General features: G+C 40.8%; 3 protein-coding genes across 7 annotated transcripts; 1 reads left to right on the top strand and 2 right to left on the bottom strand.

Annotated features, from left to right (window-relative positions):
* Positions 1-1,566: 1,566 nt before the first annotated feature.
* On the bottom strand, positions 1,567-60,447 carry mtr (5-methyltetrahydrofolate-homocysteine methyltransferase). Of its 2 annotated transcripts, XM_078278806.1 has the most exons (33): positions 60,239-60,446; positions 57,872-58,083; positions 57,159-57,248; positions 56,666-56,735; positions 56,456-56,548; positions 54,735-54,841; positions 53,108-53,167; positions 52,770-52,864; positions 52,076-52,176; positions 50,897-50,958; positions 50,691-50,758; positions 50,512-50,591; positions 48,736-48,848; positions 48,452-48,592; positions 45,796-45,981; positions 45,525-45,704; positions 43,190-43,306; positions 42,293-42,433; positions 42,071-42,160; positions 39,325-39,477; positions 38,147-38,254; positions 35,456-35,556; positions 34,552-34,619; positions 30,640-30,760; positions 27,026-27,107; positions 18,576-18,674; positions 15,359-15,434; positions 14,092-14,247; positions 12,483-12,682; positions 11,655-11,855; positions 10,309-10,501; positions 8,816-8,928; positions 1,567-6,276 (listed from the first exon to the last, which is right to left on the bottom strand). In XM_078278806.1, the coding sequence occupies exons 1-33, from the start codon at positions 60,276-60,278 to the stop codon at positions 6,187-6,189; spliced, it is 3,807 nt and encodes a 1,268-aa protein (XP_078134932.1). In that variant the 5' UTR covers positions 60,279-60,446; the 3' UTR covers positions 1,567-6,186. The 2 variants fall into 2 exon arrangements, with proteins under 2 accessions (XP_078134932.1, XP_078134933.1); XM_078278807.1 differs by lacking the exon at positions 39,325-39,477 and having other exon boundaries at positions 60,239-60,447.
* Positions 60,448-61,893: 1,446 nt separating this feature from the next.
* bms1 (BMS1 ribosome biogenesis factor) lies at positions 61,894-91,182 on the bottom strand. 4 transcript variants are annotated; one of them, XM_078279271.1, is made up of 24 exons: positions 91,092-91,182; positions 88,263-88,443; positions 87,136-87,326; positions 86,773-86,852; positions 86,297-86,485; positions 86,012-86,154; positions 83,174-83,295; positions 82,380-82,573; positions 81,627-81,769; positions 79,865-80,442; positions 78,154-78,255; positions 76,596-76,747; positions 76,373-76,454; positions 76,000-76,079; positions 75,597-75,650; positions 71,596-71,787; positions 70,973-71,161; positions 70,286-70,466; positions 67,702-67,760; positions 67,454-67,576; positions 65,544-65,691; positions 62,863-63,038; positions 62,469-62,630; positions 61,894-62,199 (listed from the first exon to the last, which is right to left on the bottom strand). In XM_078279271.1, exons 2-24 carry the CDS (start codon positions 88,433-88,435, stop codon positions 61,972-61,974), a joined length of 3,741 nt encoding a protein of 1,246 aa, XP_078135397.1. In that variant the 5' UTR covers positions 88,436-88,443; positions 91,092-91,182; the 3' UTR covers positions 61,894-61,971. The 4 variants fall into 4 exon arrangements, with proteins under 4 accessions (XP_078135397.1, XP_078135396.1, XP_078135399.1 ...); XM_078279270.1 differs by having other exon boundaries at positions 71,596-71,790; XM_078279273.1 differs by lacking the exon at positions 75,597-75,650.
* Positions 91,183-128,331: 37,149 nt separating this feature from the next.
* adoa (2-aminoethanethiol (cysteamine) dioxygenase a) lies at positions 128,332-133,110 on the top strand. The gene is made up of 2 exons (XM_078279726.1): positions 128,332-129,825; positions 131,524-133,110. The coding sequence occupies exons 1-2, from the start codon at positions 129,490-129,492 to the stop codon at positions 131,980-131,982; spliced, it is 795 nt and encodes a 264-aa protein (XP_078135852.1). The 5' UTR covers positions 128,332-129,489; the 3' UTR covers positions 131,983-133,110.
* Positions 133,111-144,179: the final 11,069 nt, after the last annotated feature.

Here is a 144,179-nt window from a genome sequence, read left to right on the forward strand (position 1 = left end):
GAAAATTGAGATGTGTAGATTCCACCATCGCATGTTGTAGAAGATATCGACAGCGCATTCATTTTAAAAAAGGAACAGAGAAGCGCGATCGAGGCATTTGTCGATCGGAAAGATGTTTTTGCCGTCCTTCCTACGACATACGTCACATACTCCGTTGCTCTGATTGGTTGTAGGTCTATCTGTTGCTCTGATTGGTTGTAGGTCTATCCAATTGAGTGCAGAGGAATTTTCTTTCCTGGTTTGGGTTGAAACACGCCCCATAATCCCAGCCCAATGGAGCAGAATCAGACTCATATTCTGACTAGAATCTGAGCATGACCACGTCAGGCTAGTTTAGCTTAGCACAGCGCCATCGAAACCATGCACAACACTGACTTAGATGCGTCATTCTCCCCAGCTCCACCCTTTTGTCTAAATATGGTCACTTCTGGCTCCAAAATACCAAGATGGCGACAGCCAAAATGCAAACTCCTGGCTTCAAAACGGCGGTTCACAAACCAATGGGTGACATCACCAATGCTACGTCCGTTCTTTATATAGTCTGCGTCCTGCACTTGAAATGCAACCAATAGTATTTTTAGGCCTCTTTGATAAATGCCCACATCTTTCAAAGTCCATGACACCAATTTGTGACAAACGATTTCTGTAAATGTTATAAAAATAAGTTTTGTCATATTTGCTGAAACTGTCATTATATCCTGACAGTCCTACATGCTCTCAACCCCCCACCCCCACCCCCACCCCTAGTCACTACACTTTGCATTAACCATAATCCTGGACTATCCACCTGGCCATTACACATACTATATATTTTTGGAACATTCTACACTTAACCCATTCAGCCTCCTTTTTCTCATGCAAAACAGCTATATTGTATGTATTTGTTTCTGTATTTATTGTTTATTTTATATTAATGTTTGCTTGTTTATGTATGTGCCAATCACCAAGGCAAATTCCACGTAACGGTATCTTTTTGTGGCAATAAACTCTTTTCTGATTCTGATGAGATTGATTATCTGTGAACAAAAATCATGTTACTCTGCCTCCCCCTAGTGCTCCTCGTGGCATTTGCAAGTTTCCACCACGCTCAGAAGGAAAACAACCAATCAGAGCCAAGGAGTCTCTATCATTGACTGCTTGTGGACTGCGATCTAGATTCTGTTACCGTATTGCCTATTTCTCGCCTCAAATGTTTTACAGAAACACATTTTAGTGTGCTGTTTGTGTGTGATGGAGGACGACGTCCGCAGACAAATTAAAATTGGCTGTCTGAGAAGCAGCCAATCAGGAACAGCAGTATTCTCCCTCTGCTTGCAGAAGAAGACAGCCGAAATTCAGTTTGTGAAAGTTTTGGAAGAGAGTGCGGGCGCGGAAGGACTGTGCAGCTTGTAAATAGATAGTAGCTTTAAAGCCAAAGCTGAGATAACTTTAGAAGACTTCACTATGACATTAGGGGTTCTTTTTTCAGACTTGACAAAGCTCTTCCAGAACCACAGAAGACATTAAACAACTGTTAAGTGCCCCTCATCAAATAACATAAAAAAAAGGTGGACCGGAGATGTAAACTCAGAGAAAGACAAAGAGAAAAATTATTTATTTGTTCCGTTTTACATTGTTTTCAATGCTACCATCATTTATCCACAGCTTCATTTTTCAATGTAAGGAAATCAAACTGATAAAAAAAAATGTTTCATACAAACTGAGATCAGCCACTGCAGCACATCAGGGCTTTTAAGACACATGTGAAATGCACTCAGCCACAGCTTGAAAACCTAAATTAGAAACCTAATTTCAATTTTAACCCATCATGTTAATGATGTGAAGATTTTTCAGGATCATGGAATAAGTAGATGTTGTATAGTACACACAATACAACACTGATGATACCCGGTGAAATGTCAACAGTATGTGGATGTTGTTGTCGTACCTCAATGTGTGAAAAGCTGGCTTTTTTATTGTTGAACAGGACAATGGGAGTTTATGAAACATGCTGATAACCACAGATGTTGCAAAGGGTTAACCCAGTTTACCAATTTAGTCATTTGGAGATGAGACTTTACTGCTTGCTCATTTTAGTCCTTACAACTTAGTTTAAAGCACTGTACGTCATTCTAAATTATGCAATTACATTTGGTGAAAAACGTGTAAGTAATAATTCAACGTAAGTGATTATTATTAGTGTTTTTATCACAGCCATGAACCCACAGAGAATAGCTTTGTTTTGGTTTGGTTTCTTATCAAGTCAAAAACAAGTTACATTCAAGTTTGCATAAAGAAATACTTCACCCTTAAAATTACCTTTTGTATATCAATTACTCGATTCAAAAGTGCTTTTGCACACTTTTTTGGGGCAGGTACATCAGAAAAGGTAAAGGTTACCAGTAACACTTGTTGAAGAAGTCCCGCACACTGTCCATTACGCATGCAAATACTTATTTCACAACGTTTCGACCGAAACGTTGTGAAATTATACATTAGATAGTATCGAAAGTACCAAAGCTATAAGAAAACAACACATACAGTAGATGACACAGCATAGCTTACCAGCCGGTTGCATGTGGCTAAAGACACAGGGTAACATTACCCTAAGGGTAGCATGCAGCTGCACTTTTCCCCATTAGCATGTGCCTTCATGGTGCATTCAGGTGCACCTTGTAAACTCATGGTGCATTCAAGAGCACCTCGTAAACTCTGACAAACTCGAACTGTGGCAGTTGGGGTATCGAAAGAGGTATCAAGTACTATAACACACTAGTATTATATTGAAGTTTAAAATCCAATATCGTGATAACCTTCCATGGTGGTACAGTAGTTTTCCCCTTCATTTATTATTTTTTCTTTTTATAGCATTCTGACTGTTTAGTCATTACTCCTGCTTTGTTCTTCACTCAGATGAAAACTGCACGAGGTAGAAAAAATGTGATTGAATACTTTTGAAACAGTTGAATATGCGTACCGTTTAATATAAAAACAATCCCATTTTTCTATACATTTATCCTACTTTACTTCATAAGTTACTACAGCGGCATTTGGAAGAAGCATTTATAAAACCTCAGACTGGACAAATGCTTCCACAATCCCCTCAGAAATTACAAAATGAACAGACAACCAGCCAATAAAACACTGAAAGCTTGGATTCAAATAATGAACTAATCTCTTGAAGTTTCACAGGATACCAAGATATCAAGGTGAAACAAGAAACATATGTTAAAAGGTCAGATTCATTGAGTTCTTGTTGTATGTTTAGATGCCTGGAGGCTAAAATGTACTTCAACTGTTTCTATAATGAGCAATAAAAGGAAGTAGTACAATTCAGTATCAAATCAGGGGGAAGAGATAGCAAAGATTATGTAAAGGGAGTTAAAGCGATGGTTCGGAGTAATTTCATCGTTTGTATCTCGTAAATTAGTACGGTACAGAAACTATTTGTACTAATGTAGAAGTTTGGTATCATTCCGGGCATTATTAGTGGGTAATTTACGAGATACAAACGTGGATCCATTAGCGCCTGCACTAAGCTAACCAGCTGATAACGCTAACTCGATCAACGTTATAACAAGGGAAAAAAGCTTATGGGGTTTTTTTGGCTACTGAAAATGGGTGAACTATCTAGCTGGTACACTCCAGCCTCCATGCAAATGTTGATGATGTTAAAACCTTTACACAAAAGCAATAAAATAATGATTTTTAGAAGAAAAAACCTAAATAAATTTGGGCTGTTGGACTGAATATTAAGTATTAGTGTTTATTGCTGATTCTTTGATCAGATATTTTGCTGATTTTAATCATAATCAGTTGGGGTGTTTTCCTGAAGCAAAGTTCTTCTAAAGCTGTTTGCATTGAAGGAATATTTCATCATATACTCATTCACTTTATTCGCAAGAATGAGATGGAAAGATTGATATCAATCTCATGTCTGTGTTAAAGTACAGATGTGGAGTCAGGACTTGTTTAGCATAGCTTAGCATAAAGACTGGAAGCAGGGGGAACAGCTAGCCTGGTTCTGTTCAAAGTTCAAAACTACACCTACCAACCCCTCTAAAGCTCACTAAAAAATACAAAGTCACAGGCAGGTGCAGGGACTTTATTTGTTTGTGAGGTTACCAAGTTTGGTATCATTCAGTGTGTTTACATCCACAGCAGTAACCAGGGTATAGTCTTACCCCGGTTAAGTGAATAACTGTGTTATGCCAGTTCTCCCCGTATACATGAGGAAGAATAGGAAGAATGACAGGAGTAACCCTACCTCCGGTACAGTAGGTGGCGCTCTGCCAACGCACAACTGGCTTTTTCTTCCAGTTGACCTATGTCAGCATTACACCGATCGGCCTTTCAATTAGTAAAATTTAACAACTTAACTTGTCACAGGGCCAGGACTTCGTTAGCTAGCTAACTAACATTAACGTTAGCCAGCGGCCGCTGCTCGGACTGCTCATTCCCTCCACTTTTTTGCCGAGACACAGCGTTGACGGTCCCGGAGATGGACAATCTGTTTAGCCATCTACCGGAGTTCACTGCTGCCTTAGCAGGGAGTAAAACAGACGGACCGCAGGCTCTTTCTGCCGATGGCCCGCTGATTCGGACATCGCTGTTTTGTTGTATGGTGTCATAGCAATGACAACTACTTGCAGCGCTGACTGATTATTTCTGGTTCAAAAACCACTCAAGCGGAGTGGGGAGAGGCAGTTGAAGCATGAGCAGACGTTTAACCCGATCATAGTCCGGTTAAGGTGTATACATGCAGGGATACTCCGGTTACTGAAGGAGTTCTCTACCTCGGTTAACCGGGTTATTAGAACTCTGATTTTAACCAGGGTAAGGTGTTTACATGGTGTTTGAAAAATCGGGGTATTGCCTTAACCCGAATATAATCGATTTTTATTGTGCCAAAACCAAAAACAGGTGTTCACCGATTGTGCTCAAGGGCAGAGATGCTTCACAGAAGAACCAGGCAGATGGATAAACTGTTGCTTAACAACAGTCATGTTTATGTACAAATAAGAAAAGAAAAACTGGCACACTGGCAGAGACTTATGCGCATTGTTTTTTGTTTTTTTTTGTTTTTTTGCTGAACCAGGTTAGCTGTTTTCACCTATTTCTAGTCTTTATGCTAAGCTAGGCTAACCACGTCCTGACTCAAGCTCCGTACTAACACACAGACATGAGACTTATATTAATCTTCTCATTTCACTCTCGGAAAGACAGGAAAACAGCACATTTTCTAAAATGCTGAACTATTCCTTTAAGATAAACTAACCATAAACACAGATGTATTGCCCCATTTTAGTAAATGAGAAATAAATCTTTTAAAATTGTTTTTATAATAAGCAAATTGAAGTATAGCTAATACTAAGTCAGTTATCATGTTGGCACATGTGTAGACTGACTTTGACAGATACCCAGCCCAGCCCAGGTATGAGTGCTGAAATAATAATCATCTCAATATTGAGCAAAATAATCGGGATCAAAGCACTACTGAAGACACATGTGACTATCATGTAACACCACTGATTATTTCACTCCATTTGTAGACCTTTCTTTCAACAAAATTGCACAAAAATAACATGGATGGTTCCATGCAACGCTCTTCGCAAGTACAATTGAAATGTTTAAAAAAAATGTCAAAAAATGTTGACAAAAAATGGCAATAAGTGACAAAAGTGCCAAATACATTGAAAAAAACATTGAAAGCCTCGAAAGCAGAAAAAAAGCTTTGAAAAAAGCGTCAAACAAGGTGATAACAATGTTTGAAACAGCTTCAAAAACGTGAAAAATCTTGAGAAACGCATGGAAAAATGTGTCGAAAAACTTGAAAAAGTGTTGATTTTCACCGGGAGGACTACACAAGGGTTAAGAGATCATTTTCCCATTACATACAATGTGTGTGGGTCCGTGGTGTTTAAAAGTAGAAGGTTTGTCATAAACCTTTGGCACAGAGAGCTAAAAAAAACAAGAACAAAAAACCCTGTTTTACTGTTCTGAAATGTCCAGTAGAAATGTTGAGTAAAATGGTAAGACCTAGTGTGATATACTACGTAATGTCAGGAAATCCCTGGGTGAGCAGCCACAGTAAGAACCTGTGTGAGCTACAGAGAAATGGTCGGACTGTAAACCTGATTCTGTGGCAGTTGTTTGCCCTGCTCTGATCCCTCGTGTGGTCCAGTTTACTGCTGGAGTGGTCACACCCTACGCCTCGTTGTCATAGCCCAGTATGGGAGCCAGCCATCGCTCCACCTCCTCCACACACATCTCTTTCCTCCGGGCATAGTCCTCCACCTGTAGACAAGAGCAGAGAAAACACAAGTTCAGCCGGATTTCATGTCCCACGTCCTCCCTATAAAACAACTTTAAATTCAATAATCTTCCTCTAAAAAAGGTTTATATGTATTATCAATAAAGCGGGTTACTTTGATTACACAAATCCACTGTTTATAAATTCTAAAGGTATGAAATTAAAGGATTTGTTTTATTAAAAAATAATGCAGATAATGTTCAGGGCTAATTTTTCAATATATGAAAGTAAATATGATTTGGGAGGTATTTTTCAAAAAGCAAATGAAGAAATTAAACGGAGATGTATTTCTATTGCTGGGGTAAAATTCTGTGTTTCCTCTATGTTGATTCTGTCGTGGCGGCCCGCCAATAATTGAGACACAGCCAGTAAAGTGATCCTGACTGGTCCTGGCTAACGCCACCACGCTAGCCCTGCTAACTGCTAACGTTACCGGAGGAGCAGGCAAGCGGGCCACGGCTGTTTACAACGTGTAGCCTGTTCAGCGGCCGTAGCCGACATCGGTGAGTTATTTGAAACCAAGAGAGGGGGGGCTGTAAATCAGGAAGAGAGGACCGTGAGTTTGCAGTGTGTTAAGAGATTGTTGCCATAATTCTAAGCCAATAAAGTGTGTTCAGTCGGGGGGAGAGGACGGCAAGGTAGTGGTATTTTTAGCGGTTGTCACCGTAATTTTAAGCAGAGAAAGTGTGTCTGTCAGTCAGGTAGAGAGGACGGCGAGGTAGTGGTGTTTGAGCGGTTGTTGCAGTAATTTAAAGCCAATAAAGTGTCTCTGTCACTGGGTACAGAGCTCCACGTGAGCACGGGCTTCTATGACTGTCAATATAGCCAGCATCTAACGTTAGCTACTCCGCTGTGCTGTGAAGTAATGTCTGGCTATGTGAGTCAAGCGTCTAGCAACATTGTTGGATGCTGCGGTCTCAGCCTGGCAACCTCCGTGAACTTTGAGTCTGGGGAGGAGGGGGTGGGGGACAAGACGCTCTCCAGTATTTTGAATTTGTACTGCAGTAACTATTTTAAACACTAGCTGTCTATATTACATATTGCACCTTTTATAAAGACCCTCATATGATAATTTACAGTATTTTATGTTTAAAATCATATATGTTAAATGTCCCTATTTAAGAGGAACTCCACTGATTTTACACCAGTGTGTTTACAGGCGTTTGGGGAGAACTGCTGCGTATGTGAAATAGGTCGTATAAAGCCTTTAGTGTCTCCAGAAAAAAGCTTGTATAAACAAACCTTTCATCTTTATTTCCCGTTCCTCGGTTAATGCAAACTCAGCACACACACGCATTGTCTTGATAAATTCAGTATAATGTACATTCATGTCATGTCACTGAACACAGAATGAAAACAGTATTTCATACCATATTTCATATTTCAAGAAAGCTAAGCTGTTCTTCATCATTCCCTGCAAGATATTTAAAATGAAAATGTCCTGTAGTGAGAATCACATGACACTGGACTGATGGAATAAGTGCTGTAGAAATGTACAATATTATGCTGAGCCACTATACAGTTGTTTACCCAGCCTTTCTTATCAACGGGCCTATATTTATTTGTGCTGGCTAGGGTTATTGTTTGTGACTCTGCCTTTATTTGAGAATTTTAAAGGTGCCCAGCCACACATATTTCATTACTTTGTGGTAACGTCTGAAGTTCTACCATGGACTCTGTAACATTTTTTGTGGAAAAAATGCCTTGGTTTCAAGCCATTCTAGCGTGGTATAGAAAGCCTGCAGGAAGACTCAGCTCAATTTGTGCCAGTTCTCATTAATATTAAATGAGCTAAACTGCTTGACTCTGATTGGCTAACAGCTAGCCAATTTTTTACCCAGCGCAACTGGGCGAGCTCATGAATAGTAATGAGCTCAGGCAACACCACGTCAGACTGACCAGCTTCTGTAATTGGCCTGATTTCTCCGCTTATTTCTTTTCAGTGGCTAGAGCTGGCAGAGGAGGTAGCAGTTCATTTTCACATTCACGACATAACACAAACACAAGACCGAACATATTTCAAAAAATGCAAGTAAAAACGGTTTTGTGTGGCAGGGCACCTTTAAGTTAAGATGATACACTTCAAATAGTGTTGCTTGGTCAGTCCTGAATCTATACCTGGTCTCTTTATAACACTAGCAAAAACCTTTCTGTGTCATATTTTGATTAGATATACAGCCTACTTACTCTATAAGGAGTAACATACTTTCTATTGTACACAATTCATATGTAAGGTGAGGTTGTTATGCTCTTATGTCATATTATAATCATTGTATGTACAATATTTTAGTTCTTATGAGTCCGGTCCAGAGATCTGTTATCCAGTTGTGAGTCAGGTCGCAAACCTGTGTTAATCTAACTTACTTAATGTCACAAAAACCACTCACAAAACACCAACATCTAGAACACCCATTGTGATGGTATGGTGTTTGGGAGTTCCCCCACTAACGGGATATCTCATTTACAACAACATTTTCACTAGTTATTAATAGCAGTTAAAGATGTGTGAATGGTTAGCCGAACCTGCTCCTTGGTGATCTTTCCCACAGCGAAGTACGAGGCCTGAGGGTTGGAGAAGTAAAGTCCAGACACTGAGGCAGCAGGCGTCATGGCCAGGGACTCTGTCAGACAAATACCTACACACAGACAAAATACATGTATGTAGTCATTACATATGCATACAGTAAAGCTAAGAAAATATAATACCCACATGATAACACATGAACACACAAACAGGCGCGCACACACACACACACAAACAGGCGCGCACACACATACACACACACAGTTTAATTTTTAGAATTGTAAAATCTAAATAACCTAGCCTCAGCAGTCTGAAACTTGTGTGACCCTTTTGAAGTCTCATAACCTGCTTAGGGTAAAGCATGACATGAAGTGAATGAATGATCACTTCCTGCTGCCTCAAGACAGCAATACGCCCAGAATGCACCTGAACACACCTCCCTGTAAGACCAGCACGTCCATGGGCGCACAGATGGGCGCAGGTGCATTTGCTATTTAGATCCAGGGCGCTGGACAGGAAATTGACAACTGCGTCGGTCTTAAACTAGCAAAGACACTTGCATCGGGCTTGTGCTGCGCCAGGTGCAAGACAGGGCCCTTATAAAGTTTCAGAATGCCCAGAACAAGAACAAGTACTGCCTGTGGCCATTGAGAAGCTTCATTTACTTCATTAACTTGCTTGCTTTTATGTGTATCCGTGTTTGATAGCTTGGATAGATTATTTATGTATTAATGTATTCCATTCCATTTTTACTTGTCTCGGTACAGCACTTAACATGTATTCCTTTACTGTGCTGTTTCTAATGTTTTAGCTGGTTTTTAGCTTCTGGTTCAGTGTGGCAGGTGTACCTTGTTTTCATTTGTGGTGTGGAATTTTTCTGCATTTGTTGCTGTTGTCAATATTTTATGTTTGTACCTTGATGTGATTTGATACCTGCTGCATACCAAATTTCCTTCACGATAATAATGTTGAAGTTGAAGCAGCAGCAACCTCTTGTTCTGGGTAGAGATGTTTTCATCGTGGGCTTTGTCTCCCAAGCTGTATACAGGCTGCCCTATTTGTCGAAGTTTGTCGAGGCAATGTAAAAGGAACACCTGCAAACACTACTCAGGGTTGAAATAGGCCCGGACTACTTCCACGCAAGGTAAGTATAAGCGCAGCTGGATGAAATAAGAGAGAAGTTCAAATAAACCAGCCATGCTTTTGATATAAGGTCAGGGGTAGGGGAGTATTCTGATCACATTCTGCATGTATATGTGGACTTACGGTAACCAGGTTACTACAGTGCATGTAAATATGTTCTAAAGTAGTTGTTTAACCTGATTTCTCAGTACATGGTAACGCGCTGAGAAGAGAAAAGAAATGGGATTTCATGTTGCTGTTCAAAGACTACTAAGAAAACCTTTTGCATCTCATGTTAAAGAACAACACAAGAGCATTGGGAGCCTTTCCGCTGCAGTTATGACTGTCATGAAATGGTTGGCGCTCTCACCAGTCTTCTCCTGGATCCCAGCAAGGCTCCACATGGTGGTCTTCTCTGTGTGGTCAGGCTGGCTGGGGTAGCCAGCTGCAGGCCTGATGCCCTGGTATCGGATTCTGTGGAGGTCCGAGGCCTGCAGAGCCTCGTCAGTACTATAACCCCACAGCTCCTTACGCACGCGAACATGGAGCTCCTCAGCAAAGGCCTGAAGGACGGACAGTAGGGTTGTAGCAGAAACCAAAGAAACACCATGACAGCAACAGCTAAGTTGTCATTCAGCACCAGTGACCCCTTAACCCATGAAATATCAGCAGTAATGGAGCCGTGGTGTGTTAGGAAGTAGGGGTGTCATGATTTCAATTTAAATCAAAGACTGGTCAAAATGAATCTGCGATTCCCCCAGTCATTTTTTTCCCTCTGTTCTCCCCCGCCTACTAGCGCACGACCCAAGAAACACAAAAAAATCAACACAGCGTACTTGCTTACCGGCTGGCAGCATGCAGCAAAAAGACACTGGGTAACATTAGCTTCACAGCAGCTCGGTTTTTCCAGACACCAAGGCCACTGCCAGTCGGATATAACGGAGAAACATCAGAACTGGAAAATCCTCCCGCTTCCCTGAATGTTACCGTGTGGCAACATTTTGCCTTCCCCCGGGAGGAGTTATGTAAAAAAAACAATCAATAGCAAAGCCTGTGGGCTCCGACGGGACTTCATGGTGCGTTCATTTGCATCTCAGTAAAATAATGGGGCTTTCAATTGCACTTCGTTAATTCTGAAAAACTCTAACTATTGTTGTTAAGAACCCTTTTGTCATCTAGTGGCTCTTAGGCCTCCTGCACACTGCCTGCGTGGCGTGAGCGCGGCGTTTCTGTTGCTTGTCAGCTGCGTGGCGTTTTCTATGTCTTTGCCCAGAGAAACGTGTCTGACGCAGCGCTGCTGCTGCTAGCCTTGTCTGTACACATGGATGTTTCCCATTTCCCCTGCACTCAAGCAGTAGTGTACTTCATGTTAAACATAAATATATACTGATTTGATTACAGCAAAGACAACGTCGGCAGTATTGACGGCAAAATAGGCTACAGAATATTTCGTTCTGTATTGACAGGTGCAATATTTGAAAATCGGCGTGGCTCGAGACGTGTGTGTCACGCAGGCAGTGTGCAAGCTCTAACCTGTTACCATGGGAGCCGAAATAAAAACAGACACGCCACGCAGCTGACACGCTCACGCCACACAGGCAGTGTGCAGTATTGTGGCATTGCCGTCACTGCTGAAAAGAAAATGTTTAAATTGAAAATCGAATAGAAGATTTGGAGAATCGTGACACCCCTATTAGGAAGTGGTCCCTATTGTACCTCAGCCAGTCGGTCAGCCAGGGCTTTGACCATGATGCTGCTGTAGTCGTCTCCCTGATCCTGGAACTGCTGACTCAGCTCCTCAGCTCCAAACACCCCCACAGCAAACACACCGATGTAGTCTGGCACGCCACTGTCTACAGGGGCAACAAAGTCAGACACACACAGGTAGGGCTCTGAACTGGAGCTGTCCTTCTCCGCCTGCAACACACACACACACACACACACACACACACACACACACACACACACACACACACACACACACACACACACACACACACACACACACACACACACACACACACACACACTAGTTACTCTTTGGACATGTATTACCATCCATTTCTGGCCTCATCATGAAGGTCACATTCAGAATCTGAATAAGAACATGACAAAATAAAATCCAGAGTACTACATCTAGGCACCACACATCCCCATGGTAAAGCAGCATAATGCTTTGTTTATGCTACATGTGTCCACTCCTCAGTCTTTTGACTGTAAAACAACAATATGTGTTTGCAGTAGGCCAAGAGTAGTGTACAATTATATATGAAATGTAACATAATAGTTAAAACCCATTTTCAGTTAGTTTCTGTAAGAATCCTTTCGGAAATTCCCTTTGTGTTGTGGCAACTGTCAGAAAAATACAACCACAAGAAAAGACATTACAGATAAAGACAAGACATTTAACAGCCCAGTGCTCCACAACAACATCACCAACAATCAAGGATGCTGCTGTGAGGTGGGTGTGTGTACCTGTGTCTGACAGACACTAGGATTTAAAGCAATGAAATGACATATACTACAACCATTTATAAAACTCACCTGTTGTCGTAAGCCACGAAATGTAGCGAAGGGCTTGGTGTCTCCGTTTACTGTGACATCATCTTGGTACACACTGATGTCATCGCCATCACTCTGTGCAGGCCAGAACCCCACCAGGCCCCGCCCCTTAAGACTACCGCTGTCAATCATCTGGTTGAGCAGCCGCTGGGCATCATCAAAGACTCGCCGGGCCTCCGAACCTACAGGAAGCAAACATTCAAACATTTCTACGGTCAGATATGGTGGACTGGAAGTCATTTCACTGATTCACTACTGCCAATGTGTTTGTGTTCTTGAAGTTGGACACTTATATTATTTTTAGCTTTCATGATGTCACTGAAGATTTTACTGCACTAATCACCAGCAATTGTACAATAGTCACTTGCATAGAAGCTGTGCATTCACAATATATACACACTTTTTCAAAAATGACACTGTATTGTATCAGTATTGCTTAGCTAACATCTAGTAACATGTTACAGTAACGTCTTTTGTATAAAGTTAATCCAAAATAAAGAATTTTTATCATTATTTTTTTTAATAATGACATCAATATATTTCAATATGAGCCAAATAAATATTCTTATTTTTAATCCCTCTGGGGCCTTAGCCATTTTTCCAATATTTTTTTTCTGATTTAGCTAGAGCCCAGCACCTCTGCTCTGTCCCCGCATGATATGCTGCTTTTTAAATCATGCAACGTTGTTGTATTAATGTGGACTGTTCATTTGTATGACCAGATACGCGGTCTAGGCTTATCAATGCATAATATGTGGGAGTCATTCTCTAGCTGAGGGTAGGCTACTTTCACTTCACATAATATTTTAAAAGTAGCCTATATCTTTTGTCTTTTTCCGCCAGAGAATCGGTGAAGTATAGCTTTGTCGTTTTTAATATTTTTAGAACCTTCCGTTGATTAAATCACTTAGGTCTATTCACAAGATGTTATTATGTTTTATTATTTGAATGTTATCACAGAATGTTGGTCTTACCAGTGAAGAATTAGTTTGCTGTGTAAGACAGAACACCAAGGGCATGTGTCATTGCAATGTGGTCGTTCAGACAATCGGACAGCGAGCAGGCATCTCTGCAATGCCAAAATCACCTAACTGTACATATTTAATACGGGTTTTGTCACCACCATATATAATATTTTTTTGCAGATAATGTAATACAAAAATGATAAATAAATAAAGTAGGTGATATTTATTTCTCGAAAATGTAAAGTGTGCAAAACAAACATAAAAATCATAAGATAATACTGATACAGATACAGATTTTAAGGTGGAAGAAGGCAGTTCTGGTGATTTTGATGAAATGCCTTTCGAAGAAGAGGTTGCTGTCAAAAATAACTCCTGATGGTGTGGATGTGTGAGGAGGGAGACAGAGTGGAGCTATAGATGGTGGAGCATCCTGATGGTGTGGATGTGTGAGGAGGGAGACACATTTCACGCTGAGAGTGATCTGTATAGGCCTATACGTATATATAAGTTATACTCAACCTATTTTCATTTATATATATGATTACAATATTACAAATAGGGCTGCATGATTATGGTCAAAATGTGGTATGATTTATGATGAACCCTGACAGAGGTGGAGCTCGTACCAACAGTCTTGTCGTTGAAGATCTTGGGGTAGCCTCTGTTGGGGTATTTTCCTCTCAGCTGCCACACATCGAAGAAAGGCTTCCAGTCGATGTAGTCCAGCAGACTGTTCAGGTCGTAGCACTCGAACACGCGGGTGCCCAGGAACTGAGGACACACTTGAAAAACAAAAACTTGGTTTTTAAGGTCCATACAGAAAATGAAGAACATTTTCCACAGCGTCCCAAAGTATTACATACAGTATGACCTCTGTATCTGCTTGTTACAACATGTCGATGTTGAAGCTATATGATAACTGCATCAGTTTACCTGTGATAAAGTTTTGCTTTTAAGGGTAACTACCGTTTTTTTCAACCTGGACCCTATTTTCCTATGTTTTTGTGTCTAAGTGACTGATGGGAACAACAATCGTTGACATTGGTCCAGTATTAAGCGAGATCGCTGCAGTCGGCAGCGGCTAAACAAGCTACAATGTGAGTTAATAGGGCAATTCTCCAGCTTGTATTTACCTTCACAAAAGTGCTTGTTTTGCCGCTGACAGGCTCAGATTAATATTCTAAGTGTCTGAAAACATTATGGAAAGGATCCTTTCAGCGATAGACCTTTAAAACCTCTTTGAGACCTTTCTGTTTAACCAGAAACAGTTCTGAAGTTGCTAGCGCTAAACCCACCAGACTCCATTTAAAAAAGCAATACTTTTAGCGTGTATAGAGCCAACATATTTTCACATGTAAATCGGTAAAGTATGTGTTTATTTCAACCAAAACTAGAGTTGTGATGGTTGGAAAAGTGGAAAGACGACCAAAAACAGGTTTTCATAGTTTTACTTTGTTTCTGTCGACTTTGAATGAAGTGTATTTTGCGATGCTAAAATTACTGTTTATTTACATGGAGTCTGGTGGCTTTAGCGAACGCAAATTTCGCGGATGTTTTTTTGTTTAAAAAAAGGATCTTACTCTTTAACAGAAAGGTCGACATCCTTATTATTTCCATAATGTTGTCAGACACTATGAATATTAATCTGAGCCTGTCAGCGGCAAAACCAGCACTTTTGTGGACGTAAATACAAACTGGACAATTGCCCTATTAACTAACATTGTAGCTTGTTTCGCTGCTGCTGACTGCAGCGAGTTTGCTTAATACTGGACCAATGTCAAAGATTGTTGTTCCCATCAGTCACTTAGACACAAAAACATAGGGAAATAGGGTTGACAAAAAGGTAGTTACCCTTTAAGAACTCTGGAATACATTGATCTGTGGGAACTTTACCTGGTCTGGGCAGAGAGAGCCAGTCTATATGTAGAGCCTTCCCTCTGGCTTGGGAAAGAGACAGATACCGGCGATCCTGAGACAACAGAGGGGGATGGAGCATGAAGGGCAAGGCAATTTTATATTCTATTCTGGTCTTGCACAATTAATAATTCATTTTTGGCAAGGGGTTCATGCAGTTTTGCAAACAGTACTACATGTGGACATGCCATTTAAATTAGACACCCTGTATTTGGGTGCCCTGCCATTAGAGAATGTCCTGCCATTCCTCTCATGTTGGATATCTATTTCAAATTCTTTATTTCGAAGCCATCACTTAGAAAGTGGCTGAAACAAGCAATACCAACAATTGATGACTGGATTGACATTATTTATGATATCTTTATGATGGAAAGAATTACTTTTTTGGAAAATTGGATTGAATACATCACACCTGTACGACCATCATTTGTTTGAAATCAACTGAGGTCTTTATTTATTTATTTTACTCTGTTTTTTAAGTAATGTGAGTATCTTGAAGGCACACCCCAATATTGTGGTTCTTCTAAGTTTGGTTTTTCATTTAGTAGTTCATTTTCTATATTAAATATTTTTTTATTTAAGATACTTTATTGGTCATCATATGTTTCTGTGATATTTGTTGTATTTCAGTTTTACTACCCTTTGCTACAACTGTATTTTTCAGAAGGCTTGAAAGATGAGGCTTGTAAGCCCCATAAGAAGGATAACTTTGTAATTTCTGACTTTTGTTTAACTCATTAAAAAGAGAATTAAAAAAATTACACATTTCAGTAAACATAAACTCAATGTGCCCTCTAGACATTGAAACTCTTGTCAAAAAGTAAAGCTTTATCATTAGGTTCCACACAGCCGTTTTGTAGGACTTTCTTATTTTGTGTGTAAACAGTCGTGCAGTTATAAATTGTATTCATATTCATAAAAATCAGCAGCATGCAGTTGTTGATACTCAGTTACTTCGAGTACTGTACTGAATGCAGGTACGAACATGTGTATATTTTATGTTTAACTAAAAAGTTGACATTGTATATGTGTTTATTAGCCCTATTTTTGAAACATAAATGAGTTTGGTTTGAATTTCATAAACGTGGGTCAGGACATAATGACCATGGGAAAATGTGGGTCCCAAGGTGAGATCGGTTGAGTCCTGAGCCTCTGTTGGCCTTTATCAAGCCACTATTAAAATGTGATCATTTATTTATTTTTTATTTCATGTTTATTTAAAATAGCGACAGATGCTACGACATAGACATTTGTGAAACAGCATCACAGCATTTATAGCTATTGCTATTTTCCAATGCCCATCCATAGAAGGGCTTTTAAACAGTCATAAAAAACAAACATTAAACATTGCCACATTAAAATACTATAAGCACATAAACATACAAGACACATCCATATTTTGCCCACTATTTTCAATGCACGACTGTAGAGTCTCTCTAATAGTTTAGTCACATATGGACTTGCCTGTGACCACGAGGTAGCACAATAACTGAGGGTTGAAAAGATCATTCTGTGCATAAATATTTTGGCAACGTCAAAGGTTAGACTGTCCCCTTCTCTTCTCTGCTTCTCTTCATAGTCGTCAGCTTCATCTACCAACTCTTATAGAGCTGGTTTAGGTTTGCCTTGGACCAGCTCTTAATTATGCTGTTATAGTTTGAGACTACCAGGGGACTTCCTTTGACATACTGAGCTCCTCTCTCATTCCATCTGCGTGCATCCATGTCCCAGAAATGCTTGTTACTAACTAACTAGAGCTTATGTTTTCTCGCCTTGCAGTTTTTCTTGGATTAGGGTGGCACCCTAATCATGGTTGCAGCTGTGGACCTGATCCATTATCTTTATTGTGACTATTATTGCCACTGTTCATCACACCCCCAACCGGCACCGTCAGACACCGCCCACCAAGAGCCTGGGTCTGTCCCAGGTTTCTCCCTAAAAGGGAGTTCTTCCTCTCCACTGTGGCACTAAATGCTTACTCTTGGGGGAATTACTGGAATTGTTGGGTCTTAGTAAATTATAGTGAGGTCTAGACCTACTCTATCTGTAAAGTGTTATGATTTGATACTATAAATAAAATGTAATTCTCCCTAATTAGTCTAAATAAATATGAGTTGGCTTCTATGGTTCTGTCTAATTGTTTCACCTGTTTGTCAAATTCAAAGATAAAAGTTAAAGATGCAAGGACGCAACACTGATCTCAGGACGGTAGGCTATGCTAACCCTACCTTTTTGGGTGTTTCCATAAGCCATTCTCTTTTTTGTGATTAATAATTTTTATTATTTTATTTTTTAACAACATACAAAACATACAACTTGCAACATGAACACCCCCCCCCCTTCGTCATCACCACCCACCTAGACAAAAATCAAGAAAAGATGACATAGCAACTACAATATTCAAGACCAATATTGTTCAGTTACCATATTGTTACCAATTTTGTTGTATTGTTCAATACAACAAAATAGTAACAAAATAGACAATAAGCCATAAACCAAATAAACATATGTATAAATTATACACCCATCATACCGGTCTCTCCCCAGCACAGAGCTTCTTAGGAGCCCTCCAGAAAGTTCAGCTACTTTCTCTGTTTATAACCATTTTACCGTTTATATGACATGTTTTTCAAACGCCGCCACCCTAGCCCTCTCACCAGCCCACTCCTGGATTGACGGCACCCCTTCATTCTTCCATCCTCTTAAAAGAATCTGTCTGGCTATCATTAAACTAGTCTGGACCCAGCTTCTTGTGTGCTTATCCATCCCTCTTAGGATTGAGGATTTTTTTAGGCCTTTATTTGTATAGGACAGCTGAAGATGTGAAAGTGGAGAGAAAGGAGGAATGGCATGCAGCAAAGGGCCACAGGTCGGAGTCAAACCCACGGCCGCTGCGTTGAGGAGAAAACCTCTATATACATGTATGGGCGCGCGCTCTACCCAGGCACCCCGATGCATAATCTTAAACTGAATGAGGCGCACCCTCACATCGTGTGACATACATTTGATATTCCTATAGATTCTGATCCAGCTATTCTTACCTTCAGGGAGTCATAAATAGTTATTATTTTTTATTTAGCAATAAACCTTTCATTGGCACTTTAACCTGTCTGGACTCCCCTCTTTGTCACGTGCTTTGAGCCAGTTTGTGACATAGTTTTAATATTCCTGCAGATTCTGTCCCAGCCGTTCTTACCTTCAGGGAGTCGTAGTGCTCCTGCCTGATCTCCTCATACTCCTCTTTCAGGTCCTCAAAGTACTCCTCCCTCAGTTCCTCGTCCAGGAGCTGTGAGCACTGACAGATAGAAAACAAGCAGGAGAAAACACACTCAGGTCTGGACTAATCCAACTGGAGGGACTTTCAAACATCTTTCAAATCTGTGGCCACATCAATTCATTTCAACCCTCTGACCCTGAATAAGATGTTATTGCCCACCCAAAGAAGGTTCTATTTTCACTTCCCTCTGTTTGTTAGCGGAGTTTCTAAAAAAACTGATTTTGATGAAATGTGGTGCATTGTTAGACTGTGGGAAAGGAACAAGGTTTTGTGTGTTTTTCTTTACAATGGATTTTTTGACATTTTCTCATGAACTACTGACTTGCTTTATGAAGGACATCTGTCACTGTCCCACGATTGTCTACCTATTTGTATTTTGATGCTTATCCCAATCCATGTGTAGATTAAAACTTTGTTGGCATTAGGCAAATAGCATGTCATCATCCATGTCCCAGATCTGTTCCTCTATGCATTCAAGCAAACTCAAAGCAGTAAGGTTAGTTTAGAAGAGAAACATCTGTTTAAATGAAATCAATTTGCAAAAAAAAAACGTTTTACTTTGTCTTAATGGGATATTTGTGCAGACTGTTTCTAAATACATTTCTTTCCATTTCAAATTAATTATATGGGGTTTTCAATAGGCTAGAGCAGCGATTCCCAACCCCCGGTCCCCAGGCCGGTGGACCTGTATTACCGGGCCCTGAAATATTCCCAGAATAATGGTCTGTTTTAAGTTGTCTTTATTCCTATTATAATTGTTTTTTTGTTTTTTTTTAATGCTTTAAATGCTATAACAGTCATGTGATTTCATCCAAAACATAAACAATAAGCAGCCTAGATCAAAATGTGTTTCTTTGGGCGGCCGCCTTGGGATTGCTTTGGTTTAACCTTTTTTACGTGGTTTTTTTAAAGCAGTGATTGCTTTTAAACTCACAGGTGGATTTTAACCTGCTACAGCATATTTTAATGAAGGATTATTTTTAACAAGCCAGCCAGCCATGGACACCTAAGGGGCGAGGCATCTGAAATAATTGTGTGTGCACCCTGAAGAATTCAAACTCACTACCTAATCGGTTAAGGTTAGTCAACGGTCGCAGCGCTGCCTGGAAGGGGACGTTGGGGGCTTAAAACACCATCGAGCATTGCTTTGCGGCTCATTGGTTCTGGACGTATGTATCGGACAGGACCGTAGAGCGCAGTGCACGGGAAAGTGGCAGGTGCAGCGGGGGGGTGGGGGGTGGAGTGACCACTAGCACAAATTGTGTTTTCGTGCATATCATTTTTGAAAATGAATAAAAACAACATTGATTTACACATCACACAACTATTTAGCAACAGCTGAAAATAGGGGCATGGTTGCGCGACTTTGCCTACATTGAACGCGTAACGTATGAGGACCGTTAGCGGAGCGTATGTGTGTGAATTAGGGCTGCAGCTATCAATTATTTTAGTAATCGAGTATTCCATCGATTAATCGAGTAATCGGATAAGAAATAATTATCCAATAGTACAGCAATAGTAAATATGTATTATTGCTGTGTACTAAAAAAAAAGGAAACCTGTCTTTTGTATTTATATTATATTTTTTTGAAAAAGCAACATTTTTTATTGCCAAATTCCAAGTACATTGTAAATGTAAATGTAAATGTTTCCCAATCTTTGCACTGGATATGTAAAGAGCTGCTCACTAACCAGAGGGTAAATGTGATGGTACAAAGCTTACAGCAGGTCCATTCAACTACACTGTTCTGGGGGACACATTTTCAGAAGGCTAATACACAGTGAGGAGAAAGAATAAAGAACGCAGACATCACGGCATGATGACGTCATTCACGTGCATATTAAGTGGCCATGCTGGGGGGAGGAGCCGGTTTGTCTCCAGCAGCAGCTAAGTTTCCAAAGATTAGTAGCAAACTAATAAACAGTCAGACTACAAACTGACAGCTTTCGTTTTAGCTTGTTGGTAAAACATGGCCGTTAGCAGAGTAGCATGCTGTGGGCTAGTTGTGTAAAACAGCGCGGTGGACGAGAGCAGCAGACGTTAGTTAGCTACCTGGTGTCGGGTTCGCTCCGTGGAATGGATGAGTAGACTGGATGTTTTCTACAGAGATGATGTAGCATCATGTTTGCAGCTTAAGGTAGTCACTAAGGCACAGTGCAGACGCTTTGCTGCTTGCTCCTGCCTCTCCTGCCTCTGCTTGCATATTTCTGCTGATAATCTTGCTTTTCCTCAGAGAGAAACTATGAGCAGCGGCTCTTGGATACTTATACATCACTGGACTATGCATGTTTTGTAGACATAGTAGGCTATTGCCATATTTCAACATTTTTCTGCGTGAGCGTGGCCTACCAATAGCTCAAGCCTGTCCTAAAGTGACTGTAGCTAAAGTTAATTAGCAGCAAAATGCCTCCCTTGTCCATGGAGGACTACTACAAACTCCTTCAGAAGATTGCAGTTCTGGAAACCAAAATTTACCGGTTAGAAGTAAACGTGGAAGTGAACGGATCATGTGGAAATGACACCACTTTACCATTGACCCAAAACAATGGACAAAAGCATGCCAACACACGGCTAACTAGCACCAGCAAGACTACAAACAAACAGCAGGGCTGTGAAATGGGTAATAAATCAACAAGTGGTAGTCCTCCCTGGAACTCTTTTGGTGCAAAGCCGAAGAGTAAATCATTTTCCTGGGAAATGGGAGGACGACTAACGGGCAGGGCACCGCGCCCTGAGATTTGTGATACGACCGGCTGGCCTGCATTATCATCCAGGCAGAGCGCCTCTTCAACCCCTGTACTCAGTAGGACACAGCCGTGGACAGCTGCAAAAGGGAGAATTAGCAACAAAATGCCTCCCCAACAACTGAGTGTGCAGGTGGAGAACAGATTTGCTCCTCTGCTGCAGGACCCTGGACATGACCTGGATTGTGTCTCATCGTCACACAGCAGGGTAAGGACTGAGAGCAATTCAAAAAGTAAAAAGCTACAGGGAAAGATCACGACTGGGCACCAAACTCTGATTGTGGGTGACTCTGCTGTAAAAGACATAAAAAGCAATAAAAACACCAAAATACTCTGTTTTCACAAAGACATGGTGTCTGACTTAGCCCAAAGAAACCCGGATATCGTGGCAGCACACCCAACTGTGAAGAACATTATACTGCATATAGGGTCACATGATGTTGTAAAGCAAGAGTGCATCGTGACTTTATGAATCTGCTGAACACAGTCAGCTCCCTAAACGCGGAGGAGTTTATCAGTGGCCTTCTACCGCCAGTCAGAAGAGGAGCTGAGAGATTCAGCAGACTGTTGGCACTGAACAGATGGCTTTCAACTGCATGTACTGTCCACTCTCTGCGGTTCATTGACAATTTTAACATTTTCTGGGAGCGCAGACATCTTTTTAAAGCAGATGGACTTTTCCTTAACAAGCCAGGAGTAAAGCTGTTCACCTCTAGCCTACTTTACTTTCTGCACCACACATCTACTCCCTCGGCCAAGGACACGAGACAAGATAAACAAACAAAACAAGAAGAAGACACAACAAAGTGCGGCAGTGATCCACCACAGCCCCCACCTGAGCAAAGATTTGACCATGGAGGACCACAGAATGGAGACGAGAAATCTCAACCCCCCTTTTCACCCATCCAACACTCCTCAAACCCCCTTACCAACACTGACGCCTTTGAGGATCCATCGCTCTCCCCATCCGCCTTTTCCCCTGTTTCCCCCTGCCACATGTTGGGGTTCACTGACCGGATGGAGCAGCTGGTAGATGCTGGAATCAAGTTTGCCCCACTACCTTCTCCCATCATTTGCCCCCAGCATCAAACTGACCCTGTTTTGACTGGACCGCTGAAAGTAAAACGCCAGGCACCTCTGCCCCCTCAAGGACGGCAGCGAACTCCTTCTCACCAGACTGATAAGTATGCTTGTGTACAAAATGAAACAAGCTTTAACTGATATGTGCTGGGTCCAGGCTGCATGCCTAGTGGCACTCATGACTCTTTCCAGGACAAGCCTGAGCCTTGTGTATTCAATTCTTCGTCAATCAATGTTGTGATAGGTAATAGAAAAAGAATGGTGAATCCGCTAAGTAAGAAAAAGAAGCACTTGACAGCCAACTTAGCAAATTTAGCATCCATTCCTCGTCAGCCACAGCCTGTCCCAAAAAACGAGACAGATAATTATTTTAACACACTAACATTAGCCTTACTAAACGTCAGGTCTCTGGCGGGTAAATCATTTTTTAATCAATGATTTTATTATTAAGCACAATCTTGACCTCATGTTTTTAACTGAAACCTGGTTAGACCATAATAACAGTGATGCTGTTCTTATAGAGTCAGCTCCCCCTAACTTCAATTTTATGAGTGAGAATAGAGCGAATAAGAAAGGAGGTGGAGTCGCCATTTTGTTTAATGACTCGTTCCAATGTACTCAAATATCTTATGGAAACTTTGCTTCTTTTGAATATGTGGCTCTTCAGCTAAGGTCCCCGTCTCAACCTATATTTCTAATTATCTACAGGCCACCTAAATACTGTGCATCCTTCTTTGACGACTTTAGTGAACTGCTGTCTATAATCTGTATTAACTTTGACTGTGTAGTTATTGCTGGTGATTTCAACATTCATGTTGACAACCCCCCAGGATAGAGGGACCAAAGAACTGTGTTGTATTTTTGAGAACTATGGACTGACTCAGCATGTGACGGAGCCCACACACAACAAGGGGCACACTCTGGACTTGATTATCTCGAAGGGTTTGAACATTTCCAAGGTTGTGGTGACTGATGCTGCTCTCTCTGATCATTCCTGTGTTTTCTTTAATGGCACTATCTCTGTGCACAAAAGTGTCCAAACAAAGTTAATAAGAAAACGGTATATCACTGACAACACCAGTGAAACATTCATTCAGCTTTTCTCCTCCACACCCACCCTCTCAGGGGTCTCAGTCACTGAGCTTGTAGACAATTTCAATTGTAAAATTACAAATGTTATTGATGCCATTGCTCCCATTAAGGTAAAAACTGTCTCTGATAAGAAAAGATCTCCATGGAGAAATGCCATACTGGTAAGAACAGAAAAAAGAGAGTGTCGAAAAGCAGAACGCAGGTGGCGAAAAACTAATCTCCAGGTCCACTACAACACCTATAAAGAGAGACTTTGTATTTATAATTTGGAACTGAGGAATGCAAGGCGGTCCTTCTTCTCGGACATTATTGCCAAAAACAATAATAACTCACGTGCTTTGTTTGCTACTGTCGATAGGTTAACAAACCCTCCAGTACCAGTAGCATCTGAACTTTTATCCACCGAGGCCTGCAATGATTTTGCCACCTTCTTCAAAGACAAAATCCTGAAAATTAAACAAACAATCAGTGCTTCCATATCGAGTACAGGGTATGTATTGTCACAGTGTCCAGGCAAAACATATGCCAATATGACCCAATTTCATATGATTAACCGTAAAAACCTGGAGGACATTACACAACATCTGAAAACCTCTTCCTGCGGGCCTTTTCAAAAATGTTTCCAATTGTTTGGCTACTGATCTCCTACAGATTGTAAACACGTCTCTTCTCTCAGGTATCTTCCCACAGGCCCTGAAAACTGCAGTCATTAAGCCACTCTTAAAAAAGAACAATCTAGACACGTCACTAATGAGCAACTATAGGCCGATATCAAACCTTCCATTTTTAAGTAAAATCATTGAAAAAACGGTTTCTCAACAACTCACCCTTTTCTTGTCACTAAACAACCGTTTTGATGCCTTCCAGTCGGGTTTTCGACCACACCACAGCACTGAGACAGCTCTTGTTAAAGTCTTTAATGACATCCACTTAAACACAGATAGTGGCAAAATTTCAGTCTTGGTATTACTTGATCTCAGTGCTGCATTTGATACGGTCGACCATGACATATTACTAGACCGATTGGAAAACTGGGTTGGCATTTCTGGCTCAGTACTAAAGTGGTTTGAGTCTTATTTAAAGAATAGGGACTACTTTGTGTCTATAGGGAATTATACATCTGAGCATACAAATATGACGTGCGGAGTTCCCCAAGGCTCCGTTCTGGGGCCTCTCCTGTTTAACATCTACATGTTTCCACTGGCTCAAATTATGGAAAACAATAAAATAAGTTACCATAGTTATGCGGATGACACACAAATTTATATAACCTTATCGCCAGGGGACTATAGTCCAATACAACAACTGACTAAGTGCATTGAACAAATTAACGACTGGATGTGCCAGAACTTTCTTAAATTAAATGATGAAAAAAACTGAGGTGGTTGTTTTTTGGAGCAAAGGAGGAACGATTAAAAGTCAGCACTCAGCTTCAAACGATAATGTTAAAAACAACAGACAAAGCCAGAAATCTTGGTGTAGTCATGGACTCAGACCTGAATTTTAACAGCCACATTAAGACAATTACAAAGTCAGCCTATTACCACCTTAAAAATATATCAAGGGTTAAAGGACTTATGTCTCAGCAGGATTTGGAAAAAACTTGTCCATGCTTTTATCTTCAGTAGACTTGACTACTGTAACGGTGTCTTTACAGGTCTCCCTAAAAAAATCAATCAGACAGCTGCAGCTGATTCAGAACGCTGCTGCTCGAGTCCTCACTAAGACCAAGAGAGTGGATCACATCACTCCAGTTCTGAAGTCTCTACACTGGCTTCCAGTGCCTCAAAGAATTGATTTCAAAATACTTTTGCTGGTTTATAAATCACTAAACGGTTTAGGGCCAAAATACATTTCTGATCTGCTACTACACTATGAACCCACCCAGACCTCTCAGGTCGTCTGGGACAGGTCTGCTTGTTGTCCCCAGAGTCAGAACTAAACAGGGGGGGGAAGCAGCGTTTAGTTTTTTATGCTCCACATATCTGGAACAAACTCCCAGAAAACTGCAGGTCTGCTGCAACTCTCAGTTCTTTTAAATCAAGGCTGAAGACCTATCTTTTTGATGTTGCCTTTCTTTAAATAAGCATTGTTGACACTGTATAACAATCTATATAAACATATAAAGAGAAATTCCTAAAACAAATAATAGAATTGAATTTATGATTATTCCGGTGACATTCTTTTGCAGTAACGGCCATATCTCTGATTATTTCTCTGATGCAGGCATGACAATAGTTGATAGAAGAGACAGACGTTGGGCTGGTCAAAAAGTTAGTCGAAGTAACTAACTAATTTAGGCAGAAGGCCTAAAAAGAAAAAAATAGTCTATAAACACTCTGAGCGAGTTCTTGACTATTTAGAGACAGACTGCAGAAGAAATAAAATAGTTTAAGAACACGTTCTGAACTATTAAGAGATTTTTGTCTGCAGGGCTGTACCGGGTTTTGCAAGGTTTGCCGAAGAAAAGAACTAAGCTTTGCGGTGAAGACCACATCGAAAATGATAAGAGTATACTAAAGGAAAAGCTTCTGTAACTATGGGGAATGAAACCTCAAAGCCGTGCGACGCATCTGGACCCATAGTGGCTGAGATGGTTAGAAAGTATGGACCGGACTGCTGGAGATATCTGTCATATTAGTCAAAAAGATTTGGCTTTCCAAAAACTGGATCACTGAGTCCAGGAAAGTTATTTTATCTGCTTTTATATATTTAACTGTTTTAACTGCTCTTCAATGTTTAATTTCTTATACTGCACTGTAACTTGTTTTTTCTTTTTTAATCTGTTTTCATGTAAATCTGTTTTTAATTTTTTAATCTGTTTTCATGTAAATCTGTTTTTAATTTTTTAATCTGTTTTCATGTAAAGCACTTTGAATTGCCCTGTTGCTGAAATGTGCTCTACAGATAAAGCTGCCTTGCCTTAAAATGATCCCAAACTTTCTGTCGTTTTCTCTCGCCTGTCTCTTCTCTTAGACCCTCGCTATTTCCGTCTTCGTTCATTTGTAATCTGGGCCGTCAGTCTCGTGCATAGACAGTATATAAACGGTCTTGTGTCCACAGAAGCGTCAACCTGTTGTGTGCGCTAGTAATTATCCTCCGTGCGGAAACACAGTGAGCCGTACAACCTTAATTACATTGATTTAACGAAGCTTCGAGGCAAAGAATTTTGCTTCGAGGATTTTTTGTAATCGAGTTATTCGAGGAATCGTTTCAGCCCTAGTATGAATGTATGTTTTAAATGAAGCACTGTGTAAAGCCGTAACAGCCTATGTTTAAAAACGATGCATCTTAAAATTGAGGTCTTCAAATTGACATCTGGTCCCTGGAATTTTTTTAATGAATATACCAGTCCCTGGCACAAAATGGTTTCGGAACCCCTGGGCTAGAGGGTAGGAGTGAAAAACGCCAGTAATACTCTCGGCCCTAGAGAAGTTCCAGAGATGTCTTACCACCACCACACTCCTGGAGGCGTCCAGAACATGGATAGCAGGACAACTGTAGCGTGGGGCGATCTTCACTGCTGTATGTGTCCTATCAAACACAAAGCACACAAATTACCCAAGAGAGCACTGCAAAATATCAACATGTTATGTATCCATTATATGTCTAGTAAAGCTCTTCTGATTAGGGGAGTGACGAGACACGAGATTGGGTTCACGAGAATGAGACGAGACAAGATTTTAACACTATTTTACTCAGAGAACCAAGGTTACAACGTAACCAAGGAAGTAGGCTGCTCTTGTATTGATTAATGACCGTTATAGGACAAAGTGAGAACATTTGTCTTTGTTTAATATCATTAAAAGTAAAGTTAGGTTTTGCTTTTTGCTTCCGACTCCTTTCAGTGAAGAGAGCGATCTGCACGATTCAGCGCCACAGTGAACTGTGTGTGTGTCGGGCACGGGAGAGAGCGAGAGGGGGAGAGAGAGCGAGAGAGAGAGAGAGAGCAGACGTACCCTCTAACACTGGGTTTTACAGGCAGCTTTTTAAAATTGCAACTCCGCTACCGCTCTGCAAAAGTGAACTCAGAGTCAACTTCAGCGAACTGCTGGGGGATCTTCTATGCTGATTTAGAGGTCCAAGCCAGTCTCATCTTCAAAGCCAGATGTATTATAAGACCAACCAGGTCAGACTTTGTCTACCGGCTGCTGCTCTGCGCTTGTGACCGATATCGCGAGACAATTTTTACCTCAACGAGAAGTCTCGTCACATTTTAATCTCTCGAGATTGGGGACGAGATCTCGTCACACCTCTACATCTGATCCAAAGCATCGTTAAAGCATCCTCTGTGGGCCTTTGGAGCGTGTAGAAAGCTATGTCTCATGCTCATGAGCTGCTTCTTTCCACATGAAAGTGAGGAGCTTTATCAGTAGGACCTAACAAACGAGGGATTCGCGCTACCTTCTACCATAAAGCTCCCCCTCTCCACACAGGTGCAGGTGTTAAAGCAAGAAACCATTTGTGAGCCTGGAATGCTGCCCTGGAGGAAACGTGTGCTCTGTGTTGAATTAAAGTGTAACTCTCGCCAAAATGCAACCTAGGGTCTTTTTATGAATGTACCCGAGTCGTTTAAAAGCATAATTAGGACGGAAGCGCCACTTTTAAGATTGACCGTATTTTCGTTTTTGGTCAAATGGCCTTTTGAATGGGAGTGCTAGGGACACTACTATGATCACATCAAAATCACTAATTTTATAAAACACTAAGAAGGCTCAACACAACATGAAAATTTGCTCTAAGTATCACCAGGGGCTCTACACATGAACTCCAGCATTGAGAACATAGTTTGTGTACACAGACACTTTTTGACTGGCAAGATGATGGCGAGCGGAAAAACCAACTGCTGAAGTGAGTTGTTCAAAACCTTTTTTAGTAAACTCTGTGACCACAACAAGAGTTACAAGAACAAGAGTAACAAGAGTTAGAGCTTTAAGTATTATATAAATGTAAAACCTTTAAGCCCTGCAGGTGGCCTGACCAACCAGTAGGAGTAGGTAGTGCATCTCCATCTGTATACACTGCCACTGGTAACTGATGTAATGTTCAGCCATGCCAGAATGACTGTTGCCTCTGCCCAACTTAACCTCTGATGCCAACAGAACTGAATCATTCTGCTGCAATGAATGTCAGCGTGGGCACTTTTTGCTATATGCTGTAGTCGACGACGCCTGTATGTGCGTTTTACTCCTCATTTGGGCAGAGGTGCGCTGTAGAACTTTTTAGGAACCCTAAAGCTGCAGACACACAGACCAGACGGCCGACCCTCGGCAGAAAAGGCAGTGGGACTGATCAGTCTCCCCGAATTGGTCAAAAAAGTGCCTCGGAACACACCAAAGAGACGAGACGTAATACGTCTCCATAACAGCAGGCGGCGCTAATCTGTATTGTCGCCCAAAAATGAAACCGGCAGCTGATTGGACGAACGTGTTACGTGGGTCTGGTTTCTCCGGAAATTCAAAGACAGACTGTCATGGCGGCTCGTTCAGAATACGATCTCATGTTGGACTAAAATAGTTCACTGAAACGTGTTTCTGAAAACATTTTAAGAGAGAAATAGGCCGTGCAGTTGCTGAATCTGTCTTCATTTCAGATCAACAAAGGTCAGTTTAAAAGATTTTCGTCAGATTTTGAGAGACTCTAGTCACGCTCATTCTGCTCCCCCGTTTCCGGGTTAGCTCGCCACCAATCAGATGGGTCATTTGAGTCTGACTGCTGGCAGTGCCCGCCCTGCTGATTATACATGTCAAATCGGCCAAAATGACGGACAACGGCACGGTACACACCGAACAGACTTGAGTCACTGACCTCGCCAGACTGTCCATCGGCCGATTATCGGCTTGGTGTGTCAGCGCCTTAAGATAAACTAGAAAAGACAACCAAGACCAGCAGGGCAGTTTTTGTCACTGTATTTTACTAATTTAATGGCCTGCCTCCAAAAAGACAGAGTGAAAGCCTTACATTTTTACTTAAACAATTTATTTCTACCAATCCAGAGTTGGTGATTGTTGTGGAACAGTGGAAAGACTTGACTAAGACAGATTTGGTAAGTTTTATTTTGTTTCCGTCCAGTTTGAATAACGATTTTTGATGAGTTAGGCCTAAAACACAGCCTGCGTCGGCTGTCTGACGGTCCGGCAAACACGCAGGTCTTTCCATTCATTTTAAATGGGGGTAGTGCGTTTGGGCTGCGGCGGGGGTTGCCGCAGGGGGGACACGCAAAAAAACGAAACGGGCCTTGTGTCTGTTAAGAGGCACAAAGGCACTCTTTAGAACACGCCCCCACAACTGGCATTTTAGCTAACTGGGAGCTCTGGCCATTAGCTGCAGCAACTCCAGTTTGCTAGCACCGATTTTGGTCTTTTTTTTTCCTCCTATCGACAGTACTCGGAGACATCTAGTGATGAAGACTCAGGTAAAAATCGTCCAGAGTTCTCCTTTAAGCCAAGAGAGGGAGGCTGTAAATCGGGAGGACCGTGAGTTTGCAGTGTGTTTAGAGACTGTTGCCGTAATTTTAAGCCAATAAAGTGTGTTCAGTCGGGGGGAGAGGACGGCAAGGTAGGGTTATTTATAATTCTAAGCCTAGGTAGTGTGTCTGTCCGTCGGGTGGAGAGGACAGCGAGGTTGTTGTGTTTTTAGCGGTTCCTTCTGTAATTCTAAACCAAGGAAGCGTGTCTGTCAGTTGGGTATAGAGCTCCACGTGAGCACGGGCTTCTATGACTGTCAATATAGCCAGCATCTAACGTTAGCTACTCCGCTGTGCTGTGAAGTAATGTCTGGCTATGTGAGTCAAGCGTCTAGCAACATTGTTGGATGCTGCGGTCTCAGCCTGGCAACCTCCGTGAACTTTGAGTCTGGGAAGGAGGGGGTGGGGGACAAGGCGCTCTCCAGTATTTTGAATTTGTACTGCAGTAACTATTTTAAACACTAGCTGTATTACATATTGCACCTTTAACTTTGATTCGCTGAGAGCACCAGTTACCCATCATACACAAATGTGTCTTGACCAGTGAGGTGCTGTATATTTCTGCATTTTCTCAGATTTGTATGTGTGTGTTTAGGTTACTTTGATGTGGTGGCTCCTCCAATCAGCAGTGGTGTTGTCATTCCCAGTCTCTCCATCTCTTTGGCCACGTAGATCATCTCATCCAGAGAGGGAGTGATGAGACCAGACAAACCAATAATATCTGCAGGAACAAAGCAAACCAACATTTCTCAGATTAAAAGCTATTTCATAAAGCAAACTTAAAAAGATAAAGAGGAAAAAAAACATGTCTGTGGTCTTCTGACATCTGCTCTAATCAACACACTGTGGCAATCATCATAAGTCATAAAATCAGTTTTCTTCAACATTTAGGAAAATACCTCTCCGGGAACCATCACCTTATCGTGGTGGAGAGGTTTGTGTGTCCCTATGAACCTGAGGACTGTGTTGTCTGGAGCTTTGTGCTCCTGGTAGGGTCTCCCAAGGCAAAGTGGTCTCAGGTGAGGGGCCAGACAAAGAATGGTTCAAAAACCCTTTGAATAAACGAGGAAGAGATAGAGTCCTCCGGGCAGGGTCCGATCGACCTGATCGACTTTATAAGCGTTTCATCTGATCTGTGTGTTTTGGACACTCGGGTGAAGAGAAGGGCGGAGCTGTCAACCGATCACCATCTGGTGGTGAGTTGGGTCAGGGGTGGGGAAGACTCTGGACCAGGGCATGGAATTAACACCCGACCACCCGCCAAATGCGGGTGAATTTTGCAATTGGCGGGTAACACTGTCAATCTACCTGCCACATTGGCAGGTAGCCAATGAGAATTGAGTGGTTCAGACGCGTAACTATCGGTAAGCAGGGTACGCGGTTGCTTACGGGCCTGGTCCAATCAGGGGCCCGCATCACTGGAAGACATTGATTGACAGCCGGGGCCCCCTATCGCATTTTCATTACTCACACAATCCCAGCAGTCCCACGTGCAGCCACTGACCAAGCGGGAGGGAGAACGGGTAAAATGAATTTCCTTGTTTCTGTTATGAAGGCGAGACGTGTGTGACTCAGTGTTTCAGTAAGTTGGACTCGTTTCAGGTGAGAGTTGGCCTCCGCCAGGGCTGCGCTTTGTCACCAATCCTGTTTGTAGTATTTATGGACAGGATATCGAGGCGTAGTCGGGGTGGGGAGGGGGTTGTAGTTCAGTGGGTTGGGGATCTCATCGCTGCTTTTTGGAGATGATGTGGTCCTGATGGCATCATCGGCCTGTGACCTTCAGCACTCACTGGATCGGTTCGCAGCCGGGATGAGGATCAGCACCTCTAAATCTGAGGCCATGGTTCTCAGCAGGAAACTGATGGAGTGCCTTCTCCAGGTAGGGAATGAGTCCTTACCCCAAGTGAAGGAGTTCAAGTACCTTGGGGTCTTGTTCACGAGTGAGGGGACAATGGAGCAGGTGATGCGGTATTACATTCAATTTATCGCACCGTTGTGACGAAAAGAGAGCTGAGCCAGAAGGCAAAGCTCTCAATCTACCGGTCAGTTTTTGTTCCTACCCTCACCTATGGTCATGAAGGCTGGGTCATGACCGAAAGAACAAGATCCAGGGTACAAGCGGCCGACATGGGTTTCCTCAGGAGGGTAGCTGGCGTCTCCCTTAGAGATAGGGTGAGAAGCTCAGTTATCCGTGAGGAGCTCGGAGTAGAGCCGCTGCTCCTTCACGTCGAAAGGAGCCAGTTGAGGTAGTTCGGGCATCTGGTAAGGATGCCCCCTGGGCGCCTCCCTAGGGAGGTGTTCCAGGCACGTCCAGCTGGGAGGAGGCCTCGGGGAGACCCAGGACTAGGTGGAGGGATTATATCTCCAACCTGGCCTGGGAACGCCTCGGGATCCCCCAGTTGGAGTTGGTTAATGTGGCTCGGGAAAGGGAAGTTTGGGGTCCCCTGCTGGAGCTGCTACCCCCGATACCGGATAAGCGGACGAAGATGGATGGATGGATATTAGGCGGACAGGGTCTAAATTTGCAGCGCCCCTATATCTTTTCACAAACCTTCATCTGTGCTAAATTAGATTAGATAGATAGACTTTATTGATCCCAGATTGGGAAATTTCAGTGCTACAGCAGCAAAATATCAAACACACAGCACACATACAGCATATACAAGAAATAATAAATAGGATAGAGTAGCGGCGTTGAAATTAATCATTGCATCGATGCATTGCGATGCGGACCTGGACGATTCTGCATCGATGCAGTGACAGACCATAATCGATTATTGCCTACTGATGTTACTTGTTGATTTTGCTGCTTTTTTGTGTCTGTTGTCTGCTGTGTTCAGACTCCACTACATTCAGGAAGTGTTTTTTTTAAGAGCAGATACAATAAAAAGGGCAGTTCATATATATCTGACTGCTGGAATTTGTTGATGAAAACCATGTGTAGCAATATGTAATAATATCGAGGACGTGACGCATCGCGATGCATAAGGATATCCAATCGATTCAAATCGTTGACCGGAACATTGTAATCGAATCGTGAGACCAGTGAAGATTCACACCACTAGGATAGAATACAAGGACAAATATTCAAAAAATAAAGATAAAAAAAAAAATAAAAATACAAAGGAAAGAATGTACAAACGTATACAAGTTGGAAATAAAAATGTACAACTACTTAAATAAATGTCCCCACACATTGTATGTTGTTCCAGACAGGCACTGGTTGGTGGAATCTGCCTTACATAGTTTTTTCTCGCAAAAAGTTTCTTTCAGGAAATGTTCGGTGCATGCACTAGTTCTGTCATAGAGCAAGATCACAAACCTGTCAATGCTGTGTATTGCATTTTGAAGTATTTGGTTTGGTGACATGGTCAATGTCAACAAGGCCTCTGTGAACTGTGGCAGAACCTGTCAGGTTGTGTCACACCCAGTGAGAGCATGGAACATTGCCTTATCAGACCCAAGGCCCTTTGAAATATCATGTGCTGCATGGTATCTGAAATGTTTGCGTGTTCCAAATGTAAGGCAAAGTTCAATATCTTCTTTAAAAAGTTGCACCACAGAAACAGCTAGCACAACACAACCTCTTAATCAACAGTACAAATCAATGTTTTCTGATGGCTGTGAAACATGGAGTAACATCATACTATCAGCCTACTCACGGCTGCATGAAGACAGAGAGGACACATTCTGGAGTGGTGGCTTGCATACCACCATCTTTGGTAGGAAAATAGTAGCTTTGCTATTAAAGGTGCAGTAGGTAAGCCTTAGAAAACTAATTTTCTGTCATATTTGCTGAAACTGACCCTATGTTCCAGTAGAACTACATGAAGCAGGTAATTTAAAAAAATAAATAATCCAGCTCCTCTGGCTCCACCTACAGCCTGTAGTGTGATTTGCAAAAATCCACCGCTCCCTGTTCAGATGCACCAATCAGGGCCAGGGGGGTGTCTAACTGCGTGTCAATCACTGCTCAGGCACACATATTTCATAGCGACCTCCCCCCCCCCTTCCCCGCGCACGAGCTGCAAATAGGTTTCCTCCCCTTCCCCCCTCTTCACACACGCTCTATCGTGCACAGCTCTCCCTTGTGGGCGGAGGGGCTTAGGAGACCGTTTTGACATCATAAAGAGAAGATTCCAGATTGGCCCATCTGAGCTTTCATTTTCTCAAAGGCAGAGCAGGATACCCAGGGCTCGGTTTACACCTATCACCATTTCTAGCCACTGGGGGACCATAGGCAGGCTGGGGGAACTCACATTAATGTTAAAAAACCATGCCATGGGACCTTTAAAGGTGAGGGGAAATGATGCCCTTAAGTGTACAGTATAGATTTGTGTTGAGCAGAATAGCCAGGTCTGCAGGACTTACTTTAAACCACATGCAGTAGCAGATCACTGGTCAAAATATATTTATTAAATCAAATATTTTCCAGGCTTGGCTAATTTACATTCTAAAAAATATGTTCCGTCAGCATCTCACAAAATATGCAATCTGAGCTGTCCACAGTACCTGCTTTCTGTTTGATGGCCTCTCTGAGGATCTGATCACAGGGAACCATCACACCCATGTCGATCACTCTGAAAGACACGAAACATCCTAAATCCAATGGTAAGCACTCACGTATTCCTCTTCATTTCTCTGGAAGGTCCAGGTTCTTTTTGTGGATAATAATTGTAGATAGTTTTTCTGTACATTGGCAGCAGGTAAGATTAATGTTAAAATGTGTGGGGGAATAGTACACCAGGACACTGCACTGCTAATGCTACTATGGGGTTTTTCCACTGGCACTTTTGGCGGCGCAATGTTGCAGATGCTGCCACTATCCTGACTGTGTAAGTTTGCTGATTCACATACAAAATAGCCAAAATAATGATATAACAGCACAATAAAGAATAATGCGTAGATTCTTATTTGTGCATTTGTATAATATTGTATGTGTTTTGGAGATGGCACAACTAACTTTTTGGATAAAAGCATATGGACTTTTCTGGGAATAAATCTAAACAGTTTTTTTATTTGTGTTCGTAACAGTGTTAATTTTTGTTTCCCCTGATTGCCAAGACTTCATGTACCTTATTGTGATTTCAATACATTTCTCTGAGATTCAATTTCTGTTTAGTTTTCTTTTGTCTTCATAGACATATCAAAATGTATACATTCATGTGACATCCCTGCAGCTTGCATATCCTGATAGCCCAGGTTGTTCTGAAGAAAATTATGTCTATAACTTGATTGTGCATCACAGGGTTAAGGTTATACATGCATTATTACACAAGGAAACCAGGCGACACAATTATTGGAAAATATGGCTTAGGCCCCTGAGGGTTAACTGCTATTTACCCATAGTCATTGACACAGAAAAATAAACTAATGTTCAGTGGGAATCAAAAATGGAACTGTAAACCAGTTTTACCTGAAGTTGTTGCAACCCAGCACCACACCTACGATGTTCTTGCCAATATCATGGACATCTCCTTTCACTGTAGCCAGAAGGATGGTGGCCCGAAAGGGATTCTGCAAACCAAAAGAGAATACGTCAGAGGAATTAAAGGACCAGAGAACAGAATAGAATCCGTTCATATATATATTATATATATATATATATGATTTTAGGCACAGTCACTACTTCAGCTCACTTTATAAAGGATCTTAAGGATTGGGGCAAATCCAGGAATTTTGTGACCAATCGTATGGAAGGCAAGACACCAATTCATTTTCGATCTTTGGTTTGTTTGTACCAAGTCTGTCCCCATTGCACCCCAATAAACAAAACCTACAGAAAATAACAGCCACCAGCAAATTTCAGTCATGACAAGACAGATGTCTGCAGGTCTTACTTTAAACCTGATACAGTAGCAGCTTACTGGTTAAAATATATTTATTAAATCAAATATTTTCCAGGCTTGGCTAATTTACATTCTAAAGATTACCGTATTTTCTGGACTATAAGTCGCACTTTTTTTCATACTTTGGCTGGTCCTGCGACTTATAGTCAGGTGCGACTTATATATCAAAATATATATAATTTAACATGTTTTTAAATGTTATTTCATGCTGAAAACATTACCGTCTACAGCCGCGAGAGGCGCTCTAGGCTTGTGACGACTATATGCTGCTCCTAAAGACAACTGAGAAAGAAAAGAAGCTGCAGGAGACTGCAGGTAGTAAAACACGCAGCCGAAAACGGTAATCGAGTAGCAGAACGAGAGTTTGGAGTGAGAGAGAACTGGAGAAAAGGTTAGTCTTACTGCAATGAAGAAAACAAAGAAAGCTAGTCGCGCTGAAATCCAGATGGCCAGAGCTGGAGGAAGGAGTCCACAGATGGGTGGTTAACATAGCGACACCTACCGTATTCAGCCCCTTGTTCTGGGGGCTGTTGGGTAGTTTAATAACTCGCCTTTCCAGATTAAATGTCTGTTCTTGGTCTTGGATTTTGTGAAATAAATTTCTAAATAAATGCGACTTATAGTCCAGTGCAACTTATATGTTTTTTTCCTCTTCATGACGCATTTTTTGACTGATGCGACTTATACTCCGGAGCGACTTATAGTCCGGAAAATACGGTATGTTCCGTCAGCATCTCACACAATATGCAATCTGAGCTGTACACAATACCTGCTTTTCGTTGCTTTCGTCAGCCAGAGGCTGAAAGTTTGCATTTGAATCTTTTCTTTATACTGGAAATGGAGACACCTCTCTATAGATATGATACAAAGTCTAATAGAAGACTATACTTTATTATAGGAAACTGTTAAAAGAAAAGCTATGATGCAGGTTATATTTTCTTAATGCAGCTGTCAAGCTCATCAAAATTGCTTTAATCATATGTGATGAAATGTGATTTTTTTTTTTTAATCAAATATATATATAAAGATACCCAATGAAAGGACTTTGATCAAGGGCAGCAAACAACATGATCTGGACATCCCTTTAGCTTTAACTTTGAAATGGTCAGCATTTTAGACACATGTGCATCCTCATTTCTTTAGTGCTAGTTTTTATGTTTCTGTTAGTACATTGTATAGGTATGTACACATTTGGACCTGTAGGTAATATGTAACCCTCGGTAGGAATTCACTTAAGTCACTTACACTCCTGTCAGCTGATTGAGAACAAATTCCCATTTGCAACGACGACCTGTCACATTCACACAGTTACACATTCATACCTGGAGCCTTGCCACCACTGCCCAGCCCTGCTCTATGTTGATTTTGTAGTGGCGGCCCACCATGGCAAAATTTCTGCCACCACGGTATCAGAAATAGGGCTGTACAAAAAAAAGTAGTTGCGGTTGCCTTTTAAATTATCCTGCTGACATAATGCCCCCCCGTTGGCTGCCGCTCACATTGCAATTTAACAACAAGTAGAACTATTCAGAGGTTATTGGGCCCGTCCAGTTTAACTCCACATACTGTTGTGTTGATGGAGTTTATTGTCAAAACGTTCGCTTTCTACCAAGTCGACTATTAAACCAACAGCTCTAATTGGACAATGTTCAACTTGTCAGTTCTGTCAGCTCATCGTCCTGATATCAAACATCTGGAAACGGTAAGTGAGTCAGTGTAATATAATATAAATTGGAAATAGTCTATAGATGTAGTCATTTGGGTTTTGGTTTCCCTATGAAGAATTTCTTGTAAAATTCTTTTTGTAGACCTGTTCATGTGACAGATATTAAGTAGTAGTATATTAAGTAATATTAAGTGCCCTATAGTTCCTCAAAACATACAGTTCAATCACAACTGAAAATATGCCTGATTGTGTGTGAATAGAGGTGAATAAATATATTTGTTTGTGTTGCAGCGAAGTGTCAGTTCCATTTCATACGTAAAACATTTGGAGGGTTGTTGGACAGACCTGCCCCCACTGCTAAAAGAAATCCTAAAGGAAACACTGCCTTTACTTTGGATATGTAATGTAAACAAAATCAACAGGTCATGTAAGTTATTTGGGACGTCCTTGAATTTAAGGCTACAAACATTCATTTAACGGAGCTACGCTACGTTGAACTAGTATTGTGACATCACATGTAGGTCTCCTCTTTTTGGGAATACCTTGGTCAAAATCAGAGAACTAAATGCACCCATATTTAGTTGAGACTGACCACTTCTTCAGTTGACCCCGACAATGCCATCATCTCCTCCCTCTCCTTCTCCATGAAAGGAATCAGATGGCCCACCGCTTTCTTCATAACACGAGCCGACTTGATCACCTACAAACACACAAGGACTTGAAGTTTTATTACCGTATACAAAAGCTGAAATACATTGGTGAGCATAGAAATGTTGAATCCAATATAAACAGACAGAGATACACAAAAAGAAATATATATTTGTTTGGAATCAATGTCACCCTGAAATTTGCACTTTGCTACACGCTACTGCGGATTAACATAATATTGATTATATGTTATATAGATTTCAGCTTAATGTTACACATTGACTAGTCTCGCACTGCCAGACCTATCTCCACAATGCTGAGGAGGAAAGTCTGGCAACAGGAGCAAACACTCCTGGATAGGTAGAAAAACAGTCAGGGGTTGTTTGCATTTCTTTCAACCAATCACAATTGTTTTGGGCGGTGCTAAGCTCCAGAGTGTTTTTTCTTCTTCTTCTATATCAGATTGAATGTGTGGAGTGGCCGACCTTACTTCACAGCGCTGTGGAGGTCTGGCAATGCAAGAGTAATGGTTGGGCAATGTCCAACATTATCAATGGTAACCGAACTTTCTGTCGAAAAAAACATTGCAATCAATGAGCAGGGTTTTCCGCAGCACTTTGCAGTTAAGGCGGCCACCTAAGCAACACACGTCTGCCGCCTTAACTATGTCGTCAAAAAAAAAAAATCACAAAAAAAAAAGTTACAGTCCTGTTTTCTCCCTTTCATTCCAAACCACACAGTTGACAACCTGCAGGTGGAGACGGTGGAGACAGGCTCGGACATACACGCCGCTGTGGACTTGTCAGCCTCGCAAGCGGTTTCAGGAAAGTAGCTGCATGTGTCTGACAATGCACAGAACATTAACGGTACAAGCCTACAGCTGTAGGCAGAGTGCGGAAAATGTGTCAGAGTTCCCGGAAGGTGAACTGAGACAACGGTTAATGATCGGTTAGCATTTCATTTCATTGTGTTTTCTTTTGGAAGGCTGGCTGCCAAAAATCGCCACTTACTAGCTAATTAATTAGCCTGAGGCTACTTCTGTAACAGAGTAATGAATCACAATCCTGGTTAGTGTGCGCAGTGACAGCCAGCACGGCTGAACAGACCATGAGACTATCCTACCTGGGGAAGGAACATCTTCCCAGCACCAAAGAGATCTCCCACCACCTTCATGCCGTTCATCAGGGGGCCCTCGATAATGTGAAGGGGTCGAGTGTAGCGGTCAACCAGAGCCTGACACTCCTCCACATCCTCCACCACATACTTCTCTATTCCCTGACAGCAACAACACAGGACGGGGCATTACAGAAGAAAAGAGAAGAAATTAAAACATTACCCTAGAATTCTTTATTTTCATACAGTTTATATAATAGCCCTTAATTTCCTCCTTGATGTTCTTGCTAACATTTTAAAATGGTGAGCACATATCTTAAGGTGTGTGTGTGTGTGTGTGTGTGTGTGTGTGTGTGTGTGTGTGTGTGTGTGTGTGTGTGTGTGTGTGTGTGTGTGTGTGGGGTGGGTTGTTAATCACAATAGAGCAAATTATGTTTGATTTCTATATTATATTTTATTAAAAGATAAATAGATACATAGAACTGGTCTCAGTCAGTGTTTACTTTAAAAGTGAAATAGGGTTAAAAAAAAAAAAAAAAAAATCAATTTGACAATAAAAACAAAAACTCGACATTCTTTTTCTGGAAGCATTTTCCACTTTAAAAAAATGTTGGCTGCAAAACCTGACTTAAAATCACTTTAAACTAGTATGCACCTTTAAGAGACCAAATCATTTTGAACTAGTATATTCATCGGTTGGAAACAAGTCTAGAATGTTGCATGAGGCTTTAAGGAAGCCGAGGTGTACACACACTAACATGTCTCAGCAGGTTTAGGTGTCACAGACAAAAAAAACTTAAAATCCGAGTGAGAACAGCGCTTCTCCAGCATGTTAGGAACGTGGTTGCAGACTTGCTCGCCAAGAACGCCGATGAAATAATCAGCATTTTACATTTTTACAAGAATGTTGGAGAACAGAGATAGACCTCGGTTGAATGCAACTGATGATTAGGCAGACTAAGACTTTTTAGAGGCTGTTCAAATGTTTTGGTTAGCTTTTTCTTATTATGTTTAAATAAAAAGTGAATTGTGTTTCTGCTAAATAATTGCCATTGCTACAGAATTTTATGAAATGTCATGAAGTCGCAATAACACGACTCTGCGGAGCTGTCAGCTCCACTGAACTGAAATGTATGTTGTCTGATAACAAAGCTGAGCATCTCAGCCAACATCTGGTCAGCAGTGGGGCAAAAAACTGCCTGGTACTGTTCTGGCTTTCTTGTTCTGCCTCCTCCTGCTCACTGTAACCATCTACACTGTGTTTAAATACAGCCCAACTCATAATGTAGATTCCATTCATTTACACGTTTCCTTTCTGTTTCAGGCAAGAGTATAAACCAGCTATTTGATTTTAAATCATTGGAACAAGTGAACAGATAATCCTGTACTGCTGCACTGAGTCGCTGAGAGAATCACACAAAATAAATACAGCTTCAACTGTAGGTGCAGGTCCACTGACATTTCAAATGAGTTATGATTTAAATGATCCCAGTGCCAAGTAAAGCTTAAAGTGAATATATGTAACTTTTAAATGTTTCTGAAACTGTTTAATATTTCATCTGATGATCATAAATGAGCTGTAACAGCAAACGAGACTAACAGTGAAAGGAACGCTATTTATATATAGTTTGTATTAATGCCTTTGCCCGGGTCAGATTTTTCCCGTGAAGTCACAGAATGGTTTACGGCAGGTAGACGGAGCTACAGTCACACATTCTGACAGGTCACTGAGTTTGGTGTAACACTGGAGAAGCCTGTGTTCTTGTATCCAGCCAGGTAAAAGGTAGCAGGAGATGTCTTTATATAGGCCTAATTGTATTTTTATTTTATTTTAGAAGTGATCTGCTGTAGTTATGGCTGATACTGGGGCAGGGCCATCACAGGAAAGAAGGACATTAAACAAAGAACAATAAAAGATAAAAGGGAAAATGAAAGACGACGGACAAAACCGAGTCACACTTGGTCAGGCTTTCAACAGATGGAGACAATTACTGGATTGTAAATGGTTCAAAAACGTCCCCAAATTGTCCCTCAGGTATGTAATATGTCTATTTCATTCATAAAATAACTTTACAATGCGTGATGTGGTTGTAGTCAGTAGCCAACATTAAATGATGTCCCTCTTTCATTTAGCATGGACGTTTTATTCGTTTCAGTCCGTGTTGGTGTTGGCCTACTATTTTCTTTCACCTTGTCCCCCTGTACTTGTGTAAAGCGTCCTTGGGTTTCATGAAATGCGCTATATTAATCTAAGTTATTACTACGTTGGTTGCTACAACACAGAGACAGTGATACCAGGTTTAGCTCCCGAGACATCCAGAGTAGACTAAGTTACCGTAAGCAACACTGGAAATGAAACGATGCATCTGTAATTTATTCTTTTATTGTAAATGAATGATTTTCTGTCTGAGCAAAATATTCATCCCAACTATATGACCTCCCTATAACACTAACTCAGTAATCTACAGTGGGCAACACAGCACCGTAAAGAAAACAGCAGGTGTGGTAAAAACACTATCGCTTTAGTCCAAAGGGGTCGCTAGAATCAACACAAACTGAAAGTTACATATAGACACTTTACATTCTTTCTGTTTGGGACTAAATATATTAGTGATACATGAGGTGATTTAGAGTATAGAGAACAGCTACAAGCACATCAAGTCTTCATGTGTCAACACTAACATACAAATTTAGAGTTTGTGCATAGGAAGTTAGAAGTGACAGTTAGAAGTGACAGACAACTGGCCTCTTTTACCTTAATGAGAGCGTACTCCAACCTTTCCTCCACGCTTCCTTCTCTCCACTCGTCTGTCTGAACCACCTTCTTCGCTCCTTTCACATTGTTCTGTGAACACGAGTAGTGAAGTCAACATCTGTTAACCAAACTAAAGCAACATCAGCACGATGTATTCTTTGTATGTACGTATCTGTGTGTGTGTGTGTGTGTGTGTGTGTGTGTGTGTGTGTGTGTGTGTACCTGTGCGTAGGCCAGTAGTTTCTCAGTAGCATCCACGTCTCTGTTCCAGATGAGATTTTCACACAGTAACAGCAGCTCTTTATCTATGTCGTCATAGACCGGCAGGTTCCCAGCATTCACTATCCCCATATCCATACCATCCTGAGACAGGACAGAGGACAGACAGTGGGGGGAGAGGGGGTACATGAATGAATGAATGAAAAATGTTATTATTGTGTCATGCATACAAAATGCCCAGCCCAAACGGGCTTACAAGACACCATTATTTATAACAAAGTACCAGATACCAAAATAGCAAAATAAATGTAACAAATAAAGTCTGCCTGTGAATGCTCTGCTCACTGGACTGGTATTTCCTAGGGACATTATAGCTAGGGCTGGATATTGTTAAAAAAATGTTCGATACCGGTACCGGTTCCTAAACGGTACTTTTACCGATACCAATTTTATAAAATAAAAAGAAGTTACAACATTACGGCACAAATCTTTTTGTCCGCCCCGTCTCTGTGTGTAACGTAGAGTTTTTCCTGCGTGTCTCTGCGGCGTGTAACGTTAGACAGCCAATCACAAACATTGTTAGATCTTGGTATAAGCATGCTGCATTCTTATTGGCTCGCTGACTCTGATGAGATTTACTCCTTAGGTATTGAAATGGGAATTTTCTTTTTTTTTAAGATTATTTTTTGGGCATTTTAGGCCTTTATTTATAAAGGGACAGCTGAAGACAGGAAAGGGGAGAGAGGGGCAATGACATACAGTAAAGGGCCGCAGGTTGGAGTCAAACCTGCGGCCGCTGCGTCAAGATATATGGGCGTGCGCTCTACCAACTGATCTACCCAGGTGCCCTTGAAATTGGGTATTGAATGACGAGGCATTTTTCAGTGTGTCAGTGTTTACCTTGATAGCGTGGTAGAGAAATGCCCCATGCATAGCTTCTCTGATGGCCTCCATCCCTCTGAAGGAGAAGGACAGGTTGGACAGACCTCCACTAACTCTGGCTCCTGGTAATGTCTCCTACACACACATACAAACACACAATCACACACACAGTGTAACCTCTCATTTCTACTGGGCGCGTCTGAGCTGCGTTCCAGGTGTGCCCCCTGCCCCGCGAGCAATCGCTGCCATTCAAGTCAATGTTTGATAATCCACCAGCTGTGGCACGGCGCGTCCCAGAAGCGTGCGTGAAGCGGCTCTCCACTCCGCTGAAGATACACGCCAGGTCTATTTTCATGCAAGCCGCGGGGCGTTCGGACAGCTGGGCAGGAAGTGAAACAGCAAGACCATCCAGTCAATATACCAAAAGACAACGTCAGAAAGGAGAAGACATGGAGTTTAATTGCAGGAGTGCCTGGAGTGGAAGTTAGATACTAGCTTCATAAACACATGTTGTTCTTTAAAGTACTTTTGGAGACAATAAAATCTGCGAGTTCGGCAACAAGACGCTCCGCTTCTGAGACGCTCCCGGTGTGGTATGGCCGGTGGCGGAGGACGGAACAACAGCGGCGCAGCCGGAACGCAGCACAGACGAGCCCGGTGGAAAATGGGAGTAATACACTGACAAGAACATCATACAACCCCACTGAAAACTATCCCTTTAAGACACGTCCCCCCCCTGAATTAAGGTATTATTGAATTCAGTCAGGTAGAGGTTGCTCCCTCCCAGACTGTGTAGAGCTCCAAACAACCTCCATAAGCAAAATGTTAGTTACAGGTATCTCCAATGAGATTACAGAGGGATTATTGGGGAGAAAGAGAAGCCCAACTGTAGGAAAACAAAGCGCTTTAGCCATTTGCAAGGAGATTGAGGTTAGAGCTGAGTGATCAAATATCACGATGTGAGAAAATCAAATATCACGATATTTTTTAACAAATACATCAATGTCGATATTGCGGCGATATTGTAGGGTTGACTATTGGTGCTTTCACAAAATATTTACACAATGAGCGTGTTGATAAATAATCACCAATAATGTGGACACAATCACTAAGTGAGTAAAGGCAAATCATTTCAGCTAGTAAGTCAGCAGGGTTTTTCCCAATAGAAGAATTGTTGGCACCCCCCCCAAAAGAGGTTTTAGCCAGCCCCAAAAGTGAAAATCACCAACACTAAGGTGATAAGAATTAAGAATAGAAACAGGGGTCCAAATCCTCTCTAAATGCGTTGAAGAGCAATTTACCAAACACCCGTTGAACGAGCAGAACATAAACTTCAATATTAGAGCTAATCTCAGTTTCATCACCAGCCGGGAGGACATGAGAGGGGGGGTCTCCAGGCTGCAGCCATACCCGACTCATTTGAGAAGGATGGAATGGTAGCATGCAAACCCCCAATTTGGATAATGTTCAGCTTCGGCAGCTTTACCTATACCGGTATGCTAAAATATACAATGACTGAAGAAGCCTAGTGACGAGTCCATAGCAACCAGTTTATGTGTTATGCGTACCATAACAGAGGAGTGTGATGCGTAAGATGAGAAAGCAGAGGTTAAGTCATGTATGTCATGGTTGTAAATAAACAGTGGCTATCTGTACATCTTTGCCAAGGGCAAACCAGTACAGAAGGCATCAATAAATTGTTGGGGAAGGTCATGCCCGTTTTCCCAATCATTTTGGAGGGTCATAGAAAAATGTATTGCTGCCGAAGGGAGGGTCAAGTCTATTTTGACTAAAGATCCCAAAACCTATTTGGTAGCCCCTTAAATAAATAACAAACAGTCCCTAACACAGAGTCTTTGCCTGTACTGTACGCGGACCGATCATGCTTACTGTCGTGCGTAGTCCCCCCCCACCACACGACGCATGTCGCTCGGCCGTGGCTTGGTAGCTTTGCATTTCCCACCCTCTTGGTTCTCCTTCTCCATAAACAACATGAAATCAAGGAGAGGGTTAACTTCTCCTGCTCCAGATTTCCAAACGTGGTCAGAAAGAACAGAGGAGACAGTTTCTATCACTATGTCTATATAGAGTCACTCCTCTCTCCGAACCTAATCACCGTCACTCTCTCACTCGCTCTACCACACTCCCCACACACACATAAAAGCCGGCCCTGCTATTCTCTTAAAGAGATCGACGCACACACCAAAGCACAAGTATAAACTTCAGGCCGCTTACGTAGGCTATGGAGAAAGCTTTGCGTGGAGCCTCCGCAGAACCATAAATCAAGCTTAACAGTGGCGTAAGGATTGGTTGACTTTGCGTTCATTCTTCCTCGGACTGACAGGTGCATTACCTTGATGAGTTTGGTGGCTCTGATGAAGTAGATGGCGTAGTCGTTGTGTTCCTCCATGCCTGTACCGATGGTGAGGATGTTGGGGTCAAAGATGATGTCGTTGGGGTCAAATCCCACTTTGTCGACGAGCAGCTTGTAGGCCCGAGTGCAGATCTCCACTTTACGGTCTGTATCTGTCGCCTTGAGAGGACAGCAGACTTGTTGTCAGCACATAGGATTGTGTGTTTTTGTGTGAAGGTGTGTGTGTGTGTGTGTGTGTTTGCCGCCTCACCTGTCCCTCCTCATCAAAGGCCATGACCACCACAGCAGCTCCGTAGCGCTTCACAGTGGCAGCCCTGTGCAGGAACTCTTCCTCCCCTTCCTTCAGGCTGATACTGTTGACTATACACTTCCCCTGACAGCATTTCAACCCAGCCTCAATCACTGAGAAGTTCGAGGAGTCGATACACAGTGGAACCTGGGGAGGAGAGATGTTTCAGGAGAAAACATGAGGGAAAATAAAAGGATCTCACATCCCTGAAGGCGATGGTTAATGCTGTAAAAGCCCCAAGAAATGACAAAGTTGGGAACTGAAACAAGTTTATATTCACTGGCTAGCCCCACACACAAGCCCCTAATGCAGGGGTGTCAAACTCAACTTCACTAAGGGCCACACTGGAAATGAGAATCACATCAAGGGCCAGACATGTAGAGGTTATTATTTCATCGGAAAAGTCAAATATCTTTGGCTGTATTATTGCATGTCTCATATAGTCTTCTCACTTACAGTTTGGTCGACACAAAGCCCTAAAAAAGTCAGCAAAAAGTTTCTTAGCCATCATAGAGTTTAGCAAATCAAATAAAACAATGATTACATTTTTAAAAGCAGGCTACCACACAGCCAAGTCACAGCAACCTGTTTCACAACCTCAAAATGAAAAGTGTCAGCTTCTGGGGGAATGTCTGCGTCTCAAAGGCAGCAAATCTGCCAAATCCTGCTTTAAGTGTCGCATAATTGCAGTGTGAAAAATAGTTTCCCTAGGCAAGCTAAAATGTATTCAAGACGGATACAAATTTGTGAAGGCCAGGATTTGGACCGCGGGCCTTGAGTTTGACACATGTGCCCTACTGCAAAGGAATGCAATCATCATTTGGGTGCTGATCATAATTGACAAATAAGTCTACAAGTCCACATTCATGCTAACAACTCTGTGAAGCGGTATTTCAAGCACAGCTGTGCTTTGAGCTGAATGCTAACACCAGCATGCTAACATGCTCACAACGACAATGCCAATATGCTGTTTAAAGGCATACTATGTAACTTTTCCCTCTTCGGTCCCCCTACAGGTTGTCTCATTGCAACTACAGCCGCGCAAGCTGTAGTTCCAATGAGACAACCTGTAGGGGGACCGAAGAGGGAAAAGTTACATAGTATGCCTTTAACAGGTATGTTTACCATGCTCTCCATGTGCATGTGCATGCGCACTAACCCCCCAACCCCCACCCCCAAATCCTTCTTGTTGGTTATTGGCTGGTACTCTGTTTGTTATGTTTGGTGGTGCAGGTTGGCTCAGTTTGTTTTTGTTGCCGTTTGTGGAGCCTGGCCTGTCTACAGAGACCACGTTTTTTTTTACAGTGTGTTCAAGGGACAGGCAGCTAGCAGATAATGAGGAGATGTTTTTTACAGTGTGTTCAGGGGACAGGCAGCTAGCAGATAATGAGGAGATGTTTTATACAGTGTGTTCAGGGGACAGGCAGCTAGCAGATAATGAGGAGATGTTTTTTACAGTGTGTTCAGGGGACAGGCAGCTAGCAGATAATGAGGAGATGTTTTTTACAGTGTGTTCAGGGGACAGGCAGCTAGCAGATAATGAGGAGATGTTTTTACAGTGTGTTCAGGGGACAGGCAGCTAGCAGATAGTGAGGAGATGTTTTTTTACAGTGTGTTCAGGGTACAGGCAGCTAGCAGATAGTGAGGAGATGTTTTTTTACAGTGTGTTCAGGGTACAGGCAGCTAGCAGATAGTGAGGAGAGGTTTTTTAGGTTTTAGGTTATTTGAGGTAATTATTAAGCACCGCTCCTAGGCTGTGACACAGGTCATATCTGAATTGTCATGACCCGTGTTGGCGGGCTTGGTTTGAATTGACAAAAGAAGGCTTGAACACTGGTCAGATGGTCCTAACCGGGTCATTGGTGTGAAAAAGGTATTAGTTAGCACTTAACACATGTACAGCTGGGTAGGGCTGCACAATATATAATTTCTTTACCGTCATTGCAGTATCCACTGGCGCAATAAACAAAAAGGCTGCAACATATCGCGAAAGACACTCAGAGATATTTTGTGTTAGTTGAACGAAAATATCAGTAGAAAATGGCCCTTTAAAATGTCACTTATTCTTTTTTTAGTTGTGCCTTTTATATTCAATTCAATGTTCAATTTGTTCAGTAAGAGAATGTTGGAATTGATTCCCTTTCATTTGTTTTAAATTCAACAAGCAATTCATATTTTAGCAGAATACTGAAAGTAGCAGAACAGAATACACTGTTTATTTATCGCAAGTAATATCGTTATCGCAATATTCAACAACGTTACCGCATATCGCATATTTTCCTCATATTGTGCAGCCCTACAGCTGAGGCTGAAACATATCGTTGGTTTGCAGGTATTTGGTCAGAAACCAAATTATTGGACAAATTGAAATTTTAACGTGATGATGGCACTAGAGGAAAAGACAAAGTTATTACAATTCATCCTGAATGGGATATGACTGTGTTGCGAACTTTATGACAATCCATCCAATAGTTGCGGAAATATTTCAGTCTGCAATGTGAGAGATTGGGCATTCATTTCTGTAATATATTTATTTGCAATATACCCAATATAGTAACATGGGAAAACATTCTTATTAAGAAATTGTGTTCATTTCCTCTGCCTTTAAATCTCCTACCCGTGCGATGTCTGGCTCCGAAGAAATTAAGTTACAAAATCGGGTCATAGCTGTTGGCCCCTCAAGCATCCCCTCATCCATGTTTATATCCAGGACCTGGGCTCCCATCTCCACCTGGGCCTTAGCAATGCTTAGAGCCTCCTGACAGACAAGCACAGAGTAAATGAACAGTTAATCAAGTTAGAATTTCTAGAATCTGTGCTCATGATTCGGCTGACATTTCTGAAAATGACAAATTAAATAATATCAGAAATAATAACAGTTTTACTCCACATCTGTCTCACCTCATAGTTTCCTGCCATGATCAGCTTGGCAAACTTGCGTGACCCAGCCACGTTGCAGCGCTCGCCAATGTTAACAAAGTTGGTGTAAGGGCCGATCCTGAACGGCTCTAAACCTGGAAATTAGAAAGACATTTATATCACATTTACCATCCTGTTTTTAAATTGAGACCAGGGAGGCCAGGTATCAAACCGCCGACCTTCTGATTGGTAGATGACCACTCTACCTCCTGAGCCACAGCCAGCAGTACTGGAAATGCTCAAATGAAAGCCAGTATTCAAATTAAAGTCGGGGGTGTGATGTGCACGCACAAATAAAAGGATGTTAATGAACACCAGAAGAAAAGAAAAACATTGAGGAGCGTGGAATTTCCTGAACTATGATTACTATGACTGTAATCACTAATTATTTCCAGTATTCTTTTAGTCACTGATAAGCTAGCATCAATGAATCTCAACACTTCCTGCATATGTTCCAGTTTAAAAACCTAGCAGGAAAGAGAAGGCTTTTAATATGAAAGAGAACAAGAAGTGTTAAGTCTTAACAATGAAGGAAAGAGAAGTGAAGCAGAGTGGTGTGTGTGACATGACAGCTGTTGAAAGTTCATTCCTGACCTAGGAAACTAGTAAGTGTACCTTGAGTTGAGTTTTTGTCCAACTACATTATACTATATTAAATTAATCACGGAACAGGTAAACATGGAGGTTGGGTTAAGTGTGAGGTTTGCATCAATCCTTCTAATAAAAAGGGCCTGGGGGCTGTTTCACAAAAGCAGAATATATAAATCCAGGATAACCGATAAAGCGAGACTTGACCTAGTCTAATCTGTGCAGCCTGGCTTGTTGCGTTTCACTACAGCCAGGCTGAGGAGGAGGACTAGGTGGAGCCAGGTGAGATGAGCGTTCACGGCTTTCCTTAACAGACCGCAAGGTCAATAACAGATTTACTGATGCTAAAATGGAGAATACACATTGTTCATACTTTATACAGAGTGAGCAGCAGCTTCTTGTGGAAGTATGATAACGTGAAACACATTATTTATAAAAAAAGAAACACGGCCGCTGTGATGAAACGGCGAGAGAAGGCGAGGCAGACGATCGCGGACCGACTGAATGCGTATGCAGCCTAAAAATAGATATTAACTGACCACTGCTCTGAAGTGAAACCGTCATAATCATACCATTCAAGGATTAGGCTACTAATCATTTGCACAAATTAACAGTTGTACTCTTTCCCTTAAAAGTAAGCAGAAGATAATGTTCCTCAGGAAATTTACCATGAAGATCAATTTTCTAAATAAATTATAAATATATATATATATATATATATATATAAAATAGAAATATCTTTCTCCTCTCATGGGCTAAAAAGTCATATAAACTTCCACTGCTCGCTTTTAATGCAAAGTGTACAACTTTGCAAATGACAGTGACTCATTGAATGGTTTCAGTTAAGAGCAGTAGTTCGTAAATGTATATTTTTAGACTATCATTAAGTCAGTTCGCTATTATCTGCCACGCTTTTTCTCATGTGTTTTTTTTTTATTTTTTTTTATAGAGGACGAGTTTCCTTCTTTACATATTATATGCTTTGCTTCCTCGTATATATATATGGACATAGAAAATAAAGACGCTGAAGAAATTGGACTCTAAAATCTAGAAACTATGAAGATAATTAAGTGATAAATATAATGCACATTGTAAACATGAAGGTAACAGAGTAAATTCATCAGTCATTTCACAGCAGACTTCACAGATGATAACGGGAGGTTTAGATACCTGACAGCAGCATGTAGTCTTGATAAATATCAGCAGCAGGAACTCTGGGCTGACAGTGTTTGACTGCTTCAGATATGGCCCTGTATGAGTAGGAGATGAGGGGGACAATATTTTAAAATTTTCAAAATTGCCTGAAATTTAAGACAGACATTTTCTTGTCAGAAAAAAAGGCCAGTGACCTGATGTGTCCTGGAGTGGTGCCGCAACAGCCTCCCACAATATTCACTAGTCCATCCATAGCAAACTCCTGCAGACGAAGATACAACTAAATATTAGCTGCAGCAATGAGGCAGCCAGGATCAGCTTGACTTACTTGGCACACATTTTTCTATTTTTTCACTTTGAATTCAACTTTTATTTATAAATAATTGGAATAGAGTAGAACCTTTAAATTGAAGGCTGTTACTTCTGGGGTTTCATCATACCCTCCAAATGTGTTGGGAAGACCTAACAGAAAGAAGATAAGAAACAGAGCTCATGTAATCATTACATCATCCTGGGTGGCCTGACACATGATGCAACATAAATAAGGCCACAGGTCAGCGTGTGCGCCAGCTGCTTAAAAGAACAGCAGAATCATTTACAGTGTGTTAACATCAAGCACTAATCCAAAACTAATTTTTAAGTTTGAATCTGTATTATATAAACTAATTTATAAGTTTGAATCTGTATTATATAGAAATATGAAGTAAACAATGCCACTGATTTGGAGAGGATTGTGTATGTACCGTATGGACTATATCAAGGTCAGGGCACATTTGTATGAAGTCTACTGTAGAGTGTGCCAATGGAATTATTATAGACGTCCACAGTGTAACTAATTACTTGATCAAAAGATTATATAATTCAATACCCTTCTTTTGTCTTTCAATTCAATTGTATTTGTCATGGAATTGTAAAAAGTGATTCCTTAAAAAGCTTTAACATTTTACTTTTTGTTTTTCTTCGTGAGCACTTGAATTAAAGCTTTAGAGCGTAACTTTTTTATATTAATAAACGTCCGTTACATTCAAGCCATCGCCAAATGAGTTGCTACAAAGCTAATTAAGACTATCAGCTCCACACAACTCTCTCTGGATGTCTCAGTGTGACTATGTTCAGAAGATTGTGTCGTCCGGCGACTTTCGCACACAGAAACTTGAGTGAAGATAATGACTGCTTCTGAAGAGTCCATCATGTTTTTTTAATCCTCCGTGTCCTCCTTGGCTACTAGCAACTGTGTGGAGGAGGGGTAAGCGGGTGCACAATCACGGAAGGCTTGAATCATGTGGACTCGCTGACATGTAATTTGAATTTGAATGGCCTTTTCAACATGACAATAACTAAAGTCTGAAAAGTTAAGGTATGGGGGCTGGCACTATCAAGACTCCATACATTCTGTTGACCTGCTGGAATTAGTCATTCTAATAAACTCTTTAAGAAGGGGAGCCCAAAGCTTTACAACTGTATATTTGGGTACAACATTTGGATTTAAGCCTTAACTCTGGATTGTAAATTTTGACCACAAATTCCAGGCCTGCACTGTGTTGAAGATATGTAGTTGTTTGGACTGAGTGAGGGTTACCTGCATTGGGATAACAGATAATGAAAGCTGTGGTGCTTTTTCCTATGGCCTCAATGAACGGCCTCATCTCTGTCGCCCCCAAGGCACAGTTCAGACCAATGCTGCAACATAGAGAGGGACAAAACCAGTGAGAAACTGGAGTTCAGACTTGAGTTCAGGCTAACAGTGCGTTCCAGTTGCATCGGAACTCGGACCCCGGAGCGGAGTTGAATGGGTTCCATTTACAAGTCGGATTTTTCATTGTGGGGTTAGCTCTAGCCTAGTCTCGCTTTGCCAGATGTGGCTAGTCCACACAGCATTCCGGGATGGGAGAAAAACGTGCTCTGGTTTATTGGCATTTCTTTAAACCAATCACAATCATCTTGGGCGGCGCTAAGCTCCGGACGGAGCGCCGTTGCCTCTACAAAATAGCCTCAGGAAGGAACTTGTTTTGGTGGAACGTGTGTACGTTCAAAAGTAGTTTTAGTCGTGCAACAGAAATCTCAGATTGGACAGATAGTCTAGCTAGCTGTCTGGATTTACCCTGCAGAGATCTGAGGAGATTCTTACCTCAGAGTTAAAAAGGAACGCACTAGAATACACTTCAGACAGGGAGTAGTGTAAAGGAGTTAGGATATTGTCAGAACTCAACAGATCAGTTTGACACCGTTCTGTATATTGTAAGCGTAGTTATGTGTGATGTACAGTAACTCACCACAGAGGGTTCATGTGGGATACACTCAGTACAAAGGCTTCTCCTGTCTGACCAGACAGAGTACGTCCACTCCGGTCAACTATGGTCCCTGAGATCTATACGTTGAATGGGACAAGATGGCAAGAGGAGCATTTAAAGAAGCCAACTAATCCCCACAGAATACATCCATCATTCGTTTTTCTTTAACTGAAATTGGCCAGAAACTCAATTTATAGATATTTTATGAGCCACATGTTGATAAATTGAAATGGAGGAAAATATAGTTTGAATATAATATAATAGCATTTTATATTAACTGCATATGCAAAGAGATTAGAAATAAAATACCACAGACGTACAAATATAGGTTTCCTTTCGTAGCTCTTTTCAAACAACAGGTCGATGGCAAACAAGGCAGCCTGTAGAGGGAAACATACGTAGGTAGGTAGAGATATCAATCCCCTTACACACAACATCAGGTTACACAACAGACACTTTAAGTTCGATTTATAATGCCTACAGAAAATTCTCTTGTCCTAATTGGCTGGCAGGTGTCCATTAAAAATGTATGGCACAGGCTACTTCAAACAGAGTTCCCATCAAAGGTGTAAATCAGTCCACAAGGAATACTTATAATTACATATATTATACACATGTACTGTATATATGAATATATGAGTATCAATGAATAAAGACATTTAGTAAATGCCTAAAACATGTCTTGTCTAACATAGAGCATAAGTACACAACAGATTTTTTTTTTTCAGTGCCACAAGGTACTGAACCCCCGAATGTTTGTAATATCCTGCAGTTATTATAATAAAAAACAAACAATGTTCTCAGACAATTCTGCCGGGCAAAGCCAAAACGCACCAAGTACATATTTAGTCAAAACTTAGTTTGAGCCAGAATCTGACCTGATGGCATTTATTTTGCTATATGCATTTTATAAGCCATAGAAATGTATTACTACAAAGAAAAAAGGGCTACAACCAAACCCAGCTAACAACCACACCAAGGGAGAGCCACATCCAGAGGAAGCTAGCTGGGGAGATAACCACGGCTAACCTTGACTAAAGCCAAATTCACTTACTTTTCCTGCCAAGCTGTTTCCTGTAATTTAAATATGAGTTTTGATTAACTAATATTTGGGTAATTTAGTCTGTTATCCCTAAACCAGCAGGTAAATCCAATAATGTAGAATAAAAACCTGCTAAAAGTAGGAATGGACCGATTATCGGCCCTGGCTGATTATCGGGCCGTTTTTTTTTGGCAGTTTGCAGATTATCTGTATCAGCGTTTTATTTGCCTGATATCTGATAAAGTTAATGTATTAAAAAGTGTTGTACTTCAACTACTGGCTTGGCCTCAGCTCTGTGTCTGTCCCTCTGCTTCAGTTTCACTCACCACTGAGTCTGACTTAATGCCCCCCCCACAACAATATCTGACTCTCTCTTACTGGGTATTATGTTGAAAGTTTCTCATTTATTAAATAATTGCTTAAAGCATTTAAACAAAGTTGTGTGTTGAGTTTGTAACATTCCAATCTTAATTTTCATTGTCACTGTAAATGCATATTGGTTCCAAATATCGGTTATTGGTTTTATTATCTACTAATAATCGGTATCAGCCTTGAAAAACCAGTATGGGTCGATCCCTACTACGAAGTACCAGTTACTGCCATCTCAGCTTTTGTCTTGAGCGTGGTTACATTACATTTAAATTACATATTTAATGGATTAAACGATGGAGTTTTTCCAAAGATCTATGCCAATGATTTTGTGGTCTTAAGTCTAAAAATACATACATTAAGACCTAAAATGATTATCCATCTGTTACAGAATATACCCAGTCAACCTGGAAACGTCCTATCAACTGCAGCTTTCCTCTAGTAACTGCTAGAGTGACTGTGCAGGACAGAATTCATTGTGCAAAATAAGTTAAATTATTTAGCTGACATGTTTAAACCAATGAGATGAGAGATACCTTAGCGTTGGCAGTATCAAAGATGGTTTCAACCAGAAGGAGGTCTGCTCCTCCGTCTAGTAAACCTCTGACCTGCTCTGTGTAGGATTCTACGAGCTCATCAAATGCTGGGGAAAGCACAGACACACAAACACATTTCACTCAACCTAATTATAAACTGTGCATTACATTGCTCATTCGCATGTTGGTGTCATTCGATGTTTTCACAGCAGACATTTTGACTTGTCGTAGTAGTTAAAGCACAGGTGTTACAAATAACATTAACAATGGCTCAGTTCAATTCAAGTGTCCCACTAAGCCAGTGGTTCTCATACCTTTTTCAATAATGTGCCCCCTTTGAATTGTTTTTTTAAGCCAAGTAACCTTCTGACCAGCGTGAATCATTTTTACTAAACAACTGCCTTGTAACTGAAAAACATTTAAAGGCTAATGTAAAAAAACGACAAAACCTTGGGAAAAGACGGTAGAAAGAAGGAAGGAGGTAAGGCAAGAACAGGTCGAAAAAAGAACAAAAACTTTTTTTTAAAAGCGACAAAAACTTCAAAAAGCAACAAAAACTGTGAAAAAAACAGTAGAAAGAAGGAAGGAAGGTAACAAAGGTGACAAATCATTTTAAAAAAGCGACAAACTTAGAAAAAAAGTGATAATATTTTTGAAGAAAGCAGGGGAAAAAAAAATTGGAAAAAAGCAAGAAACTTGGAAAGAAAAAAAAGACAGAGGAAGGAGGGAAGGAAGAATGGGTCCAAAGAAGGCGACAAAAACATCTCATTTTTGGTAGAAAAAAGCAACAATGGTCTGGTACAACAGCCTTGTAAATGAAAAACATTTTGCAAAAAAAAAACGCATGTACAGCCTGCAGTCTTTCAAAGTAGGGGGGGGACTAGGGGGACACGGACCCCCATTTGAGAAACACTGCACTAAGCCATGGCAGTGTAATGGCTCTGACACACCAACCGATAATCGGCCGTCAGACAGTCTGGCGAGGTCGGTGACTCGAGTCTGTTCGGTGTGTTCCATGCCGTCGTCCGTTGGAGGAGCTGTCGGCCTTCATTCTGGCCGACCCGACATGCTCAGTCAGAGACAGGGCAGTCGGGACTCACCCGGAAATGGCGAGCGGATGAGCCTCTCAAAATCTGACAAATCTTTTAAACTGAAACACGTTTCGGTGAACTATTTTAGTACAATATGAGATTGTATTCTGAACAAGCCGCCATGACAGTCTGGCTGTGAATTTCTGGAGAAAAAAGACCCACGTGACGCGTTCATCCAATCAGCTGCCGGTTTTCATTTTCTGGGAAACAATACAGAAAAGCGCCGCCTGCTGCTATGGAGACGTATTACGTTTCGCGCACGAGCAGAGCGTACGCTCAAGTCGGCGTCGCCTCAGTGTGTTTTGAGGCATTTTTTTGGAGACCCGACTGATCAGTCCGACTGGCTTTTCTGCCGACGGTCGGCCGTCTGGTTGGTGTGTAACAGCTCTAACAGTGAGCCAGCATGAACAATACAAACTGAACTGCTGTGGTCACTTGGTGGGTCAAAGTGAAATGTTACACCTTATGATAAAGTCCTTTCATTTTGTGTCATTTGTGTTTCTCTCCCTTTCCTTTAATCACTTCATTCACTTCGTTCCCAGGCCCTCGTCCAACTCTTAGCCTCTGATTCATTCAGTTACTGTACAGTGTCCAAACATGCACAGAGACAAAAAAAAAGTAAGTACTTACTGATGTTCCTGAAGTCAGGTCTCTCCACAGACGGGGACACAGACAGGGTCTTATTGGTCGGACCCACTGCCCCGGCCACATAACGTTTACAGCCTGATATCACACACAGATTAGAGTTGATGTTACACAAGTAGGGAAATCCCCGAGAGTCTGGGATTGTACAGTTATCTACCGATGCTTTGCTGCTGTAATGCTAAAAATTCAGCTGACCAGTTTGTTTGGTGACATCGTCGGCTGCCCTCCTCGCCAGCTCCGCAGATGCCTTGTTGAGGCGATAAGCCTGCACAACAAATGAAAACACAGAACACAAGTCTCGTTTTAAAGCAAGAAGAAAGCTGGGACAAAAATATAGTTAAGGCCGATACCACAACTGCCAATACTGTCAGATAATAAGGGTGAAAATATGATGCTATTGAATCTTCAACAAATAATTACATTTTGTGTTACGTGCCAATATTAGTCCAGTGACTATATCAGCTTTGCAAATTGACACTCTGTTGTGAAAATGGAGCCACAACAATTGTAAAATACTGTGAAATGGACCAATACATGTATTTTATGTTCACAGGTAAAGGTGTGAGGCCAATGTCTGTACAGTGCATGGAGGATGTTGTAGTTTATGGTGGAGATGAGAGCAAGGTCACAGAACTGGGCGAAGGGTATACAGCTGGCCACAGTGGTCTAGCAGCGTCAGACATCATACCATGTGCTCCAGGCCATAGTCAGCCTGGGCGACAGAGGTGCTGCTGAACGTGTTGGTCTCCACGATGTCAGCACCAGCCAGGAGGTAGTCCTATAAACCCAGAGCGTTAAATATCACAATTACGATATTACTTGTGATAAATAAACATATCAAAGTGTTCTCGGTTCTGCTGCTTTCAGTATTCTGCTAAAAAACAACAAAGTGCTTGTTGAAATGAAAACGAATGAAAGGAAATAATGTCCAACATGCTTTTTTTTTTTTAACAAATTGAACATTAAAATTATTAAAGAAGAACACAAAAATGACATTTTAGACACCATTTGTTTTCTACTTCTTTCAACTAACACTGACACACAACTCTTTGAGTGTCTATCGTGATTTCACAATATGGTTATTGCGCCAACTGATATCGCAATACTTTAAAAAACAATATATTGTGCAGCCCTAAGAGACATAGTAGACAGTTCACAGTGAGGACTAAGACATGTGGATTTTGGGTTAGTTAAATGTCATTGCGGACTGCTTTGAGCAACACAATCAATATACCATTTACTTAATTTGCACTTGGGTTGGCTTCAGATAATTGCTGCAAAATGTAACAAAGTAAAAGTCAAAAGTATGAAGTATTTGTACTTCGTTACATTCCACCACTGGATATCACTATGGGTAAATAAGCCAAAGTAGTCAGTTATGTTTCATCCTGGATGACGTACCTTATGTATCGAGTAAATGATATTGGGCTGCGTGATACTGAGAAGGTCGTTGTTGCCCTTCAGTGAAAGAGGGTGCTCTTTAAACTCATCCCCCCTGAAATCTTTCTCTTCAAGTTTATGCTGCTGGATCATGGTTCCCATACCACCGTCCAGGACCATGATCCTTTGCTGCAGCACTGCTTGCAGCTCGGACTCTAATGGACATCTGCATCCTGGAAAGGTAAGAAATGGGACTTCATGTTCATCAGGGATTGTACAGTAAGACAAATGTTTCAAAGAAGAAAAGAAAAAAAATATACTTTAAATGAAAATTACAACTACGTGATAACATATAATGTATAATGGGAGACAATAAAACCATGGTGAAAAATGTGGATCAGTGTTTCCTAAAGCCCAAGAGGACGTCCTCAAATGTCTTGTTTTGTCCACAACTCAAAAGATATTCAGTTTACTGTCCCAGAGGAGAGAAGAAACTAGAACATATTCACATTTAACAAGCTCCAATCAAAGAATTTTTACTTTTGTCGTAAAAAAATTGCAAGCAACACGAGCGACGCGCTCCCTTTCATAGTCTACACAGCGGACGCAAGCGTCACAGCCGATGCGTGAAATGCAACACACCGCTCACGCAACAGGGGGTAGCAGAGTCGGGTGATATTCAGATCAAAATGGCAACTGAAGAGAAGTACATCCTGTTGCTAATTTTATGTCGCCGGCAGCAACAAAATAGGCAGCGCAGAGATAGGCGGTGGTATGTTCGGCATTTAAACCGAACAAGAGTTCAGGATGGGGAGTTTGTGTCTCTGACGAGGAGAGACATTTCCAGTACTTTCGGATGTCGGCGCCATTGTATTCAAACCTTCTTCTGTAAATATAACATATACTTGAAATAATATACAATACTTTCAATGTCGCCCCCACCGACAACGCATAGTATTGCGTGCATCGGCGCGTCGCGTAACAAAAACTGGGACGACACATTTTGCTACGCATCGACGCATAATGGCGGTGGAAGCGTAGCGATGTGTAGCCTTGCGGGTGCCTGCATACCAATGCGTTGACTCTGTAAAGGCTCTTATACACTAGACGCAGCCCAGCTGGCGCGTGCAAATGTGACGTCATGGGATCGCCGTGACTATTTATACCCGCGCTGGTGGTTGCGACACAGAGGTGGCGCTAATGAGGAAAGGCTACAGACGTTGCTCTTTCTACGGACTAGAAGAAGAAGGAAAAGGTAAACAACGGCAGAACTGGCAGCAGCGTTGACGCCAATGCTTCGATTTGATTCGATGACTTACTTGGTGGAATCAAGCCTTTCATTCACCATAAAAGAACTCATCTTAACCCGGTAAGTTTACCAGAGAGACTTGCAGTCACTCTGAGAGTCCTGGTATCTGGTTGTCGGCGAACTCGTTCAAGCCTCCTGTTTCCGCTTTGTCGCACGCTGCTGAAAAAAAAAAAGAGTCGTGGGCGACCTCTGCTCGTGCGCCATAAATCGGACACGCCGGCAGGATATTGCGTCATTTTGATGTCACGATGGCGCGCGCCACCTTGGATGCGTCTAGTATAGTTCACGTTTAACGGCCCCTAGTTGTGAAGGATCATAAAAATGTAAGCAGGTTAACAATATACTTTTTTTTTTTTTTAAACAGGTTAACAATAACAATCATACAAATATAAACAGGCGAGGATCATAAAAATATAAACAGATTAATGGCAAAGATCATACAAGTACAAACAGGTTAATGGTAAGTATTAGTACTTAGTAAAGTAGTAAGCAAGTCTAGTGGGTTGCATATAGATATTTGTGTAGTCGCTCACCAACCACCCCCCTCAAAAATGCTAATTAGTTTGCAGACCTGCTCTCTACCTTATATAATATGTCATGATTGTAACCAGTTCTTTAACTCACATTCTGTGTTGCTAAAGTAATGATAGTAGGTCTAGTAGTCATCCTGGGACTTGTGTTTTGTTGTCCTTGTAAAGCACTTTGTGACTTTATGTGTGAAAAGCGCTTCTAAATAAATGTTACTTACTTACTATACCTGAATACTGTGAACACTGACACTCACTCAGCTGGTTGTGCTGCTTAGTTGCCATCATACAAGTCAACATGACGGGTTACATGTTTAACTTGTAATTACCTGCTCTGTCATTTAAAGTTACTAATGGAATACATGTTATATAATAGCTAACTTTACACAGAAATAAACGGTCGCATCCGGTTACATGTCATACAACGTTAATAGCTCGTATAACTTGTCACATACACGTGGTGTTACTACAAGTGGACAGCGGTTGCAGAGAGAGCATTGCAGGCTAAAAGCTAACCGTTAACGCTGGGAAAGCTAACGTTCGTATATTTACCTTCTTCTGAAGTGTATTTAATGACATTAGTCGGAGCCATCTTGTAAAGAGTCAGCCTCAAAAACAGCCCTGGAGTCCGTATGAAGAAGACCAAGCCGCTAATCTTTAACCTTCAACCTTATACAACCAACTAACTCTTATTTTCCCGGAGCCTCTGACTTGAGGTCCGCTCGAGGCAACAGCAACACGTCCGGCCTGAGTCCTTCACAATAAAAGCTTTACCATAGCACTAATAATATGTAACATTTACTCCTGCATTCAACTGAGACACAATATTTGCCCCGTTTTACTAAATGAATGAGATACTTATCTCAGGTAAAAAAAATAAAAAAATAAAAATAAAAAAGAGATACAGCCTGGATAGAGGAAACAGGCGGCCAAAACTCAGAGTGACACACAGACTGAAAAGTGACTGATGGTATGTCATTGGTGCAGCGGCATAAACCGATCCATGAATGGTATGTCTCTTAGCGCAGTGGCATAAACCGAGTCCCTGGCCTGGCAGCTGCCGCCTTCACGTGATCAGAGGTAAAAGCGCAGAGCATATTGCAGCGCAGTGCACATCGACATCAGTTGCTTCTGGCTTTGGTTGCGCCTTAAAGGTTTAGCTGCAACAAGTCAAAGTTTGCGCTCTGCGGCAAATTTGTCATGGGCACAACCCACAAACTCAGCTCTGCTGCTCATCCCACAAATGCATGTTCCTTACAAACGTGGCACCATTTAAAAGGGAACTAATGAGGCTTTCCAATGGCATGATATTTATTGCCAAGAAGCACCGTTACAACAAATAAATTATCTACCCAACACAAATGTCCTTACTTTTTGTGTGTAGTTCACTTCACTTGCGCATACATGGATACTTCACTTGTTCATACATGGATACTTCACTTGTTCATACATGGATACTTCACTTGTTCATATATGGATACTTCACTTGCACATGCATGCATAACATGTGTGAGTGCATTTATGGCAAGCAGTTTTAACATTTAATCAAACCACATTCCCATCTGTAATTACATTTTAGAAATCCATAATAGCATTTTTTTTTTTCTTCCTTTGATAGGACAGCTTAGACAGGGGAGAGTGATGTAATAAACACGTCACCAAACAGATTAAACAAAAAGATAATAATGAATGCCGAAATGGCTCACTTTAGTTTTGACTAGTAACAATTGTATTGTAGATATCTAAAATGGGAGTTCTTCCTAGTCATAATTCTATTGCAGATATCTGGAATGTTCATTGTGGATAGAAAGAATGACGTTGTGGATATCTGAAATTGAAAGCCCCATACACATGAATGGGAAATGTGACGTCATTTGTACTAGTAGGAATGACGTTGTGGATATCTGAAATGACAATTGTAGATAGGAAGACTGTCATTGTGCATATCTGAATTGTTCTTTTTGACTAGGAAGAGTTGAATTACTGATATCTGCAATAGATATCCAGTCTAGCTATTAAATGTTCAAATGGCTTGCTATAGAGCGTATGTATGTATGTATGTATGTATGTGTGTGTATGTATGTATGTACAGTGCTCAGCATAAGTGAATACACCCATGCTAAAGTTGACTAAAAAGAGGAATAAAAAAAATCATCTTTTGGAAATTGATCTTAATGCCTTAATTAAAACAACTTTCAAAAGACAGATCACTTTTCCTTTACAACTCATGTTTAATATCAATACATCTTGAAAAATACAATAAAAATGAGTCCAGATTCAGTGAGTTAGTCGTCCTGGGGCGCCCCCTTCAGACTGGACCTGCTCTTCTTCTGGTCCACCTGGCCCTGGATGCGGTACAGTTTTTTACGTGCCTCCTTCTGTCTCTTCAGCTTGGCCTCCTCCAGTTTCTCTTTCTGCTGCAGGAACTCCTTGTGTTTGGCGTGCTGCGCTGTGTGGGCTTTCTTCCTCTTGTGGTTGTGGACTGTGCTCAGAGCAAGGAGCAGGGCCGCCACCTTAAGGAACAGGACAAGAAAAGAATTGCTTAGAGATAAAGCCATGTTATACTACAGGAAGTAGTCCGGGTCACGCTGTACTTAAAGAAATCCACAACTTATTTGCACAGTTTTGGCCATTATTTCTATCAGTTACGATATTTTAATGGTAAGATCTGTACACACAATACTCTTTATGTTGTCAGATCGGTATAAATCAGTGCTTTGATTGAGGTCATAAATGCTCACTCCTAACTATGGATGGAGACTTTAGAGTCAGGTTTCCTCACCTTCTTCTCATGAGGCTCTCTGATCACACTGGGCCTCTGGAGATCTCGGGGCGTCTTTCCTTTGGGTTGCTGCTGTTTGGGTTTGCTCTTGAAGGGCAGGGCCTTCTGGAGCTCCTTGGGGATGTGGAGGCGGTTGAAGTGCCTTGGAGCTCGGACCACCGGCTGGAAGGGAAAGGGATGGATATACTTGATCAAGTCCGGATTTAGGATGACTGTTATGTTAAGGACAGGTCCACAGATACTTTAGCTGCATGACAACTCAGTAATTATTTTTTCTTTATGAAACAGATCCAAACATTCGATCCGTTTTAAAGACTCAATTCAATTCACAGACATTAAAAGCTTCCTTATCAGAGCTATAGTTGGTAGGACCTTTTGGAAGGGGCTACTCTACCTTGTACAGAGAGTCCGTGTTGGGTTTGTTGCGGATGCCCAGGTCATGTTTGAGCTGCCCCAGGGTCCTCATGCCCGCCCAGCTGTCCTTCTGACCGGCAGGCAGCAGCAGAGAGGTGACGGGGTTGTACAGCTGAGGGACAGACACTGGATACCAGGAGCGCAGGAACACCACGTCTGCACAACAACAAAACACGTCAACATAAAGATACAACTACAGAGGAGTCCTCCAGAAGCAGTATGCCATTGTAAAAAGTCAAAGTAAACTTTTGTATCCTGCTAGTGGAAATTCATGTGGTCCGTACGGACAATACAGCATACAACACGTATATAAGATATATATATATAATATATATAAGTTCTGACAAGCAATAACCTGAAAAAGTGCAATATTTGCGGAAGTGAAAAAAGAAATTAAAGTGCCAGAAAGTTGCATACTTGTGCAATGATGCAGTTAAAATAGCAAAGACAGTTTTAGTTTTTCATTGTGCAGTCTAATAGGGCCGTTGAAATTAATCAGACGATAATTGATTACTGCCTACTGATGTTACTTGTTGATTTTCCGCTCGCTGCTCTTTTTGTTTCTGTTGTCTGCTGTGTTCAGACTCCACTACATTCAGGAAGTGTCTGTTTTAAGAGCAGATACAATAAAAAGGGCAGTTCACATATATATATATATATATATATATATATGACTGCTTGAATTTGTTGATGAAAATCATGTTTAGCAATTAGAGGTGTGGAAATGAATCAAATAATCGATGCATGGAATCGTGGACGATGCTGCATCGATAATCGGCCGGGCCATAATCGATTATTTCTGATTACAATTTAATGTAACAACCTTTCTGTTTACATATTCTGGTATGTTTTGCACATTCAGGAAGTGCCATGTGCTCAGTGCTGTAGTTTTATGTATCCAATTGATTTAGTATTAGAGCACTGCAGAATGTTTTGTCTTTGAAGCTTGAAAAGCTACGAATTAAATATCCTATATGGCTTTAATAGAAAAATGTATTTGACGCATCGAGATATCGAATCGAAGACGTGATAATCGTAATCGAATCGAAAGATCATTGAAGATTCACACCTCTAGTAGCAAGATATAATGATATTGAGGAGGTGACGCGTTGTGATGCATCGTGGTATGGAATCGTTGGCAGGATGATCGTAATTGAATCGTGAGACCGGTGAAGACTCACACTCCTACAGTCCAACTGCTGCAGTAGGCACAAATGATCTGCTTTGCCACGTTGTTTTTTCTGGCTTCTGAAATCTATCATTTGACCTCCTACTGCTTTGAATTTCTGACGGAGAGGATGAGCAGGACCATTGAGGATCTGACCGGTCTTTGTTGGAATAAGCTCATTGTACAGCTGAGCTGCAGACACCTGGTCAACCCCAGTGATCCTGCTGGCTGTCCTCATCATACACTGTAGTTTCTTAGGATCTTGATCAACATGCAGGTAAAGCCGAAGGAGAGAACATTCTGCACAACAGATTTAGAAAACATTTGAAGAATGATTCAGCTTTCTAAGAAAGAACGTCCTCTGTTGCAGTTTACTAAATGTATTCCGTGCACATTCATTAAAAATCAGTTAACTATTATATATATTTGTCTAATGCATGTGTCAAACTCAAGGCCCGCGGGCCAAAGCCGGCCCCTTGCAGATTTTGATCCAGCCTGAATATCAATTTAGGTTCACAATACGTTTTGGCCCTCCCAGTCTTTATCGCTTTTTCGACTTTGTTCGAAGTTTTTGGTGCATTTTTCAACGTTTTTTCCAACATTTTTGACGTCTTTCTAATGTTTTTGGGGCTTTTTTCTACATTTTTTTTGGCACTTTTTTAGACTATTTTGTCACTTTTCCCTGCGTTTTCGTTGCTTTTTTAAAACCTTTTTTGGGCATTTTCTTTACCGTTTTTGTGGCTTTATCATATGATGGCTAAGGACTTTTTCACCGACTTTTTGGGATCTTTACGAGGCCAAACTAAGGGTGCTTTTCCATCACGTGGTACCTGCTCGACTCGCCTCGACTCTACTCGCCTTTTTTGGTTTTCCATTACGAAAAAAAGTCCCTGGTACCTGCCAACGGGTACTTTTTTCAGTACCACCTCAGTCGAGGTTCCCAGCGAGCTGAGTCGATACCAAAAGGTGACGTGAAAGCGACAGACGGGGGTGTCCTGAACAAACCCGCTATTTTTAAATAGTTCAGCCAGCTGTGTTTTTTTTGTTTTTGCTGCCTAAATGTGTTTTCTGGCTGTGGCAACAACACACCTTCCACGTTCTGTGTGTGTCACGTTAGGTCACGGCAGTTTACTGCGGCGCCGCTATGACGACCAGCCACGCTGAGGCAGTACTAAAATCTGCAACGGAAAACGGACAACAGTGCGTCGAGGCGAGGCGAGGCGAGCAGGTACCATGTAATGGAAAAACGCCATAAGTGAGAAAGCTAGATGAGACATGCAATAATACAGACAAAATATTGGACTTTTTCTCTTAAATAAAAGCATGTCAATAAACTCTACATGTCTGGTCCTTGATGCAATTCTCATTTTCCAGTCGGGCCCTAAGTGAAGTTGAGTGTGACCCCCCTGGTCTAATGTGTTGTTACACTTTTGCATTAGGACTATGGAATAACGGCAATTATGGTGAACATGACGAGTAAAGCAGACACTCACCACTCATAAGCAGACGGTCCTCAAACGTGGCTCTGTAAGCTCCTGGCGGTGTAGACAGCGCCTTCTTGATCTGACCTCTGACCCCTGATACTGTTCGTACAGACGCCCCTTCAAATTTAGCAACCTCCAGCACTGTGTTGAACATGCCCTGTGAACACAGACGGAGAATTCACATCAGAACACTCCAAATCAGTGCTTCTTCACATTGTCCGGCCTTTTCAATGGCGAAACAAGCACTAGCATCAAATGATGTCCCATCACAACTACACACAAATATGTTTGCATGCGTGTTTTATTTATCAAATATATGTTTTATTGTGACATGTCTGTCTTTAATGTAGTTGCTTTAATCCAAGACAACTGACTCTTGGGAGACAACAGAAGAAAATCTGACGATTATGATGCTGCAGATCAGCCTTTAAAGGAGACATATTATGCTTCTCTGTATTTTCTGCCATTTCTACAATGTTATAATGTTGGATTTTCATGTTGAAACACATTAAAACATGAGGTAAACGTATTTTAGAGAAATCCCTGTGAGCTAAAAAGTTCAGATTTTCAACTTTTCTGATCGCTCCAGTTTAAACAGTTTTTTCTACTCTCGGCTGTGTTACGCAACACCTAGCCGGCCTTCTCAGGCCTTCTATGATTGGTCATCTGCTCCAGGCAGGAACTACTGGAGTTTCTTTTTTTAAGCTACTGCGGTGTTAACATTGCCGCATGTAGCTACATGCTAACGGCAGTAAAAGATGTCATCTTGGCTGCTAATGTTGTTAAATTCTCCCCAGTTTCAGGTCGCATTCCTGCTGAAACATGTCCGATTGGGTAGTGTTTGGTTCAGAAGCCTTTATCTGTGATTTTTGACGGTAGAAAGTGCTGCTTCGTTCCATTACAATTAGGCCTGCAGCTATCGATTATTTTAGTAATCGAGTATTCTACCGATTATCGATTAATCGAGTAATCAGATAAGAAATACTTAGTAAGAAATACTTAGTAAACAGCAATAGTAAATATTTATTATTGCTGTTTACTAAAAAAAAAGGAATCCCGTTTCTTAGAAAAAGCTACATTTTTTATTGCCAAAAAAATAAATATTTTTTTTTTTTTCGCCCCCTTCCCCTTCTTGCCTCTGGCTCTTTGCACTGGATGTGTAAAGAGCTGCTCACTAACCAGAGGGTAGATGTGACGGTACAAAGCTTACAGCAGGTCCATTCAACTACACTGTTCTGGGGGACACATTTTCAGAAGGCTAATACACAGTGAGGAGAAAGAATAAAGAACGCAGACATCACGGCATGATGACGTCATTCACGTGCATATTAAGTAGCTGCATGCTAACGCCAGATAGCTGTAATCTGGGGGCCAATGTTGGTCATCATCCCCAATTTCAGGTCACATTACTGCTGGGACATGTCCGGTTGGTTTAGAAGCCTTTATTGGTGATTTTTCACGGGACAAAGTCCTGCTATATACTCCGTTGCAGTAGCTCCAGCTGCTACTAGTAAAACAAAACTGGAGCGCAGCGGAGATTCCAAGAAAACACGTTGGCCAATCAGAGCAGACTGGGCTTTTTCGAGAGGGGGGGGGAGGGGCTTAAAGAGACAGGTGCAGCAGCCATGGGCAGTATGAGAAAAATAAAGTGTTTTTTGAACATTAAAGCATGTAAACATGTTCTAGTAGAAACACAAAATACAAGTATGAATCTGTAAAATGCTACATCATAGTTCCCCTTTAAGTTTTCTAAAAACAAGAACTGACAATAATGAATGTTTCTTAAGCAAATTATGTGTATTTTTTTCCTATTACATGTCATTTTACCAGTTTTTAGTTTTTACTTAAAAGCTGAAAGCTGTATATTGACCGTGGACTTTAAATGAGATGTAGATAAAAGTAAATAAACGTTTCCCTACCTTAATGAAGGAGGTGTTCTTAAAGATCTTGTAGGGGTAGCCGATGAGTTTGAGCTTCTTCACTATAGTCACAGACTTATCCAGGTCCAGGATGACTCCTGTGGCTGCAATACGGAAATTAGCCTGCAGAAAGAAAACAGGAATTTGGGCAGCTGGTAATGTTCTCACTTTTACTGGCACGTTATTCATTTGAAACAACTGTTCACAGTCATCTACACTGCTGGAACTAGAGTGAATAACGGACTTACTTTAGTTCCCGCTACTGACTGCACAGCCAGGAAGCCGGTGCCCTGTGGCGTGACAGGACCTTCAGTGAGACAAAGGGGGAGAGATAATACTAGTCATTATCAGAAAGAGCTGATCATTATTAGACATGACTGCAAAACAATTCGTATAACAGTTGAGGAATAAAAGTCTCATTATACAGGGAGAAATTACATCTACTGACTTTACAGTGCCAATGCTAATTAATCACAGTAACATTAGCTAAATGTACACGATTATGTTACATGATTGTGCCCATAGTTGAATTAGGTATTACGGCAGTCAAATTTGAGAAATACTACCACATTGTTGTGTCTTTATTATAGTGCATGTAACTCATTAGAGCCGGACTGATATCAATGTATCAGCATGGCCGAAATATCAGCCAATATTATCTTTTCACAGATAGATCAGTATTTATGTATACTAGTGCAGTGCCTGTTCAGAACGTGCCTGTTTGGAACAGGCTGATTGCTTGGCCTCCTGTATTGCTGCTACAGAAGGCCCCCAAAGCAACTCAACTGTATACTACTGACTTACTGTGTACTTCTACTTCAGAGGAAAACACTGTACTACTACATTTACATGATGACTCATGAGAAATGTTAACGGTTACATTGCAAATTCAGAATTTATTTACACAATAGAAATATGATGCATTAAGTCCTGTAATAAGGAATGTTAGGTGTACTTTTGTTTTTGTCCGTCTATTGTCTGTGACAAGTCTGTCAGGCTGATTTTGGGTTCGGTCCGTCTTTGTCTTTCTCTTGTTGGGATTGTTTTTCTATGGTTATTTGTAAAATAGAGAATATTTTTTTTATGTTTTTATGATTGTTTTATGTGATAATTGGAAAAGTACAAATAAAGTGTTTAAAAAAAAAAAGAAATATGATGCATTAGATGCATTATGTTGAGTTGAAAGCTCCACCCTGAACAGACGTGAAGTAAATGTGTCGTTACATTGTGTGTGATAATGCCTCTCTTTGACTCTTTACTTTAAGTAAACATTTCAATGCAGGATGTCTGTGTGGTACTAGTCTCACTTGGACACAGGAGGGTCTAGCTAGTCCACACAGCACCCAGAGCACGAAAACGTGCTCTGGTTTATTGGCATTTCTTTAAACCAATCACAATCGTCGTGGGCGGTGCTAAGCTCCGCTCGGTGCCTCTGCTAAATAGCTTCAGGAAGGAACTTGTTTTGGTGGAACATGTGTACCTTCAAAAGTAGTTTTAGTCATACAACAGAAAACTCAGATTGGACAGATAGTCTAGCTAGCTGTCTGGATTTACCCTGCAGAGATCTGAGGAGCAGTTAACCATAGTCCTCACAAATCCACCAGAGGTTAGAACGCCAACACAAAGACAGAGGAAGGGGACGTACATCGGCAGTGACATGCATCTGGCGGAATTTCCTGTGGTTCCGGAGCAAGCCCGGAAGTGGAACGTCGTGGATATAGACTAGTGAGGTATCAATGGTTTTACTTCAGAAAAATACATTTGGAGTACTATTTTTACCATTGACAATACCAACATTACCAGTTAGTGAAAGAGTGAAAAGTAAAGCAAGACGCTGTTTGCCTGGCTGGGGCCTTAAAATCGTCATATTATTATATTGTATACTGAACATTTCAGTTAATCTAGTCTTGCGGGAACTAGTCTGGATCATCAGAAGTACATTTCCAGGATAAAGCCTGGCATCAGGCGCGTGATGTCAGGCGGAAGAGTGGCATCTCTTTTCTCTTATATCTTTAGTAGTTCTGCAATATCTTTGTAGAACTACTGCGAAAGGAGAGCATCAAAGCATAGACTAAGAGCCGTTTTTACACAAAGATAACCACAGCAGTAAACCACAGGACCATCACAGACTGATCAGGTGTGAGGCTGAATACTGGATAGAATTCGGACAAGGTAGTCTCGCAATGCGACATGCTGAGTCAGCGCTGGAGCATGGTCTGCCTGGCTAAACAGCTCATCTATTCTGGGATAAGGGGAAAAAGGGCTCCGGCTTGTTTGTATTTCTTTATACCAATCACAACTGTCCTGGGTGGCGCTAAGACCCAGATGCAGAGATGGTGCCTTTGCAAAATAGATGTCAAGCTTTATCCCAGCAATGCAACATAATAAAGAGGGGAGGTTTTCAAGCATTAATAGTTTGTCTAAAGCACATATATCACAAGCACATATCTATCTATCTATCTATCTATCTATCTATCTATCTATAAATTGCAGCAACGTCTGTCTGTCTGTCTGTCTGTGTGATATACGCATATCTCTCGAACCGTTAGTCCGATGGATTTCTAACTTGACAGGTGTCTTGCTATGGGCACAAGTAAGTGCAGTTCCAAGTTTGACGATATTTGGATTAGAAATGCAAAAGATATCGTTAAATATATATATATATATATATATATATATATATATATATATATATATATATATATCAGTAAAACAAGCACACATTGGCTTTTGCTGCTCTAGTATATAAATATATAACACAATATCTAGTTAAGGTCCATGACAAGAAATGGACAGCAACAGTGTAGTGTGCTGTAGTGTACTGTGCCTTACCCCAGATGGAAGCTCCACAGTGCATGTGCTGCGGTGTGTATTTGAGCAGACGGTGGCGTCCGTTGTGATCCTCAATATGGTAGAGGGGGATGGTCTGGAAGCGCCTCCAGCCTAACGACAAGATGAGGGGGTCCCGTGTCTTTAGGATGCGGTGATACCAGCGGTGTTTCTTCAGTCGCATCTGACACACACACACACACACACACACACTTAGATATGTGCCCACCATTTTAAAATGTTAGCAAGAAGGAGGAAAATTAGGGCTATTATATGAACTGTATGAAAAGAAAAAAAACATCCACTTTAAAATCATTTGAAATTAACACATTTCCCACAATCGCACCCCGTTTCCATGTGATCATTTCATTGCACATTTGCCACAGCACAAGAAACTATAGCTCCTTGCATATATAATCATATAAACCAGCATCTCTTCTACATTACTTGGTGAAATGAACAATATCATAAACAGGATTACTGTCTAAAATGCAATTATCTATATATCTAATTCAACCTTCTTCCTTCCTGGCATCTCTGTACAGTTTGATGAGCAAACATACCAGAGTTCACTTAAATCCTTCCCAATAGCTTAGTTATGAAGAAAAAAAAGCCTAGACAAAATGTAAATGATCAGCAACCTCATAGGACACCCACAGGTACTACTAGTCATACGCAAACAAAACATACCTGCAGGTATCCTACGTTGCCCTCACTGGAGCCCAGACCTCCAAGGATGATTGGATAATGGGGATCGAAGTTGGTGACAAACTCGCAGGGCAGAGAGGAGATTTCCAATCTCACGTACATTCCTGGTCGGAAGCCTTCGTACTGCACTCTGGTCTCATCATCCACATCCGCAAACTCTTCCCTGTTCAGCTGAGGACAGAACGCAGGAAAAACACTGTCATAAATAAGCCGGGAAAATACGAATCTAATCAATGTGTCATCATAGATCCTTCTGAATCTACTCTGGACCAAGGTCCAAACTGCAAGTAAATCCGGACCCAGTTCATACTTAAAAAAAAAATAAAAAATTGATAAAAACGTTGGAGAGAAAGAAAAAAAAGAAAAAAATAAGGTACAAAATACCAGTACCAAAATCTGTCCAAAAGTTGAGCAGGAAAACAGAGAACTCAACTTGAATGTATGTTGCTTAAAAGTTCAAAGTGAGTTGAATAATGTTATTTTGTTATTGCCAATCATTTCGGACCTTTGAGTGATATGTTTGAGAACGCCGGTTCTAAAATGTATACTGAATCTTATCAAATGAATGAATTCCAGCAGCTGCTGTGTATTACAGAACCCGGTACCTCAGCCTGCTTCTGCATCTCCTCCTTCAGGTCGTCAAAGTAAGTGGCGTCTTCATCGTCGTACTCCGCATTAAACCGCTCCTTCAGCCGCTGTTTCTTCTCCAGACGCTTCTTCTTCTGGACCTCGTCATCATCTACCTTCACCAGACTTTCTTCATTATCATCACCATCATCTTCATCGTTCTCACTATTCTGCTGGGGACAGGTGTATAAGACAAAACATCATCTAACTGAGCAGTGTTGTAATGTAATGTACAAATACTTTGTTACTGTACTTAAGTAGAATTTTCCAACATGACATCATGACTTCGCGTAAACATACACGCCCACTTTCTTTCTGTACGCATTTTGAGCTATCCGCGTGTATGTCTACGCTGTATACAGCAGACGTAAACACACACGCCACTTGGCGTGTGTGAGAAGAAAGCGATGGTTGAGTTTAGGAAACGTGACTCGCGGGACACGATCCCCGGTCTCCTGGATGAAAGTCCTGTGTTTGTCCCATCCTCCTCCCCGACCAACCTCCCTACACCGATTTTCGCCCTTTCATACTACTCGCTACGGTGTAAATTCACACGCAATCGCAAGGTAATGTAAGTCAATGGAGGCCAAACGCCGTTGATAAACACGCTAAAAAGCGAGTATGCATCTTGATAACACGCCAATAGTGGCATACCAATTGGCGTGTCAAACATACACCACTTCATGAGATCAGTCTGGAATTTTCTTGTATCTGTACTTCGTTATTTATATTTCTGGAAACGTTTACATTTACTCCACTACATTTCCTAAATAAATTTCCTTTAAGCATCTTCGTTACTTGCAAGAAATGCTCTCGTACGTCAGAGTGAAAGAGTCTTCCTCACAAAACAAATTTAAATTCTGTGTCTGTTTTTCTCTTTGTTGATGTCAGACTTTGAATTTGATGTTTAAGAAGGTGTGGAAACCATGGTTATTTTGCTTTACTATGAGGAAGTCACATTTAAGTTCATAAGCAAGGTTTTTTTTATTATCTTCTAATAATTAACAAGTACAGTAAATATCAGACTTTTTCTTTATACTTGAGTACAGTACATATCAGATACTTTAAGACTTTTACTCAAGAAATATTGTAAAAGGTGACTAACTTCTAACAAGTCATTTTCTGGTAAGATACTTGTACTTTTACTCAAGTATTGCTTTCAAGTACTTTATACAAGACTGCGACTGAGGAAACTAAAAGGTATTAATGAGTTGACAGAAGCTGCAAACCATTTCTATATATTTTAACAGAAAATTTAAATCAGCTGTGTCAGTAAGTTGTGACTACTTAAATAAGGTATGTTTCAGATACTGTCATAGTACCAGGTACCTTGTCATATGTACAAGCTTGCACAACACATCACAAAAATCCATTTGGGACCCCCCATGCATTAGTGTTTCACATAAGATCATTCAGAGTATAGAGAACAGCTGGGAACACTCTTCTCTTTAGTTTGTCCATCCAAACACACAGTGCAGTCTATAAGGTATTTGGACAGTTTGGAATACAATGGATTTGCGCTGGACGGAGAAGGCTAGTCACGTCATTCAAAAAATGACGCTCCTTTTGTCAGTCATCATCTTAGAACCAGCCCCATGTTAAATAAAAGGTTGTGATTGGTCAAATCTGTTTGAATGGCAGGGGGGGGCAGCTATATCTGCCAGAGCAAATGAAACATGAGCTGCCTGGTTTCCAGGCTAATTATGCGTTCCATTTACCTCAGAACTCAGAAGCCGGAGCTGGGAATGAAGTCACACCGAGCAGACTGCGTTCCATTTACAAGTCGCGTTTTCATTATTTTTATTAGCTCTATCCAGGTTATCCATCGTTAGCAATGCCAATTTACAACAACGCATTACGCTGTTTTTTTGTGCATACAAACAGCGTAACAACTAGGGGTGGGGGGGAAACTGATACAGCATAGTATCACAATATTTTTTGTGGCAATACTGTATCGATATACAGACGTCAAGTATAGATCTTTTATTATACAGTGGGGAGAACAAGTATTTGATACACTGCCGATTTTGCAGGTTTTCCTACTTACAAAGCATGTAGAAGTCTGTAATGTTTATCATAGATACTCTTCAACTGTGAGTGACGGAATCTAAAACAAAAATCCAGAAAATCACATTGTATGATTTTTAAATAATTAATTTGCATTTTATTGCATGACATAAGTATTTGTTAGTTTTTCCTTAAGAAGCCCTCCTGTTCTCCACTCATTACCTGTATTAACTACACCTGTTTGAACTCTTTACCTGTATAAAAGACACCTGTCCACACACTCAAACAGACTCCAACCTCTCCACAATGGCCAAGACCAGAGAGCTGTGTAAGGACATCAGGGATACAATAGTAAACCTGCACAAGGCTGGGATGGGCTACAGGACAATAGGCAAGCAGCTTGGTGAGAAGGCAACAACTGTTGGCGCAATTATTAGAAAATGGAAGAAGTTCAAGATGACGGTCAGTCTCCCTCAGTCTGGGGCTCCATGCAAGATCTCACCTCGTGGGCCATCAATGATCATGAGGAAGGTGAGGGATCAGCCCAGAACTACAAGGCAGGACCTGGTCAATGACTTGAAGAGAGCTGGGACCACAGTCTCAAAGAAAACCATTAGTAACACACTACGCCGTCATGGATTAAAATCCTGCAGCGCACGCAAGGTCCCCCTGCTCAAGCCAGCGCATGTCCAGGCCCGTCTGAAGTTTGCCAATGACCATCTGGATGATCCAGAGGAGGACTGGGAGAAGGTCATGTGGTCTGATGAGACAAAAATAGAGCTTTTTGGTCTAAACTCCACTCGCCGTGTTTGGAGGAAGAAGAAGGATGAGTACAACCCCAAGAACACCATCCCAACCGTGAAGCATGGAGGTGGAAACATCATTCTTTGGGGATACTTTTCTGCAAAGGGGACAGGACGACTGCACCGTATTGAGGGGAGGATGGATGGGGCCATGTATTGCGAGATCTTGGCCAACAACCTCCTTCCCTCAGTAAGAGCATTGAAGATGGGTCGTGGCTGACCCGAAACACACAGCCAGGGCAACTAAGGAGTGGCTCCGTAAGAAGCAACTCAAGGTCCTGGAGTGGCCTAGCCAGTCTCCAGACCTGAACCCAATAGAAAATCTTTGGAGGGAGCTGAAAGTCCGTATTGCAAACAAAGGTTTCTGTACCAAATATTATGTTCTGCTTTTCTGATGTATCAAATACTTATGTCATGCAATAAAATCCAATTTAATTACTTAAAATTCATATAATGTGATTTTTGTTTTAGATTCCATCACTCACAGTTGAAGAGTACCTATGATACAAATTATAGAGTTCTACATGCTTTGTAAGTAGGAAAACCTGCAAAATCAGCAGTGTATCAAATACTTGTTCTCCCCACTGTATATGTGTTGGTCAGTTTGTCTGCTTGACAATCCCATTTTGCAGCAACACATTTGAAGTGAGATGAACAAACAGAGACATGTATCTTTTTAGATAAAACACATGTTGACAAAGTTTCCTTTTGGGGAAATAATTTGAGAAAAAATTAAAGACATAAGTATCGGGAAGATATTGTATCGTGAGGCCTCTGGTGATTCCCACCCCTAGTGACAACATGTCCTCCATGATGGACAGGACTGTGTGTACGACTAATTTAGTGAGACACAAGTAAGACAGGCGTGCTCATAACTGTATGTTACTACAGCTTTCACAACTGTTGATGCATGGAGCAGCCATGTTGGATTGGATTGGATTGGATTGGATAGCCCGAGTTCTGAGCTCGGAAATCCGAGGTCAGGGGGCGTGTTTCCCACTTTTACCTCGGAAAATACAACATCTGACTACAAATGGAACACACTATAATCCACATCTGCAGAAACCTAGAAATCACAGCCCTTTCATACACAGCACCCAAGGTAATGTTAACCACAGTAAAGCGATCATTCTCCTGTAACAAGTCTGAGAAGCTCGTCCTTTACTTACAGCATGCAAGTTCACACTTTGTCCACATTTTTGTCTTGTAGTAGTATGGCAGTACTGAAAAACATATTCTATATACATTAGTAGAAAGTTCACTATAGCCATGCACCCATGGCAACTGCAGTTCAGTTAACACATACAAACAAAATGAAGTTAAAATTAATGTATTGAATGGGCAGAGAGGAAATGACAGAGAGGAGTTTTGTGCCATGATTAATATGAAGTGGGAGAGATGTTATTTTACATGACCACTGGAACATTGGATATCAGCATTGGAGTGGATGTTGTGTTTTAATACGCAAACTATATCATAACCACATAGGAATATTGCATTATGTTTCAATGATCAGTCAGTCAGTGGAAAATTATCTTGATTTTTTAACTATTCCACATAAATAAGACGTACCTCCGCCTGATCCTGCTCCCCAGTTTGGCCCTTGTGGACTTTTCCTGTTTCCAAATCCTCAAAGTCACCATACAGCTCCTCTAGACACAGCAAAACAACAACAACACACTGCATGTTAGAGTCTTTTATGCTATCACACTGTCGTGGTTCCACATGAAAGGACTCCGTTATACTGGTATCTTTCTTAATTGAAGGTCTAAATCCAAATTGCTTAAACCTGTCAAGTAACCCCATCACACATGTCTGGTACTGAGGGTTCCACACTGTTTAAATTATAAGTGTTTATAATTGTATTTAACCATAAGTCCACACTTTTAGATCTGTGTGTTTAGCGGAATGGATTGGTTCTTTTCTTTTCTCGTTTCTTTCTTACCATCCTCTTTCAGCAGTGTGGCAGCATCTTGGTCCTCCTCCCACTTCCCTGTAACAAAGCAGTCCCTGATGGAGTTTAGCATCTGGAAGAAAAAAAACATGGCAACCTTTAAGTACTTAGGTTTTCATTTCAACATCGTTTTGTATTTGTTTTCATAGCAACAGCACGTTAGGAACTCAATACTCTAACTGTCCCAGTAACACCGGTGTAGCAACCACTGTACCTCCTCCAAGTCCCAGTTGTGGGAGGCGTCGGGGTCGAAACGGGAGCTGTCGACGCCATTTGCTTGGGACTTTTTGCTGTTCTGAGGGCGGCTGACTCGAAACAGCCCCCCCAGCTCCTGCTCCTCATCGTCAGAATCATCTGCCTCTACAACTGAACACAAAACATATGATAATTATGACATTTTCTAGAGACACTGAAAATCAGAGGTATATAAAGCTAGCACAAAAAGTAAGGAAATTTGTGTTTGGTAGAATATTTCTCTATGGTAACAATGCTTTTTATAAGGAACATGCATTTGTGGGATGAGCAGCAGCCCTGAGTATGTGGGTTGTGCCCATGAAAAATTTGCCAAATCTTCTCTGCCAATGCCAAACAGCTTATTCTTCCATTGACTCATTTGATGTTTGGTGGATTGGATGATTGAAGAAACTAGACATATTGGCAATTGAACAATTTATCATGCTGGTCACCAGCCTGGTCACACACTGCTGTGGGATGGCATCCCATTCTTCAACCAGCAGTCCTGACCTCAACCCCATTCAACACTTGTGGGATCAGCTTGGACGTGCTGTTCGTGCCAGAGTGACCAACACAACCACATTGGCTGACTTGCGACAAATGCTGGTTGAAGAATGGGATGCCATCCCACAGCAGTGTGTGACCAGACTGGTGACCAACATGAGGAGGAGGTGCCAGGCTGTTGTGGCTGTGTATGGTTCTTCCACACGCTACTGAGGCTCCTGTTTATGAAATGAATAAATTGTTCAATTGCCAATATGTCTTGTTTCTTCAAACTTCAATCGTCCAATCCACCAAACGAGTCAATGGCAGAGAAGAGTTGGCAAATTTTTCATGGGCGCAACCCATATACTCAGCGCTGCTCCTCATCCCACAAATGCATGTTCCTTACAAATGGGCCACCATTTGAAGGGAACTAAACAGGCTTTCCAATGGTATAAGATTCATAGCCAAAAAGCATTGTTACCACAGAGAAATAATCTACCAAACACAAATGTCCTTACTTTTGGTGCTAAGTTTATATGTATATTATCCTGTGGTTTAGAAATATATATTTACAGCACTTACTGACATTATTTACCAACTACCAAAATGTGTAACTTGTATTGTAGGTGTTTTTGCTTGTGTTGGTCACGAACGACAGACAGTGAGAGACAGCTAGTCATACTAGCAACAAACAGACAGTAAATACCTATATTTTGGAAAAATATGAATTATTTAGAACATAGTGATCACTTAGGTGTACTGTGTAGAAATGGATGATACCAAGATATGAAATGATCTGGGCATTTTACAGTGTAAAAATAAACCTGTCTGTGCTCTCTGTGGTTAAATGATGTTACTGTTTCTCAATGACCTAAGTATATATTATCTGCTGACATACAGTATGTGCCAATATTAATAAGAGCTAGGACGGTAAATTGCCCGGGCTGATAGAAGATAGAAACTTATCACAGATATAATGGCATATTCTTAAAAATACAGAATTCAATAGAAATATATATGCATGTGGACATGCAACCAGAGCCTTGGGTTACCTGAACCATAAACCAGTTTTCTCAGATTGGGGGCAGCTTTTTGTTGCCGTAGGAACGCTTCTGATGCTTTCTGCTGCAGACCCTCCTTCCATCTCAGACCCCCTGTGGACGGAAACAGGAGAATGAACTCAAGCGCAGAATGATGAGAACAACTGAACCTCAAGATGCTACTTCAATATCATCAGCAAAGTTTCCCCCTTCTACCTTCAGACTCGACTGAAGGCTTTACATTCCTTGTCCCACGACTATACGTGAATCTTGAAAGAACTCCGACCAGCTTTCTGTATTGTCTGAGCTGACACGTGGAGCGAAATAAACCACACGCTGAAGTACACCAAGAAATTACAGTAACAAGATTCGAGATTCAATACTTTATTGCCATACAACTCGGTGATCACCGTTGAAGATGATTTCAAAAATTGATTTGATTTTCAAAAATCAAAATAGCTGATCGCTAAATGCGCTATTAAATCGACTGTGCAATATTATAATATATAAATGCTGGAATAATGTTAATTATCACAGATTGTTTACAGAAATGTCCTATTTTCAATGGATTTTTCATTTATTTTTGTATTACTTTATTAACATTATCATAGAAGGTGCAATATGTAGATGCTGCTATTGAACTGAGGCCTATTAGAACTGTCAGTTTACAGGAAAGTACAGATAGTTTTTTATTGGAATTGCTTTTTATTATTATTATTATTATTATTATTAATATAGGCCTTTGTGATAAATGTTCTGTGTTTGACTGTTCAATGTTCCATGCTTATTATTATATAAAAGAAAAACACTTACTGCTGACAATTCATATCTATGTTTTCATCACTGCATAAGAATATAGAGCAGTTTATGATGGTGTCTCATGTTATAATGTTCCATGATATGTTTTATCTGTTACACAGTGAATATTTAACTTTAACTAAACTTAAAAAAATAAATAATAGTCGCCAATCGAATCATAACCGCAATATCTGGCAGCAAAATTTGTGTAGTAAGAGTGTAAAAAGAGAGCTGAACAACAGAGCTGAACTGAAGAAACATTGTCACCATAAGAAACATCAGCTGTCCTGGAGCTGTCCTTCCAGCAGATGTAGTTTGCCAAGTAGTGCTCCATAGGGGCGCCCTGGTAGCTCACCTGTTTGAGCATGCACCCCATATACTGAAGCTCAGTCCTTACATGCAGCGAACCTGGTTCGAGTCTGACCCGCGGCCCTTTGCTGCATGTCTCTCTACCCCTTTTCCTGTCTTCAGCGATTCTATCAAATAATGGCCAAAAAGCCCCAAAAAGAATAAAAAATAAATAAAAAATAAGTAGTGCTCCATAAACTTTATACCTAAATTTAAACAAACATGGGCGAGAAGTCCTTAAAGTGATCACTGGTATTGGATCATGAAAAGTAGGATTAGCGCAACCTCTTGTAAAAACGAACACTTGGAAACAAAGGAACACATCCCGCACTCTGCTCTTGCTATAGCATCAACGTTTCGGTCCCTCCGGATCTTGACTCTTGATGAAGGTGCAGGGGAACCGAAAAGTTTTTTTGGAAATAAAAAGGTGATGCTTTAGCAAGAGCAGAGTGCAGGATGTGTTCCTTCGTTTCTAAGTTGATGTTATCTTCCAACGCACCTGCACAGAAGAATTTTTGGATGTGCGAGTGGTTTCACTAAAATGAGTAAAGTAAATGAAACTAAAAACAGTATTTACCCTGCTCCTCCTCCTCCTCACTCTCACTCGCTGTCTGTTTCTTCATTGTAGCGCCAGCTGCATCATCCTCCTCCATCGATTCATCTTCAGACTCTTCTTTATCATCTTCCTCCTCTTCATCATCATCACCACTCTCTTCCTCGTCCTCTTCAGAACAGTGTCCAGAGTCTCCTGCTCTCACGTTCTCCCCCTCTTCTTCACTCTCCTCCTCGCTCATCTCCAAATCGTCTTCACTGTCAGCAAACGCCGGCACCTCAGCGCTCTCTTCGCCCCTTTTCTTCCCCCCCTCTACTTTCTGCTTCTTCGCTGGCGGAGCGTCTGTTACAGTCTTTTCTGTCTCGTCAGATTCGGCTCTTGCGTCTTTGAGAAATGTGGACAGGTTATCCTCGTCCTCATCCTCTTCCTGCTCCTCCTGGTCACCGTCTTCACTGTCAATGTCGCCATCCTTATCATCATCCTCCTCATCATCATCACTGGAGCCGCTGACATCCTCCTCCTCTTTATCAGTGAAGACCACCTTCCTCCTCTTCCTCTGGGCGTTGGGGTCCCAGACACACTCTTCCCGAGGACCCTCCTCTCTAACACACACATACACACACAAAACAATAAAAGTTAATATTTTCTGTCAAAAACAAGGCTGCAATAAATTGAGTGCAGTCGCAGAACATTCCAGATGTTAAGTACTATTCTTTTGCCAATGGTGTGTTCCAACAAATCACATCTGAATGTGAAAATTGACAAAATCGTAATCATCTTCAATCGTTTTAACCTGCTAACTGTGGTTGTGTATATAGCTTCTTGCGATAGAGACAATAATTGAACAATTTAATAGTTCCTACCATGCTGAATCCACAATTAACTTTTGGAATCCAAGATTTTTTTAAACTTACATTGTCTCAAAATGGAATGAAAGAGACAATATTGAATCAATAGTGGATTTTGATGGTTAATTTGCAATAATTGAGAGTTTTAAAAGTCTTGCAATGACATATTGATGGATGTGTTAAACATAAACACGTAACAATAAGCTACACACGGCAGTAAGCATGATGGTCCGCGTACAGTAAATGAGTAATGAGTCTGCGTTATCTTATTTGACAGAAATCTATGTATTTTCCTGTTCTGACAATTTGATAAATAAAGTATATTATGCTTGAGTAAATAAAACCCCAATTAACAAAACTGGTTAAAAAAATAATATGAATATTTAAATAAATCACAGAGAGTCCGGTACAGCTGGACGATAAAACTGAGATTAGCTCTCATATTCAAGTTTATGTTCTGCTTGTTCAACGTTTGGTAAATTGCTCTTCAACACAGTTGGAGAGGATTTGAATTGCTATTTTTATTTTCAATTCTTATCATCTTGGTGCTGGTGATTTTCCTTTGGGGCTGGCTAAAACCTCTTTGGGGGCCGCCAAAAATGCCTCTATGCAGAAAAAACCCTGTAATACCAGCCATGTATCGATGAGGCCCTAATGTCTATTCCTTATGTGCAAAGTGAGCATATTTTGTGTCTCCAATGTCCCTGACATCTGTCAGAGAGAAGTGAAGAGAGAGAGGGCGCCTGGGCAGCTCACCTGGTAGAGCAGGCGCCCATATACGCCGCAGGTTCGACTCTGACCTGCGGCCCTTTGCTGCATGTCATTCCTCTCTCTCTTCCCTTTCATGTCTTCAGCTGTCTATACAAATAAAGGCCTAAAATGCCCCAAAAAATATCTTAAAAAAAAGGTTAGGGCTAAAAATGTGTGATGCGTCTCACCCGCTCTGCTCGCCGACATCTGTGGAATCCAGGGTGGCCGAACCGCTGAACAGAGACACCTTACTAGCAGCCATCTTGGCATCCAGGGTGGCATGCGTGTCAATGAGAGACTGGACCAGCTCTGTGGTGGGCCGCACCTCCTCCTGTACCGGGGAAATACAATACACTTGTAAATAGGGCTGCACCATACGAGGAAAATGTGATTGTTGATAACAATATTAATGCCATAAATAAACAGAATTGGACTCATTGCACCGTGGGTCGCAGAGAAACGTATTTTCAATTGCTCTGTATGTCTGGCACATATTGCAGAACTGACAATAAAGTTGACTTGACTTCTGCTGCTTTCAGTATTCTGCTAAAATACAACAAACTGCTTGTTGAATTGAAAAACAAATAAAAGGAAAACAATTCCAACATTCTTCTATTGAACAAATGTAACATTGTACTGAATATAAAGGGCACCACTTCAATTAAGAACGACGGGTACATTTTAAAGTGCAGTTTTTGGCTGATATTTCTTTCAACTAACACAAAAAATCTCTCAATGTCATTGGCAATATGTTGCAGCCTTCTGCGATGTGTGTAATGTACTAGTTGATATTGCGAAGACGATAAAAAAAACTGATATATTTTATATACTGCGTGTTTTAAATGCTCAAATTTGAAGCCAACCTGAAAGAAGAAGAAGTCCTTTTAAAAACTCAGATCATTCAGATGCAGAACACACACTCCCATGCCAAGCACACACACCTGCTGTTGATTGACGTGGCTTGCCGGAAGGTCAATATACACCGCATCTTTGTCGTACACGACCCCCCCGACGCCAGCCATGGGTGCATAGAGCAGACGTTCCTTCTCATTCAGCGCTCGCTTCTTCTGAGCCTCTGGCAGGGCGCACGGGTCTGGCAGGAAGTTCACGTCCGCCACCTGAAAGTCTCCCACACCTGCAGAGACCAACAGAGATGATTCAATACTATTTTTCCCTTTCCGATACAGATTCCGATACTTAAACTTGCATATTGGCCGATACCGAGTACCAATCAGATACCTGTGCGTTTATATAATATATATATATATATATATATATATATATATATATATATATATATATAAATAATAATAATATATTTTTTAACAGCTGTATCCTACTATCCCTGTATGAATGTGATTGCTATAATTGATGTATGAGCTGGCTCAGGATAACCCTTTGTAAAACATACAGAGAATGAATGCCATACGACTTCCATAACAGAAAAATAACATAAATAAACTACTTTAAAAGTTAAAAAAATGTCGGACTACATAACATGGTATCAGATAGGTGCGTAGACTGGCGTACTCGCTGATACCAAAACGTAAGGCCGTATCGGAGGTATTTTGAATACTGGTATCGTGAACAACTCTAGAGAGCAACCGCCCACAACATGTTATTTTTACCGTTTCCAGGACAATTTCTCTAGTGCTATTTGGGAGCATTTCTGCTTTAGACAGCATGACGTGCAGTACAAAAGGTCTGTGTAGGTTATAGCAGTTTGCTAATGTACCTGGGATATGGACCTGGCCTTTGTTTTTCAAATGTGTCCCTCGCAGGTAGCCGTAGAGTGACACTGTCCGGTCACACTTGGGGTCTGTCCTCACTCGCTCAGGGTCAGTTAAGTCCTCCATGCTGTTTGAATGCAGAAAGAAGAATTGAGAAAACAATGATCGAGTGAGTACAAAGTAAAAGCATGAAAGCTGTACATGAACTGCTCAAATCGTGGCTTAGTATAGACAAAAATGTGAAAATGATATGTAAAAAAAAAACATGCTGCAACTGCATCAGGAGTTAGTTGATCACTGTTCTCTTTCACTTTACATCTTGACATCATCACCACTAGGGGATTTCAAACTCATTTTGAGGAAGAAAACACCTTTGGAATCTTGTTCTTATTTTAATTACTTAAGTGTTTTAAGTCTACTTGGCACTTTGGTTTACATATTGTACTGTGTAGTAAATATTGTGTATACTATTGTAATCTGTTTGTCTGTAACTGATGCTGTGTATTGTGTCAAACTAGGGCTGCAACAACGAATCGATAAAATTTGATTATTAAAAAAAGTTGGCAACGAATTTCATTATCGATTCGTTGTATCAATATACCATCTCAGTCACTGAGATAAAAAAAATTAATTGAGTTGAGCGCAGAGCGGAGCAGCGCGAAAGAAAAGAAAAAAGAGCAGAGGGGGGTAGAGGAAATATGCAGCCCAGCCCCGTAGTCGCGTCCCCAGCGGCCGCCTCCCAGCATATGAGGCGTCCTTTTCGGCCGTCTCCCAGCGTGTGAGGCGTCCTTTCCCTGTAGGGTATTTCGTGCTGGCCACCACGAGAAAAACGTCCCCGTGAACACGTATCAATAGATTAAAAATAACGTGACATTTACACGAACTACCGTGAGACCGGGTTGAAATACGGAGAGAGACCGGAGAGACCCGTAACGCTGTTCTGAAACACACGGCGGAGGCAGAGACATCAGTTCGACCTAAGTCATCCAAGGTGTGGGAGCATTTCACACTAAATAAATCGAAAACGTGTTAATTGCAAGATAAGCACAAGCGACATGGCGCGGCACGGGCGCACCACGGTGATGATTCAGCACCTAAAACGTAAACATGTTGGAGTCCTTGATGAGGAGGACGGGAGTTCAACAGCAGGGTAAAGTCACTGCAGAATCCTACTTTTGTTCCGTTGGAAGTGAGGAACGTAACGTCCCTCCAGTAGCTCTTCTGGTGCTGCTGTTTACTCCTTATCCAGCTTGACTAGCATGACAAGCTAGCGTTAGCTCGTTAATAACAGTAGTAAAGCAGGACTAAAGGCACGTTTTTATTCACTCGCCTTTTTTGGCCCATTACTTTTTCAATCTATTGTCATGTATATATTCTGTGCTTTGTCCCATATCAGTTATTGTTGACAAATATATTTGTGTGTTGTACTTTTTAATTTCATTTTAAAGTTCTTTTATAGTACTTGGTCATCTTAAGCTGTGTTTAAATGTGGTGTACAAATGAACTTAACTTGCACTTACTACAATGATGGTAATAGTTTAATGAATAAGCTTCAAGTGAACGTGTGTGTGTGTGTGTGTGTGTGTGTGTGTTGTCTGTATCTGCTCTTTGGGTTACTTACCTTTACACAACTATTAACTAAAACAACAAGTATGTATGTAAGTATGTATTGAGTTGAAGTAAATTAATGCTTTTGTTTTTTTATCCGATTCATCGAAAAAATAATCGACAGATTAATCGATTATTAAAATAATCGTTAGTTGCAGCCCTATGTCAAACCCTGTGTCTCAATGACATTACCTGTAGAAATGAAAAATCATCCCATCTACAGTTCACAGAGCAAATACTGTAAATCGGCAAACAAATGGGGCAAACTACTGTAGAGCAGGCATGGGCCGGTTACCGGTTTGAAGGTATACCGTGTTTAAAAAAGTCACGGTTTCAAAACCAATAACATTTTCCGTGATACTGTTCCGGCAGTATTAGTCTTCAAGGACAGAAAGTGCAGTTTAGAAATCCCTCTCCCTGCCAGTGTGCAGTGTGTTTCAAAATAAAATACATTGTGTTCAATGGGGGGGAAAGTAGTTGTTTTTTTTACCCAGACATTTCAAAATAATACATTTTAAAGCTGTAACTGCATTTTCTTTGCTGAAGGTTATCATACCGTCAGAACCTTATACCTAATCCAACATACTCAAAGCTTCATACCCACTCGCTCTCATATCTATAACACAGTACCACGACTCCCAACACTTCATACTATAATCACAAAAACACTCATCATACGCACACTTACACACACGGACGCACCTATTCATGCACACACACGCACCTCCCCCACCCCCGTTGTAAACTGTCCCCTGTAGCGTTTAGTCACATACTGTCTTTATACGTTTTATGTTCTTTGTGTTCACAAGCTGTGTTTATGTATGTCAAATAGTCTTTGTATACTGTATGGTACATGTCTCTTACACTCATTTGGGTTATGTAAGTAAGGGGTGGTGATGGCGCAGTGGATATGACACATGCCTTTGGTGTCGGAGACCTGGGTTCGATTCCCACTGTGAAATGCCAACCAATGTGTCCCTGAGCAAGACACTTAAGCCATAGTCCAGAGGTGTGCGACCTCTGATATATATATATATAGCAATTGTAAGTCACTTTCGATAAAAGTGTCAGCTAAATGACATGTAAGGTTTGTGGGTTTTTATAATTATTTGTATAACACCTATGGCAAAACTTAATAAAAAAGAAAAGAAAAAAGAATCTCATAGCGGCCCATGCCTACTGTAGAGGATCATTTGGATGACGCGAGTCAGCAGTATGCCGTCGGGTTCACTCACCGGTCAACCAGCACATAAGGGTGGGAGGTCTGCCACACCAGAGGACGAAACTTCATGACTGAGATGAAGCGGCCGAGGTTCTTCACTTCTTGAATCTGATATTCACCGTACACCATACCCGACAGGTAGAACAGCTTGGCCCCCTGGCAGGTTCAAACACAACATCTTTAAATTGCGCACGACATGCTGTCACAGTACAAACCAGCTAGGGTTTCAAAGAACACGACTCTGTACAGAGCCAAGGGGACGTGCTCAGCGGTCAAGATGTGATGATGTGGTGTCTACCTGATAGACCTCGGTCCAGAAGCGGTGTTTGAGGTTTTTCTTGGTCTTCCTCAGGGTCTTGTTGTTCTTGAATGAATCCAGGTGAGTCAGCACACCCATGATGCGAGGGAAGCCGTGCACCTGACAGATGTTGAGGAACTCAAAAGTCTCCATCTCAAAGCCAAAGCTGGCATCAATCAGCATCAAAACCTGGAAGGAAAAAAAACGGTTGGTTGGTGGTTACTAATACTTCATTCAGCCCTCTAGAGTCTATTCAAATCAAGTTATTAAGTTGATTTATAACAACGTGCCACGCTGGTACATTAGTCTGTCATTCTTTTGGATACTAAAAAAGAAAATTTGTACAGATGACTAAATCACAAGTACACAAATTGTGAAACATGTTTAATTATGTAAGAATGCTTCGCATCTCATTGATATCAACTGTTTCATACATTTATTAAATGTACTATTTTAATGTAAATTGAAAAACTCACCAGGTCGGCTACTTTTGCGAGGTCGATCATTGTATTAATGTCATTGTTACACTCCATGAAAGTGAGGCGACGCTTCTTTCCTACAGGAAGTATACAACGAGAAGTCACTTACCAGACACAGAAAAATGATGAAAAACATTATGGTTTAATGCCTCACGGAGCACAGGTGGCCATAAAACATCAGGCCAAGTAATAAATAAAAACACAATGCTTCTGAATTCATGAATTTAAAGCTAATGAACTGTGGAAAACTGTGAAATCTATAGGGGACACTTTGTGCTAAAATATCTTAACAGCGGAGCTTGGTGGAAGTGGCCCATATCTGACCCGTGTACTTCAGAAGAAATCAGTGGCCAAACTTACCAGAGACGATGGTTACAGGTCCACATATGTCCCCGAGCTTCTGACGGGTGAAGTTTTTGATCAGGCAGCGGATCAGGGTGCTTTTTCCCACCTTGGGGGGCCCGACTACTACAATCACAATTGGAGGGGGTTCCAGGGGAGTCCGGTCCACATGGGGGATGTGATGTTTTTTGGTCTTTATGTCCTGGGACCTAAAAGAATATACACAAAGATAGGACTGCTTTGAATCTGAAACCCCAAAAATATATTGTAAATACATTGATTTTGCTATACTACAGGCAAAAAGGACTACAGCTCTCAGAGGCACCTACAACTGGTGCTTGGATCAGGAATATGGCACAACATATGTCCATGGAGAGACTGACATATACACTGAGAGGCAAATTAGGGGTGTATGAGAAAATCTGGAGGCCATTTGATCGGTTTGTGAAAGAAGAAGCCATAGGGGAGCTGCTACTGTCATATAATGTGCTTTTTGTGTTTTGATTATTGTAGTACGGCAGAGGTCGAGAGAGAAATGTTGTGGTGGTTTGGGAGTTAAAGATTGTAAAATAAAAAAGGTAGGGCTGATTGATTATTTGGGGGGGAGGTTGAAATCATCAATTATTTTGTTCAATATTGAAATTATTTAACACGATTACTCAATGACTTTTGGAAAGATGTTGCATTTATTAAACAGTGAAAAAGTGAAAACACCTTGAACTGTGAAATTACCCGTCGTACTTTTCCTGTTGGAACTTTTTTTTCAGAACGCAAGACAAAAAAAGAGTTTACTCACAAAACGTAATGTGCAAAATAATTTTCTTCTCGATGACATGGTTTTTGTGATGGTCAGGAGCCAAAATCTAAATTGCGATCAAAATTCAATTAATTGCACAGCCCTACACGAAGAGTAGTTTGTTTCATTTCTCACATTTTTACAAGTCGACTACACTGGAATTTACTTAATTAATGGTTATTCTTTCTTAAGATTAATTAACTAATGGAATGCTGTCAAATCAGTGTCGCTTATTGGAAGTGAGCATAGAGGACTATAGGACTGACATTACATCTTGGATGCTACAGGGGATTAAAGACTCCATCTGTCTGACAGAGGTGTAGCTGACATAAGAGCCATCGGGACTGACCTGTGGAAAGTCTTGGCCATGCGTACAGCCGACTGAACTGAGAAGGCCTTGGGATTGCGTTTCCGTCCATCCTCTTCCGTGGAGCCTTCCTGCTTCTTGAGCTTCTTCCTCTCTGCCTTGGGTCCGCTGTGCTTCTGCTGATGTCGCTTCTGTTCCTTAACTTTCCCGTCCATCCTGTCCACTAAAGCAAAAACGATTTCATTTAAGTTTATCTTCATTTTTATTCTGTAGAGCAGGGGTCTTCGACGTGTTTTTAAGCCAAGGACCCCTTAACCCTGGTGTTGTTGTGGGGACCAGTTTTCCAAAAGAAAATTTGACAATTTCAACCAAACGGCCCAAAAAATAACATGGATACATGGATGTACGTTGTATGGAAGCCATGCAACATTCTTCGCAGGTAAAATTAATGATTACTTCCATTACATTTTGGGTGTTTTATTCAATATTATAGCATTTGAAAAATAAATGGTTTCAATCCAGTATCCTGACTAAACTTTGACAAAACCCAGTCTGTGATCTACGTAACATTCTCGAATCTTAACTATCAGTCATAATAATTCATAATTTCTGCTTTTTTTTTTTAAACTCAAACATTAGGACTGATGTCATATAAATTAGGGTTTATTGACCATGAATGAAGAATACAGCATCAAAGGCATGGAAAAGAGCGCCGGGGGAAGTGCCCCCAAAATTTTTACCTGGAAGGAGAACAAGTTCATAGTCTACAGGAAGACAACACAAGGGTTAACTGAAAGAGAGACGGAGCAGAGACCCCACTTCATATTATATATAAAGCTGCATATTAAACTGGGCCTACAATATTGTTGGCGTTATTTCATGGATCCAGGATACTACGCATCCTGATAAAGTTCCCTTGGCCTTTGGAATTAAAATAGCCCCACATCATCACATACCCTTCACCATACCCCCACATCATCACATAACCCTTCACCATACCCCCACATCATCACATACCCTTCACCATACCTAGAGATTGGCATGGGGTACTTTCCATAAGATCATCTCTCAATGCAAATCAAACCAGCTATTAGACTAACTGAAATAAAACCATGCCAATCTCTAGGTATGGTGAAGGGTATGTGATGATGTGGGGGTATGGTGAAGGGGATGTGATGATGTGGGGGTATGGTGAAGGGGATGTGATGATGGGGGGGTATGGTGAAGGCTATGTGATGATGTGGAGGTATGGTGAAGGCTATGTGATGATGTGGGGGGTTACTTTAATTCCAAAGGCCAAGGGAACTTTATCAGGATCATAGTATCCTGGATCCATGAAATAACTGGCCTTTCAAAATAAAAGTCTGCCTGCCTCTATGGGAATTTGACATAGGGGTGTACTGACTTATGCCCCCTGTATTTTAAGGAAGAACATTTATTTATTTACGATACATTATTCATTCACAAAAGAAAATTGGTGGCCTTAAAGGTTGGATTTTTCCTCATTTCTTTAATTAAGGCATTAAGATCAATTTCCAAAAGATGATTTTTTATTCCTCTTTTTAGTCAACTTTAGCATGGGTGTATTCACTTATGCTGAGCACTGTATGTTGGACACATGATAAGACATTTTAGTAATTTGGAGGCCCCCCTACAGTAACTGAGGACCACCTAGGGGTCCCAGACGCCCTGTTGAAGATCTCTGCTGTAGAGACACGAACGGAGAGCACTAGTTCACCTATGAACAAAGGGTGGGTGACATGGATATAATCGCCTATCACAAAGCAGTCTTTATATTGGCAACGTCAAACACGTATGCAGAATGACAAAAACAAGGCCGTCTGGAAATTCAGCAGGAAATGTAATCTGACTGAGTGCTGATTCCAAACACAGGGTTTACCCTACCATTATAAAGGCAGCAGCAAAGCCGTTCTGGGCAGCACCTAATAGAGCTGCACGATGTGAGGAAAAACAACCTATTTCAACATTATTTTATTGAACAAATTGAACAGAATAGAAAATGCACCAATAAAAAAGAATGGCAGTTACATTTTAAAGTAGTTGGTCCCCCAGTGGAATTCTTTAGCAAGTTGTGTCTTTATACTTTTTGCATACTATCTTCTCTAGCTTTTCCAACGTTTTAGACACAGATATGGTAATAACAGTGGTCCAAACTGATGTGAAATTGCATATTCTTTGATTGGAACTTGGGAGAACCCCTAAACCCCTGGCTAGGGGAAAACACTGCAAACATCATATTCAAAAGTTAAATCTGGGACTTTTCACATCTGGTTGTCCTCTGCAGTAAAGAGAGGTCACTGAAATGATGGAGGTGTTTGGAGAACCCCTATTTATTTGAAGATGGATTTGCAAAATGTAGGAAATGCAGCACCTATAAATGTGATAGGGATATACTGTGTATCAAAAAGGTTTAAATCTCAATATAGTACCTCAGGTTCATTGTTGACAGTTTCATCAGGGTAGGACACTGTTCGTTTTCCACATTTATGATTAAAAATAAAAATCAACTAGGCTAAAGTTACATACCAACAGTTGTTTTGTGTCTCTCTTCACTATACTAGCTAAGCTTAACAAAAAAATGAAACCGCCATGTTTCAGGACTATGCAGTTCAGCTAGATTGTTATTATGTAGGAACACATTAGTTTGTCTTTGTTTCAGTGTGTATATTAACCACAGACTGTAGAAAAGTACGTGACGAGTGAGAAACCCATCAGCGATGCGAGCTAGCGTTACAGACTGTGTATAACGTTAACAACGGGTCAGTTTACCTGCCTGTACAAACATAAGCTAGCTACACACATCTGTTACATGTTTAGGGGGTACACAACTGTAATTATTAGTCACAATACCTGAAGATAAACCTGTTGTAGTCTGGTTCCAGTCGAAGTCGATTTTCTTCACTTCTCACATGTGTATTTTGAACTCCGACCCGGAAGTGTACGGAAGAGTCACTTTGCTGTAAAACGAGTGGAAACAAAATCCTATAAGGTTCCGCACAGTGTGGAACACGCGACAAAGCCTGTGCAATGGCGCCTTCTGCAGGCTTGCTTGAGAAGAGTAATGTTTGCATTGAAGGGAGAGAAAACTATTTTACAAGAACCAGCAGAGGACAGCAATGTTATGGTTGTTATTGAATGAAAGTGAAAGAAAGTGAAGAGACGATGCCATATTAATAAACATACAACCAGTGGCAGAATGTAACTAAGTGCATTTACTCAAGGACTGTACTTAAGTACACATTTGAGGTACTTGTACTTTACTTTAGCCTTTTCTTTTCACGCCACTTTCTACTTCTACTCCGCTACATTTCAGAAAGAAATATTGGACTTTTTACTCCACTACATTCATCTGACTTTAGCTACAAGTAACTTTACAAATTAAGATTTCCCACCAGCTGAATTAATTAGAACATTAATCACTTAGTTGATTGACACAACAGTTTGGATCGCTTCCAGTTTATAAAATGGGAGGATTTTTCTACATTGAGTACTTTTACTTTTAATACTTTAAGTACATTTTCCTGATGATACTAACATACTTTTAAGTAACATTTTCAATGCAGGACTTTTACTTGTAACAGAGTATTTTTGTAGTGTGGTATTAGTAGCCTACTTTGACTTAAGAAGAGGATCTGAATACTTCTTCCACCACTGCATACAACTGATATGGCTGACGTTGGGCTACTTTGGTAAAAAAAACACTCTAAACCAAACAGAACTAACAGGAAAATAGATTTTCTCTTTGGTCTTAGACAAAAAGATGAGAAAATTTAAAAAAAATGTGAGCAAAGGTGAGACGATGAGAGGAAAGAATCTATATGAAGAACAATAGAAAATGTAAAAGAGGAGAATTCTGAGTGGTCTAAAATAAAAAGAGACAAGAAAAATGAAAATAAATGGATAAAACACAGAGGCATTGGGAAGATCTGTAGTGAAATCACCTTGTGTGAATGTTTTTTGGCCATTTTTAGGCCTTTATTGACAGGACAGCTGAAGATATGAAGGGGTAGAGAGGGGGGGAAGACATGCAGCAAAGGGCTGCAGGTAAGAGTCGAACCCCAGCCTGCTGCATCAAGGAGTAAACCTCTATATATGTTGGCAGGCGCCTGCTCTACCAACTGAGCTATCCGGGCGCCCACCTTGTGTGAATGTTTGATGTTTAATGCTCAGCTGGTTGGCAGGCCTTCACAGGGACTGTGGGTCAGAGCAAAAGGTAAAACATATCAAGCCACAAAGCTTCACAACCACAAATCCAGTGTTTCTCTCACTTTTAAGTTCCTCTTTATACTTTGGCCTTCAAATTCTTGCTACATTTCTGATATACTGAGCACTGGTAAAGTGGTAATGTTCCTGGGAAGTAGACAGCAGTGGCAGCACTCTGAGCCAAACCTCAGAGTTATAATTAGCATGAAGTCATGGGAGCTCCTGAGTAAACTCAGTGTCCTTTTGTTGGGCAACAAAGAATCACTTTGCTGCAGTGGATCCAAATTATTTTAAATTAAAACAATATAGTAAACATTTATTTCTCACACTAACAGCACACAACTTCATTTTTCAGTGTTACCAGAGCTGCAGTAAATCATTCATACCACTTGACGGTGCCAGCAGACAAATTACATTTCTGAGCAGCTATATGGACGGTATTCAGCGCAACTAAAAAATCATGATAGAGATGTGATAATGCAAAGGACATAGCCACAAATAATAATTATAGTGCCAGTGAAGATAATACTGGGGGGAAAAATGTTGTGCAATGTTTGATGGAAACAGGCCCTGACCTGAATCCATGTCCTTTATCTCCAATCTTACCATAATAATTACAATCACTGTCATCTGCATCATCCCTGTCTTCTTTATAGTCTATATATAGCATATTGGCATCGTGTTAGAAAGAGTCCAATAAACCCTGAGCTGCCCTCCTGTGTTTTAAAGAATTTGAACTTCCTCTCTTTAACCTAATATAATAACACGCAAAAAGCGTTGTCTTTTAGATGATCATTTTCACCTTCCTCCTAATAATGTTAGTACAGTTATCATCATCTGGTTTGCTACATATGGCATTTATCATGACACATAACCAAAGCCATACTATTGACAGATGATTGATTCATTTCTAATTCTAACTTTAGACAAAAAAATGACACAGCCACCACAAAATATGTCATTAATTCATCACAGATTATTATCAATCGAGTGACATGACTGGCAAAATCAAAACGGGAACTCTAACTCGAAAAGGCTACATATATTGTTGAAAATGTACATATGCTGACAGCTAAAACATTTTATAGAGTTAGGTCTTTTGAGCTTTTGGATTATATTTGTGTTTATCAGATATAACTAGGGATTGTGTACTTGAGTGGCAATTTTGATTTAATTGGATTAGATTTGATTAACTTTATTTTAGTGAAAATTTGTCTTTGGCGTAGTGTGTCTTGATAGGAGTTGAAAAGTCATTTGAAGTGCAAGCACTAAAAGATGTTAAAATGGCAACTGAGGTGTATGATAAGAGCTGGAGATGTCAGTTGAAGTGAATATCTGGATGGAGTTAATGTCAGCTCATGTTCAAAAACTGGGGTCAGATGTCAGTGTGATTTCAAGTATGTCCTAAACGGAGCCAAACGTTATGTAAAGAGTTAAAATGTGTCAGTTCTCTCAATATATTGACTTAGTATCTCGATATTTTAACTTAATATTTCAAAATATTGACTTAGTTTCTCAATATATTGACTTGGTATCTCAATATTTTGACTTAATATTTCAAAATATTGACTTAGTTTCTCAATATATTGACTTGGTATCTCAATATTTTGACTTAATATTTCAAAATATTGACTTAGTTTCTCAATATATTGACTTGGTATCTCAATATTTTGACTTATTATTTCAAAATATTGACTTAGTTTCTCAATATATTGACTTGGTATCTCAGTATATTGACTAAATATCTCAAAATATTGACTTAGTTTCTCAATATATTGACTTGGTATCTCAGTATATTGACTAAATATCTCAAAATATTGACTTAGTTTCTCAATATATTGACTTAGTAACTCAGAATATTGACAAAGAATCTCAAAGTCGTGAGAAACTTTAAAATATAGACTTAGTATCTCAATATATTGAATTAGTATCTCAGTATATTGACTTAATATCTCAAAATATTGACTTGGTATCTCAATATATGGACTAGGTATCTCAGAATATGAACTGTGGAATACCGAATGAGAGTTTGTTTGAATTAGTTTGGAGCTGTATCATCCCCAAGTTGTGCCAATTATGCCTTGAGGAGAACTGCAGAGTACAATGCATCTGATTTTCCTCCTGAAGTGATCAGCACAGTCAACCATAACGTTTAAGTGGATGACTGCCTGAAGTCCACAGCTTCAGAGGGAGATGCAGTTCATATTGTAAATGACTTGACTGAACTTTGTGACAAAGGCTGATTTAGTCTTCAGAAATGGGTGACTAACAGACGTTGCTGTGCTGATGTCAATTCCAAATGACATCCGAGCAATAGGGATGAAAGAGTTGGATTTGGACACGGACCAGCTTCCTATGGAAAGAGCACTTGGACTGCAACGGTGTCCTGAATCTGACAAATTTGGGTTCAGGGCTTTGTTGCAGGAACGGCCTCAGACCAGGAGAGGTATTTTGTCAGTGGTGAGCTCACTGTATGATCCATTAGGATTTATGGCCCCCTTTATCATGTCAGCCAAGTTAATTTTGCAGGAGCTCTGCAGGAGAAACCTGAAGTGGGATGAACAAATTCTCCCTTTCTTCTCCAAACAATGGTCTGATTGGCTGAGTGACCTCCAAAGAATAAGTGGATTCAAGGTGGATCGTTGAATTAAACCCCAGAACTTCAGTACATCTGTAACAGCACAAATTCATAATTTTTCGGATGCCAGTCTAGTTGGTTATGGTACGGTGGCTTACCTGAGACTGGAAGATGGTAATAATGTGCATGTTTCATTTGTTGTGGCAAAGGCCAGAGTTACGCCTCTAAAGCCAATCACCATCCCTCAGCTGGAGCTGACAGCAGCAGTTCTCGCTGTTCGAATGGATCGAATGCTTCATAGGGAGATGCTGGAGAAGTCAAGGCTTTAGACCGACAGCACAACTGTCCTCAAGTACATCTGCAATGAAACTAAACGCTTCCATACTTTTGTTGCTAACAGTGTCTCTGTTATTAGAGAAGCCACAGATGTTGACCAGTGGAAGTATGTGGGCTCCAAGGTCAATCCTGCAGACGAAGCAGCTCGTGGATTGAGAGCCGAAGAATTTCTTACACGTGGAAAATGGATAAAAGGCCCAGATTTGATCTATTTGCCAGAGAAGGAGTGGCCTGTATCTGACATGGATCTAACTGTGATTTCAGATGATGACCCAGAGGTCAAAAGAGAAGCATCAGTGAATGCCATTGTCAAGAACTCAGAAGATCCCACAAATCATCTCATCAACTACTTCTCATCTTGGAGGAAACTTAAAACATCTGTTGCCTGGTTCCTCAAGCTTAAAGAAGTTGTTTTGCTTTTGAGCCGAAAGAGACAAGAATTTAAAGCTGCTCAGAGTGACCAGAATACAGGAGTTAAAGGTTGTGTTGAACAGAAACTTCAGAGCTTCAAAGCAACACTTGGAGTAAAAGGCTTGACTTTGGAAAATTGTGATGAAGCAGAGAAGGCAATAATTCGTTTTTTTTTCCAGAAAGATAAGTGCCTCATTAAACCATGGCTCAGGGAATGTCTCCAAGGACAGTCCACTGTACAAGCTCGATCCTTTACTGGGGGATGGCATTCTCAGAGTTGGTGGTCGCTTGCAGAAACCATGCATCCTGTTATCCTTTCAAAGGACCTGCATGTTTCCCAGCTGATTATACGTCATATCCATCAACTAGGACACGCTGGTAGAAACCAAATGTTGAACAGACTTTGACAGAGATATGGGATAATTAATGCCAACTCTGCTGCAAGGAAGACAATTACAGAATGCACTGTGTGTAAATGTTACAGAGGAAAACTGTACAGAGCAAAAGATGGCAGACTTACCTGAGGAGAGAGTAATGCTAGACAAGGCCTCTTTTCACAGCCGTGGGAGTTGATTATGTTGGCCCCCTAGTGGTTAAAAGAGGCAGAAGGCTTCCAAAAAGGTATGGAGTACTTTTCACCTGTCTGACCAGTCTGCACAACTGGTCAGACAGGTGAAAAGTACTCCATACCTGGAAGTGGCACACTCCCTTGATACTGACTCCTGCGTTAATGCTGTGCAGAGATTCACTTAGAAGAGGTCCTGTTTCAAGTTTAAGGTCTGATATTGGCACGAATTTCGTCGGAGTGAACAAAGAGTTGAAGCAAAGTCTTGCTGCTTTGAATAATGTGAGTATCCAGGGTGCCTTGATTCAAGATGGAACTAAGTGGAGCTTTAATATGCCAGCAGCCTCACATCAGGGTGGCATTTGGGAGCGCCTGATTCGCTCAGTAAGAAGCATACTTACCTCTGTTCTTGGACAGCAAGTATTGGATGATGAAGGTCTGCAGATGCTAATTTGCGAGGTGGAGGCAATATTGAACGACAGACCCATCACAAAGGTTTCTGATGACCACAATGACCTCGAGGCCCTCACGCCAAATCATATCATTCTGCTGAAAGCAAAACCCATTCTTCCACCAGGACTCTTTGAGAAGAGTGACTTGTACATAAGAAGAAGATGGAAGCAAGTACAGTACGGAACCGTAAGAGAGTTAGAGTATATGTAGAGAGTATAGCTCCCTTTATAGAAATGAATAAAGGTAATTGTGAGGTTACACTTTTCACAATTAGGGGCCGGAATGTTGGATCTCTTCATTGTTTTGTTATATTTAAAGGTGCTCTAAGCGATGTTGGGTGATGTCACTTCTTGATGACGTTCGAAGTATTTTCAAACAAAACGGAGGCTAGCTCGCCCCTCCCTCCTCCTCAAAAGTGGTTTTGAAAGTACCACGCAGCCTTAGCCACCGGGTGAAGTCTACATATAGGGCTGATCAGGTATGTAGGAGATAGACACCGGCGAGGGCTGAGCCTAGAGACGACATTGTTCCTTTGTTTAAAATGTTTGTTTGCCGAGAACTGGATAAATAAACCTCACAAAATGCCATCTCTGCCTGGACAATGAACGTTTTTATCTCTGCATAAGATTCACTCCTTCGGGGCCTCAGTGGCTGTTTGACTTGAGTTTGTTTTGTTCAATCTGAAATGAGAGAAATGAGGAAGGGTGGAATGATAATGGAAGGAGCTACATGCAATAAGTAAGTATCTATGTATCCATCCATACATCCATAGAAGGATAGATCCATATATCTGTCCATTCAGACATATAGAACAGATTTATTATGGGTTCACTGAAGAAAAATCTGCATCTGGGTCAAAGACGTGGCATGTCAATTCTGGTGTCCAAAGCATATTCATAATGTTAAAAATAAATATACATTTTAAAACAGTGCATTATATTGCTTTAATCTCCCCTCTTTACTCACTTGTATGAGTATTTATTGTAAGAAATTAAAGTTTTAAGAGCCATTGAGCTCCAAAGTACCAAACTGTCCATTCTGGTTAACGTCCCGACTTAAAATCTAAGTATAGAAATGTGACAAAAATGTCAAAAGATTATTATTTTTCTAGGGCATAATTGTGTGGATGTTTGCAATTATACCTACAAATATAATACAAATACTGAGCTTATTTACTATTTTACACAAGAAATACCTTTGTCCAAACTTTTGGATTTCCCCAATGTTCCGCCTGGGTAACAGACATTCAAATGCATATATTACTCACAATGCATTTGCCTAGTCATGTAACAGGATATTACATCATAAAGAAGATTTTGGAGGACCCCCAAAACACCTGGAGAGTTTAGTAATTCTCTCTTAAAAAAAGTTGATATTTCACTTCACTTCACTAGTGCATAAAAAACATATTTTATGTCTTGATATTTAAAAACTGCCTATTTCATGTGAAATATAGCATTAATGTTTTAAAGGCTAAGATATATTTTAGCTGAGTATGCCATGTTGACAGAGTTTTGGTGGGAAAATCATGTTTTTGTCCTTCCTGGATAACGGAGATCTTCTGTTATCATTGTCCAGATAATGACTAATCTAATATTTTATATATATATATATATATATATATATATATATATATATATATATATATAATCTAATATTTAATTGTTAGTTGATCATATAATAATAATAATGTGTGTGTGTGTGTGTGTGTGTGTGTGTGTGTGTGTGTGTGCGTGCATGCGTGTCAGACTGCTTTTTTTCAAAAGTTTTTCAAGTTTCATGGTCACATCTGTCCTTCCAGATGACGCTTATAAGACCTATAAAGAGAAGCACAAAAAAAAGAACTGACACAGTGGTTCAGACTTATTTTGGGAGATGTTTTCGTAGTTTCTCAGATTTCTCATGTGACCCTGCAAGTGTTGCTTACTTTTTAATGTATGTATGACTGTTGAAAAAAAGAGAGCCTTTAGTGAAATACTTGCATTATGTCATTCCTGGCTAACGGGATGTCATCCCGAGTAACAATGACACAGTCAAGTCATTTCACTCAGATTTTCATGGTATATTACACAATCATGTTTTCCTGAGTTCCATCCATCCATCTTCATCCGCTTATCCGGGGTCGGGTCGCGGGGGTAGCAGCTCCAGCAGGGGACCCCAAACTTCCCTTTCCCGGGCCACATTAACCAGCTCCGACTGGGGGATCCTGAGGCGTTCCCAGGCCAGGTTAGAGATATAATCCCTCCACCTAGTCCTGGGTCTTCCTCGGGGCCTCCTCCCAGCTGGAAAACCCCCCTAGGGAGGCGCCCAGGGGAAGGGTGGAATGATAATGGAAGGAGCTACATGCAATAAGTAAGTATCTATGTATCCATCCATACATCCATAGAAGGATAGATCCATATATCTGTCCATTCAGACATATAGAACAGATTTATTATGGGTTCACTGAAGAAAAATCTGCATCTGGGTCAAAGACGTGGCATGTCAATTCTGGTGTCCAAAGCATATTCATAATGTTAAAAATAAATATACATTTTAAAACAGTGCATTATATTGCTTTAATCTCCCCTCTTTACTCACTTGTATGAGTATTTATTGTAAGAAATTAAGTTTTAAGAGCCATTGAGCTCCAAAGTACCAAACTGTCCATTCTGGTTAACGTCCCGACTTAAAATCTAAGTATAGAAATGTGACAAAAATGTCAAAAGATTATTATTTTTCTAGGGCATAATTGTGTGGATGTTTGCAATTATACCTACAAATATAATACAAATACTGAGCTTATTTACTATTTTACACAAGAAATACCTTTGTCCAAACTTTTGGATTTCCCCAATGTTCCGCCTGGGTAACAGACATTCAAATGCATATATTACTCACAATGCATTTGCCTAGTCATGTAACAGGATATTACATCATAAAGAAGATTTTGGAGGACCCCAAAACACCTGGAGAGTTTAGTAATTCTCTCTTAAAAAAGTTGATATTTCACTTCACTTCACTAGTGCATAAAAAACATATTTTATGTCTTGATATTTAAAAACTGCCTATTTCATGTGAAATATAGCATTAATGTTTTAAAGGCTAAGATATATTTTAGCTGAGTATGCCATGTTGACAGAGTTTTGGTGGGAAAATCATGTTTTTGTCCTTCCTGGATAACGGAGATCTTCTGTTATCATTGTCCAGATAATGACTAATCTAATATTTTATATATATATATATATATATATATATATATATATATATATATATATATATAATCTAATATTTAATTGTTAGTTGATCATATAATAATAATAATGTGTGTGTGTGTGTGTGTGTGTGTGTGTGTGTGTGTGTGCGTGCATGCGTGTCAGACTGCTTTTTTCAAAAGTTTTTCAAGTTTCATGGTCACATCTGTCCTTCCAGATGGCGCTTATAAGACCTATAAAGAGAAGCACAAAAAAAAGAACTGACACAGTGGTTCAGACTTATTTTGGGGAGATGTTTTCGTAGTTTCTCGGATTTCTCATGTGACCCTGCAAGTGTTGCTTACTTTTTTAATGTATGTATGACTGTTGAAAAAAAGAGAGCCTTTAGTGAAATACTTGCATTATGTCATTCCTGGCTAACGGGATGTCATCCCGAGTAACAATGACACAGTCAAGTCATTTCACTCAGATTTTCATGGTATATTACACAATCATGTTTTCCTGAGTTCCATCCATCCATCTTCATCCGCTTATCCGGGGTCGGGTCGCGGGGGTAGCAGCTCCAGCAGGGGACCCCAAACTTCCCTTTCCCGGGCCACATTAACCAGCTCCGACTGGGGGATCCCGAGGCGTTCCCAGGCCAGGTTAGAGATATAATCCCTCCACCTAGTCCTGGGTCTTCCTCGAGCCTCCTCCCAGCTGGAAAACCTCCCTAGGGAGGCGCCCAGGGGGCATCCTTACCAGATGCCCGAACCACCTCAACTGGCTCCTTTCACCGCAAAGGAGCTGCGGCTCTACTCCGAGCTCCTCACGGATAACTGAGCTTCTCACCCTATCTCTAAGGGAGACGCCAGCCCCCCTCCTGAGGAAACCCATTTCGGCCGCTTGTACCCTGGATCTTGTTCTTTCGGTCATGACCCAGTTTTCTTGAGTTGAGTATACAATAACAACCTGATTACCTTTACTGTAAAGCATTTTAAGACATCTTTCATCATTTTTTTGTTTTTGGCATGGAATATTGTGTGACCAAAATCAAACGATGAGCCCATTTAATTATAAATACCCAAATATATCATATTAATTGTGTTAAAAATTTAGTTTTTTTAGCAGTGCGTGTTTGGTTAGCTGTAACTATGGATATGCATAATCATTTATATGCTAAAATGTTTTAAATCCATTCCCGTTACCCAGGAAGGACATTTTTCATAGAATGAATCATATGATTCATCAAAAAGAATTACATTTCTAAATTAAATTCCTGTTGTTGAGATGTATATAGAACACTGTAATAAAAATAGAAAGTGCTTGAATTGGCATTTTTTGACACTTTCAATTATTTTCAAATTTGAAATCCTTATTTGTCTTTGACCCATCTACGTAAGAACATCAACCAAATGTTTGAGGTTCGACTTTCAAAGCTGTCAAAAATTATGTTGTAAATTATACAATAAAAAAAAAATCAGAATATTTGTCTTGCTTGCAGTGGTGGAAGTATTTAGATATTTTACTGAACTAATAATAAAAGCAATACTTTGGTGGAAATACTCCATTACAAGTAAAGGTTCTGCAGTTCCCCAGCCACTGCATTGATCCCAATGACAACATTGTAGGTGCTGCACTGCTTCATTTAACAGCTGCTTTTGATATTGATGATAGTGAGATTTGTAAAGTGTAAATGTACTTAAGGAATCAAAGTGATTGGGCAGCAGAATGGCTTTATCAATTATTTAATTATATATCATATTATTATTATTAATACTGGTGCTATTAGCAGCAGATATTTTATACCACAAACAAACCAAACAATGATTAATGACCTACTATGTGTAATGTGATAGGTGTAGCATGCAATAATGACCCCACTGAGGAGTATCACACATTTACATTATTTTGTTTTGATTGACTACCAGATTTGTAAACTAACACTAACAACTAACTTTGCTCTTAGATGCAAACTGCATCATAAAGTGCTCATATTATGCTTTTTGGATTTTTCCCTTTCCTTTATTGTGTTATATATCTTTTTGTGCATGTTATAGGTTTACAAAGTGAAAAAGCCCAAAGTCCGCCCCAAAGGGACTTACCATCTCCAACAGAAAACACTGTTCACCAACTGCTCCAAACAGCTCTATTGTAGTCCAGCCTTTACTTCAGAGACAAACATGGTCACTTTGGAACACACGTTATAATGCTCGCCTAGCTGCTAGCATGGCACGCCCTCATACTCTGCTTCTGACTGGCTAGTAGTCCTTACCTAGGTACTGTCAGGACACGCCCTCATACTCTGCTTCTGACTGGCTAGTAGTCCTTACCTAGGTACTGTCAGGGCACGCCCTCATACTCTGCTTCTGACTGGCTAGTAGTCCTTACCTAGGTACTGTCAGGGCACGCCCTCATACTCTGCTTCTGACTGGCTAGTAGTCCTTACCTACGCTACTGTCAGGACACGCCCTCATACTCTGCTTCTGACTGGCTAGTAGTCCTTACCTAGGTACTGTCAGGGCACGCCCTCATACTCTGCTTCTGACTGGCTAGTAGTCCTTACCTACCTACTGTCAGGGCACGCCCTCATACTCTGCTTCTGATTGGCTAGTAGTCCTTATAGGTACTGTCAGGGCACGCCCTCATACTCTGCTTCTGATTGGCTAGTAGTCCTTACCTAGGTACTGTCAGGGCACGCCCTCATACTCTGCTTCTGATTGGCTAGTAGTCCTTACCTAGGTACTGTCAGGGCACACCCTCATACTCTGCTTCTGACTGGCTATCTTCATCCGCTTATCCGGGGTCGGGTCGCGGGGGTAGCAGCTCCAGCAGGGGACCCCAAACTTCCCTTTCCCGGGCCACATTAACCAGCTCCGACTGGGGGATCCCGAGGCGTTCCCAGGCCAGGTTAGAGATATAATCCCTCCACCTAGTCCTGGGTCTTCCTCGGGGCCTCCTCCCAGCTGGAAAACCTCCCTAGGGAGGCGCCCAGGGGAAGGGTGGAATGATAATGGAAGGAGCTACATGCAATAAGTAAGTATCTATGTATCCATCCATACATCCATAGAAGGATAGATCCATATATCTGTCCATTCAGACATATAGAACAGATTTATTATGGGTTCACTGAAGAAAAATCTGCATCTGGGTCAAAGACGTGGCATGTCAATTCTGGTGTCCAAAGCATATTCATAATGTTAAAAATAAATATACATTTTAAAACAGTGCATTATATTGCTTTAATCTCCCCTCTTTACTCACTTGTATGAGTATTTATTGTAAGAAATTAAAGTTTTAAGAGCCATTGAGCTCCAAAGTACCAAACTGTCCATTCTGGTTAACGTCCCGACTTAAAATCTAAGTATAGAAATGTGACAAAAATGTCAAAAGATTATTATTTTTCTAGGGCATAATTGTGTGGATGTTTGCAATTATACCTACAAATATAATACAAATACTGAGCTTATTTACTATTTTACACAAGAAATACCTTTGTCCAAACTTTTGGATTTCCCCAATGTTCCGCCTGGGTAACAGACATTCAAATGCATATATTACTCACAATGCATTTGCCTAGTCATGTAACAGGATATTACATCATGAAGAAGATTTTGGAGGACCCCAAAACATCTGGAGAGTTTAGTAATTCTCTCTTAAAAAAGTTGATATTTCACTTCACTTCACTAGTGCATAAAAACATATTTTATGTCTTGATATTTAAAAACTGCCTATTTCATGTGAAATATAGCATTAATGTTTTAAAGGCTAAGATATATTTTAGCTGAGTATGCCATGTTGACAGAGTTTTGGTGGGAAAATCATGTTTTTGTCCTTCCTGGATAACAGAGATCTTCTGTTATCATTGTCCAGATAATGACTAATCTAATATTTTATATATATATATATATATATATATATATATATATATATATATATATATATATAATCTAATATTTAATTGTTAGTTGATCATATAATAATAATAATGTGTGTGTGTGTGTGTGTGTGTGTGTGTGTGTGTGTGTGCGTGCATGCGTGTCAGACTGCTTTTTTCAAAAGTTTTCAAGTTTCATGGTCACATCTGTCCTTCCAGATGACGCTTATAAGACCTATAAAGAGAAGCACAAAAAAAGAACTGACACAGTGGTTCAGACTTATTTTGGGAGATGTTTTCGTAGTTTCTCGGATTTCTCATGTGACCCTGCAAGTGTTGCTTACTTTTTAATGTATGTATGACTGTTGAAAAAAAGAGAGCCTTTAGTGAAATACTTGCATTATGTCATTCCTGGCTAACGGGATGTCATCCCGAGTAACAATGACACAGTCAAGTCATTTCACTCAGATTTTCATGGTATATTACACAATCATGTTTTCCTGAGTTCCATCCATCCATCTTCATCCGCTTATCCGGGGTCGGGTCGCGGGGGTAGCAGCTCCAGCAGGGGACCCCAAACTTCCCTTTCCCGGGCCACATTAACCAGCTCCGACTGGGGGATCCCGAGGCGTTCCCAGGCCAGGTTAGAGATATAATCCCTCCACCTAGTCCTGGGTCTTCCTCGGGGCCTCCTCCCAGCTGGAAAACCCCCCTAGGGAGGCGCCCAGGGGGCATCCTTACCAGATGCCCGAACCACCTCAACTGGCTCCTTTCGACGTGAAGGAGCAGCGGCTCTACTCCGAGCTCCTCACGGATGACTGAGCTTCTCACCCTATCTCTAAGGGAGACGCCAGCCCCCCTCCTGAGGAAACCCATTTCGGCCGCTTGTACCCTGGATCTTGTTCTTTCGGTCATGACCCAGTTTTCCTGAGTTGAGTATACAATAACAACCTGATTACCTTTACTGTAAAGCATTTTAAGACATCTTTCATCATTTTTTTGTTTTTGGCATGGAATATTGTGTGACCAAAATCAAACGATGAGCCCATTTAATTATAAATACCCAAATATATCATATTAATTGTGTTAAAAATTTAGTTTTTTTAGCAGTGCGTGTTTGGTTAGCTGTAACTATGGATATGCATAATCATTTATATGCTAAAATGTTTTAAATCCATTCCCCGTTACCCAGGAAGGACATTTTTCATAGAATGAATCATATGATTCATCAAAAAGAATTACATTTCTAAATTAAATTCCTGTTGTTGAGATGTATATAGAACACTGTAATAAAAATAGAAAGTGCTTGAATTGGCATTTTTTGACACTTTCAATTATTTTCAAATTTGAAATCCTTATTTGTCTTTGACCCATCTACGTAAGAACATCAACCAAATGTTTGAGGTCTCGACTTTCAAAGCTGTCAAAAATTATGTTGTAAATTATACAATAAAAAAAAAATCGGAATATTTGTCTTGCTTGCAGTGGTGGAAGTATTTAGATATTTTACTGAACTAATAATAAAAGCAATACTTTGGTGGAAATACTCCATTACAAGTAAAGGTTCTGCAGTTCCCCAGCCACTGCATTGATCCCAATGACAACATTGTAGGTGCTGCACTGCTTCATTTAACAGCTGCTTTTGATATTGATGATAGTGAGATTTGTAAAGTGTAAATGTACTTAAGGAATCAAAGTGATTGGGCAGCAGAATGGCTTTATCAATTATTTAATTATATATCATATTATTATTATTAATACTGGTGCTATTAGCAGCAGATATTTTATACCACAAACAAACCAAACAATGATTAATGACCTACTATGTGTAATGTGATAGGTGTAGCATGCAATAATGACCCCACTGAGGAGTATCACACATTTACATTATTTTGTTTTGATTGACTACCAGATTTGTAAACTAACACTAACAACTAACTTTGCTCTTAGATGCAAACTGCATCATAAAGTGCTCATATTATGCTTTTTGGATTTTCCCCTTTCCTTTATTGTGTTATATATCTTTTTGTGCATGTTATAGGTTTACAAAGTGAAAAAGCCCAAAGTCCCCCCCAAAGGGACTTACCATCTCCAACACAAAACACTGTTCACCAACTGCTCCAAACAGCTCTATTGTAGTCCAGCCTTTACTTCAGAGACAAACGTGGTCACTTTGGAACACACGTTATAATGCTCGCCTAGCTGCTAGCATGGCACGCCCTCATATTCTGCTTCTGACTGGCTAGTAGTCCTTACCTAGGTACTGTCAGGACACGCCCTCATACTCTGCTTCTGATTGGCTAGTAGTCCTTACCTAGGTACTGTCAGGACACGCCCTCATACTCTGCTTCTGACTGGCTAGTAGTCCTTACCTAGGTACTGTCAGGGCACGCCCTCATACTCTGCTTCTGACTGGCTAGTAGTCCTTACCTACCTACTGTCAGGGCACGCCCTCATACTCTGCTTCTGATTGGCTAGTAGTCCTTATAGGTACTGTCAGGGCACGCCCTCATACTCTGCTTCTGACTGGCTAGTAGTCCTTACCTAGCTACTGTCAGGGCACGCCCTCATACTCTGCTTCTGACTGGCTAGTAGTCCTTATAGGTACTGTCAGGGCACGCCCTCATACTCTGCTTCTGATTGGCTAGTAGTCCTTACCTAGGTACTGTCAGGGCACGCCCTCATACTCTGCTTCTGATTGGCTAGTAGTCCTTACCTAGGTACTGTCAGGGCACACCCTCATACTCTGCTTCTGACTGGCTAGTAGTCCTTACCTAGGTACTGTCAGGGCACGCCCTCATACTCTGCTTCTGACTGGCTAGTAGTCCTTACCTACCTACTGTCAGGGCCCTCATACTCTGCTTCTGACTGGCTAGTAGTCCTTACCTAGCTACTGTCAGGGCACGCCCTCATACTCTGCTTCTGATTGGCTAGTAGTCATTACCTAGGTACTGTCAGGGCACGCCCTCATACTCTGCTTCTGACTGGCTAGTAGTCCTTACCTAGGTACTGTCAGGGCACGCCCTCATACTCTGCTTCTGACTGGCTAGTAGTCCTTACCTAGGTACTGTCAGGGCATGCCCTCATACTCTGCTTCTGACTGGCTAGTAGTCCTTACCTAGGTACTGTCAGGGCACGCCCTCATACTCTGCTTCTGACTGGCTAGTAGTCCTTACCTAGGTACTGTCAGGGCACGCCCTCATACTCTGCTTCTGACTGGCTAGTAGTCCTTACCTACCTACTGTCAGGGCACGCCCTCATACTCTGCTTCTGACTGGTTAGTAGTCCTTACCTAGCTACTGTCAGGGCACGCCCTCATACTCTGCTTCTGACTGGCTAGTACTCCTTACCTAGGTACTGTCAGGGCACGCCCTCATACTCTGCTTCTGACTGGCTAGTAGTCCTTACCTAGCTACTGAGCATGTGTGACTCCCAACAAAGATGTTACAGAAGTGAGAGGTCTCACTCTGTAGCTAAAACAGAGAGCTCAACACACAGGGTGAAAAGAGAAGCTGCAGCAATGTGCAGTACAACAAAAATATGGTGTTTTTTATTTTTTATTTAAACCATGTAAACCTATTCTGGTACAACCTCTAAATACAATTATGAACCTGAAAATGAGCATGATATAAGCACTTTAAGGAAAAATGGTTACTGTATTTTTCCCAGAAATAACAGCTTTCTGTTTAAACAAACAGCTAATGTGCTTGTTTGTAACTGATGTACATTGTGTGACATTTATCTGAACCGTCTGTCCATAGGGACTTTCCGTCTGTCTGTGGGTGTGTACGAGAGTATGTGTTTAGTCATAATAAAACAGGCCCAGCTCTTCCTGCATATACCCTGTGGACTGACCTGACCCTTGGCCCATGATAGAACTGACGTCTGCTCACTACAGAGTAGAAAAGAATAGAAAAGACATGGATTTGATCATCTGTTGCAACAAAAAGCAAAACAGACTTAATAAGAACATTTATTCACGTTCTTTTTTTAGGTTGCTGGAAAATTGTCAGGTCTGCAGAGTAAAAGTTAGCTAATGTGGTTCATAGACACTTACATGTTTGGATATGATATGGAAAGCCTTTATTCTCAACATCCTTTGCGCATTTTAAATACTAACTGGAAAAACGATCCATGTTCTTGAACACTGTAGTTAAAAAACACAGGTTTCCACTGTGTCATGTCCCCAAAAAGAGTCAAACTGTGTGTTGCTGGTCATTTTCATTAATGTCCCTATATTATGTTTAATGTTTTAAACGGTTACTTTTTTACACATCCAGTAGTGACAGGGCAACATCATCAATTGTTAGGAATGGTGTTCGTGTCCATCTGATGAATGGAAGTCAATTATTCATTCTGCATCAGCTCTGTTTTGGTCTCCACCAACTCACGAGAAAGATATCTGGCTCTTAAACAGCTCAATGCTCCACTATGGTCACAGACTAGTCAGTAACTGCTGTCTGGTGCTGGGCAGGTAGTTTACAGTGGGTTTATAGAGCTTTGTTCTTGAAGTTGATGATGTGAGCGATTAGACTGAACCAAAACAAAAAAATGCTGAAGTGCTTTACCAGAGTCCGACTGACTTACATGTAATATCTGTGTGAAATAAAAGAATAGCAGAAGTGACAATATTACATTTGTCACGAAAAGTATAAACAGACTGTAATCACGATAGAGGAAGTGCTGGGTCTGGCAGAATAAGATCTGTGTCAGGATTGTGCTCTGGTAGGATCTGGCTCAAACAAAGCCCTATACTGTACTGCTGTGAGTCCCCAGTCCATTATCCATCATCTTGCATCTGGTTATAATTTAATGCATGTTTGATACTCTCTGTGCATGCACAGATAACACCTTGTTGAGACTCCTGGGACCTCATAAAGTATTTCAGTACATTATACTGTGAACTTTGTGGTTGAAAATCTCTCAAAAGCCCTTAGTTGTTAGGAACAAGATCACACTCCTCCCTCTCCTACTAATTCAATTACCTGCACCTCACTGATTGAACCACCTGTTACTCACGAATATAATCACCAGTCCAGAGCTACTGTTCATATGTGTGTCTAAACCAAGGCCGTTACTTTGGGTTCAACATTGGGGGGTTGAAATCTCCACTTTTGAGCATTTTCTGCATTTGGGTTAATTTTTCTGCAACAATTTGTGCCTTTTCTGCATCAAGTTACGGTGCAAATGTCTTTATTTATATGAAGGAAATTACAGGGGGGGGTTGAACTAGCAAGTTATAAATATTGGGGGGGCTGTTACTCCCCCATCCCCCCTGTAAATTATGCCTATGGTCTAACCATCTCTCTCCTGTTCGTCTCAGTTCTCACGACTGTACGTACTAGACTAACAAACATTACTTGAGTTGTCTAACATTGGTTACCTCATCATGGACTACGTGCTAGTTCTCAACCCCTCATCGATGATCTTTTCCTGGTCTCTGAATCAGGACCGGCCCAAGACTTTTGGAGGTCCAAAGCAGGATTTGGGCCCCCTCCCCTCATTGTAACGTGTTGTCGCTTCATTTAGCACTGAACCATCTTGTGTATTGTAAATATTAGTTTAAGCACAAAGCACATACTGTACAAATAAGCATGTCAAGACTAAAGTGTTAGCAGCATCAGTAACTTTAAATAGACTACAGTAAATACAGTATTTGTCTATAACCCCCTAACCCTATACATCAGGGGTGTAAAACTAATTTTAGTTCATTGGCACATACAGCCTAATTTGATCTCAAGTGGGCCAGACCACTAAACCGCTCCAGAGAGATCAGAAACTGTTGGCAAAAGCAAGTTGCTTCTGCAACGACACCATCTAAGGCCATTGTTGGAAGAAAAACATTATTACGGAACCAAGGGAGAGGGAAAAAGGGAGAAAAAAAAGAAAGAAATTCTGAGATTAAACTCGTAAATTAATGGAAAAATTACTTGTATATTCTCTGAGATTAAAGTGGTAAATTTGGAATTGGAATTAATTACTTATGAGATTTTCACACTTTCCAAAGTCACCCAGTGGGCCTGATTGGACCCTTGGCAGGCTGGTTCTGGCCCACGGGCCACATGTTTGACACCCCTGCTATAATTGATCTTTCATCACATCTCCCCTCTGCTATCCATGTCCCTCGGCAGGCCGGAGGTCGGAGTTACCACAGCTGTCCTTCGGGAGAAAGCCCCTATTCTAGACGGCATGCAGATTATCGACGCTCGACCCAAATCCGGAAGCTTCAAGTCGGCAGTGGAGCTCTTTTGCAGGGCTACAACTGCCTCCGACTGGAAAGTCTCCCACCTTTAGCCCTCAAGAAAAGGAAAATTCCTCTTTACCGCACCAATAATAAAGCTGAGGTTTTCCGGCTCTTCAGAGCCTCCACTAACTCCAACATTCCTGCCGACCGCTCGCTTCAGGGCTCCAATCCAGCACCACCTGCACACTGCACGCTGATGACGTCACGACACAGCCCACTGACAATTTGTGCAAGGCTCCTTCACACCCAGCCACCCATTGGGTCACCATTGCCCTCTTACCCCCGTGCTTTTCACCCCACCCACACCTTAAATGTTTTAAAGGCTTGATTCTTTCGCCCCTCCTCCCCCATCACTCCCAAACCACCCACTCCCCTAGCACTCAACATGACGCCGTCAAGCCCCCGGTCTTCCTTAGGGCATAGACAGAAGGGGAAGATCCGTCTTTTATCGTGGCGGCAGAATTGTCTGTGACAAGTTCAAAGACTTGGGTTGCAACGTTTCAAGTTTCCGCTTTCCCCACACCTGTTCTTCCTGCAATAGCAGCCACACCATGTTCAGTGCCCCAACAACCCCACTGAGCACGGTCTACCGATAACACCCAGAAACATTAAACACCTGGAAGTCCACTCTGAGGGACCATCTCGAACGCCAGCTCACATACTACATCCTGATTTCTGGAGGTTCTTTGGCATTTCTTTGAAAAGGATCCTACATTTTCACCGTCTCTCTCACTATCGGGTGCTAGAGCAACCCCAAAATAATCAATTCCCTTTCCAAATAACTCTTCTGGATCCTCCTTTACAATCACAAATACAGAATTTAACTTCCCGACAACTTTCTCGTGGTCACATCATCATCCTCACTTCCACTGTACCCTCAAGTCCGCCTTCCTTAGATTCACTCTGATGTACAAAGCGACAGCTTCTCTCCCTGCTCAAACACCTGAATATCGCCATTCACATCAATCCTTCCACTCCCACTTACCGTCCTAGCTGCTGCCGTCTCGTCCCCCCCCATGATGACATCGTCTTGGACGATGCCTGTAAAATTGAGCTGACACTGTGGCTTCTGACATCACTACGGCGGTAGACGGCTTGGTTTCACTTGGCCACCAGGACGGTCCTTGCTCTCTATGAACCCCATACCCCGTAGTCATCGCTGCCCTTCTTTGGGGGCATTAATGTATTGCAAAAGTTATCCTCATCCATTCAGACAATCTCACCGCCGTTATTGTAAATAAAGGTTGCTCACAATCACTTGACATCACAAAGTTGATCCGAAGACTGACCTTAATTTCCTGGTTATTATAAGTGTAAAAGACAATCTATATTAGCAGAACCTAGATCTTATGTAGAGGAAGCTCCAGGTTCGGGTCGCTTACTTACCGCAGTGGAGAAGAGATAGTAATCTTATAAAAGTTCCACTTGTCTACTCTTACATGCATTGTTCCCAGATTAGCTTTATCAAAGGCCACAGAGTCTAAGAGTCTAATCTAACAATACACCATAACATGGTCATATACAGAATATATATGCAACTTTTCATTCTATTATCAGTCCTTTTTTCAAAAGTCTCCTTCTTCCTTCTATTATACATGATTCAAACTAAACATACATTTCTTCTTGCATTACGTTCTGTTAACTGTATAGGTGTATGTGGAGGAAACAGAAAACAACAAAAATAGAGTCCCATTGAGAGAGAGATCAAAGAATTTAAGAAAAAGATTAATTTGCTTTTCATAGTTTTTCAGTGTCACTCCAACCAGGACACCCCCTCCTCCACCAGACACACACACACACACACACACACACACACACACACACACACACACACACACACAGCGTTTCACTATCTTTGTGGGGACCCATCGTTGACATAATGCATTCCCTGGCCCCTTACCCTAACCTTAACCATCCCAACTAAATGCCTAACCTTAACCCTTACCCTCACCCTAACCAGAACCTCATTCTAACCCTAATCCTAAAACCAAGTCTTAACCCTCAAACAGCACTTTAAAGTTGTGGGGTCCAGCATTTTGACCCCACAAAGCTGTCAGGACCCAAAAAGTATACTGGACTCCCGGTTTTTGGACCCTATGAATATAGTTCAACAAGAACACACACACACACACACACACACACACACACACACACACACACAGACACACACATACACACACATACACAGTGAGCTGATAAATTGGTCCACTTTTAGCGGCGTGGTGTTTGTGGTGGAATGATCCGTCATTTAGTAGAGATGACCTGATGCTATCAGAGAGTGAGAGAAAACACAGTAGAGAGAGAAGAAGAGATGAATGAGACCATAACAAATCCATAGCCAATATTTCCACATCACTGAGTCTCGTTGTTGCCATTTTAAGGATAAACACACATAGAGTACATGGCAGCACTCTGTGGATTGAATCATCTGTTACAAAACTGGGTGTTGCATTATAGTAAATGAGTTGGTCAAGGAAACTCCCTGCAGATGGCCAGGGCATCAACAAGAAAATGCATCATTAATCAGGATATTGCAACACTATTGCAACTTTTTTTATGACCAAGTTTACAAATACAATTAACAGGCTGCTACCATAAGCCAGTAAATGTTATTTGTACTGGATAGGTAGACTAGACTGTCACCAACAGGTATCCAAAGGGACTTTTTATAAATAAGGGCTTACTGCTTTTCCCACTTACTAGAGCCACAAATTCCAAATTGTGGTCAAAAGGAATTTGAAGGCTGGTTAGAACTCAGGTGCAACAAACAAGTGGCAACCACCATTATTGATTGTGATAGGCTAAGAAACCTGTCGATTGAGCAAACCTACTCCAACCAACCCTGTCTCATAAAAAAAAAAGGTTAATGTGGAGAGTATTCTAGACAGTATTCGTCATCGTTTTAGATTTTAGATTAGCAATAATGATAAACGTTTGCATAAAGCAAGCATATTTGCCCACTCCCATGTTGATAAGAGCATTAAAAACTTAAATATCCCTTTTAAAGTACATTTAGAACGGATAAAAAAATGTGGGATTAATTTGCGATTAATCATAAATTAACAATGGACAATCATGAGATTAATCGAGATTAAATATTTTAATTCATGTCAGCCATAGTTCACAACCAAACCACAACCAAACTGCATCCTTGATTATGTTCCCAGCAACTGGTGCACGTTGTTAAACGGTCCCTGTTATAAACGGTCCCTGTTATAAAACATGTGGTTAACATTGTGAATTGAAACAAAATGACTTGGTTAGGTTAAAGCTATAGTGCGTAGTTTCTGTCGCCCCCATGAGGAATCCTAAGTAATGACAACAACACTGTGCCCACGCCACACAGTTGCCTGTAGCCAAGGAAGAAATCTAGAGCGAGTTGTGTGGAGCTGATAATCTTAATTAGCTTTGTATCAACTCATTTGGCAATGGTTTGAATGTAACGGACATTTATTAATATCAAAAAGTTACGCACTAAAGCTTTAAAGAAAAGGTGATGGTTTAGGTTTGTTACATAATTTAAGTTTCATACATAAATTAAGTTAGGTATGTTACGTTGGTTAAGTCATAGACTGTATGGGTGAAGTACGTTGACTTTTGGTGAAGTACGTTTACTTTTGGTTTAACATGGGTCACAACAGCTGTCTTCTGGGTGAAAGTCCAGTGTTTGTTTGGTCCATCTATTTGTCCTGACCTTTTACACACAGACTAGAACCATATTCATCATAGGTCAATGACAAATGCAATCCAGGACAAAAAACGTTTCCCTCTAAACGTGATTGAGAATGCAGTTTTGTTGTATGGGAACGTAACTTTTAAGGCTGGGATCCCCAAAGTCTGGGCACCATAGATATCACACCACATACCCACCAGCCAAGCCAACCCACTAGAGCCCCATGTATACCTTTATTTAATATGGTAATCTCATTGAGATCAAGATCTCTTTTGCAAGAGACCTGAGGCCTGTACTACGAAGCAAGATTTGGCGTTACCGAGGTAACTCAACCCAGGGTTTTGTGTATCACGACGGTGGGTCACTTGTTACCGGGTTACATCGCCATGGTAACTTATGCTGAACACCTATCCTGCTCGGGAGCAGGTTATGTTGGAGATTAGAGATCAACTGGTATAAAAGCCTCCGCCTACTGACCAATCAATACTTTTTCACATATGAACCAGAGAAGGGCCCCCCACCATTTCAGTTTACACCATACTTTAGAGTTGCAAACACTTTTAACAGTTTGTAAATCACCCCTGAATGAGTTGCCACTCAGTGAAACTGCAGCCTTCAGGCCTGTAAGGGTCGGGGGCCCTGGAGCGGTTACCAGCTCTGTCACTAAAAGAAAAAAGTCAACTTTGCACACATCTGAAATACTAATGGATCACAGAGGATAAAGCTTTGTTATTTTAATGACCCCATGATCTTTTTTCTAGTGCCACTCTCAGGACACACAATCGTCTGCACGTCTGTATCCACTTTTGACTTCCTAAAAGCTAAAAAAGTAAACAGTTTTTCGGCGTGACAGCAGTGGTGTAGTCTACGTCATATGCAGGTATACGCAGTATTCCCACTAAGAAAGCTCCAGGATTTCCATATACCCACTTACAAATACCCAATGACACGCAACAACATATTTTCCATTATATTTTTGATATAGTTAGAATTGTCATCTGTGTTTTTCTTCTTCACATAGGCTAAATAGACATTTTCAATGGAATTTCATTGCTAGGCAACAGCCTGGCCCCTTGTTAACTTCCTATCAGTTGATGCCATTCACATACACTGCAACAGGAAATCAACTTGGGTCCATTTAGAATGTTTATGTTTACGTCTGTGAAAAGGTCTATAAAAGGTATTTCCAGCGTAAATTGGTGCATAAAAGTGTATCCGAATACAGGAAATGAAGTCGTTGATGCTCAAATCTTCCTTTGGGGAGGACACCCAGACCCCCGACTATGATATGATGATTTATGATATGTTCTTTGCTAGCAGATGGAATTGACGAGGAGGAACCTTCACGCAATACAAAGTCAATGGAGAGTGGAGAGTTGTTTTCCCCTCCGGTGGGGGCGGGACTTAAATGGGCTCTGTCTCTATTGTAGTGTGCTATAAACATTGCTGCAACGACATTGCTATTCGTTTCTTACAATGTCACAGTTACTGTTTGACCACTCTGCTATACCACACATTTAACCAATGCACACGTCAAGGAATGGTAGAATTTGAAGACATATTTATCAGCATGACTTTCAAAATCAAAAAGGCGCACATTAATCCACATACACACAAACGGAGAGTAAGGCTTTGTCAATCATCCATGACCTATGAGCAGGCTTTGACTAGACACTTTCACTTCCTTGATTTGGAGCTGTGGATTCCCCTCATGGCACACTCATGCGGCTCTTATTTATGGCATAGACAGCATTTGAAATATAATGACATCAAGCCTAATCAAACTTCACTCCATTTAAGGTAAAATAACTGTATGTGTAAAAAAGCTGTAGCCCCACAGACGTACAGCCATTTTGGATAATGCTGAGATAGTGGTACAGCAAGCTGTTACAAGTTGTCAACGTAGTCTTGGTTCAATTCAACAGTATCAGCCATGAGCAAGAATTCCGTATGGGTCTTTGAATGCACAATGCCCCTCACCTGCTAGCAATGAAGCATCGTGATGGCTCACATGCTGTCTCTATCCATTTGGGGATTCAGTATGCTTGTGATTAACAAGTTCAAACAATATGTCATCCAACAGGTGTTAATACCTGTTCCAAATTGCCCCAATAGAGGGAAGGTCCAATGCTAACTACATAACTAGATGCTAACGCCAGAGGAAGTTGTAATTTTGGCTGCAGATGTTGTTAATTTCACCCCAATTTCGACCATTCCTGCTGGATATAGCTGTCAATGATTATTCTAAATTCTGAATCTATTCAAATAAAAAAAATAAAAAAAATAAAAAAAGAGATGTGAATAAAAAAAAATAATAATATTCAATTGTGAAAAACAAAAACAGCTCCCTAAACGTATACCATACAAGTAGTTATGCCTACCGTTATTGGTTTGCCCTCTATGGACATAATGCACACAAACAGATATTCAAATATATTTTAACCTATATGTTCTTTCGAATGTCATGTTTGGTCAATTTTGACAGCCCTGCTGCTGGATCATATCTGGTTGTATAGTTTTTGGTTTACAAAACTTTATTTGTGATTCCACACGGTAGAAAGGGCTGCTATACTCGGTTACAGTCAGTCCCCGGCTGCAACGCACTGTACAGAGACGGCGAGAGCGGAGCACAGACATGGAGACCGGGAAACAATGACCACTCAGAGCAGACCGGGCTTTTTTGGGAGGGGGGCTTAAAGAGAAAGGGCGCTCCAACAGAGCATTAACGTTCAGTACACTGGCCGTTCCCAACCTGGCACGCGCAAATGTGACGTCATGGGATCGCCGTAACTGTTTATACTCGCGCGTGGTGGTTGCGACACTAGTTGCAGTCTTCTCCTGAACAGAGGTGGCGCTAATGAGGAAAGGCTACAGACGTTGCTCTTTCTACGGACTAGAAGAAGAAGGAAAAGGTAAACAACGGCAGAACTGGCAGCAGCGTTAACGCCAATGCTTCGATTTGATTCGATGACTTACTTGGTGGAATCAAGCCTTTCATTCACCATAAAAGAACTCATCTTAACCCGGTAAGTTTACCAGAGAGACTTGCAGTGTTTGCGGCTACTGTAAAAAGGCCTTCAGACAGAGGGTAAATACAGGTGCAGCAGCCATGGGCAGTATGAGAAAAAGTTATGGTAAATGTTTTTTGAACATTAAAGCATACTACTTCTATTACTACTAGAACATGTTCTAGTAGAAACACAAAATACAGGTATGAATGACCTGAAAATGAGCATACTAGGTCACCTTTAAGAGGTGCTGGTAGGTGTATTTTTTATTTGTTAGGGTAATATTTAAAGGATTTCTTCTTCTTCTTTTTATTATTAACCTATTCATTTCTTATTATTATTATTACTATTATACCTATGAGTTTTTAAATTAAAATATTATTTCCTTTGCCTCTTCAGGTTCTCTGGCCCTATGTATGGATTTATGCTTTAATGGTTGTATTATTGTGATCACAGGAAATGATTCACCGCAGACAATTGTGTGCATGTGGGTCAAGTCTTTGTGTAGTTGGGACATTATTCAGATATTACACTGTATTATCCATTCAATAATTGAGCCTCCATCTCTGAGTGATCATAGTATCTATTTCCTGTCTGAGTCATGATCCACACACACACACACACACACACACACACACACACACACACACACACACACACACACACACACACACACACACGTCAGAACAGCATCCAAACAACCTCTCCACTATCACACTTTAAAGTCATTAAGTCATCTCTCTATCACTGTTTTTCTTCCTGTGTTCCTCTGCCTTATTTTCACCATCTGTCCTTTCCTCAGAATCTTCCCTCTACAGGTTGATCATTATAGTGATTCTGATGATCACTATAATGATCATCACTATATGATCTTTAGGGTCAAGAGGGACTGTCACAGCAAATATTTTTTTGCAATTGTTACAACCTAAATTTGGCCTATTGTGTTTAATCCTATCAATCTGATCCTCCAGATCAAACAATTACTAAGAATGATTTTGACATATTATTGCCCAAGTCTGCACAAAATCTGTCTTTCTTTTTGCTTTGGTCCTTGATCAGCGCAATTTCAGCTCAATGCATTGGAAGAACAAGGTCTAAAGCCCTGCTAGTTGTCTATTACACCACATAACGTGAAAGAGTTACAAAGAACAACCGGCATTCTGATGATTATACTCTCCGTAAAGTCCTGGTAAAGCAACAGTAAATGTGTTCTGAGTCTGTCACACCACAGAAAAATGTGTTATTAAGCACCCAGCCAAATCTGAATGATAAAAAAAAAATTGCCAAGTATATAGTATCGAAATAGTAATATAAAATTAGGTTTGAAATTCGTGAAAAATAACAGTATTCTCTGTTCTGGAGGCCTGTTTTGATCTGGTATAAAAATCTGATCTGAGTGATCTGATCTCACTTCCCTATTCTATATGTAAATAAACATGTACATAATTTCTGTTTGCATATAGGTGAGTTGTGTGTGTGTGTGTGAGGGTAAATGTCAGTTGTAACTCACATAAATCCTACATTAGAAACGCAAAAACGCAGTCTGTGTGCAAAAGCGCTGCAGAGAGCTCCAGAGAGCCGGGGAAAACAGCGACAGTATGAAAATACCATCCAAAACACATCCTCAGTGGTTATTGGACAGAGTAAAATTTTGATTTGCTGATGGTGCTAGATGAAACATTAAAAGATTGCCAAAGTGATTATTATTCATCACGAAGGACATAAATGTCTGAACCAACATTTTTTTGTTTACAATTTTCACTCCTAATAGCTTTATTATTGAATGTTTGCCTTCCTGTTTTCTAATGTTCCTCCCTACTTTTGTGATATACTTCTAAGCTCTGAACTTAATCAATTATTTGTTTGAATTGAATCCTGCTTTGCTGCAGTGTTACATCTTTATACAGAAACCAAACCACCCTCAGCCGATGGCTTTCAGTCAGTTTGAATGCTCTGAGGAAAGATGGCTTTGCTGCCTTTTGCGAGCTCAGTCATCTCAGGAATGTCCAACAGGAACCAGAGGGCCGGGATCCCCCTCACCTCTCCTCCACTGTCACTGAGCCCACAAAGACCTGTGCGGGTCCCCGTCCATCCATCCACCCTTCCATCCTCTCATACGTCATCCATCCATCCATCCACCTGTCAGGCTGTGGCGGGACCCAGCGCGGCCGACAGACGTGAGCCGCCGTCAGGTTGAGTCTTCTCTTACGAGGGCCCCTCTCGGAGCTGTCCGAGGGCCCCGTAGGAGCCTGGAGTGCTGCGCCAGCTCAATCTTAGTAGTGGACAAAGTGAAAAGAGCAAAGCTGCCATCAGTCTCCATTATGGGACAGCGTTGTTGCTCCGCTGTCGTGTTCCTGTGGTACTCCAAGGGAGATGCTGTCTCATACATCATCAGGGAACAAAGGGCCTGGCCGGGGGGGAGGCTGGGGAGAGGAGGTGGGAGGAGGTGGGTCCTTCCTGCCCCTGAGACACACACACTCCAACCCCCTCCTCAAGTTCCACAATCATCATCCCTACACTGGGGTCCCCCAGACTTCTGCTCAACTTGAGGTTCATTTTAAGATTATCTTCCAAAATGACATATCTTCTCGATATCCAACTGCGCAAGAATAAATATCCAAACATATCAGTATGGGGTTAAAGGATTATTCTCAGCTGGCAAAATGAGTTTCAAGTAACTCATCATGAGACGTCTGTGGCCAGACACAAGGTGTGGAACCCTCAAAAAATAAAGCGCTAATGGCCAATGGTCAATGTCGCTGATGGAGAATGAGGCTGTGCCTGTGCTAGCATCAATGTGTATCTAAATGCACTCACATCTGACACTGTCTGTAAGAGCACGTTTTTTGGGGTATTTTTCTGTATTTCCAGTATTAACCTTTTAACCAGCGGTGACATGTTTTGTAAAACACAGAACACCCACAATGATAACCACCAACACAGTTTACTGACAAATTAACTACATACCCAGTTTTCAAAAGACAGCTAAACTCATAGACCAGTGTTCATTAGCTGCTGCAACTTAAACAGACTGTGTTTAAACTCTGTAGTAGACCTGTGAGTCATCAACGGTGCATGGCGCACAGAGGATACAGATTGGCCAAAAACAGCACAGCTGTTGTGTTCACTGTTGGTGGTTGACCAATGTGTAAACCAACCTGAAGCAGGAGTTCGACGACCTTTAAGTTTCAGTATTACACACTGACTATGTGCTTGCTCTACCGTAGCCAAATGAAAAAGAAATGTTTTCACTGCAATCTGATAAAGAAAACATCAAACAAATATCCCATATACTCCACCCAACCAATTATGTTCTGCTCAAAAATACGCGAGAGGTCAATGGTCAGGGATGGCCATTATCCATAGCCACTATCTATTAAGTACTCCAGATGTGTTATTTGACTTGTACAGTATTTGCTAGCTGGTGCTTTGTATGTAATCCAGCAGGAAAGGACAGATGTAGTGGGTCTGTGATCGACAACAGCCTCTGGCTGCTGCATGTGACGAGCAGAACATTAGCATAGCAATGGGCTGCTCTGCTGTCACTTCAGTAGCTCTAATCAGCCCTCCCCCATTCACCACTGAGAGTCAGAGTACATCAGCTGGCAAAATTTTGCTTTTCATCCACACTTTGCCAGCGTTTTTCTCTCTTAGAAATTTAGCTTTTACAAAACAGTCTCAAGAGGAGGTAAATCTGGAAATGCTGGCAGAATGTTTCAGTGTGCAGCTAACAGCCTAGTCTGTAAAGCTGTGAGGAAAAGCTGCTCTTTAAGGAGAACGCCACCGATTTTACACATTAGCGTGTGCAGGTGTTGGGAGTTCTACTGCACATGTAAAAACAAGTGGTTTAAAGCGTTTGTCTGCAGAGGGAGCTGCGTGAAGTCTGATAAATGTCCTCAAGTGATGTCACTTAAGTCAGTGCTGGTTGGGGCTGAAGACTACAAGTTTGAAAATGCTGATATCGCTGGTTCTGCTGCAAGTGATCCTGTCTATCCAACACACACCCTCTCCCAACTCGTCAAATACTGACGCTTGGTGAGTGGCCCTTAGAGCCAGATACCGACACACAAGGCACTCTTCCTAACCCTAACTAAGTGTTTTTGCACTGCACGCTAAAGAATTACACCAAGGGGTCCTGACCCAGAACGTGAAAGAGTGCAACAAGGGTCCTGACCAAGCGCGTTGAAAAAAAGACGCCAAAGTGGTACCCAGAGTGTTACACCAAGGGATCCTGACCAAGCGTCAGTATTTGTCAAGTTGGGAGTTGCTCCATCATGAGTCCAACAATGTTATAGGAGTGCAAGAGTACACTTTTATTATATATGTATGTGTCTTTCTGTAACATTTAATAAGTCAAAAAGAACAGAAATGTTATTCTCAGGAATTCTGGATTCTGGAAGATTTATTCAAACATGGGGCCAACATGTGAAACTGTCAGTACATCTACGGAGCTAAGGGCATGTCTGAAAAGAGCTATACTGTAGATATGGCTCAGTTCAACGCCAACACTGCAAGCAAACAGCACACACCACCATGAGACATACTGGAGTCAGACCGTTTACACAAAGGTAATAGTTTCTATCAAAGTAGCAACAGCAGTGACAAATGGGCTGGTTCCGCCCCATTGTTTTACACTTTACTCATGCTCCTCTGAGCCCTGACTGATAGAGATGTAGTTGATTTTATCATCAGCTTTGGACATTGAGATAGTTTGTCACAAACCAGTGTTTCCTTCAGGAGTGTGTATCAGAGGAGCCAACAAAAGAATCATTATATAGACCAAATAATAATGAACACATAACTAGTCACTGAAAGTTTAGTGTTTGAGACTTTGAGTCTCCATGTTCGCAACTAACCCTTGAGGTAAGACTGCATGTTTATGGTGTTTTGGCAGGAACAGCTAATGTGTCCTATCAAATTCTACATTTAGGGAAAATGATCCAGGTGAATTGCTTTATGTGGACATCTACAGTGAATTGAAGGTAAAAACTAACGTGAATACAACTTTTCAAAGTTTCCATAATTTATTGAACTATTCAACAGTTGATTGATTCACTTATGTTTGTCACTATTTATTCGTATGATCATTTATTTCAAGGCAGGTGTGGAAAAAATGCTGTAAACTAAGAATGCTTTCAAAAATATAAATAATGATTTATTTATTTTTTTAGCAATTTACAAAATGCAAAGTGAGTGACCAAAAAAACTTTAATATTAATATTTGGTGTTACTACCCTTTGCCTTCAAACCAGCATCAATTCTTATAGGTACTTGCAAAAAGTCAGTGAACGTTGAGGATCGTAGACGCAGTGGTCGGCCAAGGAAACTTAGTGCAGCAGATGAAAAACACATCAAGCTTATTTCCCTTTGAAATCGGAAGATGTCCAGCAGGGCCATCAGCTCAGAACTGGCAGAAACCAGTGGGACCCAGGTACACCCATCTACTGTCCAGAGAAGTCTGGCCAGAGAGGTCTTCATGGAAGAATTTCAGCCAAAAAGCCATACCTCCGACATAGAAACAAGGCCAAGCGACTCAACTATGCACGAAAACATAGGAACTGGGATGCAGAGAAATGGCAGCAGGTGCTCTGGACTGATGAGTCAACATTTCATTATTATTTCATGTCCTTCAAAAACTTTGTGCAAGTGTACATAGAAGAATTGATGCTGTCTTGAAGGCAAAGGGGGGGTCACACCAAATATTGATTTGATTTAGATTTCTCTTCTGTTCATTCACTGTATTTTGTTAATTGATGAAAATAAACTATTAACAACTTCCATTTTTGAAAGCATTCTTAGTTTACAGCATTTTTTCATACCTGCCTAAAACTTTTGCACAGTATATATATACATTCAAACTAGCACATGAATCAAAATTAAACAAGTGATCATTTACAAGTATGACAGACATTACTTCTTAATTGAATTAAGTCATTGAAAACAAAAAGGAATGTAAATGGAAAACAAGACAATATACCACAGATATTAGTTTGTCGATGTGTTTGTGTGTGTGTGTGTGTGTGTGTGTGTGTGTGTGTGTGTGTCATTGTCGGTCATCATTTCTAATCCAGCAATCTCAGGGGTGGTCAGGGTCTGCAGCCCAACCATGAAAGACACAGTGTGCGTGTGTGTGTGTGTTACAAAAAGAGAGAGAGAGAGAGAGAGAGAGAGATAGATGAGATAGTAAAAGTCCAGCCAACTTGGTGCAGTAACACACTCAGCGTGGTTGGATCACTTCGTCTGGATGTGATGTGAGACCAGTTCAAACAGAGCAGAACTACAACATCAATTTCTCTCAAAGGTACTCTCCCAACACCAACTCTTAAAAGTATTTTCCCTTGAGTAGTTATATTAGCATTTTGGATTATGTTTAAGGTTATTACATACCGAGTGTGGACTGGTAGCTGGAGAGGTGCCAGTTCACGTCCAAGGCACTGCCAAGGTGCCCTTGAGCAAATGCGCCGGAATCCCTTTGGGGTGCCTGTCCAGCCCCCTCAGGCATGGGGAAGATGGCGATGTCCAGGTATCCAGTGACGAGTGTCAGTTAGTCTGCAGACAAGCAAAGAGAAGTAGCAAAAACTAGAGACTAGAATACACTAGACATTTGTTTTGTCTTGAGGTACTATACCATGATTGGTAACAATAATCTGGCATTGAGTCTCTGGAAGCCTGGAGTCTTTATGCTACAGGTAATGAGGAGATAGGATCTAGGTGTGCAACTGTCCAATCACCAGGGCCCGTAGTTATCAAGCCTCTGAGAATTACTCACATGAACACTGCTAAGAATGGACTGAAGAGTAAAAAAAATTCTTTGCTCAAAGATGCACTTAAAAGTTAGTTATCAAGAGTCTCAGTCGTAATTTAAGTGGAGTGTAAGACTTTATCTTAAGTGTCAGTCTTAGAGATGATTCACGACACTTTGCTGTGCCACAAACAGGATATTGGATGACGACACAGGCATAGACCAATCACTGAATAGATTTCCTTATTTAAGAATATTCTTAGATAAATTCACATTGTATGGTAAAATTTGAAGCTTGGTTTTCCCAATTAAACCAAGAGCAATGGAGAAAACATTTCTCACAATGGCGGGAGAACACAAGCATTACCAAAGTTTACACTTTACACACAGACGAGAAAGTATGTGGGAGCTTTAAGGGGCCTTTCGTATGAATAAATGCTAATTAACATGGAAATATGCAGTAAATTATATATTATGACGGGCACAAAATGTTTGTGCATCAAGAGCCCATCAAGAGCCCACCTTTCTATAGAATGCCTACAGAACAAACATTTGCATTTTGCTTTTCATGATTTTGATGAGATTGGTTGTGTAGGCTCACAGTCTACTGACGGACCTACAAAATCCCCAGAAACCTCTGTCTGAAGAAAGCAGCTTTTTGATGGAAAGTGCAAACATTAGCATTGCATCGTCTCCTGCTGCTTCCACTCAAGTTATGCAGACATTTTTTCCGGCAAGCTAATGAATTTTCATCTTTGGCCCGGGTTGTTAGCGTTCTTTGACGGACAACAGAGTTGGCTTCATTCTCAATGATGGCCTGATTCAATGAGGCCACAGGGGGCAACAAATAAAGGACTTCTCATGTTCTCAACCGTGGAACACATTGCGAAATAATGACAACTCTGATGACAGAGAACAGGCGGCGTATTGACTGAACACAAAGGACACGTTGACTGGTCACACTAAGTGATCCATAAGCAGCTGTTATCATTGTCTCATTGTCTCAATATGCTGATTCCAGAGGACAGAGGAATGTGAATGTGTGTGTGTGTGAATATGTTTGTGTGCGCGTGTGTGTGTGTGTGTGTGTAAGAGTGTGTGTGTGTGAGTGTGTGTGTGTGTGTGTGTGTGTGTATGCTTGTTCAGTCACACTACTTGAATGATTGTGCATTTCCTGTACACCTGTGCTTCCAACTGTGTGCATGTCTATTTACCTATAAACATTATATGTGTGTCCGCCAAATGTGCATCAAACGTGCGTGTGTGTCTGTAGGTGTGTGTGTGTTTGTATATTGCTATGCAAATTGTGGACAGCCAGAGAATCACTTGTTTCATTCAGAGTTCCTTGGCTGCAGCTCTGAGGACAGCATGGTGAAGCTCGCTTGACTTCTCTGCAATGTCAGTCATGCACATTTTAAACAGCCAGGGAATAATGTTGGCTTTATGTCTGAGGAGCTGCAGCAAATGCAAATAACATCTCAGACAAACAGGGGTCTTTGCAAACTTGTCCTCAGCGAATGCATAATTTCAAACAATATTGTTTCATGCAACTTAAACTCTGGATGGTGAGATGCCCTTTCAGCAGATAGCTTCAGCAAAGTTAAAACCACTGCATACTTTAGGGAAACATTGGTGTTTAATCAGACAAACTGACTTGCATGTTAGTCGCCAAAAAAAGCTTGATTTAATCTACAATCTGTTGTAGGGTTCATTGATGATGTCTTTGCCCACTTGCCTTCTTCAGCACCATTGGGCTGGTGTAGAGTGGATCACTAATCTACTAGTCTTGCTTTGCCAGACCTTCCTCCACAGCGCTGCAAAGGAGGGTCTGGCTCGTCCACACAGCATTCCGGGATGGGAAAAAAATGTGCTCTGGTTTATTGGCATTTCTTTAAACCAATCACAATCGTCTTGGGCGGCACTATGCACCGGGAAAAGCCACGGTGCTGCTGCTAAATAGCCTCAGGAAGGAACTAGTTTTGGTGGAACATGTGTACGTTCAAAAGTAGTTTTAGTCGTGCAACAGAAAACTCAGGTTGGACAGATAGTCTAGCTAGCTGTCTGGATTTACCCTGCAGAGATCTGAGGAGGAGGTAACCATAGTCCTCACAAATCCCTCGAGATATAACAGATATCCTGCCTAAATGTGTGAAATCTGGCGGATTTTCGGTCGGCAACGGGGCAATCCCGGAAGTGGAACATCGAGGATTTAGACTACTAATCTACTGACCCCTAGACAACTGTGTTGTGCGCACTTTGCTCTGCCTCTTGCCATTATAACACTTACATAATTTCTACCATTTTAAAAAAGTATTTTCTTTTTAATTTATGAAAAATTGCTTCAATCTAAAGTTAGCTTGCTGCTATGTAGGTCACATTTACGCTTGTCATTTCAAGTGTCACATGTCCAGATGAAATGTACATGCAATGCCACATGCTTTTGTTTACACTTAGTGGAATGGTAGAAGGTAACTAGGTACATTTACTCAAGTACTGTACTTAAGTACAAATTTGAGGTACTTGTACTTTACCTGAGTCTTTTCTTTTCATGACATTTTCTACTTCTACTCCACTACATTTCAGAGAGAAATATTGTACTTTTTTCTCCACTACATTCATCTGACAGCTTTAGTTACTAGTTACAAATTAAGATTTTTGGACCCAAAACACATGTAGTTTATTATAAAATATGATGTTTGATTATAAATTAAATTACCTAACAATATATAGGCCTGAAATGATTAGCCGATTAAACACTTAGTTGGTTGACCCTTTTTTTTTTTCGGTTCCAGTTTCTAAAATGTGAGAATTTTTCTGCATCGAGTACTTTTAATTTTAATACTTTAAGTACATTTTTGTACTTTTTGTATTTTTTACTAAAGTAAAGGATCGGAATACTTCTTTCACCACTCTTTTACTGCTTGTAACTCAACAAACACACACAATGTCATCTGGTAACTGTACCTTAGCAAGGATATGGCCTAGGTGTCACTGTGTGACCTAAGTATGGAACTATAGAATTACATTTTGCGCATGAAGTGCCAGTATTTAACATTTATACTTACTCATATTTATTGGTGTATTTTGTGTACCCCGAATTAAGTGTAACGATAGTGAAATGTATCAGTATTGACACTAGTCACCTTGGTGGGAATTGGATAAAAAACTAAATTTGTGGTGTTGCCTATTACTACTAAACAGTTTTTTTCAGCTCCACCCACCCCACCCAGGTTTAACTCAGCCAATGAGCTGATTGCTGTGTCCACACCAGTGCCTCTAAGAAATGTTTTAGGCTAAAACTCCAATCTGTTGAAAACAGAATAAATAATTGAACAAATGAGTTAGTTCATAGACTACCTGTCTGGGATTTCAAATGGAATTAAATTAGTTTACCACATCCCTTATCTAATGACGACAAGTCTCTAAGCAACACAGCCTCATCTTCTAGATGCAATGACACTGTGTGCATGTGTCAACCACACAGAAGAGTGTGTATGTGTACCCATAATGAACTGGCCTCATTATCTCTCAAGAGGATATTGCTTGCTTTGTGTTTATCTCACTTGTCATGTAGAATGAGACACACACACACACACACACACACACACACACACACACACACACACACACACACACACACACCTAAACCCACCTACAACTGTGCCAACTGTTCATTTGCACTGCATGTGAACACACAAACATGGACACGGGCACACATGCAATCAGTTTAGTACATTTGCTTAGAAAGTATTTGTGATGCTGGTGACTCAGCCCCATGTTTAAGAGTGTTTGTGATGCGGGTGACTCACCCTGTGTTTTGTTGTTGGTTTAACCACATAGAAATAGAAAGAGAGCAGAACTGACATTGCCATTCAAATCAACATAGCAGGATGGTCAGCAATACTGTTGCCATTGCAAAGAACTGTGACCTTCGTAGAAGGCAAACTTCCACATAAACTTATTTGCTGCAAGTTGGGGACTCACTAGTCTCGCATTGCCAGAGCTTCCTCCACGGCGCTGCGGAGGAGGATCTGGATACGTCCACACAGCATTCTGGTATGGGAGAAAAACGTGCTCTGATTAATTGATATTTCTTTAAACCAATCACAATCGTCATGGGCAGCGCTAGGTGCCGGACAGAGCCACGGTGCCGCTGCTAAATAGTCTCAGGAAGGAACTTGTTTTGGTGGAACATGTATACGTTCAAAAGTAGTTTTAGTCGTGCAACAGAAAACTCAGATTGGACAGATAGTCTAGCTAGCTGTCTGGATTTACCCTGCAGAGATCTGAGGAGCAGTTAACCATAGTCCTCACAAATCCACCGGAGAGCCAACACAAAGAAAGCGGAAGGTAACGGACATCCGACTGAAAAGAAGGACATCTGGCAGAATTTCCGGCTGCACCTGAGCAATCCCAGAAGTGGAACATTGTGGAAATAGACTAGGGACTCAGTGAGTTGAGGTTTTGCGACAAACGAGTAGTGGAGTAGTATGAAGCATGGAGAGGCGTCTTTTGTGCACTATATCCGTTGTCTTGCTGCTAGAAAGAGATTGAGGATTGCTGGATTTAATTGCTTCGTATTTCTATTTGTAAGTCATAATTAAATTGGGCAGAAGGCCAAAATGGAGTTCTCAAACTAGTGATATATCATAATGTAACATAACGACTATCAAAAATCACCATTTTCTCTGGAACTAGTTAAATGACCATGGCAAACAGTTCAAAGTAACCATCGTCACTTCCTTCTGCTCCAGAGGGCAGCTTTTTGGCTTTTCCATGAATGGCAATTGGATCCTGCGAAGTTACCTTATCTTTATTAAAAAGTCAGTGAGGCTTAGAACATTCTCATGGTTGTAGCAATTTACTGAGTATTTCCTCATACCTCACTGATGAAATACATTGATTGTCCTTGCCTCCCACGATGTCCAGTATGAGTGTTTTCTGAGCTGGCGCTGTATCAGAAGCCGACCAAAACAACTGTTCAGTTGTCAGTGATAAATTGTAAGATTGAATGCACTTTGTAGAGCAAAGGCTGCTCTATTCTATTACTGTATACAATAATGTGACTTGAACTCTAACTACGGCTGTGCACATTTCAATTCATAATGTTTGCATTCTGCAAGTGCAATTGTTTTGGCCCCAGTCCACAAAATTATAGAGCACATATTTTCAAAATGGCTTTTTATGGTGGTGTTATTTATTTATCTATGGATTGTTCTTGTATTTTATTTAGGAGTTTTATTCATTTCATATTCATTTAATTTATTCAATTCTGTAGCCTACCCTACAAGTGCATTCATCTCTTGCAGAACCAAAAAATCTCAAATTCTGATTCTAAAAAAGAATCTCTGTTTATAATTCTAAGGAATTGGAGAGTGAAAATGGTGCAGTAAGAAGCAGTAGGCTAATAGAGGATGTGATGTGTGTTAGACGGGGAAGGCTGCGGAGAGTTCAATGGCCTGTCCGTTTTCCCTTTGCAGCTCCGTTCCATCCCCAGTATATCTGGGAAATGTAGTCTCGCTAAAATGCAGGCTTAGTTTTTTTTATTGTTTTGAGTCTGTTAGTATTGACTCTAATCTTACACAATCGCACACGCATTTATGTTGATACAATGTAGCTGTGCAGCGATCACTGTTGATGTTTGAACACAAAATAATTTACTTTTACATTATTAAACTTCATATCCCATGCTGCTTTGAGTTTCTTGCGCACGCTCAGTTACCGCTTGACGAGGAGGCGAGTCGGGTGGGAAATGAGTGGAGGGAGGAAAGCTCTTATCTCGGCGTAAAATTAGACATTACCACAATGAATCGTGTTTTGTTTTATTAAAGTCGCTATCTTGTCTTTTTTTGAACGTTGACCGTACAGCTCCGGAGGAACGTTGGTGACGTTGGAGGATTTGCAAGGCGTTTTAACACCGATTTTACTTGCGTTGGAACATTGCCCGACACACCGATAACGGTTCATTTTTTTTTCGCAGCCAGAATGCCGCGGGACAACAAAACTCCTCTTATCCAGAAAATAGCAAAGCAAGCCTACATCACATTTAAATGCTTAAAATCTTCGGCCAACGGGGATAATAAACTCGTTGCGGACCAACATAATGAACTAATCTCCTTAATGACCGCGGTCAGGGCTGCTGACCTGAAAATTGCTCCCCGGAAAACCAAACGGAGCTCCGGGGCAGCGGGGCTCCACAACCCCCCGGTCACCTACATGCACATCTGCGAGACGGAGGTGTTCAGCATGGGGGTGTTCCTGCTGAGGACCGGCGCCTCCATACCGCTGCACGACCACCCGGGCATGAACGGGATGCTGAAGGTCTTTGAACGTTACACCTCATGTCTGTTGTGTTATGGCCTTTTGTAGACTCGATGTGACCCACTCTGTGTTCTGGCTCTCAAATGTTACTTTGTCCTAGCTGTAGTCGACAGATAGGGAAACATATAAGACTACGTCTTAGCACACATATTGAGACGTGACTTAAAACTGATTTATTACCCAATAAGCATAATAAAGTTCATACTTTATTTTAATTCATCCAACTCCATAAGTTTTTCATGCTAGTTGAGTTTACCTTTGCCAAAACTGAGGGGAGGCAACATAGTTAGTTTTTTTCTATCCCAGAGAGCATGGAATATGTTAGGGTTGGGGCCACCATGGCACTGTCACTATAACCACCACTTTACATACACACATGCACTCTTTGCACAGCCAAGGGCCCAATGACATGCTGGGCCCCTGTGTACACACAGATGACACCCAGAACATAGAACAGGCCACTGGTGATGGAACAATATCAAGCCTGGATTAGGCAACTGTGGTGGTGGTGGTGGTGGGGGGCTTCAAACCCCCCAGTTTTACTGCATGCTAATTTTGGTAATTTGATTAATTGCACATTTGTTGGGGAATTTGTATCACTGAAGAAAATCAACTAAACTAGGTCAAAAATCAACCTTTTTAGCTTTATTATTTGAGTTATTAAGCTCACATTGTGCATATTCCTGAATAAATTGTGATTTATCAAATTACCACAAATTATTGCAAATAAAATATTCCACTGGTTGCACTGGATTTGAAGGGAACTTGAGTGACAGGGTCTACACACCATGGGGGTCAGTAGGGACGACATTAAATTGTCCATGACTGATATGATAAACTTAATTGATTTGTGCAGATCACTGAACTTATTAAATCGATCAAGTAGCAACCAGAAGTAACCAATCCACAATTTATACTGTTTCTCAGTCACCGTTGTCTCGAAACCTTAACATCATTTCATAAACTTCTCTAATAAAATGAGGATGACACCAGAAATGAAAAAAAATGTCATTTTGGGATTCATTATCAGAATTACATTTTTTTTAAATCAAACTTAATCCTTGGCGTGACATCCTGGTAATTTCAAGAAAAGAGTGATATCATTTTAAAATCAAGGGAAACCTCCAATCATGTTATGCATACTAAAGGCAATATCATCATCTGCTGTCGTCAATATGAGAATCAAAAGGTAATCTAGGAATAGTGAGAGGAGCAGATTTTTATTTCTAATGGTGACAGCAAGACCTCACTTTACATAACAGTGTTTTATAATGGCCACATGAACAAGTCAGTGCCTTGGTCACCTATTAGGGGTGGGGGGGTGGGAATCAATACAGCATAGTATCGCAATATTTTCTGTCGCAATACTGTATTGATTCACAGACGCCAAGTATGGATCTATTATTATTTATTATTATGTGTTGGTCAGTTTGTCTGCTTGACAATCCCATTTCACAGCAATACCATTGAAGTGAGATGAACAAACAGAGACATGTATCTTTTTAGATAAAACATGTTGACAAAGTTTCCTTTTGGGGACATGATTTGAAATTGGAAAAAAAGGTAATAAATAGCATTATATCTCAGAATATTGCAAAATGTTTAAAATCGTAAAAATAATATCATATCGTGAGGCCTATTTTAATACTGGTGTTATCAGTAGGATTTTCTTCTGACTCTATCCTGTCTCTTGTTCAGGTTCTCTACGGGAAGGTGAGCGTCCGCTGTTTTGACAAGCTGGAGGATACCCTGACAGTCAGCACCGTCCCACCTGATTTCGAGCCTGCGTTGGCTCCGTCCCAGATGGCCTCCCAGTGGCGCTCCGTGCTCCGCTCCGTCGTTGAGTACTCGGAGAACAGCGGACCGTGCCTTCTTACTCCTCTGCGGGATAACCTCCACCAGATCGACACAGTGGAGGGGCCGGCTGCTTTCTTGGATATCCTGGCACCTCCGTACAATCCAGATGACGGGCGGGACTGTCACTATTACAAAGTCCTGCAGACTGTGGCAGAGGGGCAAACGGATGAAAAGAGCAACGAGGAGCAGCAGGGAGAGGAGAAGGAGAAAGAAGACGTGGCATGGCTGCTAGAAATCCCTCAGCCAGAGGACTTCTGGTGTGGTGGGGAACCCTACCCAGGCCCTGCAGTTTCCTTTTGAATGAAACCTCTGATCAGAGGAACTATTCTGCCATATAGGACAATGATATATAGTCCTATCCTTCCATCCACAAGGGGAGACTTAGTTTTTTTCATTATTACCTGGGACTCAAAGGGCTTGGTTGCCTTGCTCAGGGATGCTACAGCAGGGCAGAGGGTTATAGAAACAGGGACTCCAACTCTGACACCCTACAGAGAATAGGGACCAATGAACTGCCTTCCACAAATTGACAATAATCTCGTCAGTACTGAGAAAAGAGTTGACACAAGGAATTTGCATTCCTAATATGGTATATTTTCTTTGGACCATTATGTTGCCTTGTACACACATGAATGTCTTTAGCCAAACGTTCTGTAAATGACGAGGTGTCATTAGGATCTCTGTCTTCTGTGAGGCTTGGAACGCCTTTTACACATTTTTTCACTCTGCTACAGAAGACTTTCACATTGTGACGTGTCTTAATGCCAAAATCTGAGGCTCAACACTGACCTGCCTTATTTGTGAAGATGGAATGTATACTTATTAAGAGGGCCATTTGTATTGTACACACTCATTTCTATTTCCAAAGTGCACACACTACATTATATAGTCTACTTTAATTGTATATTGTGTTTAACTTATTCCAGATAACATGGTTCCTACACAGCTCTGGTCAGTTAAGGGACAATAAGATTATGTTGAGCTACTTCTACATATTCTGGGATGTATTATACTGTCATTTCACCTACTTTAACTTGATCCAGAGTGGTATGGCTTATATAATGCATCATATTTAAGACTGTCTTCAAACCCAGTCCAAAAGATAGTCTATAAAAAAATATTAGCTGTGTTAGAGATGTTATAAAGCCAACACACTTACACTTTCTTTTTACATGTAGCTTTAAAAACCTTATATCATTCTAATCTGTATGTTACATTACTTTAGCTTATATTTTTGCAGCTAAACAGCTCCTTTGGCCTATGTTAGACACACAGGTCTATGTACCGGTTTGACTCTAGCCGCATTTCGACACAAGGTTCTGGGGTCTTTTATGTTCCTGCGGTCGAAACACGGCTAATGATTCCGTTACTGTGATGTTGAATGTATGTGGGACAATAAAAGAGATGGGAATAATCATTGAACATCTAGTTTGTAGTCCTGTCGTTTTGTTGATTTCTTCTTCAGCACAACGACCTCTGGGGCACCGACACTGGTTCAACGTTGTGGCTTGTAATTTCTCTTTTCATACATCAACAAAGTGTTCCATGGGTCAAAATAAGTTCAAAGAATACAATTGGATAAATTTTACTAAAACCACAAGTCTAAAGTTGATGTTTTCAATTTTTCTTCAAGGTCTGTCTAATCCTTGTGAAATTACGAGATGTCAATGGACCTATTTCATGGCAGACATGTTGTCATACGCAAGGCAGCTTTATTTATATAGCACATTCCAGCAACAGGGCAATTCAAAACATTAAAGAGCAGTTCAAAACGATTAAAAGATTAAAAACATAAACACACGAGAATTACATTTACAGTGCAGTATAAGAAATTAATTATTTAAAGAAAGGCAACATCAAAAAGAAAGGTCTTCTATTTAAAAGGTCCAATGTGTAGGAATGTCTCCCATCTAGTGTTGAGATCATATATCAATCAACTCTCTCGCACCACGCAGTTCAAAGTATGTATTCCAGCTATGGTAGCCTTCACGCTTCAAAAAGATGGTCTCTTGCTCTTTTCAATCTCCTTTTTCTTTTTCTGGGTGAAGAAGAAGAAGACTCCTGTTCCTGAAATCAGGATTTTGAATACGTGTGGTCCTCCATGTTTCCTTCTTCAGGAAGCTACGATACCCGTTAGCAGCATTAGCAGCAGCTGTGAGTTTATCATGTGACAGAGAAAACATAAAAGGTGGAGCAGTATGTCCCTTACAGGCTAACGTATTTCTAGATGGAGCATGAATATGGAGCGTCTACCCCAGTTCATGCAAACGCTAATGTAACATTCCAAGCCAATAGGAATACGTGGAATTGATGGTGGTGGTAAATATTCATGAAAAAGGACACGTTTGTAAAGGGGCAAGACCGATGTTAATAACTAAACACGTTACACACTGGACCTTTAAAGGAACAGAGTTGCGGCGGACCTGCAGTTTTCTGGGAGTTTGTTCCAAATATGGGGAGCATATAGCAGGAAAAACAGGTGTAATTAATGACATAATCCTGTTCCATTTGTGTTCCAGTTAGCCAGCATGCGTAATATCAGGGTTTTGGAACTGGTACACCTAAATGGGTGAACTAATGCCATTTATTACACCTGTGTTTATGCTGCTACATCTGCTGTGAAGAAGGTCCATTCTGGTTTAAAATATGTATCAACACACTGTGGCTGGTGCATGCAGATGGATTGGAGACACTACTAAACAGGAAGCAAGCCGTTTCTCTGCAATGCTTTCCCTAATCGTGATCAAATTTGTTTGTACAGCTTTGGTGTTATGGTTGTTTTTCTTTGAACCCCTTTTGCTGATTGATAGACATGTTTGAGCTCTGTAGGTCAAGGCAAATACAACTAATACAGGTGCTGGTCATATAATTAGAATATCATGAAAAAGTTGATTTATTTCAGTAATTCCATTCAAACAGTGAAACTTGTATAATGTATACATTCATTCCACACAGACTGATATATTTCAAGTGTTCATTTCTTTTAATTGTGATGATTATAACTGACTAACTAATGAAAACCCCAAATTCAGTATCTCAGAAAATTAGAATATTACTTAAGAGCAATACAAAAAAGGATTTTTAGAAATGTTGGCCAACTGAAAAGTATGAACATGAAAAGTATGAGCATGTACAGCACTCAGTACTTAGTTGGGGCTCCTTTTGCCTGAATTACTGCAGCAATGTGGCGTGGCATGGAGTCCATCAGTCTGTGGCACTGCTCAGGTGTTAGGAGAGCCCAGGTTGCTCTGATAGTGGCCTTCAGCTCTTCTGCATTGTTGGGTCTGGAGCATCGCATCATCCTCTTCACAATACCCCATAGATTTTCTATAGGGTTAAGGTCAGGCGAGGTTGCTGGCCAGTTAAGAACAGGGATACCATGGTCCTTAAACCAGGTACTGGTAGCTTTGGCACTGTGTGCAGGTGCCAAGTCCTGTTGGAAAACGAAATCTGCATCTCTATAAAGTTGGTCAGCAGCAGGAAGCATGAAGTGCTCTAAAACTTCCTGGTAGACGGCTGCGTTGACCCTGGACCTCAGAAAACACAGTGGACCAACACCAGCAGATGACATGGCACCCCAAACCATCACCGACTGTGGAAACTTTACACTGGACTTCAATCAACGTGGATTCTGTGCCTCTCCTCTCTTCCTCCAGACTCTGGGACCTTGATTTCCAAAGGAAATGCAAAATGTACTTTCAGAGAACATAACTTTGGACCACTCAGCAGCAGTCCAGTCCTTTGTGTCTTTAGCCCAGGTGAGACACTTCTGACACTGTGTCTTGTTCAGGAGTGGCTTGACACAAGGAATGCGACAGCTGAAACCCATGTCTTGCATACGTCTGTGCGTGGTGCTTCTTGAAGCACTGACTCCAGCTGCAGTCCACTCTTTGTGAATCCCCCCCCCATTTTTGAATGGGCTTTGTTTCACAATCCTCTCCAGGGTGCGGTTATCCCTATTGCTTGTACACTTTTTTTCTACCACATCTTTTCGTTCCCTTCGCCTCTCTATTAATGTGCTTGGACACAGAGCTCTGTGAACAGACAGCCTCTTTAGCAATGACCTTTTGTGTCTTGCCCTCCTTGTGCAAGGTGTCAGTGGTCATCTTTTGGACAGTTGTCCAGTCAGCAGTCTTCCCCATGATTGTGTAGCCTACAGAACTAGACTGAGGGACCATTTAAAGGCCTTTGCAGGTGTTTTGAGTTAATTAGCTGATTAGAGTGTGGCACCAGGTGTCTTCAATATTAAACCTTGTCACAATATTCTAATTTTCTGAGATACTGAATTTGGGGTTTTCATTAGTTGTCAGTTATAATCATCAAAAGTAAAATAAATGAACACTTGAAATATATCAGTCTGTGTGGAATGAATGTATACATTATACAAGTTTCACTTTTTGAATGGAATTACTGAAATAAATCAACTTTTCATGATATTCTAATTATATGACCAGCACCTGTATAATCTGTCCCGTTTCAGCCAACACTAGGAAGCCCGGAGACCCCACAGCAGCCACACACTAGGTGCTTTCCGACCAGATAGTACTTGTACTTTTTAGAAGAAAAGTACACTTCTAAGCAGTTCTAAGAACTACTCTCCCCCAAAATCTTTTTCCGTTTGCATTCCCACTGGCTAAGTGGCCATAGGGACTGGTAGGAGGGGTAAGGCAGTGACGCAAGCACAGCAACGGTCTTTATAGCATCGTCACTAGACCTTAGCGCCACATACAACAACAAATGATGCTAACACTGCACTTTTCCTATATTAAATGCACGTCCATTCTCGTAGTAATTCACGTAATGTTTTGCTCAACACAGACGGGGCTTTATTATACTTGGAACAGACCCCGCCTCTGCCTGCTGCACTGTGGACGTGTGTGTGTGTGTGTGTGTGTGACGGCCGGCGAGCCGCAGGACACGCTTGTGGAGTTTAACTCCGAAAAGACAGTTAACCACAGGTTCCCGTTAATCTTATGATGGACATGTGTTTAAACAAACGAACCGTCAACGGCGAAATAAAAGCCTCTTATTTACGAGAGCGGTCTGAGAGACCTCCAGCTCAGAGCGAGGTGTCTGAGCAGGACTGGCCGAGCGACGAGCTAGAGGCCGGGGCAGGCGCTTGCTGGCTGTCGCCTCACTTCATGGAGCTTCTCAACTCCGAAAACTTTGAAGCAAATTGTCAATTCGGCATCAATTTTCACAAGACTGCCTATATTAGAAATCTAAACAGTTCATTTCTCGCCTCAAACGTTGTCAGAAGTGAATTTAATGATGAATAAGATGGTGAAAATTGTTAAAAATGTCCCGTTGTTGGTTGTTGCTCTGTCTGCAAGTTCCAAGTTGGCAGTGGGCGGGACTTATAAGTTCGACCAATCAAGTACACCTAGGAAAAGGGAAAAGACCCTGCTCTGAAGTAGGAGCTAAAAAAGTACGCTACTGTGGCCAGAGGAACTTAAAAATCCCCAAATGTTTCCTGTCGGAACACGACGAAAAAAGTGTTCTAGGAACATTTAGTTCTAAGAACTGCAAAAATCCCTCTGGTCGGAAAGCCCCTATTCATTCTACAAAAGTGTCTACAGAAATCTAAACGTGTTGTTAACAATAGAGTGCACATGCTCCTAACCCTATACCCATTTTGAAGTACACTCTTATGTTATGTCAGAGCACTTAAAACATTTTTCTAAATAAAAAAAAATGTAAAAAAAAATGTAAAAATTCTAGAGCACACTTACACCTTTTTTACAATGTAAAAGGACAGGTACAAACATTTTTTAATTCCAAATCATGCTGTCTAATTGCTTGTGTTCTGCAGACTATTGTAAAGCTGTGTTGAGCAGAGCCCCTCCCTGCAATCCCCTATCATACTTATTAAGCTGAAAGATAATATAAGTGATAAGGCAGCAGCCAAACTATGAAAATAAAGCCCAAGTTGTCAAAACCAAATCACTGAACTAGGACTCTACTACATGCTATTAGTTTTCGACCATTGTTCCACTATCACAACAGTTATGACGTGTTAATGCCAATATTAGGCGAAGGATCCGACTGTAGACCTCACGTCTGTGATAGGGCTGCACGATATGAGGAAAATATGCCATAACGTTGGATATTGCGATAAGAATATTACTTGCGATAAATAAAACAAGATATTAAAATGTATTCTGTTCTGCTGCTTTTAGTAAGCTGTTAAAGTAGCCTAATAATTGTGGCATGATTTTTTTATAAATCATGTTTTAATGTTAAACATGTGGAACAGTGAATCCTTAGGATCATCTGTAACTGTGGATGGCCTTAGTGACTACCTTATCTATAGGCCAGTAAGCAGTGGGGATTTATATCTGCTAATAATGTTGGATTAGTTTTAAGAATTTTTGAAAAAAAACATAAAAATGAACAATTTGGAGGCCCCCCCTGCAATGACTGTTGAAGATCACTGCACTAGAGTTTATTGTGAAAAGAAAAAAGGTTGAATATTGCAACCTAAACAAATAAAGGATGCGTTTAGGTTATATTTAAGGCTTGAAAAGAAGAAAGTTAAAGAGTTCACAATAGTAGAGGCAAATCCTTAAATCTGTGCAAGAAAACAGACAGAGAGGATTCACCTCCCAGCAGGACAATGACCCTCAAACAGCGTCTAATCCAGACAGAGAACGTTTGGACGAAAAGAGGAAAAAGGTCAACGAGCGGACAGGCCAAGTCTTCTCCCACACTTCACTACAATAGAGGATTTGTGGCTGGACTTGAACAGTATTGTTCATTTGTGGGTCTCCCTTAACCCTCCCGTTTTCTCCCTTAACCCTCCCGTTTTCTCCCTTAACCCTCCCGTTTTCTCCCTTAACCCTCCCGTTTTCCTGGGGTCAAATTTGACCCATTTTCAAAGTTTCTTGCTGAAAGAAATTTGGGGTTCTTTTAACCCAATTGTCAAAATGACATGGATGGTTCTATACAACGCTCTTCACAAGTAAAATGAAGGATCGGATCAATACCTTCATTGAATATTGGGTGTTTTTTTCTTTTTATAGAATTTGAAAAAGACATTGAAATGGTTTCAAAACAGTTTCCTGACTAAACGTTTACAGACAGGCCTACTGGTCTGTGACTATCCACTTAACATCCTCTGATCTTAGTCATAATACATGCAGTAGTTTCTGCTTCTTTTTTTTAACAAAAAAAATTAGATATAATTTCAAATGAGGTTTATTGACCCTGGATTCCAAAAATAAAAGTGTAAAACTTGTGGTAATAAGTTGGGATGAAGTTGGCTAACAAGATATAACAGAATTGGGTGATCATTTTTACTTTATGCTTTACAAACAGGCAAAACAGAGAAGAAAACACAAGGGTAAATCTCGGTTAATATTTAACAAATATTCATATCTGCTGTAGAAGCAGAAATTGAAATAATTTTCTTTTTATGTCAATAGAATACCCTCCAACAACTGGAAGAGCAAGTCTCATCCCAGCTACTGTGTCCATCAGCAACTACGTGTCCCTGACTAAAGCTTCCTAGATTCTTTTGTTACACTCCATACCTGTTCACTCAATTTAAGTTTTCTTTCAAGGAAAATATAATTTAATACAGTGTGAATATTCATGTCTGCATGTTCACACATATACATGCTTTAGAAGCTGACATTGACTGTCGCTTGGCTACACTGAGGCCCCGCAGATACTATGTGACACTGCCGGTCAGGTCAGTGGCTGTGGCTCACATTAAATGCAATTATCCTCAATTTCCAGTGTGAAGTCTATCAGGCCAGTTTATCAGCATGGAGGACTACTTGTGGTGCAGTTAGAACAAGAAAAGCCATTTATTGGTAGCCACTAGTACAGATTTCAGATATGTGTGTGTCTTTTTTCCTTACTGTATATTCCCCACTGCTCGGAATGTCACAGTCACTAAAGACTGGTTATATGTATTAAGAAATGTTCCATGATCTGCTATCAGGCAGATTCAAAATCCTTCATTAATCCCCAAATTCACATGAATTAATAAACAACTCAGCCTATAGGACTGTCCACAACACTTGACTCCTATTTAGCATTCATAACCAATCATTGAATGAGTTGTACGCAGATCTATGAATGAATTTGTTAACTATAACTCCTCCTGTGGGCACCCAGAAGTGAAGGCTGCTGTACTGTATAAACAGATAATGAATGACAATATAGTAAGACACAAATAATGTAAAATATGTCTTCATAGGAGAAGTTATAATTGTTGACAAATACCGTACCTTAAGACAGTTTTTAAAGTGGGGTCCCCAGCAAAAAGCAGAAAAAATGAATTTTCCCTCATTTTTGGCTGGATGTCCCTCACCTTTCTTCTTTGTGTTGGCATTCTAAACTCCGGTCACTTCGGGAAACATCCTCAGCGCTAGAACCAATTATATTAACCTTTTGAGTAAAACGTACACTCTACAGCCATTTTAACTCCAGAACTCCCCTCCCTACGTGCACACGTTCCACCAAAACAAGTTCCTTCCTGAGTCTATTTTACAGAGGCACCGTACCTGCGTCCAGAGCTTAGCGCCACCCAAGAGGATTGTGATTGGTTTAAAGAAATTCCAATAAACCAGAGCACTTTTCTCACATCCCAGGATGCTGTGTGGACTAGTCAGACCCTCCTCCACAGCGCTGTGGAGGAAGGTCTAGTAATGCCAGACTACTGTAATAACACAATGTGTAGCTGTTTTGGTCATGAGTTTCATACACTCTGAACATTTAAAAGAAAAAAAATCCGATCAGATGGGGGATCCTGGGACAAAATCTGGTAACACTTTACTTGAAGGTAGCTACATAAGACTGACATGACAATGTCATGAACACATGACAATCATGACACATGAACCCTAACCATAACTTGACAAAAACCGAATGACACTTCCTGAAAGCAGCGTTACGTCATAAACGTTTATGACTCATTTATAATGTTTGACACGTTCATGACAGTGTCATGTCACTCTTATGTAGATACCTTCAAGTAAAGCGTAACCCAAAATCTTATCAAAGGGGTCCATGGTCTAATTTGTGTCAGTTTAGGGGTGCTTGACATGAAAGTTTGGCAACCACTGTATTATATTATGGAACTTTGAAACTGTACTTACAACTACATTAGTGTTATCAACCATTTATTAAATGTTTGTTTACCGCTTATAAAAGCTAAATGAAGGAGGGTTAAAGTATAGTGTCACTGAGGATAGGAGGGGGTGAAGAACAGTGAGGTTCTTTGTGCAACTCATGACTCTCTATAGTATTGGTCATTTTTTCTTGTGGTCAAGTTGGCGTCAGAAGAGTAAAGATGTTACAGATTATGGCAGGCCTTATGCAGCTTCTAAAAAAGGAAAAGTCTGACACTCTGAGCACACTGAGGAATGTGCTGGTTCGAATCAAACAAGATCAACATCCCTTTAATCTGCGTCCAGCGGAGGGGCCAGGTCTAAGACATGTTTAGGCTACCTGTATCAGAAAACTACACCTTCCAACAACTCCAAAGCTACTTTATTTATACTCTAGACACTTTTGGTATTGAATGTTTATAAAAAGGACACAGTGTCAATGGTATGCTTATCAAAAGGCTATATTTTGGTCATAGACCTCCAGCTGACATCCAACTCACAATAGGAAACCTCTTTATACTGGAGCCACAAGCTGTGTCAGTCAATCAAAAGGAGCCTGATCACAAACAGCAATAACACCACTAATAAGTGATTTAAAGAAATAAAATAACCCTTAGAATTTGACAATACATCTAAAAATCAACTAATTACAAAAGTAATGAATAGAAAAAACTAGACAGGAAATGCAAACAAGTGATTTTTATCACCAAGTCTTGGACTGAAAATAGATTTTTTATTTCTATTGTACGCTATGGGACTTCACACATCTGTGGTTCTATAAAGATGTTGCTTCAGTTTAATGCCTGACAACGGCATATGACCAAAACTTAAGCATAATTTCTTTTCCCATGCATCTGTTTACTAGGTGTGCATTAGAACACTCAGAAAACACACTGCCTGTTAAATCTATGTCAATGAAAAAAAAAAAAAAACTCAAATTCAAAACAAATGTTTCAATTGTGTTGTAAAAAAACAACGTGTGATTGAGTCTATATCTTTGGTAGGATTTTGCCATTGTCACTTCAACTTGTCTCACATTACTGTACAGTACATTGATGTGAAACCCAGGTTCACCCAGCCGTAACAGTCTATAGACGGGCCGAGTGGTTGTTGCTTGTTACTGCTCCTACGGTTATCTCGGAATGGTTTGAATTATGGGATTGATCGTTCACTGAATGACCGCATGTAAAACCTCAAGTACTACAACGTTAACCAAACTCACCACAGTTTGTCTGCTGCAAAATGTGTTTCCCATTAACCTGACACTGCTTGACTTTAGTATTCAGGGTTGCCCAGAGAGTACTTACAAGATAGGGTTAAGGAGCTAGGCTGTAGGAAAGCAATAGCTACTATGAGCCTTCAATAGTAGATAGTGGCAGTGACTTCTGTTCATCCTGGATTCTGCTCTGCTTGAGAGCTTGAGATATAGAGAGAGAGATATCATGGGGGCATCGGTCAGAATGCACCAGACGCAGAGAATTTAGGCCATTCAATAAAGATTTTTCCCAAAATGGATAATGCAAATGATAATGGTAACAAGAGACACATACAAATTAGAACTCAAGGCAATAGTCTCACATGTCCATCTTCAAGAAATGAAGTTACATAGCTGTCATTTAAATATCTTGGACATGTTATTAAGAATTAAACGCACCAAAATGAACCTCATCTTACCAGCGGGCGCCCTGTGTAAAGGCGAAAGAACGTGACTGAGAGGGAGTGCTGTCTTAAATAAAGGAGTGACCAGGTGAACTCAATCAGGTAATTAGGGCTGAGAGGGAATTTACAGCTAAAGTCTCACAGTACCTTACTGTTTTTAAGATTATTTTTGGGCTTTTCTGCCTTTATTTGACAGGACAGCTAGGTGAGAGAGAGAGGGGAAGACATGCAGGAAATCATCACAGGTCAGATTCAAACCCTGGACCTCTGCGTCAAGGCATAAACCTCTAATTATATGTGCGCCTGCTCTACCCACTTAGCCAACTCAGTATTTTACTGTTTTAATGTTATACAGGATCATACTGTAAATGGCAATACATTCTGGGAGAAATAATAATATTACAGCACTATCTGGGAATGTTACAGATTACAGGTATTTACTGTTAATACCAATGCATCTTGGGAAAATAAAGGAAAGGTGGGAAGTACACAGCAGCCAGTATATTACTGTAATTTCAAATAATACAGTAAGAAACTGTCTATTTACAGTAAAATACCTTAAAAAACAGTATGCCAACTGTAAATAAGTAGATAATACTTATAAGTGTTATAGTGTATTATTTAACCCTAATGCCTAAACCCATTGTTCGTCCAGTATGACTGATCAACACAACAGTATGGGAAAGTGGAATAAATGAACAGCAGAATGATCTTTAATGATGACTGTTCACCGTTTCACTGTGAAATGTCATCATAATATCACATATCTAAACATACTTCTAAAGCATTGCCTACAACAGGCTTTTACTTTATACCTTACAGGAGAGATGTGTCAGAAAAGAGTTCTCCTTCTCTTGTTTTGTTCACTTTAAGGTGAGACACCCCAGGTGAATAGGAAACATCTTTTAAATATTAGCTGGTGAAAGTTTTGGAACGCTGAACCGCTTGTTTCTGTTGAGTTTTAAGGAGCAAATTAAAATATATATTATTCACACTGAAATTGTGCCCTCTGTATTTTATTCTAGGAATCTCCACCTGAGAGGAGTTTACAAAACCTATAGGCTGATTTGAGTATTTTAGACTCAATATAGTATATATTTAGGCTAACAAATAAACAGATAAACAAATAAAAAAGTAAATGAATGACTAAATATATAAAGGATCCAGTATTTCTAAATGTAATCCTTGCAGTGTTGGGAAGGCCTAAAAACAACATTTATTTCATACCTTTAAACTAAATGAATAAAATGCTAAAAAAAAAATAGAGCGGCTGCATAGTAGGTACTGTACTTAGACTCACCTCAGTATTTCTAAAATCCTTACATTTTCCCTGCCTCAATACTGTGGGTTTACAGTGCATCTGTATTATTAAGTTTATGTCTCTCTTCTTTTAAATCTTGTTTAGAAACAAACGACCTACAGTTTATTTGAAATGGGTGGAAATGTAGACGTGATCATCTTGTCTCTTTTGCTCAAAGAAAAGTTCAGCTTGACAGTCAGTAAAAGATATTTATGTCACCTTTACTTTGACAAAGTGTGCATACCAGATCGCAGCCTGTCTATAACCTTATGTGACACCTAAATAAAAAATGAGTGGGTGAAAACTCTGAGTCAGAAATGCCATGGCTGACGCAGAGTTGGATTTACCCTATAACATTTCCAACATCATTTTTTTTTATAAATACTGATAAAAGAATTGTATTCACCCTTTTAACCCAG

This window comes from Sander vitreus, chromosome 21 (assembly GCF_031162955.1).
Source record: "Sander vitreus isolate 19-12246 chromosome 21, sanVit1, whole genome shotgun sequence".
Taxonomy (NCBI): domain Eukaryota; kingdom Metazoa; phylum Chordata; class Actinopteri; order Perciformes; family Percidae; genus Sander; species Sander vitreus.

What these genes read in the sequence shown, in the direction of transcription:
- adoa (XM_078279726.1), top strand. Translation starts at nt 129,490, where the DNA reads ATGCCGCGGGACAACAAAACTCCTCTTATCCAGAAAATAGCAAAGCAA. An exon ending in GCATGAACGGGATGCTGAAG is followed by an intron (nt 129,826 to 131,523) that starts GTCTTTGAACGT and finishes TCTCTTGTTCAG; the next exon opens with GTTCTCTACGGGAAGGTGAG.
- bms1 (XM_078279270.1), bottom strand. Translation starts at nt 88,435, where the DNA reads ATGGACGGGAAAGTTAAGGAACAGAAGCGACATCAGCAGAAGCACAGC. An exon ending in ATGGCCAAGACTTTCCACAG is followed by an intron (nt 87,327 to 88,262) that starts GTCAGTCCCGAT and finishes ATATTCTTTTAG; the next exon opens with GTCCCAGGACATAAAGACCA. An exon ending in CTGTGGAGCTTCCATCTGGG is followed by an intron (nt 67,761 to 70,285) that starts GTAAGGCACAGT and finishes GTCTCACTGAAG; the next exon opens with GTCCTGTCACGCCACAGGGC.
- mtr (XM_078278806.1), bottom strand. Translation starts at nt 60,278, where the DNA reads ATGGCTCCGACTAATGTCATTAAATACACTTCAGAAGAAG. An exon ending in TAAATACACTTCAGAAGAAG is followed by an intron (nt 58,084 to 60,238) that starts GTAAATATACGA and finishes TTACCTTTCCAG; the next exon opens with GATGCAGATGTCCATTAGAG. An exon ending in AACTACTGGCCTACGCACAG is followed by an intron (nt 42,161 to 42,292) that starts GTACACACACAC and finishes TCGTGTTCACAG; the next exon opens with AACAATGTGAAAGGAGCGAA.